Source organism: Dreissena polymorpha, chromosome 8, assembly GCF_020536995.1.
Source record: "Dreissena polymorpha isolate Duluth1 chromosome 8, UMN_Dpol_1.0, whole genome shotgun sequence".
In the NCBI taxonomy this organism is placed as follows: domain Eukaryota; kingdom Metazoa; phylum Mollusca; class Bivalvia; order Myida; family Dreissenidae; genus Dreissena; species Dreissena polymorpha.
Window position 1 is genome coordinate 91,325,127 of NC_068362.1, and position 144,179 is coordinate 91,469,305.

Consider the following 144,179-nt stretch of genomic DNA (forward strand, 5'->3'; position numbering starts at 1 on the left):
ATGATGTGTAGGTCAAGTTCGAACATGGGCCATGCCGGGTAAAAAAACTAGGTTATTGGGTCACTTAGTGCGTTTTTTAAATATTGAGCATGTTGTCGGCTGTTTTTGTGAAGACAACATGCAAAATATTTTGTGTCAATTCGGCATGTGGGTGTATTTGTCACGTCTGTGACAAAGCTTTAGTTGAGCTTAAATCTACCATGCACGAGGTAAGCGTGACCATACATGGCATGGTTAACAATATATTTCAGACACAGATATTATTTGTTTAACACAACTTAACATAACTCATACACTGTATAAACACAGTGTGCAATTTATAAAACAGTACTCATTATAATAATGCACACTCATTATGTGTTTTCATAACAACTAGTTTGCTAATGTTGAGTGCAAACTTGATAAAGGTACTGACTCTCGTGTAAAGAAATTCCCACCGTGAGGTTACACGTCATATTTACAAGCAATCTGTATATGCAGCGATCATACTTCTTCTGATAAGGATTATTTGGTGATATTTAAAAGAAAGTGAATACATCATTTATATTGATATATTCAAACAGATTGTCGCTGACATATATGATATCATTTACTTAACATACCGTTTATATCAATAAAAAACAAATCAATAACAAGTTTTCCCAAAGTTGATGAACAATTTTTTTATACATATATAGTCAAGTTGAACTAGAATATACCAGAAAAATAAGAGCATTAGACATAAGAAATAAGGCAAACATAAACCCCTTGAAAACACCGACATTACTAACATACTCCTGCGTCATAAATTTAAGTTAACAATCGCTCTCACCTTTGTGTTCATAATTGTAGTGTTCGGCTCCGTTTCAAATCAAGCGTATACGTCCAAGTACAAGGTAATTAATCTCATACCAATATTTAGCAAAAGTCAACGACCACATACAATATACGATATTTCCTACCAATACTTGGAAAAAGTCAATATTTGTATTATTACCTCCAATAGCCCGCAAGTTCACACTACAAGAAAAATGTCACTTGCGTAGATGTTTGAACAGTATCCTCCCTCAAGAAGCTTTTATTGGTTTTCTAACAATGAGAAAGAAAACGTAATGACTTTGTCATATGTTGTTTGATAATGTGATATAAATTACTGAGGTTATATTGTTTCGTAAAAAAATCCTGATTAAAATGTTCTTCTATTCCTTAGTGTAACAGTTCACATGTTTATATAGTGTTTCAAATGTATTGCATACTCTGTATCTATCTAATGCTTGCTTTTTTTTCAACGGTTACCTTGCAAACATGCACATTTTACAAATGTGCTTTTTCCATACAGGACAGTTATCATCTAAGAAAACACGACGCTGAATGATAATTGCCGATATTTACCAAGGGAGTTGGTAATCCCTGTATAACAAGGCATACCATTAACTCAACTAAGCGATATGTCACTGTAGCATGGTTTCCTTACCAATGTTGTTATCGTTAAAAAAATAGAGATAAAACGAATTTTAATCTGATATATTTGTTTGAATGAATAGAGATTGGTTTCTATGTATCAGTATTTTCAGCAACGCAAACAATGTGGTTTATTCGTATTGTCATACGTGTATTATAAAGCACAGTAAAGTGCATCGGAGACCGCGGTTTCATCATTAACAAAGATGGTTAGGGAATCGCGAAATGCTATGTGTCGTATCCAAACTACTCATAAACTACATTAAACATAGGTACACAATATCTCTAATCGCTTATCAGCCGCATAACACTACATTAACAAGAGTTCCGCGGTCGGAGACATATGCCAGCCCAAACAGGGCTTTGAACAAGTGACTCACATTTCAATAGGGGTCATCTACTGTCAAATGCAAATGCGCATGTAAAGTATATAGCCAATTGGTCGATTTGATGATGAGTTTTTGATCAGAAATAATTGTCACTCTTTATGTGACAGTGACCTTGACCTTTGATATAGTGACGCCAATTTCGATCGGGGTCATCTACTGTCCAAGGCCAATGCGCATGGGAAGTGTTAAGCCAATAGGTCGATTTGTTGACGAGTTATTGACCAGAAACAATTGTCCAACTTATTGTGACAGTGACCATGACCTTTGACCTAGTGACCCTAATTTCAATAGGGGTCATCTTCTATCCAAAGCCAATGCATATGGGAAGTATCAAGCCATTCAGTGAATCAGTTGACGCGTTATTGATCGGAAACGATTTAACTCTTAATGTGTAACAGTGACCTTGACCTTTTGCCTAGTAAACCCAATTTCGATAGGGTAATGTACTGTCCAAGACCAATGTATATGTGAAGTATCAAGCTCATCTGTCAATTCGTTGACGAGTTATTGCTCGGAATCGATTTTCACATTAAGTGTTATCGTGACTTTGCGGCGCTTTGATCTAGTGACCCCAATTTCAACAGGGGTCATCTACTGTCAAAGGCCAATGCATATGTGAAGTACAAAGCCAATCGTTCATTTCGTTGACGAGTTATTGATTGGAAACGACTTTCGCACTAAGTGTGATAGTGACCTTGACATTTGACCTATTGACCCCAATTTCGAAAAGGGGTAATCTACTGTCCAAGGCCAATGCACATGTGAAGTCTCAAGTCAATCAGTTATTTCGTTGACGAGTTATTGATTGGGAACGATTTTGACACTTAGTGTGATATTGAAGTTGACCTTTGACCTAGTTAGCCCAATTTCAATAGAAGTCATCTACTGTCCAAGGCCAATGTACATATGAAGTATCAAGCCAATCGGTAAAATTCATTGAATAGGTATTGATCGGAAACGATGTTTACACTTAGTGTGATAGTGACTTTTACCTTTGACCTAGTGACCAAAGTTCAATAGGGGTCATCTCCTATCAAAGGCCAATGCACATGTGAAGTATCAAGCCAATTGGTCAAGTTGTTGACGAGTTATTGATCAGAAACGAGCTGGTCTACCGACAGACAGACAGGCCGAAAGACATCCAGCAACACTATATACCCCTTCTTCTTCGAAGAGGGGCATAAATTAACATCTAAAAGATGTAAATTATAAATATAACAGTCGCTTGGTGTTATGTGTTTGAGTTTAATGGTAGGTAGTTTAACATAACATAACAACATGCATACGTGATATCATACATACATGTGTTATTGTTATGTTAGCGCCACTTCCATGAAATAAGACCATTGTTACACTTTTTCTAGTGTAATACACACACACACACACACATTACATCCAATTTACTCTTTAACACTGTATTGATATTACGCCATGAAGTTTTGTTTATTGTCTTCAGATACAGGTCAGTCAATAACGGGAGAGAGCTCAATCTTATGAGAGTCAATATGGCAAATTAAACCAGAGAATGCCGAATGTGGTTTATGATTTTCTGTCAAACACGATAGGAATGCAATTATTTTTTATTGCTAGGAAAATTGTGATAAAATGTTATTTATACATGTAAGACTGTGATCGCAATTGGTAGCGTTTGAATACATTATCACGTCGATTTTGTGTATACTGAATTAGAGTAGTTTGGTGAATCCCTTTAAAAAATGTATGGTATATTTTGAAAATGCAAAGTGTTTAATTAAGATTGAAAATAACTTGAAGGTGGATTATACTCAAATAACGCTCACGAATATGTTAACATAATGGCTGATGTACATACTTGTAGTAGAATTTCAAATTGATTAAATCCTTCTAGAAAATCCTACTAAGGCATACCAGTCGACGATTTGTAAGCGCAAGTATTATGCTGTTATAATTTTAGCAGCTTTCTGTTTCTTATATATTACGCTTTTTCTCCGAATAAGAGTTATGTATGTGTCGATCTGTATCGAACATGTTTATCACGTAGAATAACTAAAGATGTATATAACTCGCACTACGGTACAAGCGGTATAAGTTCCATAGCACCCATATAACATATTAACCCTATATAATTGTGTTTATAAATGGATCGAATTTAGGTAACAATTAATACTAAAACATTTTCGCCGTTATCAACTGTAAATATAGACAGTTTCCAGTGCTAATTGTTGTAAAGACTAATAAAACGTCTTCGCAAATGGAAAGTGTTCTTGTCGGGTGGTTTAGTGTATCGTCACTATTTTAATCAACCAGTGATCGGTCCTTTTAGTAGTGTTTGCCTCTATTGCATGGTATGAACTATGTTCGGTATTACAAACAATAAACAAATGTGTAAATGATAAAATTTATTATTTTATATCATATTGCTAACGTTTCATACAAAACGATAAACACCAGTACATATAACATATAGAATGACCATTCAAATAAATAATATTGCATATGTATCAGAACGAATAAATACTATGTTCAGGTACGTATGCAAAGGCTTTTGCTCAGGCATCAATGCGTATGTGAATTATATACAAATGCATTGAAATGTGTATTAAAATTGATTGATTTTCACACTTTATATCAAGATTATCACACACTTGCACAATATTCTCTGATGTGTTGCGGGGCAATTTTTAATGTGAACAATGCAAGAATCGTTTGGTTACTGTTTTCTTTCTCTAATGATATATATTTTAGTTATCTTCTAGGGCAAATCAAACAACACTTGTTCAAAAAATAATTATCTATAAACTTAATTAGAGATTTCATTAATGGTGATAGTGCATGATATAGGCTTTGGTACATGTTCTTCTAATGTATACGTCGTTTGACTAACAAAATCATAAACCATTAATATACATCCAGACTTGTAACTATTATTTTATGTTATAACATACATACAGATAAGATAATGCAAAAATGACATCCTATCAACAGAGAGTAACAACGAGATTTAAGAGTAGCAATTTATAAACAATAATTGCAGTTGTGTCGAAACATTTAGAAATCCGTCTTAATTCATTCTTATATCATCCGTTTAGGTATTGCACTAACATCTTGATAATCTTACACATGCGTGTCTTAAAAGAATAAAGTGAAAATATAAGATAAAATCATATGCACAACTACAATGAAAATGTAATACATGAATTAGCGTAACAACGTATTATACATAATGCGAGCAATTGTCTAAAGTACGGACATTATCAACGAATCATTATATCTCCGTGCACTGATTTGACACTAAATAAATTCTAAAATAATGGTCAATCTATTAACGTATTGTACGTTTACTTAATTCTAGTCGCATTACTGCCAGTTAAAACTAAATAAACACCAACATCATTTATGTCATGTTTAAACATAAGTAGCATGAAAAACAAACTAAAAATGCAAATTTAATTTAAGATATCATATAGATTTGAGAAACCTTCAAAAAATGGTTTGTTGAAAAGCCTTATAATAGTCTTAGATGCATTAAAAATAGCAATTACATTGTCATAGAAAATATGTCATACACATTAGGCTAGGATGATTAGTCAGGATTTGTCAATACGATTAAAATGTAAATCCCATGTCATGCCTCCATCAATCGAATACAGATTTAAGTGTTTTCTAATATAGTATAGAACACACATTAAAACATACTCTACGTTATGCATATCGACTATATGTCTGCTGTCTTTAACTCTGCCCCGCAATAGTTTAAGGTCGCCGTGTTGTAATGGATATGGTGTCCGCCTAGCAACCGGGAGGTCACGGGTTCAATCCCCACCGTGGGAGCGTTCTTTAGATCTCCCCCAAAGACACCAAGTACTGGTTCTAGGCCCAGGAAACGGACTCGAGTGAGTTTATATAAGCCATAGGCTTTCGATGCAATCGAGCTTAAATAAAATAGGTTTAAACTAATAGTTTTACCTTATTATTGAAAAAACATTGATAACTACAACTTATTATTAATATCGTTTTCCTTAATAAGCCGAAACTACACAATACATATTTTATATGTTTGACTGTATTGACAATTATGTAATATATATATATGTAGGTGTTTTTTTTATTTAACGGATATTTTATCAAAAGCTCTGGCCCACGTAGGACGTGTGTTACCTCAGTTAATACCGCTTCATTTCCGAATGGTTCGTATAAGATGTGAAAAAACGTCTGGCAAGCTATTAAAATGTAACCATCAAAATTAAGTCGTTTTATGACAATATTCACATGCCAATCGAAAGGTTCATTTGAAGTTTTAATTCAAAAGATATAATTGTTGTTGTTTTTACTGCGATTTCCGGAACCGCATTGTATCACGAAAAGTAACAATACATTTCATGTACAACTACACAACGCGATTAATAATGCTGGCGAATGAACGTTTAAAACAACGTGGTCCTATAACAACGCACACGTAGGACCGAATTCATACAGTGCATTCTAACAGGCTCGAATCCTGTTTAATGTGACATTGAGAATATTTGGCGAAAATTCACACTACACATCTATAGCATTGTTAGACCAATTTAAAGCGAGATTATACGATTTTGTCAAATATTTATTAATTTATATAAAATGTGCAAAAAAACAACAACATATATTTCAATATAAATTAAAATAAAAGTTAAGAAAAACATATGTCGAAAAATGCGAAATAATTCAGATATTTAATTCTTATATCAAAAATGTCTGTACAGTCGAATTCGCCAGCATGTAAATTATGCATGTACGATGTGAATCTAAATTTAGTTTAACGGTTCATTTTAAATTCCTGCAACGATATCTATTCATACGACAAACGAACACTTACTAAAAACTTTAAGACGAATGTTTCGGTTATTGTAGTAAAAATATGTACGAAATATCTTCGTCACAATTGGCTCGGGGCGCTAATTTGTCTTTTTTGCATTTTATGAAACTCGTCTTCAATGTTTACTTTTTCTTGCCTAGTTTGTGTTATTGTAACATATTCAATCAATTTATTACAATTTAGCACATATAAAAAATCGTATAATCTTGCTTTAAGCTTTGATATAGTTCGTATGTGTTGAAGTCATTTACTATCGATATGAGCAAACTAACTCAACGATAACACATAAAAAACAATACGATATTTTCTGAAAGATGTTTCGCAAGTTTGCATCGTGTACAAATTATAGTATTATTAAAAAATATGCGGATGAACTTCAAAATAAAAACGCATCGCCCCATTTTTTTCTTGAATAGTATGATTTATTTAAAATCCGAAACCGGCATTTAAACTTTAAACAAACGGAACATTTTATCAAACGCGTTAACTTGCTTATCTTGGCACTAGCATTATGGCATGATAATTAGATTTATTTTCTGTAAATGAATGATATATGAGCTTTAAATCATGTCGTCATGCCTGATTACAAGTGTTAAGAGAATGATACCGTCTGCAAAGTGGCTTCTAAAGAAAACATTAGGAGTATGTTGTTGGTACATATCATAATGTTATTGAAGCTAAAGGCTACATAATAACAATGACGCAGTGGGTGTTGAAAGTAATACAATACGATAAGTAAAAATTATATTGTATTGCTCCAATTATTGAGAATTAATATAAACATTTACATAACATATAGTTGTTGCTATACTTCTCCTGTGTGATTGTAATTCAGCAAGTTAATACAAAATATGCTTAATGTTAATTTGAGAAAATGAATATACCTAAAATATATTAACGCAACATACCCGTAGCGTGATATGCATTGTCCATAAAAAGAGCAGTAAGTCGACATAAACCATAGTAAGTCGGTGCTTACATAGATATATCAAATACGTGTTTTCTGTCATATTTTTAAACTACCTTATCTTACCGCTTTGAGCGCCGCAGAACAGATCACCTTGAATAATCAGGTACAAAAGGTTTTACCAAATACCAACCTAACAAATAATAACCTATAGTATCCCGTCTACAGTTAAAGAGTTAACTTTTAAAATGATAAAATAGCTAATGAAAGGTATCAACAAACGTTCGAGCGAGATATCTAGCAATGGTGATGAACTAGCACACCAGTTAGTTATGGGTATTAACATCTCATCAATATGTAAATACTCGTGGAGACTTCACCTTTAATATAAACGAAATGAGCAGCAGTCTGAATATATATCATTATCAGTAATGAGTTATTTTGGATTACAAAATTACACACAGTTAACATTCAAGAAGGCACCTAAACATACTATGGCTTGGGAATAATACCCAAACAATGAGAAACAACATGAATGCACTTGAAAACAAATACACGTCTGCATCAAACATATACACATGAAAAAAGGAAATGAAACGATATAAGCAAAGCATTAGGGAAAACCATTATATGCAGATGAAAACCTCACATTTTTGGCCCTTACAAATCACGGGTTCACTGTTCCACGCTCAGCAACCTTAACTGGTCGGATAGCATATTTTAATAACAACATAAAAACGCAGATATCTTTTTCCTGTTAAAGGTACCAATGTGTGATGAAGTCGTAAATAAACGAATTATGGATACTATTTAAATTGGAATGCAAACAAAATATGTTCATATTAACTATGTTTGGGAGATGAATATAAGTGCATGAAGTATCATCAGGATTTAGACAATAAGTATCATTGGGATTTAGACAATAAGTATCATTGGGATTTAGACAATAAGTATCATCAGGATTTAGACAATAAGTATCATCAGGATTTAGACAATAAGTATCATCAGGATTTAGACAATAAGTATCATTGGGATTTAGACAATAAGTATCATCAGGATTTAGACAATAAGTATCATCAGGATTTAGACAATAAGTATCATCAGGATTTAGACAATAAGTATCATTGGGATTTAGACAATAAGTATCATCAGGATTTAGACAATAAGTATCATCAGGATTTAGACAATAAGTATCATCAGGATTTAGACAATAAGTATCATCAGGATTTAGACAATAAGTATCATCAGGATTTAGACAATAAGTATCATCAGGATTTAGACAATAAGTATCATCAGGATTTAGACAATAAGTATCATCAGGATTTAGACAATAAGTATCATCAGGATTTAGACAATAAGTATCATCAGGATTTAGACAACATGTATCCTCAGGATTTAGACAAAAAGTATCATCAGGATTTAGACAATAAGTATCATCAGGATTTAGACAATAAGTATCATCAGGATTTAGACAACATGTATCATCAGGATTTAGACAAAAAGTATCATCAGGATTTAGATAATAAGTATCATCAGGATTTAGACAATAAGTATCATCAGGATTTAGACAATAAGTATCATCAGGATTTAGACAATAAGTATCATCAGGATTTAGACAATAAGTATCATCAGGATTTAGACAATAAGTATCATTGGGATTTAGACAATAAGTATCGTCAGGATTTAGACAATAAGTATCATCAGGATTTAGACAATAAGTATCATCAGGATTTAGACAATAAGTATCATCAGGATTTAGACAATATGTTAAGTTTTCCGGTATGCATTAAGAAAATTTACCTTGGTTATTTGATATAGAGTTGCACAAATCAGTCGGATAAGTGCATTATCCTATGAATATGCTAATTATCAGGAGAAGTTTTTATTGTCTGCTTTTAAAGATGGAATCAGCGGGGCATCCTGAAATCCTGTTGAAAGCATATTTCTTGTCCATGACATGACATGAAATGCTCCATGACATGATTTAAGTTTTTTTTTTAGTACCAGAGTTGCGACACCTTAAGGGTTTCGCGGGATGGAATGAGTGGGGAGATCAAATCAAATTGAAAACCGATTTCGACCAAAAAATTGGGTACGAAAAACATTTGATTACGAAAAAAATAAATGGGTAAGAATATAAAAATGTGGGTACGAAAACGTTTGGCTACGAAAAAAAATTGGGTACGAAAAAAATTGGCACCAAAAAATAATTGGGTATGAAAAAATTTGGGTACGAAAAATTTGGGTAGTAAAAAAATGGGAACGAAAAAAATTTGGGTACGAAAAAAAATTGGGTAAAAAAAAGAGTGGGTACGAAAAAGTTTGGGTACAAAAAAAAAGGGTACGAAAAAAAATTTGGGTACGAAAACATGTGGGTACGAAAAAAAATTGCGTACGAAAAAAAATTGGGTACGAAATAAATGGGTACGAAAAAAAAAATTGGGTACGAAAAATTTTGGGTACGAAAAAAAATGGGTACGAAAAAAATGGGTACGAAAAAAAATTTGGTAGGAAAAAAATGGGTACAAAAAAAATTTGGGTACGAAAAACATTTGATTACGAAAAATATTTGGGTACGAAAAAAATGGGTACGAAAAAATATGTGGGTACAATGGGTTCATGTTAAGGTTTTAGCATGGCGGACGCCGGATGGCGAAAAGACACTTCATGACACAATGAGCTTGCTATGACAAAACCTCAGGTTTTGTTCGAAAACAGCCAAGCTCATATGCATAAATCAGTGAGTAATAGTACTTATACTCAATAAAAGCTAGGCACAGCGTATAAAATCAGAACCACTGGGCTGAATCTGCTGAAACTTGGTCGCATTATAGATTATGGTCCAAACATGCTACAGAATGAGCGCTTCTGGACCTGACAGCGTAAAACATTAACCGATAATGGACAGCACAAAATGGGTTATTTTGTACAAAAAAAGAGTAAACTTCAAGTGGCATTTGATGACTTTTAGACATCAGAAAGTTGCAAATGTTTAATATTCTGCACACTTCGACTTGTTTTTTGTTTTTTTTACAAATTTAGAAGCATTTATCCTTGGGGTGTATATAAACCCTGTTATTCAATGTCAAAAATAGCTAAGCAGCAATTCCCCTTTAACATTATTCCTTATATTTAATGGTATTGTTTAAAAAGATAACTGTGTATATTTAATCATAATGGCTCCGTATTTCACACTTGATAGGCCACTGCTGGGGCTTGAACCCAGAACTCATCTCACATTGTAAGATGCATTTTTCAATTAAACTACAATGACTGTATCGTGTGAAGTGGAGCCAACATACACCCACATAAGTGAAAAAATCATTACGTCGATATATTTGTCCTGGGCGTTTCCCAACATGTCGCATAACTGTTTACAACAAAAGATGTATACATAGATAAATATACATACATGTAAATGGTGAAAAAATGAACCATCTATTTTTAATTTTTGCTTCATATATACACATTTCCTAGCCATGATTTATAATTATATCATGTTGAAATCATTTTTAGACAGAATATTACTGAAACTGCAATAAACAATAAGATGAATAGATATAATGTTTACTTTTATCTAGTACAATGAACAAATGTTCTTCCGATGCCATTTTCACTAAGGTATAGGTATTGAATCCTGATATATATACGACTAAAAATGAACATCTAAACAGCAGTATTTTACATGAAGAGTACTCACAAAACCACAACAATAATACTCAATGAATGGACTGTCCGAAATCCGAAAAATATGTACACTACAATAACAAGACGTTAATACAAAATATGCACGTTAACATTATTCAAGATATGAAAGCAATATATCAAGGGATATAGGAAATATTTGGGGTGGTACGCACACTTTAACAAAGAGTCAGTGTGCAAATTTCACTTTTGAAACCACTAGCCCGTTCGGGCTACCAGATGGAATTTTTCACTAGCCCGAACCAAAGTTTACTAGCCCGAACTGTTTATCACAAGTTTTTAAAATAAGTTTATATTTTTGCGGTTCTGGGTAGATTTTAATGCAGGTAGGGTGTAATTGATGAGGATTGCAACTAACAGTTGATCCCAATTAACTGGAAATGTTATTATAATATTTCAATGACACAATACGATATTATATGTATGACGATATTCGTCAATCAATACCTTACATGCAGTCAAGATGCAAAGGTTTATATCCAGTCTGTAAATAATTTTAGATGTCAATTGTCCCAAATTTGAAATCCGAAACATTTAGCCGAAAGTCTTAGGCCGTATGATAAAGCGAATAGAGGGCAGTGTCTCCTCCCCCTAGCTTACTGTTTTTTTTTATAGTCTTTCTAGGTCCAATTCTGGTGAGTACAATGTGAAAAATTATCAACCAGACCATCCGTAACATCGCATGTGTATTCATCATTCTAGATATTTTTTTATCAAGAATGTCGAAAATAAATTAAAATCGACAGATAATACCGTATCCGGAAACAACTGTCCAAAAACAATCAATGTAAGTCCTTGCACGTGAAATAAAATATGCATAACGTTTGACTGCCAAAACTGAAAACCAGTAAAAAGTAACCAAGCAACTACGCTATCAATATATAATTTGGTTGACATATTCTATTAAAATATGATATTGCAATGCGTTAATTCGTCAATAGATCATTACAAATCCAAGATGGCGGACATTTAAAACATTTGTAGACTTGTATGGTTTTCTGAAAGTACAGCAAATTGAACAACCTGGGTAGATCCGCATTTTATTTGCACGGTATCAAAAAAAAAATGTCATTCAAACTCTCGTCATGTCAACATAATCGGAAGGGTGAGGAAACGCGATACGAAGCTAAATAAACCCTCTAAGGTATGGTTCAAACGATGGATGAAAATAATATTTTTGAGCATTTTAAATTTCAAAAGTTCGAAAAATCAATAGCCCAATCGGGCTAGTACCCATTGAAATTCAGTGGCCCGAAACAAGATCAACTAGCTCCAGGCTAGTGCGAATTTCGAACATTGTAGAGTTATCAATAATATGCATATTCTACATGGAAAAAGTGTCATAATTCTTATAAAATGCAAGTGATACAGTTGTCTGCCAAGACTTGTATTTAGGTTAGGGTCATGTTGGTTAAGAAATATGCAAAATATGGAAGCAATATGTCAAGGGACATAGGAAATATTTGGGGTGGTACGCAAACTATAACATTTGCACGCTAACGCCAATGCCGGGGTGAGTAGGATAGCTCCACTTTATATATTTCATATATAATAGTCGAGCTAAAAAGTAAATATACTATATTATTAACAACAAGCTTACCTCAATCACAACTTTAATGCAATGCTTATAACAATAAAGTTACAATGATATTTCATTGATTAAAACTAACTTATTACTATTGGTTGCCCGCACAGGCAACCATCTTTAGTATTTTGGTTGCCCAGATAAAGAATAACGAGCCCAGAAATATGTATATGTGTATATTATACTTTCTTTTAATAAAATAATAGATAATTAAATAAATTTGCTGACATTGCACTACTCAATGTTTGATGTTTTATTATGAGCCTGAATTTAATTATTTCCTATTCCTAAATAATGAATGTTATTTAACTAGTAGTGATCCATTGTGGTCAATTGTTATTCAATTTTTATTGCACTGAATTGTTTTAAGCTTAAAAAAAAACAAGTTGCCCGGCCGGACTATCAACTTTGGAAATTGAACTGCCCAGGCCAAAACTACTTGTCCTGGGCTCACGGGAAACCACTAATTTTCATCCCTGTATACCCTTTCATTTTCTGTTCTTCCATCCTATTCTCAAAATGAATTTTAAACCACAATACTTTATAATAACATTTGTATTGAATGCTAACCATATTATGACCCAAAAAACAATTTTACAAACCCGTAATCCAGTCGCAGCGAGTTTTTTTATTTAGTTTACCATTATCAGTGTTCTCTGTAAGACCGGCAGCGGGCCATTTCGCCGGTTACATTTACTCTAGACGCCAACTACTTTCCCCAAGTATATCAAGTAAAATGTCACAAATGCTTTAGTTTTACTGCATTGTTGCTGGCCATATAACTGGCTACTCAAATTTGTTTGGAAAACACTGAATTATGCATGACAAACACACAAAACTTAAAATCTTAGATTTGTTTTTAAAATAAATTGACACTTCCAGCTTGTCGCCATTAAAATCCAAAGATTCAAATAATTTTCCACGAGATACGTCAACAATTGCTTAATCAAATGAATGAAAAATAAAAGTAAAGAAAGCCGGATTTTACATAAATTCCAGGTTGATAAACACAACAAGATAAAGGTACCTTGTAGTCGGTGAGATATAATAATAATACATTTAGTAAGGCTCGTACCCTGGGTACGGTAAATATACTAAAACGTACCCGGGAATTTTAACACTTAATCGGTTGTTGTCGGCTATTTTGTACAAATATTAATATATGGTCACATTTATGTCAATTTTCTGTTCAATGGCATTTATATTATCAAAACTCATTGTTAAATCATTAATGTGATTTAATTTTAAATCTTAAATTGTTAAAAGTCGCATCATTGTATGACGTCGTCAAGTATAATATTTTCCGCGACGTTGCACATTAACTTTTTACCGCCATAGATTTTTTTAAAGAAACATTATTTGGTTTGCGAGGTCAGGGGTCAGATCAAAATTCCAAATAGTGCAGGGTCGCACATAATGCTCATAGCTACCATGTGTTTAAGTTTCATGGTTCTAGTGCTTATGGTGTAAGAGATAGTGGCTAGGACAGACGGACAGACTGATGGTGGAGATAACCACAATGAACCTGTTAACAGCCAACTAACGCTGCCAACAAAGCACAAGCTTTACGTGTCAGGATGTGGCACTATCTATACAAACTGCATAAGAAATAACAAGACGCTTAGGGTTTGAGGGACACCAAACCTGATTATGAGTCTTCCACACCTTAAGCATCTTAACCCTTTGCATGCTGGGAAATTTGTCGTCTGCTAAAATGTCGTCTGCTGAATTTCTAAAATTAGCATTTTCTTCGATTTTTTATCAAAGAATACTATCAGAATAGCAAACAGTTTGGATCCTGATGAGACGCCACGTTGTGTGGCGTCTCATCTGGATCCAAACTGTTTTCAAAGGCCTTTAAAATTCGGTTCCCGCACTGAAAGGGTTAAATATACTTATTTGCTTGTGTACATGTACCTGATAATAAATTATTATTATTACCTGTTTTGGCATCAACAAGCTTTATCAATTGGCCCTCAAATTTTGCACATAAACGCTACACGATCAACCAATATGCCTTTTCATTTCAAGTTGGAAAGCAATTTAGCCCTTATTCGGCCATAATAGGGTGGAGGATCAATTTAAAATACAACTATTCCAGATACAAAAATATTAATTCATTTATTTAATGCACTTATTTTCTTCTCTTTTGCTACGAAATGACCAGTCATATTTTGCACTAGCAGATGATATTTCTTTTTTTACATTTGAAAGGTAAAAAGAAATTCAAGCAGCATTTTATAATATAAATTTAAAAATGCACTAAATCATGCACTTAAAAACAATATTATTGTGATTCTGTTATTTATAATCATATTAATAATGCCTCATTTTTCTCCATTTTATGGTTTACTATCTATTTTTCCCAATTTTATGGTTTATCTTGCTTATTTTCTGAATTCAAAAGGCACTGGCTTAAAAAAGCTGTCTATGCATGTAACTGTATATTGAAATCTCATTATGAGTGATTATAAATGCATGATAAAATTCTAACATGTTATGTTATAGATAAATCTATATTGTTGGTAATTTTTCCTAAACATTATTAGCCACCGTTGTGTTCAAACATATTTTTTGTTTTATTAATGACGTTGTTTCACAGATTACTGTAACAGAGCTACAGATTAGGTGCGCATTTGTGTAAATACCCAATGTAAAATTGCCGATTACGCATAGAAAAATAAAACCATGCGTTCCGAAACCCAATTGAAATTGTCGATTAGGCATATCATATTTTTCCTTTGCATATTGAGTAAATCTGTCCCGGAAATACCCTCGTCCGAAATACCCGGATTCTTTCCGCTTTGTCCAAGCGCTTTCAGTATACGTGTTATTGTTGTGAAAATGTAGATGTTAATGTTATACTTGTTATGTACAAACTGACTTAAAATAAAATTTGTATTTGTATATTTGTATACCATGTGCTCAAGTGTTTTCAAATTCAGAATGACATTTCCCGGTATTTTAGAATATTCTGGCTTGTGTTGTTAACAAATTGTAGTGTAAATACAAACTCAAAGTAAATATTTAAAACTACCCGATTCACACTGAAATCAGTTTTATAATCCACCAGACGTATGTTGTTAATCACAAATAATAGATTTCAGAAAACAAAGGCAATGTTTACAATATTAGCAAAAGATGTCAAGGATGATCCGACAGTATCCAAATGAAAACTAGTCTTGGACAAAGCGACAATGGCTTCAAAATTGTGAATTTCAGACTGATGAGAGTTATTTTCATCTATTGTTAGATGCATTTGAAACATTTAAACCTTAAAACATTCCTCGATGCAGTAATTTATATTCATTCACCAATATATGTAGAAATGTATCCAAGAAAATGAGTATTCTTTGATTTATTGCGTGACATAAATATGTTACGACTCTGGTTGACTTTAGATACAGAGTTGGCCTCAGAGAACAGGTATGTCAATACCATATAAATTGTACGCTGAAGTTTCTTTAGCTAATATTTTTCTAATGTTGACAGACCATTGACATTGCTGGGGTTTGTTGATTTAAAGACTTATTATCATCACGGGCAGAAAAACATTATTGACATTAAACAGCGCGTCATTAATTAGACTTCAGCTGCACAACTGTATGGTAAAAGGTAAATATGTATCTTAATAATTATGTTGACAACTAGCTTACGTAGCAACGTCCGAAAATATGAAATATCCGACATGTATTTCAATATTTAAAATTCAAAATATAATGACGACTGAACTGTTTTACTTTAAGTAAAAAACGGTAAAACTATGTTGAAAATGAAACACAACAAACTAAATACTTATCTGTTACGGCTAAACGACTAATTATCCCAATATAACACTGTCATTGAATCGCACATTTCAATTATAATTATTCCCCTTGAAAGTTAATGCATATTGATATAACGAATTCATCAAACGTTATCAAACATTAGTAATTTGAATTGCATCGGATTCGCACAATATTATGTGGATGTAAATCCGATCCGGTTGTTGTTTATGTGTCAAGCTCATTTTGTCAGTGACTGAGTGAGATATAATAAATTTCTTCCGTAGTAAAATCTACTGTAAAGTACACAATGATACTTACGTAATTCTGTCGTATCCGTCTGAATAAACATCCGCTGCACAAAATATAGACATTTGTATTAATGATAATTAAACACAATCATATTTTCTGTGCTTATTGAACTAATAACACTGAGTTTCTTTGTCGCGTTACAAGATGGCGGATGTCTAACGCTGTTTGTGAAGTGACGTCACAATGTTTATCTGTGCGCGTGCCCTTTCCCATAAAAGTATTTAAACACAAAATACTCGAAAACTTGATTTTTGCCAGGTATAACGCCTACGCCAACAAGTAGATCGCATTCTGGTCCATATACATGTCAAATTTTAGCAAACGTGTTCGGCCAGTTTTCAAGAAACTCAAATCGCAGTGATTTGCCTCAGCTTAACGAAACTTAGCCCCCTTTATCATTCGTTCGATTGAACGTCATCAATGATGACGTCCAATACATCACTCATTCCATACTAGACTTGCGACACCTTAAGGGTTTCGCGGGATGGAATGAGTGGGGAGATCATATACAATTTTCAGCTTTCCGGAAGCAAGGACCCTCTGGACGTGAACCATCAGCTTTCCAACACTATATGATTCCAGTTCCAAAGCACATATTGCATTAGTTCAATGGGAAGAACATAAAACGTCATATTTACAAATCTCTGAAAAACAAACAGTGCTAAAAAATATTTAAAGTAGTCATTTACTATTTAATTGATTATGTCCTCTGATTGTTGCATTTTTAATTTAAATATGTGTTCCTATATGCATTTATTGTTGTATTGACTTAAAAAACTAAAATGGATGCCAATTCTTAGTTTGCTGTCTAAGTCTACCCTAAAATTATACATGTTTCTTGCACAATTGAATTATCAAAAACTGCATACTTGTAAAGGCATTGTCAGAGTTATTTGGTTAAGTTAGAGACAAAGTAAAGCAAATATATTCATTTTTCTTAAAATGAATCATCCTCTGAAGCCCCCACTGGGATTCAAACCCAGATCTCTTTCCTCTGGGAAGGAAAGTATTCTATCTTGAAATACAAGGGCAAGTAAGAGGAAAATTTGCAATTTTAAACCTATAAACATATAAACTTAATTTTTCACATGAACTTAGAAACAACACAGACATCTCTGAATCTGAAACACATTACAGTTACAATTCAGGTTTTTAGTATTGTGCATTGTACATGAATGTTTAAATATTGTATTTATCCTTGGTACACAGAACTGCCTAAAGATGCGTAAAATACCAGTATTCAAATCTGAAAATATCCCATGTGTTTGTTTCACTCTGTAAGTATCCCTATTTTATTTCAATAAAGAAGTTTTTCCTTCTCCTGAAAATTTAACTAAATGTCAGTTATGCTACTTTTTCATTCAGCAAATGACATGTGTCCGTAATGTCAATTTTGAAAATTTGGTAAAAACAATATTTTTACCAAAAAGGTAGACTTAATATTATTAAACAGTTGATGTATGTCACCTTAATAAAAAAAAAAAAATGGGAAAGAAATAAAATGTTTAAAAATGTCAGTTACATGACTTATAACATTAAGTAGACGATATAGCTTTGATACTTTAGGATACGAGTAGACCTTAACACAAATAGGATAAGAGTAGACCTGAACACAAAATTTACCCAAATTTTCAATTTTCTAACTATAAAAGGGGGCATTATTCTGTCAAAAAACAGAAAAAAATGGGTACGAAAAAAATGTGTGTACGAAAACAATTGGGTAAGAAAAAATTATGCCAAAAAAATATATGCTAAAATAGCTTGGGGTCTTGACCACCAAAACGGCTTGGATTTTAATTATGCTGAAATAACTCGGGGGTCATGACCACCAAACTGGCTTAGAATTAAATTATGCTGAAATAGCTCAGGATCTTGACCACCAACCTGGCTTGGATTTTTATTATGCTGAAAAAGCTTGGGATCTTTACCACCAAACTGGCTTGGATTTGAATTATGCTCATAGTTCGGGTTCTCGACCACCAAACTGGCTTGCATTTTAATTATGCTGAAATAGCTCAGGATCTTGACCATCAAACTGGCTTTGATTTTAATTATGCCGAAATAGTTCAGGATCTTCACCACCAAACTGGCTTGGATTTTAAATATGCGGAAATAGCTCGAGGTCTCGGCCATGAAACTGGCTAGGATTTTAATTATGCTAAAAAAGCTCGGGTTCTTGACCACCAAACTGGCCTTGATTTTAATAATACCGAAATAGTTCAGGATCTTGACCACTAAACTGACTTGGATTTTAAATATGCTGAAATACCTCAGGGTCTCCCCCACAAAACTGGCTAGGATTTTAATTATGCTGAAAAAGCTTGGGGTCTTGATCACCAAACTGGCCTGGATTTTAATTATAATTTATACCGAAATAGTTCAGGATCTTGACCACTAAACTGACTTGGATTTTTATTATGCTGAAATAGCTCGGGGTCTCCGCAACCAAACTGGCTTGGATTTTAATTATGGTTAGAAAGCTCGGGGTCTTTACCACAAAAATTGACCACCAAACTGGCTTGGATTTTAATTATACCGAAAAAGTTCAGGATCTTGACCACTAACCTGACTTGGATTTTAATTATGCTGAAATAGCTCGGGGTCTCTGCCACCAAACTGGCTTGGATTTTAATTATGGTGAGAAAGCTCGGTGCTTGACCACAAAAATGGCTTGGATTTTAATTATGCTGAAATAGCTTGGGATCTTTACCACCAAAGTGGGCGGGGCCCTGGGGTGGGTAATGTGAACATGGATGGTCGAGACACTGTGTTGTCATAAGAAATCTTAAGTATTAATTTGAAGTCAATTGGTAAAAAATGGTGCGGCAGAGGCCGACGCGTATTCCCATGCCGCATGTTTGACCCAGGGGGCGCCCCAGGGTTGGTAATGCGGCCATGCATGGTTGAGATTGACCGTAACTATTGTCTTAAGAGATTTCGAGTGCTTGACAGGTTAATGTAAGCCATCATGGAGACGGGTGGTTTATGTGGGTTGGTGGTAATTTAAAAGATGAAGTTTCAAAAATAATTATAAAAATAAAATTGGGGGGGGGGGATTATGGGGTGGGGCATGGGGGATAGTTTGGGTGCAGTGCATTGTGGTATGTCAGGTAAGTGTTGTTTTGTCAAAGTATGAATCAAATGTGATCATAAATAAAGAAGTTATGGCAATTTAAGCAAAATGTTCAATTATCTAAGTATAAAAGGGGCAATAATTCTGTCAAATGCTTGATACAGTTTTCTGCTCTTGTTTATAGATTGGGATCATGTTGGTAAAGAAGTATGCAAAATATGAAAGCAATATGGCAAAGGACATAGAAAATATTTGAGGTGGTATGCAAACTTTAACATAGATTTATCAATAATATGCATATTCTAAGTATAAAAGGTTAATAATTCTGTCAAAATGCTTGATTCAGTTGTCTGCTCTTGTTTATAGATTGGGATCATGTTGGTAATGAAGTATGCAAAATATGAAAACAATAAGTCAAAGGACATAGAAAATATTTAAGGTGGTATGCAAACTTTAACATAGATTTATCAATAATATGCATATTCTAAGTATAAAAGGGGCAATAATTCTGTCAAAATGCTTGATACAGTTGTCTGCTCTTGTTTATAGATAAGGGTCATGTTGGTAAAGAAGTACATGTATGCAAAGTATAAAAGTAATTTGTAAAAGGACAAAGAAAATATATGGGGTAGTACACAAACTTTAACATGTGCACGCTAACGGTAACGCCGACGTGATCAGGATAGCTCCATTATATATATTTCATATATATTAGTCAAGCTAAAAATGAGTGAAAATCTCTGACCTGTCTCCACCCCATCCCCTTTAACTTTTGACCCAGGGGTCAGATCAAAATTCCATATAGTGCAGGGTCGCACATAATGCTCATAGCTACCATGTGTTTAAGTTTCAAGGTTCTAGTGCTAATGGTGTAGGAGATAGTGGCTAGGACAGACGGACAGACTGATGGTGGAGATAACCACAATGAACCTGTTAACAGCCAACTAACGCTGCCAACAAAGCACAAGCTTTACGTGTCAGGATGCGGCACTATCTATACAAACTGCATAAGGAATTACAAGACGCTTAGGGTTTGAGGGACACCAAACCTGATTATGAGTCTTCCACACCTTAAGCATTTTAATAACCCTTTGCATGCTGGGAAATTTGTCGTCTGCTAAAATGTCGTCTGCTGAATTTCTAAAATAAGCATTTTCTTCAAAATTTTTTCAAAGAATACTATCAGAATAGCAAACAGTTTGGATCCTGATGAGACGCCACGTTCTGTGGCGTCTCATCTGGATCCAAACTGTTTTCAAAGGCCTTTAAAATTCGGTTCCCGCACTGAAAGGGTTAAATATACTTATTTGCTTGTGTACATGTACCTGATAATAAATTATTATTATTACCTGTTTTGGCATCAACAAGCTTTATCAATTGGCCCTCAAATTTTGCAAAAAAACGCTACACGATCAACCAATATGCCTTTTCATTTCAAGTCGGAAAGCAATTTAGCCCTTATTCGGCCATTATAGGGTGGAGGATCTATTTAAAATACAACTATTCCAGATACAAAAATATGAATTCATTTATTTAATGCACTTATTTTCTTCTCTTTTGCTACGAAATGACCATAAACCAGCTTTCCCAGTCATATTTTGCACTAGCAGATGATATTTCTTTTTTTACATATGAAAGGTAAAAAGAAATTCAAGCAGCATTTTATAATATAAATTTTAAAATGCACTCAATCATGCACTTCCAAACAAAATTATTGTAATTCTGTTATTTATAATCATATTAATAATGCCTCATTTTTCTCAAGTTTATGGTTTACTATCTTTTTTTCCCAATTTTATGGTTTATCTTGATTATTTTCTGAATTCAAAAGGCACTGGCTTAAAAAAACTGTCTATGCATGTAACTGTATATTGAAATCTCTTTATGAGTGATTATAAATGCATGATAAAATTCTAACATGTTATGTAATAGATAAATCTATATTGTTTGTATTTTTTCGTAAACATTATTAGCCACCGTTGTTGTCAAACATATATTTTTGTTTTATTAATGACGTTGTTTCACAGATTACTGTAACAGAGCTACAGATAAGGTGGGCATTTGTGCAAATACCCAATGTAAAATTGCCGATTACGCATAGAAAAATAAAACCATGCGTTCCGAAACCCCATTGAAATTGCCGATTACGCATATCATATTTTTCCTTTGCATAACGAGTAAATTTGTCCCGGAAATACCCTGGTCCGAAATACCCGGATTCTGTCCGCTTTGTTCAAGCGCTTTCAGTATAACCTTCAGTACAATAATATGTACGGAAAAAAGTGTCTTTGTGACTACGTGTTATTGTTGTGAAAATGTCGAAATCATGAGGCCTTAAAAATGGAAACATCGTATCCTAGGCACAAAGAAACTCAATTTTAAGATATTTAACCGCAGGCAACACAAAATCAGAAGCGGAAAATATAGTGAAACTAATTCTTGACGATATTATGTCGGAGGCAATTGCTGTCAGTGCTTACATTGTAAGAAAACTGGTGGAAAAAATCGTTGAACTTTTTTTTTGAATCAAGACTGTATATTACGGATACATCTACATAATTACACAAAATCTCTGAAACTAATCAATTAAGAGTGGAACTACAACCAGCTTATTCAGATAAGCAGGTGAGAATTTAAGACAATGAACATACCCAATTTTAAAACAAAGGTACCCAATTGTCAATTAAAGTACCCGTTGTGGGTACCGACTTTTTTGTACCCAATTGAATATGAAAATACCCAATTGAACTCAAAAGTAGTGGGTATTAACCCAATTACTCAGAAAAGTTATCTGGAGCTCTGCTGTAACGTACAATCTTTATACGGAATGAAGGAGTTTTTATTTACAAGTACACTTTTTGTATTTTTTTGATAGTCTACTTAATTTTTGTTTTACTGTTAAATAAAATAACGCCGCACGCGTCAGACTAATGTCGTTAAAATCTAGAGTTTAAATGAAATTATGTCACACGATATACGTATAAAAATATTTAACTGCATGTCCGACTTGTCGTCATTAAATTCAAGTCGTCATTAAATTCAAGATTTAAAATGAAAATACGTCACAAGATATTATGTACTTCATACCATACGAGTTTTTTAGGATATTTTCAGATCTGAATACTGGTATTTTACGTGTTAAACTTTAACTGTAATGTATCGCAGATTCAGAGATGTATGTTTTGTTGTAAAGGTCATTTAACCCAACATATCTCAGACACAAAGAGTGTCCAAATTTGTGCAAACAATTAAATTAAAACTAAGACATTTATCGATTGTCATTACCTGCTGTATAATTTATTTGTGTACTGACATATATTCAATTGTGGTGAAATCAACCGGGATCACCTTGGTGAGAATCTGGTGGAAAAATCACTGCACTAACCTGAGACATCAGTCTGTCATGATTGATTGCTCAGTTGTACATATTTTTCTCATTCTGGCTACCATAACTTTAAATGTCGCTTTTTATGATTTTTGACTGGCGCGACTTTATAGTTATGGACCAACCCCATTAGGAAAGTCAACCAGAAAATGCCGAAAAGTCGACAGTTAAAAAAGACCGGTCCAAAACAGCTTTTAAATGCAGTTATTGGCCCATATCAATCACTTGATTGGAAAGATTGACATTTTTACATTTAACTGATACATTCTTTCACAAAATACTATCTTAAACATTTAAAATTTATCTATTCTGCTCTTACATATCGAGAAAAACAGCGATGTGACAGACTTTCTTGAAATGCGAATCTCCCGAGATTTCACGGTCATATGATGGTATTTCTACTTTTAGTAACATACCATGTGCTCAAGTGTTTTCAAATTCAGAATGACATTTCCCGGTATTTTAGAATATTCTGGCTTGTTTTGTGAACAAATTGTAGTGTAAATACAAACTCAAAGTAAATATTTAAAACTACCCGATTCACACTGAAATCATTTTTATAATCCACCAGACTTGTTGTTAATCACAAATAATAGATTTCAGAAAACGAAAGTAATGTTTACAATTTCAGCAAAAATTGTCAAGGTCGTTCGAAAGTATCCAAATTAAAACTAGTCTTGGACAAAGCGACAATGGCGTCAAAATTGTGAATTTCAGACTGATGAGAGTTATTTTCATCTATTGTAAGATGCATTTGAAACATTTGAACCTTAAAATATTCCTCGGTGCAGTAATTTATATTCATTCACCAATATATGTAGAAATGTATCCAAGAAAATGAGTATTCTTTGATTTATAGCATGACATAAATATGTTACGACTCTGGTTGACTTTTGATACGGGGTTGGCTTCATCATACAGGTATGTCAATACTATATCAGTGTCCGACAAATTTCTTATTGCATGTTATAGATATTACATGTATGTGCACATGTATGTGTACTTAAATTCGGACAGCACGTTAAGTTGGAAACGTAAATAAAGCGTTTAGATGATCAATACGACTGACTCGTATGGTGTTAATCAATGCAATTGCTCTTTTTAACAACAAATACCGAGTTTCAAGAAATCAAGAGTATTAAATCATTTATTTACTTGTGTCCGACTTTAAGTTCTGTCCGAATTTACGTATTGCATCCGTATGTTACGACACTAGTGTGCAGTCAGTATACAATACAATAATTGTTTCAATAATGAAGGAACTGATACAGTGTAACGGTAACGATACAGCGTGTTTACATTATATTTTATTAAGAGGAAATGTCAATGCCAAATAATTCGCGAGATACCCCGGTACTTTAGTTGAAATTCACAACGAAACTTTTAATGGAAACTAAATGATCTCAATGATGTACCCGCTACGAAATTTTTATTTACAAATAAATACACCCATGCCAATTTGTGCGCGCTTTTTATCTGGACCAGGGGCCTATACGTTTGTATAGGTCCCTGTCTGGACAAAGAAATTCATTTATTAAATGTAGAATTTTGTAACCTAAAATAGCTGTACACAACGTGTGCAAACCGTCGCAGGTGATTTACGCAAGTTGCAATTGAACGGTCCTGATTGGGAGCTTATTTCATCATATCTTTAAATAGAATCATATGCCGAAATTCAATTGACACTTTAGAAAATTTCAAACGTTTGTGTTTATGACTCTCATCGTCTATATTACCCTCCCATAATTTGGTTTAAAAAAAATTAAATTGGGCATATATGGGATTATTGATTAACAGTCGATCAATCCAATTATTAATTGACAATGCAAACTAATTAGCAGGTGTTAACCGCGTTGTTATTAATATTCATTTTCGGTTTCGTTACCGTTTTGAAGAATCCGCTATTGTTTTGATTTATTTAATGTTCGGCATCCTTGGATATTTAACGACATCAAAAACGTAGTCGCACTTACTCATTGTTGCGGTTAACAAAGAATTCCAAACTGCGAAATGATGTTGCATCATGTGCGCCAACTATCCAACCGGCTCTCATTATATTATTAGCAGACGACAAATGTTGATTCTGATTGAATGATTAAAATGCACTCTTACTGTTTACGACATTACCGCAAGTGATCGCTGATTGATAAGATAATTGATTGCACTTTGTTATCGGATTATAAACAAGACACGGTGTAGAAACACATGGTCAGCGTGTTTATTCTACGTATGTCTGTCAATAAAACGGGCTACCGCTCTTATAGATTTATAGTAGCCCGGCGGGCGTCAGCTGAAACATTTCAGTAGCCCGATGAAAAAATTCTGTAGCCCCCCAGCTACGGGCAATGGATTTGTCGGACACTGCTATATAAATTGTACACTGAAGTTTCTTTAGCTAATATTTTTCTTATGTTGACAGACCATTGACATTGCTGGGGTTTGTTGAGATAAATACTTATTATCATCAGGGGCAGGAAGACATTATAGACATTAAACAGCGTATCATTACGTAGACAACAGTTGCACAACTGTATGCGTAAAAGGTAAATCAGTATATTAATAATTATGTTGACAACTAGCTTACGTAGCAACGTCCGAAAATATGAAATATCCGACATCTATTTCAATATTTAAAATTCAAGATATAATGACTACTGAACTGTTTTACTTTAAGGAAAAAACAGTAAAAGTATGTTTTTTATGAAAATGAAACACAACAAACAATATACTTATCATGATAACGGCTAAACGACTTATTATCCCAATATAACACTGTCAGTGAATCGCACATTTCAATTAAAAATTATTCCCCTTGAATGTTAATGCATATTGATATAACGAATTCATCAAACGTTATCAAACATGAGTAATTTGCATTGCATCGGATTCCCACAATATTTTGTGGATGTAAATCGGATCCGGTTGTTGTTTATGTGTCAAGCTCATTTTGCCAGTGAGATACTTAAATTTCTTGCGTAGTAAAATCGGCTAGATTGAACTTTACCGGTACGCAGTTGTTTACCACTATCAAATCTACTGTAAAGTACACAAAGATACTTACATAATTCTGCCGTATCTGTCTGAATAAACATCCGCTGCACAAAATATAGACATTTGTATTAATGATTATTAAACACAATCATATTTTTCTGTGTTTATTGAATTAATGACACTGAGTTTCTTTGTCGCGTTACAAGATGGCGGATGTCTAACGCTGTTTGTGAAGTGACGTCACAATGTTTATTTGAGCGCGTGCCCGTTCCCACAAAAAAAGTTTAAACACAAAATACTCGAAAACTTGATTTTTGCCAGGTATAACCCCTACGCCAACAGGTAGATCGCATTCTGGTCCATATACATGTCAAATTTCAGCAAACGTGTTCGGCCAGTTTTCAAGAAACTCAAATCGCGGCTATATGCACCAACTTAACGAAACTTAGCCCCCTTTATCATTCGTTCGAATGAACGTCATCAATGATGACGTCCAATACATCACTCATTCCATACAAAAAAAAGGGTACGAAAAAAATAAGGGTACGAAAAACTATTTGGGTACGAAAAAATGGGTACAAATTAAAAAATAAGGTACGAAAAAATTCGGGTACGAATTTTTTTTACTTCGAGCAAATGGGTATGAACAAAATTTGGGTACAAACAAATTTGTATACGAAAAAAAATGGGTAGGAAAAAAATTGGGTAGGAAAAAAACCAATTTGGTTACAAAACAAATTAGAGTATGAAAAATATAGGGAACGAAAAAAATTAGGATACGAAAAAACTATTTGGGTACTAAAAAATGAGTACAAATAAACGTTTGGGTACGAAACAAATTTGGGTACGAAAAAAAAAAGGGTACGAAACAAAATTTGGGCACAAATAAATTTGGGTACAAAAAACATTTGAGTACGAAAAAAATGGGTACGAAAAAAATACGAAGTAAATGTGGCCACTAGAGTGTTAACAAGGTTTTACTAAAGCCATATTAGAAAAAATGCCCCACCACCTGGCGGCCATATTTTTCAACCAACCGGCATCATTTTCGAACTCATCCAAAATATTTTTGGGATGAATCTTCTGACCGAGTTTCATGAAGATCGGACTATAAATGTGGCCTCTAGAGTGTTAACAAGATTTTACTATAGCCTTATATAGCCATATAAGGAAAAATGCCCCGCCCCTTGGCAGCCATGTTTTTCAAGCAAACGTAACCATTTTCGAACTCTTCCAAGATATCATTGAAACCAATCTTCTGACCAAATTTCATGTAGATTGGACATTAAATGTGGCCTCTGGAGAGTTAAAAAGGCTAATGTTGACGCCGCGCAACGCACAACGGACGAGCTAAAAGGCGTGGGGATAATAAGCTAATTGTAGGTTTACAAGTACATGTAGCAAATCAACTCAGCGGGACTGCATTAATGGCAGGAATAAGGGTAAACCTGTTCAGAGCAAACTAACACTGCGAACAAAGCACAAGCTTTACGTGTCAGGACTCAGCACTATCAATACATTCTGCATCAGGAATTACAAGACCATAAGGATTTTAGGGACCCTAAACCTGAATTTGACAGTCTTCCACACCTTTAGCATCAAAAATATTTTTATTTGCTTGTGTACCTGATAATTTATTATTATAACCTGTTTTGGCATCAACAACTTTTATCAATTGGCCCTCGGATAAGCCGCAGACATTCTGCTACCTGAAAAGTAAAAATACCCAATAGAAATAGATAAAAAAAAATTCATTTATGTATTTTAAGTGTTTTTTATGAATAAAAGGAAGCGATAAAGCTTGTTATATTTATAATTTTATGAAATATGAAGGCTGGCTTAATTGAATGCCTGCTGCAATGTCCATATTGTAAATATGTCCGCCATTCCATGTTGGTGGAATGGGGCTCTGTTTAAATGATCATGCTATACGCACAAGCTATTGTTGCGTTAATGGCTCACAGAGTCCCTGGCGATGAATTCAGACATCATGTAGCACATTAACGCTAAACGATCATTCAATATGCCTTTTGATTTTAAATCCCAAAGCAATTTAGCCCTTATTAAGCCATAATAGGTTGGGCCGTTGGGGATCTATTTGAAATACAACTATTCCAGATAACAAAATCTGAATTCATTCATTTAATGCACATATTTTCTTCACTTTTGCTACGATATGACCATAAATCAGCTTTCCCATTCATATTTGGCACTAGCAGATGATATTTCATTGTTTACCTATGAAAGGTAAGAAGAAATTGAAGCAGCATTTTATACTATAAATTTAAAAATGCACTCAAACATGCACTTAAAAACAATTTTTATTGTAATCATATTAATTATTCTTCATTTTTCTCAATTGTATGGTGTATAGGCTATTTTTCCTGATTTTTTGGTTTATCATGCTTATTTTCCGAAGCCAAAAGGCACTGGCTTTAACAAACTGTCTAAGCATGTACATGTACAGTCAATCTTGTATTAAGAGACCACTCAAGGGAGTAATTAAAAGCGGTCTCTTAAAAAATGGTCTTTAAATAAAAAAGGCCATTCTGGAAGAATGTTTACTTTTATAACAAAATGAAAATAAACACAAAACATAAACAATATTTTACTTATAATGTGTTTTATTTTTTCACTTACTACAAATTATCATTTATTATAAATGAATTGTGTGTACATATTTATTTGCAAAAACAACATAGAAAAGGAAATATTTTTCGCATTTTCTTTACCTGACACATTATTTTCCACGTCTTCAAGCACCTTGGCTTTATGCTTAAGAATGTTCTAAATTTGAGTTTTACCAACTCCAAACTCATCAGCGATTTTACGTGCACTTTTCCTCTTTGACAATTACAAAACCCGAATTTTCTCGTTCAACGTTAACACTTTTTGTTTTGACATTTTAATTTCTGCATGTACGCTTAAGGAAATCTGACTCGATTATGATACATAATGAGCTGAAAAAATTAAAACATGTCAATTGAAAACAAAACAAACAGGATTGGAAAATTTATTAAGTAAATAACAATGTGATTGGCTAACAAATATCTACTAATTAGCATAATTACAAATTGGTAATGTACGGATTTCGACAGATGTTGCCGATTAATAGGTTATTTTCCGCACTTCTCAGGAAATGTTTGTCGCGTACAGTGCATTGTTTCTGCACCTGTTATCTTCACTCGAGAAAAATCGGTGTTGTCTCTTAACTTTCCACATAGTTAACTATTTAAGCTGTAGACTGTGCGTAATACGTTCCTCTATATTCAACTCAATAAATTGATACGCAGTCTACAAAAATACCGGTCAGAACCAGTCAATGAGAAAAAGCATAATCAGTATGGTTGGTGTGAAAACAAAGCAGAGGTGTAACAGTACATCTTATCGGCTTAGATAAACAATTAACACGGATTTGTTCCTGAAAGATAAATAGATTTACCACTTTTACCTCCTAGTGGTCGCTTAATTCAAGATTCGAAGATCAAAATACACAAAAATTAGCGGTCGCTGGTCGCGTAAGACAAAAGTCGCTTCATATAATATCATAATATAGCGAAAAAAACTCCGTGGGATTTCAAAATGGTCGCATAAGACAAAGGTCGCTTAATACAAGTGGTCGCATCCACAAGATTGACTGTACATAAATATTAAAATAGCTTTATGAGTGATTATGGGTGATAAAAATCTAACATGTAATATCATAAATCTATATTGTTTGTATTTTTCGTAAACATAATTACCCACCAGTGTGGTCAAACATATTTTTTTGTTTTTAATGACGTTGTTTCACACATTGCTGTAACCAGTGATTTTTTTCGCTTTATATTTTACAGCCTGTGCCTTATGGATTGGGAAAAAGCAAGAAAGTCCATGCAATTGGGAAAAAGTAAACATTATAATTATGATAATGATTATAAATTACAGTTCACAAATTATTTATAAATGCACGATTTCTAAAATTTATATCATAAAGTGCTGGGAAATTAAATTGCTGTATAATAAACTCAATAAACCAATAATTTAGTTTATTGGCAAAGTTTTGCATATTTTGGGGGAAATTTATGTCCGATTGGGAAAAATTGCTACTTTTTGCCATTAGGAAATGGCCTGTAAGAGGCTGTAATTATGGGCAGAAAAAATCACTGGTAACGTACAGTCCTTATACGGAATTTAGGAGTTTTATTTACCAGTAAACTTTTTTATTTTTTTGATTCGTTAAAAAATATTTAACTGTTATATGTAATGTGTTGGACTTGTTATTATTAAAATCTAGAGTTTTAATGAGATTACATCACACAATATACGTATAAAAATATTCAACTCACTGCACATCCGACTTGTCATCATTAAAATCCAGAGTTAAAATGAAAATACGCCACACGAGATAGGTATTTCATAACATCTTCGCTCTCTTGTATGGTATAAAATTACTGAGGGTGTACATCCTAGTTTAGTGGGATATTTTCAGATTTATATACTGGTATTTTACACGTCTTAAACTTAAACTGTTACATATCGCAGATTAAAAGATGTCTGTTTTGATTCAAAGGCCATTTTACCCAGCATATCCCAGACATGATGAGTGTCCAAATTTGTGCAAACAATTTAATTAAAACAATGAAATTTATCAATTGTAATTACCAGCTATATAAAAAAAATGTAGTGTTAAATTGTGGTGTTAACAACCGGAATAACCTATGTGAGAATCTGGTGGACAAATCACTGCGCTAACCAGACATCAGTCTGACATTGATATTGCTCCGCTGTACATATTTTTATTATCTTGACAGGCCATGGACATTGCTCGGGTTTGTTAAGTTAAAGACTTATTATTATCAGGGACAGGCAGACATTTTATAAATTAAATAGCGCATCATTTCTTACAATGCAGCTGCACAACTGCATAGGAAAACAATAAATCAGTATATTATGTCGACAACTAACTTGCGTAGCAACATCCGAATTATAAAATATCCGACTTCTATTTCAATATCTTAAAGTCAAGATAAAATGACGACTTAACTGTTTTACTTTAAGGAAAAAAAAACAGTAAAACAATGCTTTTAATGAAAAGGAGATAAAGCAAACTGAATACTTATCATTTTTATTGCTTAACAACTAATTATCCAAACATCACACATTCAATCGCACGTTCCAATAAAATTATTCCCCTTGAATGTTAATGCATATTGATAAAACGAATTCATCAAACGTTATCAGGCATTTGTAATTTGAATAACATTGGATATTTATAAGAACACACGTATATTAAAGATATTATCCGACAAATAGAATACCATGTTAATACCAGTGTGTACTTACATTTATCCGACACGTCTCGGAAAGCCTCGCCGTGTAAACCTTTCTTCAACTCGTCGCACACAATAACACATAGATTTATGTCATGAATATCTAAACAACCACACTCGATCTGCACAAAAGACATGCTTGTGTACTTCGTATTGATATTTAAACACAATTATTACGTCGTTGTTTATAGATTTAACGCTTAACTGTATATATATTGAATTAATACCGCGTAACTTAGTTTCTTTGTTTCTTAACAAGATGGAAGCTAGCCTAAGCGCTTTTCATGACGTTACGTCACAATGTTTATCTACGTGCGTTGTGTTTCGCAGAAAAAATATTTAAACACAAAATACTCGAAAACTAGATTTTTCCCAGGTATAACGCCTACGCCAACAGGTAGATCACATTTTTGTCCATATACATGTCAAATTTCAGCAAACGTGTTCGGCCAGTTTTCAAGAGACCCAAATCGCGACTATATGCGCCAGCTTAACGAAACTTAGCCCCCTTTATCATGCGTTCGATTGAACGTCATCAATGATGACGTCCAATACATCACTCATTCGATAAAAAATTAGGTACTAGACTTGCGACACCTTAAGGGTTTCGCGGGATGGAATGAGTGGGGAGATCATATACAATTTTCAGCTTTCCGGAAGCAAGGACCCTCTGGACGTGAACCATCAGCTTTCCAACACTATATGATTCCAGTTCCAAAGCACATATTGCATTAGTTCAATGGGAAGAACATAAAACGTCATATTTACAAATCTCTGAAAAACAAACAGTGCTAAAAAATATTTAAAGTAGTCATTTACTATTTAATTGATTATGTCCTCTGATTGTTGCATTTTTAATTTAAATATGTGTTCCTATATGCATTTATTGTTGTATTGACTTAAAAAACTAAAATGGATGCCAATTCTTAGTTTGCTGTCTAAGTCTACCCTAAAATTATACATGTTTCTTGCACAATTGAATTATCAAAAACTGCATACTTGTAAAGGCATTGTCAGAGTTATTTGGTTAAGTTAGAGACAAAGTAAAGCAAATATATTCATTTTTCTTAAAATGAATCATCCTCTGAAGCCCCCACTGGGATTCAAACCCAGATCTCTTTCCTCTGGGAAGGAAAGTATTCTATCTTGAAATACAAGGGCAAGTAAGAGGAAAATTTGCAATTTTAAACCTATAAACATATAAACTTAATTTTTCACATGAACTTAGAAACAACACAGACATCTCTGAATCTGAAACACATTACAGTTACAATTCAGGTTTTTAGTATTGTGCATTGTACATGAATGTTTAAATATTGTATTTATCCTTGGTACACAGAACTGCCTAAAGATGCGTAAAATACCAGTATTCAAATCTGAAAATATCCCATGTGTTTGTTTCACTCTGTAAGTATCCCTATTTTATTTCAATAAAGAAGTTTTTCCTTCTCCTGAAAATTTAACTAAATGTCAGTTATGCTACTTTTTCATTCAGCAAATGACATGTGTCCGTAATGTCAATTTTGAAAATTTGGTAAAAACAATATTTTTACCAAAAAGGTAGACTTAATATTATTAAACAGTTGATGTATGTCACCTTAATAAAAAAAAAAAAATGGGAAAGAAATAAAATGTTTAAAAATGTCAGTTACATGACTTATAACATTAAGTAGACGATATAGCTTTGATACTTTAGGATACGAGTAGACCTTAACACAAATAGGATAAGAGTAGACCTGAACACAAAATTTACCCAAATTTTCAATTTTCTAACTATAAAAGGGGGCATTATTCTGTCAAAAAACAGAAAAAAATGGGTACGAAAAAAATGTGTGTACGAAAACAATTGGGTAAGAAAAAATTATGCCAAAAAAATATATGCTAAAATAGCTTGGGGTCTTGACCACCAAAACGGCTTGGATTTTAATTATGCTGAAATAACTCGGGGGTCATGACCACCAAACTGGCTTAGAATTAAATTATGCTGAAATAGCTCAGGATCTTGACCACCAACCTGGCTTGGATTTTTATTATGCTGAAAAAGCTTGGGATCTTTACCACCAAACTGGCTTGGATTTGAATTATGCTCATAGTTCGGGTTCTCGACCACCAAACTGGCTTGCATTTTAATTATGCTGAAATAGCTCAGGATCTTGACCATCAAACTGGCTTTGATTTTAATTATGCCGAAATAGTTCAGGATCTTCACCACCAAACTGGCTTGGATTTTAAATATGCGGAAATAGCTCGAGGTCTCGGCCATGAAACTGGCTAGGATTTTAATTATGCTAAAAAAGCTCGGGTTCTTGACCACCAAACTGGCCTTGATTTTAATAATACCGAAATAGTTCAGGATCTTGACCACTAAACTGACTTGGATTTTAAATATGCTGAAATACCTCAGGGTCTCCCCCACAAAACTGGCTAGGATTTTAATTATGCTGAAAAAGCTTGGGGTCTTGATCACCAAACTGGCCTGGATTTTAATTATAATTTATACCGAAATAGTTCAGGATCTTGACCACTAAACTGACTTGGATTTTTATTATGCTGAAATAGCTCGGGGTCTCCGCAACCAAACTGGCTTGGATTTTAATTATGGTTAGAAAGCTCGGGGTCTTTACCACAAAAATTGACCACCAAACTGGCTTGGATTTTAATTATACCGAAAAAGTTCAGGATCTTGACCACTAACCTGACTTGGATTTTAATTATGCTGAAATAGCTCGGGGTCTCTGCCACCAAACTGGCTTGGATTTTAATTATGGTGAGAAAGCTCGGTGCTTGACCACAAAAATGGCTTGGATTTTAATTATGCTGAAATAGCTTGGGATCTTTACCACCAAAGTGGGCGGGGCCCTGGGGTGGGTAATGTGAACATGGATGGTCGAGACACTGTGTTGTCATAAGAAATCTTAAGTATTAATTTGAAGTCAATTGGTAAAAAATGGTGCGGCAGAGGCCGACGCGTATTCCCATGCCGCATGTTTGACCCAGGGGGCGCCCCAGGGTTGGTAATGCGGCCATGCATGGTTGAGATTGACCGTAACTATTGTCTTAAGAGATTTCGAGTGCTTGACAGGTTAATGTAAGCCATCATGGAGACGGGTGGTTTATGTGGGTTGGTGGTAATTTAAAAGATGAAGTTTCAAAAATAATTATAAAAATAAAATTGGGGGGGGGGGATTATGGGGTGGGGCATGGGGGATAGTTTGGGTGCAGTGCATTGTGGTATGTCAGGTAAGTGTTGTTTTGTCAAAGTATGAATCAAATGTGATCATAAATAAAGAAGTTATGGCAATTTAAGCAAAATGTTCAATTATCTAAGTATAAAAGGGGCAATAATTCTGTCAAATGCTTGATACAGTTTTCTGCTCTTGTTTATAGATTGGGATCATGTTGGTAAAGAAGTATGCAAAATATGAAAGCAATATGGCAAAGGACATAGAAAATATTTGAGGTGGTATGCAAACTTTAACATAGATTTATCAATAATATGCATATTCTAAGTATAAAAGGTTAATAATTCTGTCAAAATGCTTGATTCAGTTGTCTGCTCTTGTTTATAGATTGGGATCATGTTGGTAATGAAGTATGCAAAATATGAAAACAATAAGTCAAAGGACATAGAAAATATTTAAGGTGGTATGCAAACTTTAACATAGATTTATCAATAATATGCATATTCTAAGTATAAAAGGGGCAATAATTCTGTCAAAATGCTTGATACAGTTGTCTGCTCTTGTTTATAGATAAGGGTCATGTTGGTAAAGAAGTACATGTATGCAAAGTATAAAAGTAATTTGTAAAAGGACAAAGAAAATATATGGGGTAGTACACAAACTTTAACATGTGCACGCTAACGGTAACGCCGACGTGATCAGGATAGCTCCATTATATATATTTCATATATATTAGTCAAGCTAAAAATGAGTGAAAATCTCTGACCTGTCTCCACCCCATCCCCTTTAACTTTTGACCCAGGGGTCAGATCAAAATTCCATATAGTGCAGGGTCGCACATAATGCTCATAGCTACCATGTGTTTAAGTTTCAAGGTTCTAGTGCTAATGGTGTAGGAGATAGTGGCTAGGACAGACGGACAGACTGATGGTGGAGATAACCACAATGAACCTGTTAACAGCCAACTAACGCTGCCAACAAAGCACAAGCTTTACGTGTCAGGATGCGGCACTATCTATACAAACTGCATAAGGAATTACAAGACGCTTAGGGTTTGAGGGACACCAAACCTGATTATGAGTCTTCCACACCTTAAGCATTTTAATAACCCTTTGCATGCTGGGAAATTTGTCGTCTGCTAAAATGTCGTCTGCTGAATTTCTAAAATAAGCATTTTCTTCAAAATTTTTTCAAAGAATACTATCAGAATAGCAAACAGTTTGGATCCTGATGAGACGCCACGTTCTGTGGCGTCTCATCTGGATCCAAACTGTTTTCAAAGGCCTTTAAAATTCGGTTCCCGCACTGAAAGGGTTAAATATACTTATTTGCTTGTGTACATGTACCTGATAATAAATTATTATTATTACCTGTTTTGGCATCAACAAGCTTTATCAATTGGCCCTCAAATTTTGCAAAAAAACGCTACACGATCAACCAATATGCCTTTTCATTTCAAGTCGGAAAGCAATTTAGCCCTTATTCGGCCATTATAGGGTGGAGGATCTATTTAAAATACAACTATTCCAGATACAAAAATATGAATTCATTTATTTAATGCACTTATTTTCTTCTCTTTTGCTACGAAATGACCATAAACCAGCTTTCCCAGTCATATTTTGCACTAGCAGATGATATTTCTTTTTTTACATATGAAAGGTAAAAAGAAATTCAAGCAGCATTTTATAATATAAATTTTAAAATGCACTCAATCATGCACTTCCAAACAAAATTATTGTAATTCTGTTATTTATAATCATATTAATAATGCCTCATTTTTCTCAAGTTTATGGTTTACTATCTTTTTTTCCCAATTTTATGGTTTATCTTGATTATTTTCTGAATTCAAAAGGCACTGGCTTAAAAAAACTGTCTATGCATGTAACTGTATATTGAAATCTCTTTATGAGTGATTATAAATGCATGATAAAATTCTAACATGTTATGTAATAGATAAATCTATATTGTTTGTATTTTTTCGTAAACATTATTAGCCACCGTTGTTGTCAAACATATATTTTTGTTTTATTAATGACGTTGTTTCACAGATTACTGTAACAGAGCTACAGATAAGGTGGGCATTTGTGCAAATACCCAATGTAAAATTGCCGATTACGCATAGAAAAATAAAACCATGCGTTCCGAAACCCCATTGAAATTGCCGATTACGCATATCATATTTTTCCTTTGCATAACGAGTAAATTTGTCCCGGAAATACCCTGGTCCGAAATACCCGGATTCTGTCCGCTTTGTTCAAGCGCTTTCAGTATAACCTTCAGTACAATAATATGTACGGAAAAAAGTGTCTTTGTGACTACGTGTTATTGTTGTGAAAATGTCGAAATCATGAGGCCTTAAAAATGGAAACATCGTATCCTAGGCACAAAGAAACTCAATTTTAAGATATTTAACCGCAGGCAACACAAAATCAGAAGCGGAAAATATAGTGAAACTAATTCTTGACGATATTATGTCGGAGGCAATTGCTGTCAGTGCTTACATTGTAAGAAAACTGGTGGAAAAAATCGTTGAACTTTTTTTTTGAATCAAGACTGTATATTACGGATACATCTACATAATTACACAAAATCTCTGAAACTAATCAATTAAGAGTGGAACTACAACCAGCTTATTCAGATAAGCAGGTGAGAATTTAAGACAATGAACATACCCAATTTTAAAACAAAGGTACCCAATTGTCAATTAAAGTACCCGTTGTGGGTACCGACTTTTTTGTACCCAATTGAATATGAAAATACCCAATTGAACTCAAAAGTAGTGGGTATTAACCCAATTACTCAGAAAAGTTATCTGGAGCTCTGCTGTAACGTACAATCTTTATACGGAATGAAGGAGTTTTTATTTACAAGTACACTTTTTGTATTTTTTTGATAGTCTACTTAATTTTTGTTTTACTGTTAAATAAAATAACGCCGCACGCGTCAGACTAATGTCGTTAAAATCTAGAGTTTAAATGAAATTATGTCACACGATATACGTATAAAAATATTTAACTGCATGTCCGACTTGTCGTCATTAAATTCAAGTCGTCATTAAATTCAAGATTTAAAATGAAAATACGTCACAAGATATTATGTACTTCATACCATACGAGTTTTTTAGGATATTTTCAGATCTGAATACTGGTATTTTACGTGTTAAACTTTAACTGTAATGTATCGCAGATTCAGAGATGTATGTTTTGTTGTAAAGGTCATTTAACCCAACATATCTCAGACACAAAGAGTGTCCAAATTTGTGCAAACAATTAAATTAAAACTAAGACATTTATCGATTGTCATTACCTGCTGTATAATTTATTTGTGTACTGACATATATTCAATTGTGGTGAAATCAACCGGGATCACCTTGGTGAGAATCTGGTGGAAAAATCACTGCACTAACCTGAGACATCAGTCTGTCATGATTGATTGCTCAGTTGTACATATTTTTCTCATTCTGGCTACCATAACTTTAAATGTCGCTTTTTATGATTTTTGACTGGCGCGACTTTATAGTTATGGACCAACCCCATTAGGAAAGTCAACCAGAAAATGCCGAAAAGTCGACAGTTAAAAAAGACCGGTCCAAAACAGCTTTTAAATGCAGTTATTGGCCCATATCAATCACTTGATTGGAAAGATTGACATTTTTACATTTAACTGATACATTCTTTCACAAAATACTATCTTAAACATTTAAAATTTATCTATTCTGCTCTTACATATCGAGAAAAACAGCGATGTGACAGACTTTCTTGAAATGCGAATCTCCCGAGATTTCACGGTCATATGATGGTATTTCTACTTTTAGTAACATACCATGTGCTCAAGTGTTTTCAAATTCAGAATGACATTTCCCGGTATTTTAGAATATTCTGGCTTGTTTTGTGAACAAATTGTAGTGTAAATACAAACTCAAAGTAAATATTTAAAACTACCCGATTCACACTGAAATCATTTTTATAATCCACCAGACTTGTTGTTAATCACAAATAATAGATTTCAGAAAACGAAAGTAATGTTTACAATTTCAGCAAAAATTGTCAAGGTCGTTCGAAAGTATCCAAATTAAAACTAGTCTTGGACAAAGCGACAATGGCGTCAAAATTGTGAATTTCAGACTGATGAGAGTTATTTTCATCTATTGTAAGATGCATTTGAAACATTTGAACCTTAAAATATTCCTCGGTGCAGTAATTTATATTCATTCACCAATATATGTAGAAATGTATCCAAGAAAATGAGTATTCTTTGATTTATAGCATGACATAAATATGTTACGACTCTGGTTGACTTTTGATACGGGGTTGGCTTCATCATACAGGTATGTCAATACTATATCAGTGTCCGACAAATTTCTTATTGCATGTTATAGATATTACATGTATGTGCACATGTATGTGTACTTAAATTCGGACAGCACGTTAAGTTGGAAACGTAAATAAAGCGTTTAGATGATCAATACGACTGACTCGTATGGTGTTAATCAATGCAATTGCTCTTTTTAACAACAAATACCGAGTTTCAAGAAATCAAGAGTATTAAATCATTTATTTACTTGTGTCCGACTTTAAGTTCTGTCCGAATTTACGTATTGCATCCGTATGTTACGACACTAGTGTGCAGTCAGTATACAATACAATAATTGTTTCAATAATGAAGGAACTGATACAGTGTAACGGTAACGATACAGCGTGTTTACATTATATTTTATTAAGAGGAAATGTCAATGCCAAATAATTCGCGAGATACCCCGGTACTTTAGTTGAAATTCACAACGAAACTTTTAATGGAAACTAAATGATCTCAATGATGTACCCGCTACGAAATTTTTATTTACAAATAAATACACCCATGCCAATTTGTGCGCGCTTTTTATCTGGACCAGGGGCCTATACGTTTGTATAGGTCCCTGTCTGGACAAAGAAATTCATTTATTAAATGTAGAATTTTGTAACCTAAAATAGCTGTACACAACGTGTGCAAACCGTCGCAGGTGATTTACGCAAGTTGCAATTGAACGGTCCTGATTGGGAGCTTATTTCATCATATCTTTAAATAGAATCATATGCCGAAATTCAATTGACACTTTAGAAAATTTCAAACGTTTGTGTTTATGACTCTCATCGTCTATATTACCCTCCCATAATTTGGTTTAAAAAAAATTAAATTGGGCATATATGGGATTATTGATTAACAGTCGATCAATCCAATTATTAATTGACAATGCAAACTAATTAGCAGGTGTTAACCGCGTTGTTATTAATATTCATTTTCGGTTTCGTTACCGTTTTGAAGAATCCGCTATTGTTTTGATTTATTTAATGTTCGGCATCCTTGGATATTTAACGACATCAAAAACGTAGTCGCACTTACTCATTGTTGCGGTTAACAAAGAATTCCAAACTGCGAAATGATGTTGCATCATGTGCGCCAACTATCCAACCGGCTCTCATTATATTATTAGCAGACGACAAATGTTGATTCTGATTGAATGATTAAAATGCACTCTTACTGTTTACGACATTACCGCAAGTGATCGCTGATTGATAAGATAATTGATTGCACTTTGTTATCGGATTATAAACAAGACACGGTGTAGAAACACATGGTCAGCGTGTTTATTCTACGTATGTCTGTCAATAAAACGGGCTACCGCTCTTATAGATTTATAGTAGCCCGGCGGGCGTCAGCTGAAACATTTCAGTAGCCCGATGAAAAAATTCTGTAGCCCCCCAGCTACGGGCAATGGATTTGTCGGACACTGCTATATAAATTGTACACTGAAGTTTCTTTAGCTAATATTTTTCTTATGTTGACAGACCATTGACATTGCTGGGGTTTGTTGAGATAAATACTTATTATCATCAGGGGCAGGAAGACATTATAGACATTAAACAGCGTATCATTACGTAGACAACAGTTGCACAACTGTATGCGTAAAAGGTAAATCAGTATATTAATAATTATGTTGACAACTAGCTTACGTAGCAACGTCCGAAAATATGAAATATCCGACATCTATTTCAATATTTAAAATTCAAGATATAATGACTACTGAACTGTTTTACTTTAAGGAAAAAACAGTAAAAGTATGTTTTTTATGAAAATGAAACACAACAAACAATATACTTATCATGATAACGGCTAAACGACTTATTATCCCAATATAACACTGTCAGTGAATCGCACATTTCAATTAAAAATTATTCCCCTTGAATGTTAATGCATATTGATATAACGAATTCATCAAACGTTATCAAACATGAGTAATTTGCATTGCATCGGATTCCCACAATATTTTGTGGATGTAAATCGGATCCGGTTGTTGTTTATGTGTCAAGCTCATTTTGCCAGTGAGATACTTAAATTTCTTGCGTAGTAAAATCGGCTAGATTGAACTTTACCGGTACGCAGTTGTTTACCACTATCAAATCTACTGTAAAGTACACAAAGATACTTACATAATTCTGCCGTATCTGTCTGAATAAACATCCGCTGCACAAAATATAGACATTTGTATTAATGATTATTAAACACAATCATATTTTTCTGTGTTTATTGAATTAATGACACTGAGTTTCTTTGTCGCGTTACAAGATGGCGGATGTCTAACGCTGTTTGTGAAGTGACGTCACAATGTTTATTTGAGCGCGTGCCCGTTCCCACAAAAAAAGTTTAAACACAAAATACTCGAAAACTTGATTTTTGCCAGGTATAACCCCTACGCCAACAGGTAGATCGCATTCTGGTCCATATACATGTCAAATTTCAGCAAACGTGTTCGGCCAGTTTTCAAGAAACTCAAATCGCGGCTATATGCACCAACTTAACGAAACTTAGCCCCCTTTATCATTCGTTCGAATGAACGTCATCAATGATGACGTCCAATACATCACTCATTCCATACGAAAAAATTCGGGTACGAAAAAAAATTGACTACGAACAAATGGGTACGAACAAAATTTGGGTACGAACAACTTTGTGTACGAAAAAAAAATGGGTATGAAAAAAATGTGGGTAGGAAAAAAAAACAATTTGGTTACGAAAAACAAATTAGAATACGAAAAATATAGGGAACGAAAAAAATTAGGGTACGAAAAAACTATTTGGGTACAAAAGAAATGGGTACGAATAAAAGTTTTGGTACGAAACAAATTTGGCTACGAAAAAAATGGGTACGAAACAAAATTTGGGTACGAAAAAATTTGGGTACAAAAAACATTTGGGTACGAAAAAGATGGGTACGAACAATTGTTTGGGTACGAACAAATGTGGGTACGAAAACCATTTGGGAACCAAAAAAATGGGTACGAAAAAAAAATTGAGTAAGACAAAAATTGGGAACGGACACATTTGGTACGAAAAAATGGGTACGAAAAAAATTTGGGTACGAAAAAAATGGGTACGAAAAAAACTTTGGGTACGAACAAATTTGGGTACGAAAAACATTTGGGTATAAAAAAAATGGGTACGAAAAAAAATTGGGTACCAAAAAAATTTGGGTACAAAAAAAAAATTGGGTACGAAAAAAAAATGGGTACGAAAAACATTTGGGTTCGAAAAAAAAGGGGACAAAAAAAAGAATTGTGTACGAACAAATTAGGGTACAAAAAACATTTGGGTACGAACAAAATGGGTACGAAAAAAAAATGTGGGTACGAAAAAAATTTAAGGACGAAAAAATGGGTAAAAAAAAATAGGTACGAAAAAAATATGGTTACGAAATATGGGTACGAATTTGTTTCTATTTAAAATCAAATGATGACGTCAATATAGCACTCATTCCATAAAAACCAGGAGTCAATGACCCCTGGACTGAAATTTTGAGGAGTCAAATTGAAAAATTCTGGGGTCAATTTTGAAGTGCGTTAATTGTGTTTTTGTCTGTATTATTCAATTTTTTTAGATAAAAACATGCTCCAAGTAGTTTTCATCCAATATCTTTACCAATCTTGGTCAGAAGTTTAATGATCTCTACGCCAAGTTTGAATATGGGCAATGCTGAGCCAAAAACTAGGTCACTAGGTTATTAGTGCGTTATTTAAACATTCCGCATGATGTCCGCTCTTTAATTCAAGTAGTGTTCATCCGATCTTCACCATACTTGGTCAGAAGTTGTTTCTAGATGATGTGTAGGTCAAGTTCGAACATGGGCCATGCCGGGTAAAAAAACTAGGTTATTGGGTCACTTAGTGCGTTTTTTAAATATTGAGCATGTTGTCGGCTGTTTTTGTGAAGACAACATGCAAAATATTTTGTGTCAATTCGGCATGTGGGTGTATTTGTCACGTCTGTGACAAAGCTTTAGTTGAGCTTAAATCTACCATGCACGAGGTAAGCGTGACCATACATGGCATGGTTAACAATATATTTCAGACACAGATATTATTTGTTTAACACAACTTAACATAACTCATACACTGTATAAACACAGTGTGCAATTTATAAAACAGTACTCATTATAATAATGCACACTCATTATGTGTTTTCATAACAACTAGTTTGCTAATGTTGAGTGCAAACTTGATAAAGGTACTGACTCTCGTGTAAAGAAATTCCCACCGTGAGGTTACACGTCATATTTACAAGCAATCTGTATATGCAGCGATCATACTTCTTCTGATAAGGATTATTTGGTGATATTTAAAAGAAAGTGAATACATCATTTATATTGATATATTCAAACAGATTGTCGCTGACATATATGATATCATTTACTTAACATACCGTTTATATCAATAAAAAACAAATCAATAACAAGTTTTCCCAAAGTTGATGAACAATTTTTTTATACATATATAGTCAAGTTGAACTAGAATATACCAGAAAAATAAGAGCATTAGACATAAGAAATAAGGCAAACATAAACCCCTTGAAAACACCGACATTACTAACATACTCCTGCGTCATAAATTTAAGTCAACAATCGCTCTCACCTTTGTGTTCATAATTGTAGTGTTCGGCTCCGTTTCAAATCAAGCGTATACGTCCAAGTACAAGGTAATTAATCTCATACCAATATTTAGCAAAAGTCAACGACCACATACAATATACGATATTTCCTACCAATACTTGGAAAAAGTCAATATTTGTATTATTACCTCCAATAGCCCGCAAGTTCACACTACAAGAAAAATGTCACTTGCGTAGATGTTTGAACAGTATCCTCCCTCAAGAAGCTTTTATTGGTTTTCTAACAATGAGAAAGAAAACGTAATGACTTTGTCATATGTTGTTTGATAATGTGATATAAATTACTGAGGTTATATTGTTTCGTAAAAAAATCCTGATTAAAATGTTCTTCTATTCCTTAGTGTAACAGTTCACATGTTTATATAGTGTTTCAAATGTATTGCATACTCTGTATCTATCTAATGCTTGCTTTTTTTTCAACGGTTACCTTGCAAACATGCACATTTTACAAATGTGCTTTTTCCATACAGGACAGTTATCATCTAAGAAAACACGACGCTGAATGATAATTGCCGATATTTACCAAGGGAGTTGGTAATCCCTGTATAACAAGGCATACCATTAACTCAACTAAGCGATATGTCACTGTAGCATGGTTTCCTTACCAATGTTGTTATCGTTAAAAAAATAGAGATAAAACGAATTTTAATCTGATATATTTGTTTGAATGAATAGAGATTGGTTTCTATGTATCAGTATTTTCAGCAACGCAAACAATGTGGTTTATTCGTATTGTCATACGTGTATTATAAAGCACAGTAAAGTGCATCGGAGACCGCGGTTTCATCATTAACAAAGATGGTTAGGGAATCGCGAAATGCTATGTGTCGTATCCAAACTACTCATAAACTACATTAAACATAGGTACACAATATCTCTAATCGCTTATCAGCCGCATAACACTACATTAACAAGAGTTCCGCGGTCGGAGACATATGCCAGCCCAAACAGGGCTTTGAACAAGTGACTCACATTTCAATAGGGGTCATCTACTGTCAAATGCAAATGCGCATGTAAAGTATATAGCCAATTGGTCGATTTGATGATGAGTTTTTGATCAGAAATAATTGTCACTCTTTATGTGACAGTGACCTTGACCTTTGATATAGTGACGCCAATTTCGATCGGGGTCATCTACTGTCCAAGGCCAATGCGCATGGGAAGTGTTAAGCCAATAGGTCGATTTGTTGACGAGTTATTGACCAGAAACAATTGTCCAACTTATTGTGACAGTGACCATGACCTTTGACCTAGTGACCCTAATTTCAATAGGGGTCATCTTCTATCCAAAGCCAATGCATATGGGAAGTATCAAGCCATTCAGTGAATCAGTTGACGCGTTATTGATCGGAAACGATTTAACTCTTAATGTGTAACAGTGACCTTGACCTTTTGCCTAGTAAACCCAATTTCGATAGGGTAATGTACTGTCCAAGACCAATGTATATGTGAAGTATCAAGCTCATCTGTCAATTCGTTGACGAGTTATTGCTCGGAATCGATTTTCACATTAAGTGTTATCGTGACTTTGCGGCGCTTTGATCTAGTGACCCCAATTTCAACAGGGGTCATCTACTGTCAAAGGCCAATGCATATGTGAAGTACAAAGCCAATCGTTCATTTCGTTGACGAGTTATTGATTGGAAACGACTTTCGCACTAAGTGTGATAGTGACCTTGACATTTGACCTATTGACCCCAATTTCGAAAAGGGGTAATCTACTGTCCAAGGCCAATGCACATGTGAAGTCTCAAGTCAATCAGTTATTTCGTTGACGAGTTATTGATTGGGAACGATTTTGACACTTAGTGTGATATTGAAGTTGACCTTTGACCTAGTTAGCCCAATTTCAATAGAAGTCATCTACTGTCCAAGGCCAATGTACATATGAAGTATCAAGCCAATCGGTAAAATTCATTGAATAGGTATTGATCGGAAACGATGTTTACACTTAGTGTGATAGTGACTTTTACCTTTGACCTAGTGACCAAAGTTCAATAGGGGTCATCTCCTATCAAAGGCCAATGCACATGTGAAGTATCAAGCCAATTGGTCAAGTTGTTGACGAGTTATTGATCAGAAACGAGCTGGTCTACCGACAGACAGACAGGCCGAAAGACATCCAGCAACACTATATACCCCTTCTTCTTCGAAGAGGGGCATAAATTAACATCTAAAAGATGTAAATTATAAATATAACAGTCGCTTGGTGTTATGTGTTTGAGTTTAATGGTAGGTAGTTTAACATAACATAACAACATGCATACGTGATATCATACATACATGTGTTATTGTTATGTTAGCGCCACTTCCATGAAATAAGACCATTGTTACACTTTTTCTAGTGTAATACACACACACACACACACATTACATCCAATTTACTCTTTAACACTGTATTGATATTACGCCATGAAGTTTTGTTTATTGTCTTCAGATACAGGTCAGTCAATAACGGGAGAGAGCTCAATCTTATGAGAGTCAATATGGCAAATTAAACCAGAGAATGCCGAATGTGGTTTATGATTTTCTGTCAAACACGATAGGAATGCAATTATTTTTTCTTGCTAGGAAAATTGTGATAAAATGTTATTTATACATGTAAGACTGTGATCGCAATTGGTAGCGTTTGAATACATTATCACGTCGATTTTGTGTATACTGAATTAGAGTAGTTTGGTGAATCCCTTTAAAAAATGTATGGTATATTTTGAAAATGCAAAGTGTTTAATTAAGATTGAAAATAACTTGAAGGTGGATTATACTCAAATAACGCTCACGAATATGTTAACATAATGGCTGATGTACATACTTGTAGTAGAATTTCAAATTGATTAAATCCTTCTAGAAAATCCTACTAAGGCATACCAGTCGACGATTTGTAAGCGCAAGTATTATGCTGTTATAATTTTAGCAGCTTTCTGTTTCTTATATATTACGCTTTTTCTCCGAATAAGAGTTATGTATGTGTCGATCTGTATCGAACATGTTTATCACGTAGAATAACTAAAGATGTATATAACTCGCACTACGGTACAAGCGGTATAAGTTCCATAGCACCCATATAACATATTAACCCTATATAATTGTGTTTATAAATGGATCGAATTTAGGTAACAATTAATACTAAAACATTTTCGCCGTTATCAACTGTAAATATAGACAGTTTCCAGTGCTAATTGTTGTAAAGACTAATAAAACGTCTTCGCAAATGGAAAGTGTTCTTGTCGGGTGGTTTAGTGTATCGTCACTATTTTAATCAACCAGTGATCGGTCCTTTTAGTAGTGTTTGCCTCTATTGCATGGTATGAACTATGTTCGGTATTACAAACAATAAACAAATGTGTAAATGATAAAATTTATTATTTTATATCATATTGCTAACGTTTCATACAAAACGATAAACACCAGTACATATAACATATAGAATGACCATTCAAATAAATAATATTGCATATGTATCAGAACGAATAAATACTATGTTCAGGTACGTATGCAAAGGCTTTTGCTCAGGCATCAATGCGTATGTGAATTATATACAAATGCATTGAAATGTGTATTAAAATTGATTGATTTTCACACTTTATATCAAGATTATCACACACTTGCACAATATTCTCTGATGTGTTGCGGGGCAATTTTTAATGTGAACAATGCAAGAATCGTTTGGTTACTGTTTTCTTTCTCTAATGATATATATTTTAGTTATCTTCTAGGGCAAATCAAACAACACTTGTTCAAAAAATAATTATCTATAAACTTAATTAGAGATTTCATTAATGGTGATAGTGCATGATATAGGCTTTGGTACATGTTCTTCTAATGTATACGTCGTTTGACTAACAAAATCATAAACCATTAATATACATCCAGACTTGTAACTATTATTTTATGTTATAACATACATACAGATAAGATAATGCAAAAATGACATCCTATCAACAGAGAGTAACAACGAGATTTAAGAGTAGCAATTTATAAACAATAATTGCAGTTGTGTCGAAACATTTAGAAATCCGTCTTAATTCATTCTTATATCATCCGTTTAGGTATTGCACTAACATCTTGATAATCTTACACATGAGTGTCTTAAAAGAATAAAGTGAAAATATAAGATAAAATCATATGCACAACTACAATGAAAATGTAATACATGAATTAGCGTAACAACGTATTATACATAATGCGAGCAATTGTCTAAAGTACGGACATTATCAACGAATCATTATATCTCCGTGCACTGATTTGACACTAAATAAATTCTAAAATAATGGTCAATCTATTAACGTATTGTACGTTTACTTAATTCTAGTCGCATTACTGCCAGTTAAAACTAAATAAACACCAACATCATTTATGTCATGTTTAAACATAAGTAGCATGAAAAACAAACTAAAAATGCAAATTTAATTTAAGATATCATATAGATTTGAGAAACCTTCAAAAAATGGTTTGTTGAAAAGCCTTATAATAGTCTTAGATGCATTAAAAATAGCAATTACATTGTCATAGAAAATATGTCATACACATTAGGCTAGGATGATTAGTCAGGATTTGTCAATACGATTAAAATGTAAATCCCATGTCATGCCTCCATCAATCGAATACAGATTTAAGTGTTTTCTAATATAGTATAGAACACACATTAAAACATACTCTACGTTATGCATATCGACTATATGTCTGCTGTCTTTAACTCTGCCCCGCAATAGTTTAAGGTCGCCGTGTTGTAATGGATATGGTGTCCGCCTAGCAACCGGGAGGTCACGGGTTCAATCCCCACCGTGGGAGCGTTCTTTAGATCTCCCCCAAAGACACCAAGTACTGGTTCTAGGCCCAGGAAACGGACTCGAGTGAGTTTATATAAGCCATAGGCTTTCGATGCAATCGAGCTTAAATAAAATAGGTTTAAACTAATAGTTTTACCTTATTATTGAAAAAACATTGATAACTACAACTTATTATTAATATCGTTTTCCTTAATAAGCCGAAACTACACAATACATATTTTATATGTTTGACTGTATTGACAATTATGTAATATATATATATGTAGGTGTTTTTTTTATTTAACGGATATTTTATCAAAAGCTCTGGCCCACGTAGGACGTGTGTTACCTCAGTTAATACCGCTTCATTTCCGAATGGTTCGTATAAGATGTGAAAAAACGTCTGGCAAGCTATTAAAATGTAACCATCAAAATTAAGTCGTTTTATGACAATATTCACATGCCAATCGAAAGGTTCATTTGAAGTTTTAATTCAAAAGATATAATTGTTGTTGTTTTTACTGCGATTTCCGGAACCGCATTGTATCACGAAAAGTAACAATACATTTCATGTACAACTACACAACGCGATTAATAATGCTGGCGAATGAACGTTTAAAACAACGTGGTCCTATAACAACGCACACGTAGGACCGAATTCATACAGTGCATTCTAACAGGCTCGAATCCTGTTTAATGTGACATTGAGAATATTTGGCGAAAATTCACACTACACATCTATAGCATTGTTAGACCAATTTAAAGCGAGATTATACGATTTTGTCAAATATTTATTAATTTATATAAAATGTGCAAAAAAACAACAACATATATTTCAATATAAATTAAAATAAAAGTTAAGAAAAACATATGTCGAAAAATGCGAAATAATTCAGATATTTAATTCTTATATCAAAAATGTCTGTACAGTCGAATTCGCCAGCATGTAAATTATGCATGTACGATGTGAATCTAAATTTAGTTTAACGGTTCATTTTAAATTCCTGCAACGATATCTATTCATACGACAAACGAACACTTACTAAAAACTTTAAGACGAATGTTTCGGTTATTGTAGTAAAAATATGTACGAAATATCTTCGTCACAATTGGCTCGGGGCGCTAATTTGTCTTTTTTGCATTTTATGAAACTCGTCTTCAATGTTTACTTTTTCTTGCCTAGTTTGTGTTATTGTAACATATTCAATCAATTTATTACAATTTAGCACATATAAAAAATCGTATAATCTTGCTTTAAGCTTTGATATAGTTCGTATGTGTTGAAGTCATTTACTATCGATATGAGCAAACTAACTCAACGAAAACACATAAAAAACAATACGATATTTTCTGAAAGATGTTTCGCAAGTTTGCATCGTGTACAAATTATAGTATTATTAAAAAATATGCGGATGAACTTCAAAATAAAAACGCATCGCCCCATTTTTTTCTTGAATAGTATGATTTATTTAAAATCCGAAACCGGCATTTAAACTTTAAACAAACGGAACATTTTATCAAACGCGTTAACTTGCTTATCTTGGCACTAGCATTATGGCATGATAATTAGATTTATTTTCTGTAAATGAATGATATATGAGCTTTAAATCATGTCGTCATGCCTGATTACAAGTGTTAAGAGAATGATACCGTCTGCAAAGTGGCTTCTAAAGAAAACATTAGGAGTATGTTGTTGGTACATATCATAATGTTATTGAAGCTAAAGGCTACATAATAACAATGACGCAGTGGGTGTTGAAAGTAATACAATACGATAAGTAAAAATTATATTGTATTGCTCCAATTATTGAGAATTAATATAAACATTTACATAACATATAGTTGTTGCTATACTTCTCCTGTGTGATTGTAATTCAGCAAGTTAATACAAAATATGCTTAATGTTAATTTGAGAAAATGAATATACCTAAAATATATTAACGCAACATACCCGTAGCGTGATATGCATTGTCCATAAAAAGAGCAGTAAGTCGACATAAACCATAGTAAGTCGGTGCTTACATAGATATATCAAATACGTGTTTTCTGTCATATTTTTAAACTACCTTATCTTACCGCTTTGAGCGCCGCAGAACAGATCACCTTGAATAATCAGGTACAAAAGGTTTTACCAAATACCAACCTAACAAATAATAACCTATAGTATCCCGTCTACAGTTAAAGAGTTAACTTTTAAAATGATAAAATAGCTAATGAAAGGTATCAACAAACGTTCGAGCGAGATATCTAGCAATGGTGATGAACTAGCACACCAGTTAGTTATGGGTATTAACATCTCATCAATATGTAAATACTCGTGGAGACTTCACCTTTAATATAAACGAAATGAGCAGCAGTCTGAATATATATCATTATCAGTAATGAGTTATTTTGGATTACAAAATTACACACAGTTAACATTCAAGAAGGCACCTAAACATACTATGGCTTGGGAATAATACCCAAACAATGAGAAACAACATGAATGCACTTGAAAACAAATACACGTCTGCATCAAACATATACACATGAAAAAAGGAAATGAAACGATATAAGCAAAGCATTAGGGAAAACCATTATATGCAGATGAAAACCTCACATTTTTGGCCCTTACAAATCACGGGTTCACTGTTCCACGCTCAGCAACCTTAACTGGTCGGATAGCATATTTTAATAACAACATAAAAACGCAGATATCTTTTTCCTGTTAAAGGTACCAATGTGTGATGAAGTCGTAAATAAACGAATTATGGATACTATTTAAATTGGAATGCAAACAAAATATGTTCATATTAACTATGTTTGGGAGATGAATATAAGTGCATGAAGTATCATCAGGATTTAGACAATAAGTATCATTGGGATTTAGACAATAAGTATCATTGGGATTTAGACAATAAGTATCATCAGGATTTAGACAATAAGTATCATCAGGATTTAGACAATAAGTATCATCAGGATTTAGACAATAAGTATCATTGGGATTTAGACAATAAGTATCATCAGGATTTAGACAATAAGTATCATCAGGATTTAGACAATAAGTATCATCAGGATTTAGACAATAAGTATCATTGGGATTTAGACAATAAGTATCATCAGGATTTAGACAATAAGTATCATCAGGATTTAGACAATAAGTATCATCAGGATTTAGACAATAAGTATCATCAGGATTTAGACAATAAGTATCATCAGGATTTAGACAATAAGTATCATCAGGATTTAGACAATAAGTATCATCAGGATTTAGACAATAAGTATCATCAGGATTTAGACAATAAGTATCATCAGGATTTAGACAATAAGTATCATCAGGATTTAGACAATAAGTATCATCAGGATTTAGACAACATGTATCCTCAGGATTTAGACAAAAAGTATCATCAGGATTTAGACAATAAGTATCATCAGGATTTAGACAATAAGTATCATCAGGATTTAGACAACATGTATCATCAGGATTTAGACAAAAAGTATCATCAGGATTTAGATAATAAGTATCATCAGGATTTAGACAATAAGTATCATCAGGATTTAGACAATAAGTATCATCAGGATTTAGACAATAAGTATCATCAGGATTTAGACAATAAGTATCATCAGGATTTAGACAATAAGTATCATTGGGATTTAGACAATAAGTATCGTCAGGATTTAGACAATAAGTATCATCAGGATTTAGACAATAAGTATCATCAGGATTTAGACAATAAGTATCATCAGGATTTAGACAATATGTTAAGTTTTCCGGTATGCATTAAGAAAATTTACCTTGGTTATTTGATATAGAGTTGCACAAATCAGTCGGATAAGTGCATTATCCTATGAATATGCTAATTATCAGGAGAAGTTTTTATTGTCTGCTTTTAAAGATGGAATCAGCGGGGCATCCTGAAATCCTGTTGAAAGCATATTTCTTGTCCATGACATGACATGAAATGCTCCATGACATGATTTAAGTTTTTTTTTTAGTACAATGTCAGTTAGAATGCACGATATTGCTATGTGTCGATTCTTCATTGAGTAAGATGTAATTTTCGATGTTTACATTTACAAGTGATTTTAGATGTTCATATGTGCATATAATACATCGATTACATGAAGTTAACAGCACTAATGTACCGTCATGTACCCACGGGATATATATATGTTTTAATAAATATGGCAAGAATTTTGTAAGTAAATACTACGCTACTAAAAGTGTTGTGCCAAACAGTTTTTCATTTTCCATTGTGTCTGAAAATACAATTTTAAAGCATACACATAAATTAAGTGCTAATAAGGCCTCAGGTTTGGATGGCATTCCTGCTAGATTTGTTAGGGATAGTGCTTCTTTCATATCTTGTCCCCTTGCTCATATTGTTAACTTGTCAATCATACAGGGTTCTGTTCCTGATGACCTCAAGTCAGCGAGAGTTATTCCCCTCTATAAGAAAAGTGTTAAGACTGAGGTTGAAAACTACAGACCGGTTTCGATCTTAAGTATCATTTCAAAGATCCTTGAAAGAGTAATTTATGACCAAGTTGAAGGTTACTTGAATGACAAAAAGCTTCTGTATAGCTATCAATCAGGATTTAGGCGTGGCTATTCTACAGACACCTGCCTTACCCATATATATGATTATATTCGTTTTAAGATGGATGAAGGTAAGATGGTTGGTATGATATTGTTAGACCTACAGAAGGCCTTCGATACCGTCAATCATAGTATTTTAATCATGAAACTTGAGGCTATTGGTCTCCATAGTGACGCAGTCAGGTGGTTTACCTCCTATCTCTCCGATCGCCATCAGGTTGTTGACGTATCAGGTACTATGTCCTTCGAGGCCTCCATCTCATGTGGTGTTCCTCAGGGCTCCATTTTAGGTCCCCTTTTATTTTTAATTTATGTGAATGATATGGCCGCTGTGGTAAGAAATAAAATTTTACTTTATGCTGATGATACTGGCATCCTGGTAGCTGGTAAACACATTTCAGAAATTGAATCCATTCTTTCTAGCGATCTCGTACTTATAAGTGAGTGGTTAGTGGACAATAAACTTTCCCTACATCTTGGTAAAACAGAATCTATATTGTTTGGCTCAAAGCCCAAACTAAGGTCAAATTCTCAGTTAAATGTCTCTTGCAATGATGTGTCAATTACTCCATCAAGTTCTGTTAAGTACCTAGGTGCTGTATTGGACCAGTTCCTGTCTGGTAAAACCATTGCTAGATCAATTATTACAAAGGCAAACTCAAGGTTAAAGTTCCTATACAGAAATAGTAAGTTCTTAACATTGCACACCAGAAACCTCCTTGTCATGTCTCTTATACAGTGCCACTTTGACTATGCCTGCTCTTTTTGGTACCCTGGTCTTATTCAGTCACTTAAAAATAGGCTTCAAACTACACAAAACAAGATGATTAGGTTTGTTCTGAATATGGATAACAGATCACATGTTGGTCAAGAACAGTTTTCACATTTAGGTTGGCTGCCTGTTTCAAAAAGAGTAGAACAGATCATACTTTGTCATGTACATAAGATTAAAAATGGCCTTGCACCAGAGTATATGGGTGAGAATTTTAAGCCAGTGTCTGGCGTACATAATCGTTGTACTAGGTCTAATATGGTAGCTCAGCCAGAATCTGATCATTTTGCTGAAAATTTTACATTTGAAGACTCTGGTCGTTTTTCCAAACCAAGAGTAGGAAGTTTTGGTGCTAAAACATTTACATATAATGGTATCTGTTTATGGAACAATCTTCCTCAAAACATCAGGGATGTACCTAAACCTAACAATTTCAAGGGTGCCATCAAGAAACAGTTTTTAGAGTCTTTATAGCTTTTTATAGTATAATTTTTATTATGAATTTTATGTTCTGTTAAAATACTGTGATACATTTTTAAGTCTTATGATCAATAAGATGCAAGGATCTCATAATTATTCTTTAACTTATAGTATGCTACAAAGTGTGTTTATTAACTACCTATGCAGTGTGTAACTTTCTTATGCAACTTCTGTGATAATAATGAACATGTGATTATATTTATTCATTCTTAATCAGTAATATACTTTATTAAACAGTACATATTTGATACATATACATTATTAAAATCTAATACATGACTGTTTCATGGTTACTGCCACCAATAACAAGGACCACAATGGAAATAAGTGAAAATCATTTTTCTCTTTTTTGTGTTATCCTTGGTATTGTGTGTGCATTCCATGGTTTGCTATGTATATTGCTGTGATAATATATTTTATATTGTCTGCATTATGTAGTAACTATGTAATGTTCATATGTTTACCAAATAAAATCAATCAATCAATATATATATATATATATATATATATATATATATATACTGAGATTTGGTAAATTTTTTTCTCGCTATAACTCCTTAAAGAAGTGTATTTTTAATCAGCTCCGATTAGAATATTACAATGTTGTTGTGAATGCAAACCTTTTGATTCTCCGATTAGCAGATACGTTTGCTTGAAATTGTCTGAGTGGCGGAAATGTGGTTAAATAACTCATTCTTGGTTTGTGACAAACAAGGAGAACGAACTCTTTCCAGGAAATAGCCTGTGTCGGCTATTCTTTGAGACAAATAGTGTTAACACAATTGATACTGTCTTTCAAGTATGTGTCGTCAAACGTAATAAACTAAATTGTAAGGTTTGTTTAAAAATAGTTAATCTATATTCTCCATGAAACTAAATATGTTTTATGCTCACGTCAGTTCATTCTGTATCTTGCTATTACCTTGGTTACGGGTTCCCTAGAACTAAATGTACTTGTTGTGTGAAACGTCAATGTGCGTATACTATACGAATAAAGGATATTAAAATATAACCACACATTCGTTCATCGTTTGAGAATAAATCAAAACAATCATCATTGATAAGGCGTACCTATATGACAGTTGCAGACGATTAGGCGTGTTGTCCATGCATCTTCAATACACTGTATACTCCTATATAAACATTGACCCATTCATTTTCAAAAAAAGTGTTAATCAATGCTTGGAAGTTTATAGGTCGTAGGTAATGTTTTACATAAGTCAACCATTTCAACAACTGAATATCTTCAGTTGTGGACTATTACTTTGTAATTGACCGCTTGACATCGTCACGTCTCCTTTGTAATCATGGTTTTCGCTTCGCTACAATAATTGTATAACATTCCGACAGCTCATGGCGAGCCTGTTGAAAAAGTGAACAAAACATAGCATGGAGAATGCGTTATATAATTCAACTTCAATCTAAACTGAATATGCACATTGGGACATTGGCATTCATATCAATGCCTTCGAGTTTGAGCATTGTACGGTTATTTTACTCATGCTCATGCAATATTGTTGTACATGTATAGGTTATACTATTCCCTATTAGGGAATACCAACTCCCTGCTCTACTGATCCGGACAACGATGTGAAATTACGACACACGGTGTGACTGTCCGCAAAACACGGGTGGACTGGCCTGTGGTACGGCAACTAAGCTGTCTTGGTCGGCATAGTTTAATAAAAACGTTAACACGGATGTTTTCTGAGGAAGAAAGTAATGCAAAATACAATTGCTTATTTGAGAAACATTCAGTGATATAGCCGTAATGAAACAAATCCAAGTAAAATACATATAAACTATTAAATTTATTGCCACACAAAAATAATAAGTTCATTTTTCCGCTGTTTGCCAGGGGAATTTAAGTGCTTGAAGGTAAATTCAGATTCATATATTTTAAGTGAAGATGTTACGTTTTCTGAAGCAGTCAGGTCACCTGCCTTGGATCTTTTATATACACTGGCAACACTTCAAAATTCAGTCGGATTTATGCATTAATATCTCAGAAATATGCTTATTAAGAGCAGATGGCGAGTATTAAGCAGGATTATATATTGTGGAAATGCGACCTGTTTTATGATTATTTCTTTGAATAACAAGGTTGAATCAAGTGCACACTGTGACATAAAGTCGATACTTGTTATGGAGTAAGATGTAATTTGTCGAATATTATACTATTCACTAACATGTAACTTAGTTAATTTTTATGCAATACATTATATAAATAATATTGACTAAGCAAAGTTACCATCATGCACCCATAGGATGTACAGGTTCATGTATCAGATATTTCGGGGTAAACAAGAAACAAGATACAAGAAACTTTATTTAAAGTCGGTTTTAAAGTCGGGGTAGTGCCGTTTGTTTTATGTTAAATGCGTGGCCAATTATTACGCATTGTACCACGGTTGAAATCGTTGAATCATGATATTGCGTCAGTATGATGTTTGTTATTACACATTTATATGAGATGAGATCAGTCAAGCTTATTACAATTCTTTTGAATGCAACTTATTATTATCTACGTTCGCTTGAAGTTGTTTAATGAATTAACACATTGTTTTAAAACTCAATATCGGTTTTGTAATTATTATCACAAAAAACAGCAGACATACTTATTAGGGCTAATCTTGTTCGCCAACGTCAACATTTATAAGATTGTAACATTTTTTGCAACTTATCCAATTTCATACAATAGTATGCATTATGTTATTAACTATGGTACCAATACACCAATAAAACCATTTAATGTGTTGGGCCTCGAAAAAGACAAATACACTGTAAGTTGTAAAATTGTAATATTTTTAAAAACGTCACTTTTGCCAGTACCTGTCTACTCTTATACACTTTGCTTCATTAACTTTCCAACATTTCACTATCCCTATGTATTATTTAATTAAAAGAACTTTATATAATATAATGTAATGTCAAGATGGTCTATTAATGATTAATGACCGGGTTGAAACGGTCGATGTTAAAACATATTGATAGCTGAGGTATCTCAATACACACACACAAATAAATACACAAAAATATTATATAATATAGAATATAGACTATTTGTATATAAGAGTCAAATTCATGTGTTTGCCTGCATGCCTGCACCTGAATCAGGATAGATAATGTAATTGTTCCGTAAAAAAATTAGTGAACGACCAAACATAACTCTTAACTTTAACATTATGCTTCGCATTAACCAATTACACGATAATCACCATAGACCGACTCACACGTGTGCTTTTTATTAACATCTACACAAACATATTATTGCTGATGAACGTTATTTTTTATTTGAGAATGAATGCCGCTGAAATAAAGGATTGTGAAGAAAACAAAATGCGAATTGTGCACCTTCAATAGCATTTGCATATGAAAATATAGGATATGCTATTAAACCAAATCCAGCATATGTTAAACATTTGCATCATATCCTTATTAATATTTAGCAGTATTAACACATTTTAATATGATGTAAATGACTATTAGCACTATACTTGTTCATTCAAAACTCTTATGACAGAAACACAAAACAACATCGAATTCAAGCAAGGGCCATTGCATTGAAAATTAAGTCATACAACATTGGGGACTAATCATCATAAGACACCTTACATCGCTATTACCATATAAATGTGCAACATAGTTTTAGTGTATTTGACCAATACACTTGCGGTGTTTTTCCATTATTCACTACTGTGTTCATTGTACATCTGTAGAATTACCACATACTATCAATAAATGACAGCGAAAAGTTATACAGTATTATATCTGTATTGTAGTTTAAGTATCCGCATCGGTACTTTTGTATTTGTTTCTAATTATGCAAAATATACGTGGTGTATTATCGTACAACACCTTCCACAGCTTAAATATTTCATTAGTCGTGAAATTAACTTGCCAAAGTGAGTTGGTTCTTTGATGGTTGTTCCCACTGTTTTATTTTGATGGACTTCGTTATATCATACATGACCGCATGTCTACACATGTCTGTTAAACGTTTTCTAACTACATTTACGGAAAATGCACTACACGTGTATCGCTTCTCAGTAGAATCAAACGTTTGTAAATATACTTTAAATAAGTTAATGATACATGATTTATAAAAGTATGCGTTGCTAATACCTCTGACTTCAAGGGGTCTCGAGTGCATCTATTGTGCGGTTAAAGTATCTGATTGCGGTAACTTCCTGTGATTAACCTATTTATGCCTAGCGTCTAGAAAAAAGGACCTTGGCAAACAGCGTAGACCCAGATGAGACGCCGCATGATGCGCTGTTTACTTAAAGGAATTTCTTTAAGAAATAGTTAAAATATAGAAATAAATATACTATACATCCCTAATTTTTGAAAAAAAATTGATCCAATTTAGAACGATGGGAGAGTCCACTGGGCATAAATGGGTTGATAAATAAATGCGGCACACTGAATAAAAACTAGTAAATCGCTGATTTAGCACTATAAAAATGCGAAAATGTTTAAAAAATAGGTTATCAGCACGCAGTCATTCAGCAGCGAAAATAGACTTTGCTGACTGGCCTTTTCTTAAACTTTAAAACCTTGTTGCGAATATACATAATTATTAACTTCACGTCAGGATTGATGACGTCAACTGAGGAAATGTCTCAATAATTAGAGGACGAAAATACATTTTTATGGAGATATAAATACTGCCTGGTATATCATTTAAATGTCAGAGGAGTTTAAGCTTATGAAGCGGAAACGATATCATGTATCCTGTTTGACTGAAATATGACTGAAATATGTGTAAACGTATTAATGGGTTCATGAACTAACTGTGGAATACGAACAGATAAATTAAGGGGTGTACACGTCAGATTCCATCTGTCAAATCGTACAATCTTTATTAGACTAATTGATATGTCCTCTTTGTGGTTGATGTGCTACCCGTACTTGCATGACGTGTGCATCGTACTTTCTGACTTTCAAAATGCACACAAGAGCGCTCAAATTTCATTTCATAAATGTGTCGTTATTATTTTACGGTTATTCTATGTGTATAACGCTTACTTGAACTAAGTGCATATGTTTCATGCAATCATTAATTATATTAAAATTTACCTTCAATGCGCACTATGTTTATTACAGTCACAGCTGTAAACATAATTATATAAACAGATTTATATACATTTTCTTTTGTATCAATTATATAAAACAATACATATAGTGTATTTCTTGTGTCTTGCTCACCATTTTCTTGCAAGGATTGTAATTTGTATATGTGTCAGGGGCCGGAGGCCTTTATCACAAATGAAAAACAAAACAATAAAATAGCATATGCATGTCTAAATATATCTTCAATGTGTTAACATATATAGCTATCTTACAATAATACTGAATGCCCACAATGTGCATAGCACACTCGTTCTAGCTAAGTTTAATACTCCCACCATAAATTTTACGTATTTGTTTTAAGTACACCCACACTAGCCGCAGCAGCATAGCCGAAAGCTGTTATCGCGAGCCTCATTGGCTGGAAATTGTCTTGTCCTTGAAATATTTCCAGACATAACAGCCTTAATAAATAATCGAACGCGCTAGAATTGCTGTACTTGGTTTTGTCTGTCTTGTTATAATCAAAATGCGGTCGTCTAATACATCAATAGCCATCATCTGGTATATCGTCCTCTAATCTTAGAGTTAATGTTCCGCGAATTCTGACTCCTCATCTGTGACGAAGTCTACATTTTTGCTGATTGGTGCAATACATATTTATTAAAGTCACCTTGTGCGTCCTTCGCACTGGGATGTCTGAAAATCGATTCCCATAGCTCCTGAGAGTGATTGACTTTATAAAAAAGACCACTATTTCGGTGAGCCAGTGAAAGTTTTCTTTGGTTACGCTTTGTTCTTCCGAATGTCTATTCGCGATGCAGCGGTGAAAGACGCCCACACCGCACTTCAAGCAATTGAACAATAGAACGACAAAAGTTTGATGAACTTCGTGCACATACAACACAAATATTACACATGCATATATTTTAGTTATAATATGCGTATAGAGAAAGGTAAATTTTGTGTATGAAAATAAAGAAACCATGAAGCTCATAACGAAGGTGTCTTTTTTATTGATATGAGTGTCTGCTTTAATTCAACTTTGCTGATTTGACTATACTTTATTTGACATCATATATTGACTTTGCAGTGGCCGATCCAATAGGGTGGCCTTAGCTTTAGTCGTTGTTTTATGCATGATGAAGTTAAGTATGCAAAGACATCGGCAATTGCATTGAAATAAAAGACTAGCAGACAAGAATGTATCTCATGACAAGGTATCTGATGTTTCACTATTTCTTTATAATCCTTTCGACTTCCACCGACATATACGAGAGCTGTCAGAGAATATCGTAGACAAAATGCTTAGTTATCAGCAAATTGTAAAAGACATGTCTGTAAAAATATTGGCATTCGGAATGAGTACTATGAATTATGATAAAAATATACTTTAAACACTCGAAATTTAAGCAGTAAGCTAGACCCGGTCTGCACTGGAAAAGCGTGTCAATGAATAAACTAGTTCTAAGCTGATTATATTTGACCTTTTCCCTTATAATCGATCAAAATTACATATTGATCACTAATAAATTATTTTAACGTATGAACTTCAAGCTCATTGAGAGCAGAGTAAGTTAATCAGACGCTTTTGCGAAAAGCCACGAGCGGTTAAATTGATCTTATTCTGATGTTTAGATTATTTGGCTAGTCAATAAAGATAGCGGCAGAATCCCATGAAAGTAAAAATGTCAAAATGAGCGAGAAAAAAATGTAAGTCGATTATTTTCTGTCAGTTAATCGCGATCGGAATGTAATTATTTATTGTATCAGATATACGGGATAAACGCTAACACATACGAGTATGTCTTGTTTATATCGACACTTTGACTGACATATCACTTGAACTGTTCTTACACTGCAGCTTTTGGATTTAAGAACGTGTAGATTTAGGCTAATACTATGTTCCAAAATGATGCAGTTCCTCGATAAAGGTCAACCGAATATATTTCGGTTTGTGCCATTTTGAATGTCGCCTCTGGAACTTTAAAGCCTCTTCACACATAGGCGAAAGTATCCCGACGTCAACTTGCGTGTACTGCCGAATAAGTCTTCAGCAAAATTAGTTCTCATTACGTTGTACGTTGTACATCGTTGGTGGTGTTCGTATGGATGCGTTTGTGAACTTTTGCGTCCGTTGCGATAAGTTCTGTTCGTCGTAAAATTTTAAACTAGACTCAATCGGTGTACCTTATATGTTCTCCATAAATGGGCATATGTCGGAAGATGTTACGCCTGCCATTCAATGTATGGAAAAAAATATTGTATCTATTTTCATGAGAGAATAGTGATCAGGAGGCCATTTTGATACAATAGTAAGAAATAAAAGCGCTAAAGAGATGACGTTCACCAGACATATAATAGTAAATAATGCCATACATAAAACGACACCGACAATCGACATGAATTTTCTTTTATAATATAGTTTGATTTCCAGTATCAGTAAAAGCTACACCAACGTATCATATAACCTTTATAACAGGGTATTTGGTTTGAATCTTACTATTTTTATATTGAAATGCCAGTAAGCACGCAATCGAATATCTAACGCAACACTTTCAAAAATCCTCGCATTATGCACAACTTGGAATATGAAAACTTTACATTTTAATATCAATGTTTAAAGAGTTACGTTAATACTGATTGTGCTTAAGAATTGCAATATAACATAAATCATCCCCACATAAATTAATAAAAGCTGCGATATGCATATATTCTAAACTAAATGCACAATGACATATTGTTTTGTGAATTATAATATGTAACCAATAAATGAACGAAATGGCCTATACTATAAAAATATAGTATAACATATTCATAAATAAATAAATGTATCTGACGAATACATAAAAGACTGAAGTAATTGCATAGCTGAAACAATCGCCATAACTTTATAACTTATATAGCCATTAAGTTATTTTGTTATAATACACATTTGTTGCTAGAGGAAACGAGAGAAAACAAAACACCCAAATATGAAGTCAAAGCGAGTGATATCCGATCAATGGGTTGATAACATATACCGTTTATACGATATATGCGGACATTCATACGTTCATACACATGTTGCTTCGGTTATATGATAAAAATACGTGAAACATCATGCCAATTTGAGATACGTTAAAAACCGCGACGGTTTATAAAACACTTCATACAGCATGAGCATTTCAAAATATTTAATGTACTTAATATTTTTCATGCGATAACTTCATATCTCATAATACATAATTTTGTTTTGAAAAGAATTATAATAGCTTGTTTGTAATTATCTATAATGTCTCTATGTGTTGTGTTCTAACCTTTTTTTTAATCTCGACTAGTACATATTGCTTATTGTAAACGTCCATTGTACCGTCAACGTTATCTTCTTACGATTTCTCCCCTTAACCCCCAGTCAAATTCGAAAGAAGTTTCATATGAATGATCCGTAAGTGACTCTCTTAAAAGGCTGTTCAAATTGTTCTGGTGTGCTTAATAGGTCGGTCACAGAGGCTAACAATAGATTTAAACTTAAAAATATTCCTTACATTAAAAACCGTCATGGATTTTATATTTAATTTGTAACCTGTGGTCATAACTTACAACTCGCAAGGAAAAACCTGTTTTGTATACATTAATGTATTACTTAAATAATAAAATAACTTTTTAAATCGTCCCCTTTGTAACCGCATGGATGAGATGTAAACCTGCGTGTACTGGCGAATAAAACTTCGGCAAAATTGGTTCTCATTAGTATATGTACGTCTCACATCGTTTTTGGTGTTTGTATGGATGCGTTTGCGATTAGTGTGTGTGTGTGTGTGTGCGTGCGTGTGTGTATGTGCGTGTGTGAGTGCGTGCGTGCGTGCGTGCGTGCGTGTGTGTATGTGCGTGTGTGAGTGCGTGCGTGCGTGCGTGCGTGCGTGCGTACGTGCGTGCGTGCGTGCGTGCGTGCGTGCGTGCGTGCGTGCGTGCGTGCGTGCGTGCGTGCGTGCGTGCGTGCGTGCGTGCGTGCGTGCGTGCGTGCGTGCGTGCGTGCGTGCGTGCGTGCGTGCGTGTGTGTGTGTGTGTGTGTGTGTGTGTGTGTGTGTGTGTGTGTGTGTGTGTGTGTGTGTGTGTGTGTGTGTGTGTGTGTGTGTGTGTGTGTGTGAGGGTGTGTGTGTGTGTGTGTGTGTGGTCTATATTTATAGCTACACATAGTTCGATTCTCATCAATCTATTCCAGTGAAGTGATCCCAAATACGTACCTTATTAATTTCTTAATGTAACATATATATGTAGAAGAATTGAGAATGCCCATCCATTTGTTCCGCTTATTGTAAGGCACTAACATTAATAATGTGCGTCGAACGAATTGCAAAATTCGCCAAGTCAATAAACTTGTACACTAGAAATGGCGCGGAAGAGGCCGACACGTATCCTCACAACGCATGTTTGACCCAGGGGCGCCCCAGGGCTGGTAATGGGGCCACGCATAGTTGTGATTGACTGTATTGTCATAAGAGATGTTCAGTATCAATTTGAAGTAAATCGGTGTAGAAATGTAGAAGTTTATGTAAAATAACATAAAAAAATGAGTGAAAATCTCTGATCCGGCCCCACCCCAACCCCAATAACATTTGCCCCAGGGGTCAGATCAAAATTCCAAGAAGTGCACTATCGCACATATACTCATAGCTACCATGTTTGTAAGTTCCAAGATTCTGGTGCTAATAGTGTATGAAGATATAGTGGCCAGGACGGACGGCAGAGATCTGCACATAATAGATTTCAAATCTAAACGCAGACCCTAAGTTCAAGGTCAAGGTCAAAGGGGTCAAACAGTGTATGCGCATGGAAAGGTGGTGTCCAGATACACATGCGTACCAAATATGAAAGCAATATCTTAAGGAACACATACCTTATGAGCTTTTTTAATCGCGGTTGCAGATTTCGAAACCTGAACGCGGATCCCAAATTCAAAACATTCATGCGCATGGAAAGGTGTTGTCTATCTGAACAGACACAGTAGGTTTGAGCCTTTTTCGAATCGCGGTCGCAGATCTCGAAACCTGAACGCTGGTCTCAAGTTCAAGGTCAAGGTCACAGGGGTTCAAAATTGTGTGCGCATGGAAAGGTGTTGTCTAGATACACATGCATACCAAATATGAAAGCAATATCTGAAGGGACACAGTAGTTATGAGCCTTTTTCGAATCATGGTCGCAGATTTGGAAACCTGTACGCTGACCTCAAGTCAAAGGTAAATGTCACAGGGGTAAAAAAATTATGCGGATGGAAATGTGTTGTCCAGATACACATGCATCCCAAATATGAAAGCAATATATGAAAGGACACAGTAGTTATGAATTTTTTTTAATCGCGGGCGCAGATTTCGAAACCTGACCGCGGACCCAAAGTTCAAAAATGTCATGCGCATGGAAAAGGTATTGTTCAGATACACAGGCGTACCAAATATGAAAGCAAAATATGAAGGGACACAGTAGGTATGAGGCGTTTTCGAATCGCTGTCGCAGATTTTAAAACCTGAACGCAAACCTTAAGTTCACGGTCAAGGTCACATGGGTCGACCATTTTATACGCATGGAAAGGTGTATTATAGGATTTTTTTAAATGGCGGTCGCAAATTTTAAAACCTGCACGCGGACACAAAGTTCAAAAAGTGCATACGCATGGAAAGGTGTTGTCCAGACACACATGCATACCAAATATGAAAGCAATATATGAAGGAACACAGTAGGTATGAGCCTTTTTCGAACCGCTGTCGAAGAATTCGAAACCTGAACGCTGACCTCAAGTTCAAGGTAAAGGTCACAGGGGTCAAAAATTGTGTGCGCATGGAAAGGTGTTGTCTAGATACACATGCATACCAAATATGAAAGCAATATCTGAAGGAACAAAGTTGTCATGAGCCTTTTTCAAATCGCGGTCGCAAACCTAAACCTAAACGCTGACCTCAAGTTCAAGGTAAAGGTCACAGGGGTAAACAATTGTAAGCCTTTGAAAGGTGTTGTCCAGATACACATGCATACCAAAATAGGAAAACACTATCTGAAGGGACACAGTAGGTATGAGCCTTTTTCGAATGGCGGTCGTAGATTTCGAAACCTGAACGCTGAACTAAAGTTCAAGGTCAAGGTCACAGGGTTCAAAAAATGTATGCGCATGGAAAGGTGTTTTCCAGATCCACATGCATACCAAATTTGAAAGCAATATATGAAGGGACATAGGAAAATCTCTGACAAGGTCTCACCCCAATCCCCATAATTTTTGACCCAGTGGTTAGATCAAAATTCCGTCACCGTCACAGTCGCACATAAGCTCATACCTACCATGTGTGTAAGTTTCTAGGTTCTAGTGCTAATATTGTAGGAGGAGATAGTGGCCAGGACGGACGGCTGAGATAACCACATAATCCCCACTTTTTCTCCGGAAAGCGTGGGGATAATAACAAGCTAAATGTTGGCAAATACCATATATACATTTTACACAATTGCTTATTGAATTGCATAGATAACAACATATTCGTATAACAGAGAATTGCCTAACGTTTTCACAGGGTACAAAAATGCGTTAAATATGCGGGTTCGTAGAAAAATGACGCTCTTAATACACTCATTGATATAAGGCAAGTAAACGGTGAATAATGAAAATAAAATTAACATTAATGATCACTTATTTTTAAATTGCTTCAGGAGTGTTTCTTGTTGCAATGTCCAACATTTGATCTGTTGGAAATTGCTTAGTTGAATATGTATGCCTTGTTGCAATAAATGACATGACTTATAGGACTATTTACGCCAAAGACACAACACGTGCGTGAACAAATGTAACCATCCGAAATCTCTATACCACAGACAAGGCACCAGTTGCCAACACAATACAGGTAAATACATACAAAAGCAACTCGCAAATCATAAAATGATTACAACTGGAAAGGTACATAAACACAATTATAGGTTAAACCCAGATATAAGTTTTATAAATAATGACACTCTAGAAGCATTATAAGAAGAGTGATTCCGTCTACCTTAATTAGAAATAAACGATGGAATTCCATAAACAACTTTTAAGTGGATATTTTAAAACATAGGATCGCCGCTTGTTTACGGATAATGAAAATAATTGGGGTCTCAAACCTATGTAATAGCTAGCCTAACCTAATAATACTCTCAGATACATATTCATGCAACATGTTTGTGAAGTAAAAAATATATTGTAGACGTCATAATTATGTGTACAAACTGTAATATTGCATGGAGTGGTTGTATGTGTTTATTATTTATGAATACTATGTTCAAGTCTAGCTGTAATATATTTTGAGTAACGATCTCAATCGTTTTAATATGCAGACAGAAATAAAATTTGTACATGCAAATTATCTGAAATGCATTTCTGAAATAAATCACCCTCTGCAATGCATATTGTCCATTTATTGTTAGTGAAAGTTTCCTGACTCTGTGAATGCTGCAACATCAGTGATTGGAACTAAATATATATGTAAGCAATTTGATAAGAAAATAAGTATCTGTGGAAGAATTCTGCATGTATTGAAGCTTGTCATTAAATGCTTTATATTGATATATTAAAAAATTGGACCTAAAAATCTCCAATAAAAAACAACAAGAAGACAATTTTAAGAAGGAAAAAAGGTAACCCTCAACTGGGCTCAAACCGCTGACCCCTGTAGTCCTGGAGTAAAAAGTCTCCTGCTTAGACCACTCGGCCATTCGTGCTCATGCTATAAGCAGATGTATATTTTACTCATATAAGCAATTCTCGTAGTTTCCCACAATAAAACGACAACAACAAAACTTTCCAAATTAGTTAATCGTTTCGCGTTGCAAAGCTTTATAATATTTAGGTTTTCAAATCGTCAAAATATGCATACAATGGATATATTATAGCATGGTAAATGTTCAGTATAACTATTTCCTCACAAATATCATAACTATAAACGAAAATTTGCGAATCTGAAACATTTTTTTTTAATTTTGTCAATTTACCAATCCGTGAAAAAGCCTCTTTAAATCAATTACATGTGCATACAAGGAGTCTTTTCTTTTGGAAAAATATTAAAGATAAAAACGGTTTTCGACATTTGGGTTTTTCACGTCTGAGGATGTGATTAAATAAAATGAATCAATAAAAAACAGCTTGGCTTTTATATATATGTATACAACATGGTATTTATGATAGGGGTGAACAAACGATATTGACTTTTTATCACTTATTTAGAGCAGAAGAAAATGATATGCTGCCTCATATATTTACATGCGTGACTATTTATGCTTATTGAAGCGGAAGAATGCTTATTGAAGCGGAAGAACTTTCTTTATTCTGTTTCACTGAAATATGAGTTTGATTATGTTTTGTCGGTTGCAGACAAAAAACATAAAGGGTTGAAGAAGTCAACAACATTAAGTGCGTCCTATATACTGGTGTTGTCTTTCAAAATTCATAATGTGTTGAACGAGGCGATATTAATGATTATGTGTGTATGCAAATCATGTATATTTCGCCTCATCGTTTACGGCTATTTTCTGAATAGTGATGTGTTACACGAACAGTAATAAAATATTATCCCGCAAACATAACCCTTATAGTAAACTATTTAGCGATGCAAGTTCTTTGTGAACCTGCTCAACTCTGTCCATGTGTACATTCCTTAATACTAATTTTATAAATTAATTACACGTACATACATTCTTGCTCTTGCAATCTTTTTGAAGGTGTATACGGAAAATTTAGCATACATTTAACAAATATTCAAACGGCTTTCAGGTATATATGAAATTGTAAAACATATCTTGAACCAATCAAGGGCATGTTGAGTGACGTATATGTTAGGCACGAGAACGTTACCTCCGTCGTATTACACATTTGTAATGAAAAAAGTGTTAACTATGCAACAATACAAATGTCGCCCTTTCGCTTACAGTATACTGCAAATAAAACAAGTTTTTGACAACGAGGATAAAATAATTTCAAAGTACAGACAACAACGCGATTAAAAGTTTTCTTCAAGGCAATAACCGTATTTATCATCTTGCGGACATCTGCTACCGACAGGTTGTTGATTGAAAAACGCGTGCAAACATGCGCTTGGATGTTCATTTGAAATAATTCCACCTATTGACCCCGTGTAGCGGTTTGGTGTGATAGTTGTTATAATAACATAATAAGGAAATTATGTTTTTGATAAATGGTGTATATTAGGTTCGATAAGCGTCAAGATTGCGACGCTGAACAAACTATATGAACTGTATCCATTAATTATGACGACACATACATATCACTGTGTTTCTACAAAACCGTATGACATGTATTGTGATGCACTTAACAGTCGCCTTGTTTTGCAATCTCTTATAGAGATGTGTATGTATGACAAGAACATTGTGATCCTATTGAGAAAATGATTAATTATACATAAATATATTTGCCATTGAATAGCGATTAACCTGGATAGTGAAAATCGTGAAATAATGTTTTTTTATAAACATTTATGAAATATAAAACACCGTGTAATTCTTAGTTGACCAGTGTTAATGGTTTTTATACTTTGGGCTGAATTTCAGTCATTACAGGCATGGTTTTCTGTTATTAATCTTTGCCATCAGGTGCATACGATACACTATTATTAATAGCAAAATAATAAGGTGCTACTCGTAGATTGTGTTCGTCCATTAATCATAATATAATAGCAATAACATTCTTTAGGACAACTATTGCCTCTATCTAATTTTAGAAGATAGAATTTTAAATTGACGCATTCAGGTTGTTTTAATGATTGAACAATCTCCAGAAGCAAATGGCTTATTGGAAATAAACTGTGATTGAACAACTAGATCAGTAAATATGTATCATTCCATTATAACATTAAATTACTAGTGAAATAGAATGAGTAGTAGTAGTAGTAGTAGTAGTAGTAGTTGTAGTTGTTGTTGTTGTTGTAGGAGAAGCACTTGTTGTTGTTGGTGCTATTTTTGTAATAGTAATAGTATTTGTAACATAACTAGTTGTAGTAGTACTAGTAATAATCTGTGAAGAAGTAGGAGTATCAGTGGTATTCGATGTAGAAGTTATAGTTCCAGAAGTAGTAGTAGAGAAATTGAAGTACTTATAGTAGTACATGTAGTGGTAATATTAGCAGCAGCAGTACCATTGGATGTATGGTAGTAGTTGAAGTTAAAATGTTGATGGTGGTTGTAGTCTTAAATGATGGAGTAGTGATTGTTGGTGTTATTAAATGAGCTGTTGTGGTTTTCCGTTGACTGAACTATTGTAAGTACTGTAGTGGTATTTGTTATCTAATATCCAACATGTCGTCTTATACTCTGGCTTTTTTTTATAAAAGATCGTATACACACTTGACGTCCATATAATTGTGTATGAGCATAACTTGTCAGTATTGAAGGTCCGCCGTTGGTGTTGCAAGTACTTACACGTCAATCAAGTTATCTCAAGAGATTAACATCGCGGTATGCTTTTTGAATTGCAATCGACTGTAAAATGGACAGATAGATGTTTCGCACCTAGTTTTTATGCACTCGTTTGTCCGCTCTAGCGGTTATATCTAGCACCAAATACCACGAGTATAACTTATAACCATCAACATCATTTGGTCTTCCAAAATTGAATTAATTTAAAGAGTAACGTGTAACTTAACCGTGTGATCAGTTTATCTTTTGTAATGATAGTGTGAGTACATGTTTCCCCTCATTTCATTTAGCAAACTGATTTTATTACAACGTATCTGTTTGTTTAAAGGTTATATTGCAATTCGTAACAGGTTGTATGGCTACATAGGCGCATAAATATATATGATCTGGCATACGCTTTATTTCATATATACGCATCGTTTTAATGACTTGGAACGAATGCAATTATTACGTCATCGTATTGGCAGCGAAAGATTTTAAACCCTTAACACTGCAAAAATATCGTTAAACTGTCAGAGGATTTTAAATGGGGGTATGTTCAATGTGTTGTTAAGATGAACTGCTGTATTTACATGAACATGTAAAATGCAAAGGCCGGATATAATAACAGACGACAGGTGATTCCAAGGACATGAGCTAAATATATATTTAAAAAATACAGAACGAGCACTGCAAAGAACAAACATATCGAATTGACCGTTGACCTCGATTTATAACATTACCTTGAAGAAACGCACATTATAGAAATTAGAGTCAGATAAGTTCTCGAACAACTGTGTCATGAAATAATATTGCGTATTATATTATATTCTAAAACAACGTTTTGAGACGTTATTTTAACAATGAATCAGCAAATTTCTACCACGGCCAAATTAAGTAATTAATTTATTAAACTGTGTACCAAATAAGTGTACCTTATTACCAAAACTGATAAAATGACAGCTTTTTTCTACCTCGCATCATGTAATTGATGGAGAACAATATCCTTTTACTTTAATATTTTGGGAGCACCCTTACTTACATATCATGGATTTCGTTCAGTCACTCATTTCAACGGATGAGAGTCGCAACATCTCCCTTACAGTCGTGAACTAACAAGATAAATTACCAAGTACCTACTTTTTGAGGTTAATAAGGTTGTTAAGTATGTCACCATGCATGTATGCCTTCTATTTGCATTCCACTCGTTCCATAAAAAAATAGTTCTAATCATGCAAACGATTGAACAATAGCTCGCATTGATATTGATCCGTATAATGCAACAGATGCAATATGTAACACGACTGGATTATAAGACCGAATACGTCAAACGTTTGCGCTGTTAGATCGAAAATGACACTCGCGTCAAACTAATAAGGTAGAATAAATATTATGAATTCGTATATCGTAAAAGGGCTTGTTCGCAGATTGTCGATACGCCAATTTTCTAAGTTGTTGTAACATATTCAAAATAACTCAGTCAGCAAATAGCACGTATTACGTAGAGTCAATCTACACAGATGTTCAGTTATCCATATATCCGTTATGAAATTGATAAAGGAACACAGCGTTACAAAACGCGGAATGATTGAATATTTTGGTGAGATTCTTTTATTTTCGTTATATTTGTTGAAATTCGTTGAAAAAAGTAATTTGATAATAGCCCAGGTGTGATAAGCGTGTTTTTTTTCTTTATGTGACGTATATTATGTTGTATTCTGCCGCTCTTCATTTCCGATAGAAACACTTATCAAATAAGCATTAGATGACGAACATCAAAACATTCTTAGATATGTGAACACGTTCCTTGAAGAGTGCATATGCATTCCAAAATGAACACGTGACACCCTCAAGGTGGACTCACCATTTTGCAATCGCAACGATCTTCGTCACACTTTTTCACGAAGTTGCATATTCGTTTTCCTTCGCTGCGATTAGAACCAGCTAAACGTATTGCGCTAAGACTGAAGCACTGATATGTTTGAATATCATATATGTATTTTAAAAGATGTGGTATTACAAAAACTGATTTTTCACATTACCAATGATTGTCGTTACAATCGCTTTATACTGGAATTCGATTCAAGATTTGCCTTAAACAAAATGTTGTATTTAACATTTGTTTATACAAGGAATTTTGATGTGTAGGTAGCATATTACTTGCAGAATATTTGTATTTTCTATCCAATGAAAACAGATTTTCATTATAATCATGCATATGAAAGGACATTATCATAAATTAACGAATGTATTCAGGAAACATGTTACACGTTTGGATCATCACATACACAAATAATGTGGTATCTATGCTTGTAAGCGACTCCATCACACCGGCTTTCCTATAAATATTATGCATTTTTTAACGTTACCTCCTACAAAGACAATCGGTAATTGTGCAGATGAAGAAAACTGAAATTGAATGATAGTTAAAGGGTATGGCGTTTACATAGATATCCACGAACTAGAGCGATAGTTCAAGGACGAGGCGAGTACATAGATATCCACGAACTTGAATGATAATTAAAGGGCAATGCGCGTACATTGATATCCACGAACTTGAATGATATTAAAGGGCAAGGCGAGTACATAGATATCCACGAACTTGAATGATAGTTTAAGGACAATGCTAGTACATAGATATCCACGAGTTTAAATGATCGTTTAAGGGCAATGCGAGTACATATATATCCACGAACTTGAATGATAGGTAAAGGCAATGCGAGTACATAGATATCCACGAACGTGAATGATAGTTTAAGAGCAATGCAAGTACATAAATATCCACGAACTTGAATGATAGGTTAAGGGCAATGCGAGTACATAGATATCCACGAACGTAAATGCTTGTTAAAGGGTAATGCGAGTACATAGATATCCACGAACGTGAATGATAGTTAAAGTGCAAGGCGAGTACATAAATATCCAAGAACGTGAATGATAGTTTAAGGGCAAGGCGAGTACATAGATATCCACGAACGTAAATGATAGTTAAAGGGCGAGGCGAGTACATAGATATCCACGAACTTGAATGATAGTTTAAGGGCGAGGCGAGTACATAGATATCCACGAATTTGAATGATAGTTAATAGACGAGGCGAGTACATAGATATCCACGAACTTGAATGATAGATAAAGAGCAAGGTAAGTAAATAGATATCCACTTAGAATTCATGCAGGAATGTTCAAGTTAAGATAACAGATTTGCTCATCTAAAACAAATGCTTATGTAATATAATAATTTCTTGTTAACTGTGACATTATTATGACGACTATCTTGATAATTCAAGGTTCGTCAATACTTTCAAATTCTTTTTTTTTCGTTGGACATTTCGTTGTTATCAGGGTTGACCGATTAACGAATTTAACGCAACAAATCGACAAAATCCTACGCACTTTAATTGTATTTTCTCAAAAAATTAGAAATCCGGAAATTAACGATTGTTCATGTCGAAGAATAACAATGATTTGACAGTATTGTTAAAAAACGCGAAGCATAAATCAATGTTTAGCTAGTCAGACCTTTGGTATATTGGATGTTTGTTGATTTGAATGATGTTATTTAGTGAAATTTATTAAAGGGGCCTTTTCACAGTTTTTGGCATGCTTTGAAGTTTGTCATTAAATGCTTTATATTTATAAATGTAAACATTGGATCTTAAAATCTCCATTAAAAAATAAAGAATACAATTTTTTAAAAAGAAAAAAAAGTAACCTTCAGCAGGGCTCGAACCACTGACTCCTGGAATCCTGGAGTAAAAAGTCTACGACTTAGACCACTCGGCCATCCTTCCGGATACAATGACAGATGTATTTTATATTTTATATAAGCAATCTTCGTAGTTTCACAAAATATAACGACAACAACAGAACTCTCTAAATTATTAATTCGTTTCGCGTTGTAACGCTTTATAATTTGCAGGTTTTTAAATCGTCAATAGATGCATATAATGACTTTTTTAAAGCATGGAAATTGTTTATTTTTACTGATTCCTCACAAATATCATAACTAAAACGAAAATTGGCGAATCTGAAACACCTTTATTCAATTTTGTCAATTTACCCAAGCGTGAAAAAGCCCCTTTAAGAGATTTTGTATTTGATTAAATGCACAAATACAAATTCAATAGTTAACACTCATATAAACAAAGTTTTCGTAGTAGAAAACCAAATATAATTAAATGTGCTGCACACGTTATTTTGAAAAATTATTTCAGTACTTTTAACAACTCATATCAAACGTTTCTAGTTCACGTTTGACAGCTTGTTATTCTGAATCCGGTTGAGACATACTTATATCTTATGATTTCTTGTTAATACATGTTCAACGCAATTTAATACTAAATATTAACAAATACACCTTATGGTTAATGTCTAAAACAAAAATGGCAAAATAATTAAAAAACCGGCTATTCCTGGTATTCCTTTAATCAAATATTTGATTGGGATGTCATATATGTCAGCTGCGAGCATGCTCCGATTGCCGACTTACATTGGTTTGAGAGGTAAATTGATTAACAGCTAGATAATGTTACAATTCACTTGAGGGACTACGCCTACTGTGTAAATTTGATTTGTTTGGGCGATTTGTGATCAATTGCTCTTACGAAAAATATGTATTTTATATGTTACAAAATATCCCTAAAACAGTCTGAACTGAGTTATTATTTTTTAATCGAATTGTGTTGACAATTTCGTGCTGAGTATGAGTATATCCTCACACAAGACATGGATGTGAATTTTTTTTTTAAACACAACCCCAAATTCAGCTGTCCATTTTTATTTTATTTTTAACTCAAAGCAGCGCTGATTTTTATAAGATGACTTTTGAAATTCACCTTAAATGAGACTCACGCACAACTTTACTTTAAAGCCCATAAACACTCAAAAGCAACGACTTTTCCGTACAATAATTCGAAAAATAAAGTTAACACATACACAATTATAGCAATGGCCAATATTTTAACGCTAGCTGTGGTCTGGTAGCATAAATTTAACAATATACAAAATGCTATTTTTTCATTTTTTGTGGGATAATGTAATAATCACAAGTTCATGTACCATGTTCGTGATCGATTGACGTTTAAATAGATGTCGTTGCAATAATTTAAAATTGAATATATTGTGCCACAAAAAATGAGCATTTTTGTTATCGAGTTAAATCTATGTTATGCCTATTGGTATAAGGTGAACTAATTTTTAAATGGTTAACTTAACTTTAGGAAATATTTCGCGAACGACATTACGCATGTTCGTTACACATTACATGAGTAACACAATTGTGAAATACAAGTTGCTATCTTCAAATATACCGTGAATATGAAGTGTAAAGCCCATGTCTGTCAAATTAGTAGTATTGAATGCAATGCAATTAGTTTTGTCTTAAATACCAATCGGCATGCATATTAAGACAAAAAGTCCTAATACGAGCTCAAATAAATATTTAAAAAAAGATTAGATACAAGAATAAATTATAATCATTAAGTTCCACAAGAATTAAATATCATTGCCAAACATTACAGTTACTAGCTGAACAGTGTCATCAACTAGAAATAATCAAACAAATAAAGGAAACAATGCATTGCGTTATCAAGAAAGTTTAATTTTGGTCACTTTTCACTTTTTTACATTAATGTTCGGTCCTATATTATTGTTGCGACTGGAGTGAGCACAATTGGGAGCTTAATAAAAGTAATTTGTATTGTTCTTTTCATTGAACAATATCAAGCTTAGACACGGACACTTTTGTTAATAAGGTTAAGATTAAATGGTTGTGCAAAATGATCGTGGACAAGAGATAGAAAACAAGACAAGTAAATTGCAATAATTATGTAAACCGTCGTTGTCATCAAACTTTCGTATACATTATTTCTGATAAGCTAGTTAAAGGAGTTGAATTCAAAACATGTATTAGTTCCTGATTCGCGATTTAGGCCCATAGAGTAACCTAAAGACATTGCTTAAGTTTCAAAGACGAAGCCATTTATGCTTTATGCACGCTAGTCGGTGTCAATAACAAATGTTTTGGTACGTATGTATGAATCAATTCAAAGTAGCAGATCGAGGTATTTTTCTTGACCATAACCAATTCACGAATCTGAAGTCATTGCGCGGTTCAATTCAAATTTGTGCGGCTTATTCCCGCTATTATACTTGGTCGATTGGTTTATCCTACACAACTTTTCACCAAGTTTCATTATAATCATATTTTGTTTGATATAGATAGATTACATCTTTAATTTCGCCTATTTTATATATTTGTATCGGCATTATTCCGACTTTCTATGACTGGTTTTTCAAACTGGCCGATATAATATGCCACCAAAACTTCTTTCAACGTGTTTAAACCAATCGTTTTTTCATATCAATCGTGCTACTTGACGCAGAAATAATTTAGAAGCATATAATAATATCGGAAAATAAATTAAAAACGAGCATAAGTTATTAAAAATTATAGGAACTAGCATGTTCACATTATTTGATTTTAAGAATTCATTCATACGTTTATTCCAACAGTCATATGTATCGCTATGTAAATTATTTCAAACACGTTTATACGTTGATTCGGTACGACTTAATATATATTTCTTGCTTTCTTACGTTTACTTCGCAGAACGCAATATGCCATCTTTATAAGACTATATACAATTCCCTCATGTAAACCCGTAACGCAAATATGTCTAACTTCATCTCTTAAAAAATGTGTCGAGTCCTCAAGTGTTCAAATTTAAATAGTTGGTTTCTTTTTACATTCAGATCTGGAGAGCATGATATTCCAATAAGTGTTCTTAATTGGTAAAAATATTATTTAAACATGCCAGTGTATGTCGTGCTTTGAAGACAATGTACTTTGCCACGCATACACTTATACGTGTATCAAGTACATGCTAAATGGTTATATTCTGTTTGCGCAGATGAAGTTTCAAGCTATAATAGTTTAAGTGGAAAATTGCGATGGACATTCGATGTGCTGTAACAATAGAATGAAAAAGTGATTCAAGTTAAAACGTATTATACTTATATACGGACTAATTGAGCCGCGTTCTTAGAAAACTGGGCATAATGCATGTGCGTAAAGTGTCGTCCAAGATAAGCCTGTGCAGTCCGCACAGGCTAATCAGGGACGACAATTCCGCCTTAACTTGATTTTCGGTAAGGTGGGACTTCCTTGAAACTAAAAATACCATAAAAGCGGAAAGTGTCGTCCCTGATTAACCTGTGCGGACGGCACAGGCTTATCTGGAACGACACTTTGCGCACATGCATTAAGCCCAGTTTTCTCATAACAAGGCTCAATTAATAAACGATGTCAAATAAGCCGCGCTCTGGAAAAACATCTCCAAAATCCAGTTTATGTGAAAAGCGTCGTCACTGAATTTCCTCTGAATACTTCACAGGCAAATACTCGTCACTGATTTTCCTCTGCAAACTTCACAGGCAAAAAAAGGAAGTCACTTTACCCAAATACATTAAGCCCGGTTTCCAGATAGATCATCACACAGATTTTGTAGAATTTGTATCCAGCTGCACTATAATAGACACATATAAAAACAGCATTATTATATATTGACAAAAATATATATACATTCTATTTCACAAAGGATTTAAAGTTATATGTATGCATTTTTTTCGGAAAAGGATTGAATCGCAATTAAATACATGCATGTCGAGTGCCTAAATTAATACACGGGTTCAGACGATTGCTTTAAATAACATATAGAGAATACTAGGTTAGCGTTGAATACAGAGATGTTTATGTTGCAAGGCTTAGAACGCCGGGAGCGCGAGCCTTGGCGATCGCTTTCGGTGTTCGAGCCGAGCAACATAAACTTCTCTGTTTCCAACGCTAATCCTAGTATTCTATTTATCCCATTTGATTTTTTTCAACGTGACATTTAACTTAAATAGATCTTATAACCTTAACAAGTATTTTAATTCAGTCTTAAAAGCGCTTAAAATCTAACGTATGTTACCATGCGTAGTGATGAAAATGTATTTGTTCTGGTACGCAAAATAGTCTTTAAAAAATTCACACACAAACTGTAAAACAAGTAAAAATATCACCATATGCCTCGATTCAATTTTACGCAGTATGCAAATTGTAACACATTACGACCGCGAAAAGAAGATTTTACTTTACTATAATTCATTTTATTTTCGAAAGAAAATGATCAAAATGCAATATGGCGGCGATTGCTCCTGACAAAATGATGTCGATGTCAACATACATGTACACCATCGACGACCTTGACAATTTCGACGAGAAAACAGACAGTTGCAGCGACTTACACTTTATTTGACTTAATATACGTTTTCCGACTTCGGACGGCGAATTTAAGGACGCGCAGAACGTGTTTTTTATATAATGTTATGGGTATGCCGTGTGTTCTCCGATGCATCAATCAATGGCGCTATGTTAAAATCATTTCCCCGAGAACAGGGAACGAAACAAGTACAAACAAAAACCAAAACACGTTCGAACTGGTATCTTACCTTTAATTACCCTTTAAATCCATCTAATAATCCATTTAACTCAATAATTGACGATTTTGCATCTAGGGTCTTCAATAATTATTTAACCTTAGTTAAATAAAGACCCTTTTGCCATCCTATCACTATATTCAAATGAGTTTACGAACTCAATAAACTTTCCTCTTCGTCACACGCTACGTCATGTACTCTATGTGCATTACAATGAACCGGAGCAGTTTATCAAATAAAAGCCGTTGGTAAACTCGGTTGCATTTGCAGATTTCTTTGCATACAAACATAATTATGTTTTAACTTGCACAATGTTTTATTTGTTTATGGTAAATGCCCCTATTGTAAAGAAAATAATTTAATATATAAATACATAAAGAATGGAAAACATTCCATTACACAACATATAAATGAGTGGATAATTGGACGTTCCGAATTCCAGTGTGTTTCTACTTTTACCATCTTATACTTTACACAGCTCTATGCCTATCGTGAATTAAATCGGAAGGCAGATATTGCAGATTATTTATGAATAGTGCGATATTTGTATGGCTTGTTGTACATTCTTAAATGTCAAAATTATATGCATGGATAATAAACAATGCACATTACACGAAATAAGGAAAATGGGATTAATTGACAATTCAAATATGTCGATATAGATATACAGTACATGTACATGTAAAATAAGTCGAGTTTATAATAAATCGTCAAAAACATTTTGGGGGAAACGACGCAATATGTTTGTCATTTTATGACGCTATCAATCAGCTGATTCATTATATGAATGGCGAAAAATTATGTCATATGACTAGAATTAAAGGTTGAAGGTCGTATAATGTTGAAGCTAAAGTTTTCTCGACTTTATTTCCTATGAAAAATCATTCAGTGGTAAAGTAAAAAGTAGTCCGTGCACGCGACAAGTATATCCCACAAGGTTGAAAACAGGCTAGTATATTCCATAAGGTGTTATACCGTCAATGTCGCGTTGAAAATGGGATAAAATACATGTTTATTCTTTTTGGCTCAAATCATCACCGGCATATGAAGGCGAGAGACACATAACATATGCCCAACGTCTGCTTAATTGACAAGAGTTGTCATGAAATACCTCACCCATGTGTAGAACAGTTCTGTTTTATTTTTAGAACCCTTAATAACAGTGGCGGCTAATGATGGTTCTTTTAAGGTGTATGTGGTCTTCCACTTACGCACACATTGTACGAAGTAGAACAAGTAACCTTCACTGATTCAACAGAAACAATATGCGAATTACACTGCTTTATGTGTCCTTGAAAAAAACGCTTCGATTAAAGAAACACAAATGATAGGTGGACATTTACGATAGTTCAGGTTTTGTTATCATAGAGCTTATTCAATTTCTCTGTAGTAAATAAATGAGTCACAAACAATATAACATGTTTGCTGGATATAACATTGACGCACAATACAAAAGAAAATGTAATTCATGACAAAAGACCCTTAAATGTACATATTTAGTGTACAATAAAATAAAAGCTTCGTTATTTAAAGGGACGGATGTAGTTTTTTTACACGTTATGTTATTGTCAGGCTTGCACTATGAAGAAATTACGTGATATGAATAAAGTATTATCTCAAAAATATATATGCGTTGTTTCATCTATTAAATCATCGCTTCGGTCGCCATAGAGATATAGATAGTGCAGATACTAAGCTTATTCTCTCATAAGTTGCAGAATGATCACAGTTAGTCACAATCAATTTAAATTTACAAGGCGAACAACATGTGCAAAACCTGTATGCATTAACTTGGAATAAATATGAGTATACGCTGTAACCATGGTATTGTGTAAACGACTACACGTTTTTGGTTTCCCTGAATTTACATGAGACGTGCTAAAACACCACTTATTGATGAATGAGGGATAGCGGCTGCATTTTATTTTACAATCACAATCTGAGTGTTGCGGTCATTACAAATGATATGTTGTTAGTTTGTTTGTTTGTTTCTTGACAGTTGTGAGGGCATAATCCTGTTACCTTCTGTTTTATTCTGTGCATTTAACTATGGCAAATTATACGAAACGACACTGTATTCAAAATGATACGAATAGACAAGGGTATTATGTCAAAAACCTCAAACTATTTCCGGACAGAAACTTTTTTAAGCTGAACTTTTGAAGAGAGTGTGTCATTAGAAGTTGTTTCTGTTCATTTTGCAAGAAGGAAATATACATAACAAGTCATCACAGTATTTGTCTTGGTAATCTTTCATCTTATAAGGCTTGTTTGTATTTGATTTCCTGTTACATTGAGTTTAATATGGTTCACGACTGGACAGAGCGCTGTGTGCGACTTTGACTATTCCACAAGTTGTCATGCAGGTGGCACAATCATGGCAAGAAATGAAACAAGCGAAATAAAATTCTTTAGAAACTGTATACCTTACCTTAAAAGTATGTTGTACAGTTTTCAAAAGTTAATCGCTCTTTAAAAGCTCATTACATTTTGTTCTCAAAGGCAATTGATTCGAATCCTATGCAGTTATTGACTGATACGCTATACTATTTGAAACACGTACGCATAGCTAAATTCTTGATCGCATACCTATATATGAAGATTCTAATGAATAACATTCAAGTTTTTTTCAAGATTATTGCTTTTCGAATTGTTAGGTAATTACCAAATATACTAATATGCAAATGTCCTTTTTAAGGTATAATTTATTATATCGTGGTCTTAAACGTTTGATTAATGTCATGCACGCTTAAAAATAAATTTAAAATATGTTTTTCTGATCGTACTAAAGGTGTTAGACGTGGACTATTTTGAACGTCACTTAAGGATAATCTTTTTAATGTGCATATTTGAATATGAATATATATATATATATATATATATCCACGAAAAGAAAAAAAACGTATCTGCTGGTACAGATAAAGCTGACCCATTCATAATCCTTTAAAAATCACACACTGTATCAACAATTTTTATTTTAATATAGCTATCGTTGGTTGCTATAATGGCCCACCATTGTTTGTACTGAGGGATGTGTGGGTTTTTGGCAACTCTTACGAATTCCAGGATCGGTCATTTATGAAAGTTCTGTTTTGCGACTTGAACTGTGAAAGCGTTTTCCGATTGCAACATTATGGTTGTCAAACTAAACATTACGCTAAGATGACATTATAAAATTGTATACATATATCGTTGGTGACAATTATATACAACAGATCTAGTGCCTATTACAAGCCATTACACTATCTTTAATAATGCACATGCATTTTCAGTATGTATTATTTGCTAACGTTCAATTTGCTCGTGATAGTTCGATGTGGCTTTTTCATGTTAATGAAGTACAATTCTTTTAAGTAAGAAATTAGTCTTATATTTTCGAAGTCTGGAATGCATCAGCAAATGAAAGAAAGGAGCAAGAAAACAACCTTGTATATTAAGTCTAAAGCAGCCTTAAGGCGATTTTATTATCTTTGAAGATTAATTACTCTTTTGAATACATCACTGGCTTAATGCTTCGAAATCAAACAGAAAGCCGGACTGCATTAATCGTTCCAAATAGTTTGATGCGAAATACATTTAAGTCTCATCCTCTAATCGCGTACTAACACTGAAGTCATTAATATAGTATCCATTTGATTAGTCAGACAAATAAATGACTTAAGCATTTACTAAAACTCAAGAATGTACAAGTCAAATCTGGTCATATGATATGTTGTTATTTTACATTGAGATTTTCTTAACAAATGGTTTAAACTTATTTATTACCATCTAGTAACATATTCACAAGTTATATGACATTGACATAGGATTGGGCTGAAAGGCGAACCTTATTGGAGCCCTCTCCCGATAAATAATGTATTTACCTATGACATTATGTCAATGCCGTCGTAGTAAATTAACAATGCAAATGCAACTTATATACATGTCCAAAAAACATAATACAAAATGCAACGTATATACTAGTCCATTAACATTAACGAAAATAAACATGAGCAATTTTACAAGGGAAAAGAAAAAGAAACCGAGGGGGTAAAAGGAAATATAAACAAAACAATAGTACTGATTTCAAGGTAGTAAAAGGTCATGTAGAAATTTATGGAGAAGAACAGTGACTGAGAGAAGAAAATGGATAACGGCTTAACCAATCATTTCCTATAACAATTTTACCTTACATGTTTTGCTTTCAAGACTAAATACTGTAACAGATAAGCAAACTGGGTATACAAAGTGTAAGAAAAACGAAACCGAAACTAATCAGTTGATTGATTAATATGAGCGTTTTTCTGGGAAAACGCGATTTAAAGCCACACACATTGAAATGAAAGTAAGTTTAAGTATAAATAAGAAACATATTTTATCTATGCCATTTAGAATATATCTGGTGGTTACAAGGAAGAAATCCGTCTTTTTTGTGCTTTAAAACTTAAAAATAATCGCGTTTGTTGAAAGGACGTATACGTCTAAAAATCCTACTTTCGGTTTTAAAAGCGGTACCGTTTGAAAAATAATAAATTACTTGCTTAATAAGCCTTAGATTTAATTTTGTCTATCTATCAATTAGAATATATGTGGAGGTTACTGGGTAGAAATCCTTTTTTGCGCTTTAAAACTTAAAAATAATCGCGTTTACTAACTAGGCTAAAGATTGTATTTATCTATGTCAATAAGAATATATCTGGTGGCTAAGAGGTAGAAATCCGTCTTTTTTTGCGCTTTAAAACTTCAAAACAATCGCTTTTGTCGAAATGTACGTATACGTATAGAAATCCTACTTTCGGTTTTAAATTGTAAAAAAAATAAATAAATTACTTGCTAACAAGGCTATAGATTTAATGGCAATTTTGCACACTTTCAAATTGCCTCTATATGTATTGATAAACATGTATTTGATTTCAAGGTTTGTGGCTTTAATGCATGGTCGTTAAAAAGTCGTCCCTTATTCGCTTGTGCCGTCCGCACTGGCTAATCAGGCGCAACACTTTCCGCTTTAACTGGACTTGGTTTAGAAAACAGTTCCTTTTGATGGAAGTATCCATAAACGCGGAATAGGTCGTCCCTGATTAGCCGGTACGGACTTAGCATAGGAACCTGGGACGACAATTTACGCACATGCGAGTCTTGTTTTCCCAGAACATGACTCAAATTATCACAAACACATGGTCAACCCTCTTGGAAAAATGTCTTTACAATAAGAATTTATTACTTCTTATAAATGAATTTATGTCGTGTGAAATGTTTTAGTTTAACACATGAATAACATTATCCAGTAGCTAAATGTGTTGTGTTGCCAGAAGTGTGTGCTAATGTGTTTGTGTGCGTTAGCCTGTAATGTTATACGAGCATGAGGTCTATTTTTTAAGACATTCGATTTGTTAAAAGAGCATTTGCAACTTAATTCATGTTATAGTTAAGCAAAGTGATTTTAATTCAGTCTTGGTTATGTTTATTTCCATATTGTTTGAAAAAAACGATATCTGCCATTGTTTTTATTGTACTTGCAACAACGTTTTGGTGGTTTAAAAAAGTTATATTGATTGGGTGTTGATGTTGTTTGCTGAAATGTTTTTGTAATTGTGTTTTCTTTGAAATGTACATTACACATTGGCTCTTTTGTAAACAATTGCTTTTCATCATGATTCGCTACTTTCCACATGTGTCCTTCTTCGTCAAAAGTTGAAGTTTAGTGTATGATTTATATGTACATAATGTCATACCTTTAAAAATGCGACAGTTTACCATATTTAATAAGTTCATAGAGTATGAACTACTTTTGTCTCCAATACAATGGCCGGATTGTAACCATTCATGACATGGTCTTATTCTTAGACATTGCTTGATTGGTTTAATAATATACCTTCTTCACAGACTGTACAGTATTCATTCCCATGTATGGTACTACTATTTTATTGATACGTTTTGCGTAACTATTTACTTTGAATACATCCTATGACTTCATCGGGCAAAGATAGGCAACGAGAACAAATGTATACGAGCCTTTCTTTGCGTAAACGGGGCTAAATGCGTGTGCATATTTTCCTCGATTATTTTACCAGCGTCATAAGAAAATGAGTCTTATGCCATTTGCGGCCAACGAAGCTACCTTGTCCGCCAATTAGAACGCGAAACATTCCTTGAATAAATTGATGGTCGCACATTACCATTATCTGGTGTTGTTTTTATCTGTTATTTGACTGTTCATAATGAATTAAAACGTCACAGTTGTGGTGCGTGAAGAATATATTATAACTACAAAATATAATCGATATACATAGTTTTTAATGAATTAACTTGTCTAACTATTAAATTCTCTCTATCTATCTATCTATCTATCTATCTATCTATCTATCTATCTATCTATCTATCTATCTATCTATCTATCTATCTATCTATCTATCTATCTATCTATCTATCTATCTATCTATCTATCTATCTATCTATCTATCTATCTATCTATCTATCTATCTATCTATCTATCTATCTATCTATCTATCTATCTTTCTATCTGTCTATCTATCTATCTATCTATCTATCTATCTATCTATCTATCTATCTATCTATCTATCTATCTATCTATCTATCTATCTATCCATCCATCCATCCATCTATCTATCTATCTATCTATCTATCTATCTATATATCTATCTATCTATCTATCTATCTATCTATCTATCTATCTATCTATCTATCTATCTATCTATCTATCTATCTATCTATCTATCTATCTATCTATCTATCTATCGATCTATCTATCTATCTATCTATCTATCTATCTATCTATCTATCTATCTATCTATCCATCCATCTATCTATCTATCTATCTATCTATCTATCTATCTATCTATCTATCTATCTATCTATCTATCTATCTATCTATCTATCTATATCTCTCTCTCTCTCACTAAAATTATTTTTCATGATGGCGCTTTTAATCAGTTGCGGTTTTGGTTAGATGTTTTTAGTATGCGATACATATCAAAACTAATGAGAATCACAGCGGTAAAATGTGGCTTAATGCATGTCCGTCAAGTGACGTCCTAGACCAGCATTTGGAGTCCGGACAGAAAAATCAGTAAAGATACTTTCCACCTAAACTGGAATAATAAATTTTAATTAAAAAAAATATGGGAACGTGCTCAATATTTCATGTTTACTTTTAAAGCTAATTTATGAATACGTAATTGTTTATTGTTCCCGATTAATGTTATCCTTTGATAATATACATATTTCATATAAATCCATCATATATAGTCACGTGATCTGTTTTAACTATATAGGAAATAACATTTTAAATATGTAATGAATAACAATGTCTATAACTTATAGCATTTGAGTCTATAAGAAATAACATTTTAAGGGGTGTTGCTGCAGTTTTGCTGATTTTTTCCATCTAAAAGATTTTTTCCAAAATTTATATTTAAGATATATATACAAATACTATATGAAAAATGAAATAGAAACATAGGGTCACTGGCCTTGTTTTGATTTTATTCACCATTATATAACATGTACTTTTTCAATAAAACTGAAAAACCTTTTATTGCGTAAAAATAATTAATTACCTATGAATTTGGCAACATGTAGATATTATATAAGCTAAGATACATCATATACCATTTAATTAAACCATACACTACCAATAAAATGGAGTACGCATGTTAAATTTTAAGATATTTAATTTTTATAATTGTTTCTGTCATGCGAAAAAAACGTCCTTTTTTACTATTGTAACCACATAAATGGAATTTAAGTTTTTTCTGTCTAATACAATTCTGCGAAACTGCTCAAATATGTTCAATATGTTGAAAAAGTGCTTAAACAAGTAAGTTATTAAAAGGCTGCCAGATTGTGACCCTAACGTGTAAGACGGTTTAAATTAGAAACACTATTCTGATAGATTCACACATGCATGATAATACAAAGTACATGTTTAACGAAAACCTGTTATTGGAAAGACATTTGTAAAATCGTCGTGAAATCAGCAAATACTCCTGACGTACCATACGGTTACATCCTTATTGTATTTTATGACACTTCTATTTTTTCTAGAGTTGGTCGATGTATATATCAATCAAACACATAAATATGCCTAAAAAGGATTGAATGATTGACAATAAAACTCGTCATCAATAGCTTACCAAAACAGAGAGCCAATTATGTTTGCCTCTAAGAACACATAATTACAGTCATGGACCATTTATTGCGGTTATAAAGTTATGTTTGTTATATGCTACCCTTTCCGAGTGAAAAAAAACACACTTATACCGCCTGAAATAGTACTTGCTTTTTCATATTCCATATTGACTTCTTGATAATAATACTCAATCATCAATGAATATTGTTTATATACTTTGTATCACATGTATCTTTTTTAAAGACTAACTCTTTCATTCTCTGACGTATTTGAGCTGCATTTCGATCCTTAATGTTCACTCTTTTGTAAAATACATTATTGATATTTCAGTGACTTTTACATATATTCATGCTATTTGATAAACTTGCCGAAAGAGTCCTTACAAGAGAAAAGATATATATATATATATATATATTCATTGTTATTGAAAACCGAATGATCTATACAACACAAACTTAATAACAATAAAGCAAGTTATTTACCAGACCATAGTATTTCTCAAAGTTTGGTCGAAATAATTTTCAGCACTTCAAGACACATGCATATTCTTAAAAGATATATTCTCCATTGACAGGTATTATCCTAAAATAGTTCCTTCCTCGAAGAGGTTCAATTATGTTTTTGCTTTTTCTAGTACATAAGTGACTTTGGGGCATAATTATGACCCATTAAGTAAATTATTTATGTTCCCTTGACTATTAGGTGAAAGGCTATAAATTATTTCCATCTCGGTCGCTTATTTTGATTCTTATGTGTTTTATTGTCCTATGTTTCCGTTTACACTAATTGAACTAATAGGAACCCAAATATGTTAAATATCCATGATTTTAATTTCCATCGGGGTATACAAACAAATATTCTATTAAATGAATGATTTTAAAATGTTGAACCGTCATGAAAAAATAACACTATTAATGCACATCAATAAAACATAATCTTTTAAAATGGGTAACCGCTGTATAATGCAATACTGAACGTTTTAAGTGTTTAAAAAGCGACGTTTAAAATACATAGCGTATTATCATTTTTTGGTTTAAAACCTCATGCCAATATAATACAGCACATGTATGGATACTAAATTACTATCGTTTTCAATTAATTTTCAGACAGTGATCCCCAAATTTTAATAATTGACAAGTGTTTTATGTTTTGAGTAACGTTATGGACCATGTTTTACATTCGTTACACAGTGATCGGCGGCTTTAATTAGGATTTCTATTTCAAGAAACGACTATTTTGATTCAGTAGGGTCGGATGAATGTTTATTTATGTAATTGCATGTGATAACACTAGGACATATGTAAAAAATATGTGTGCAATTTCGGAGGGCATTCCACTGTTTGTATTGAGAACAATAGAAAATGTGGTTACCTTTAGTGTACAAAGGATTGACATTATATCCCACAATATAATGCCTACATGTATTACAAAGAAGAAATATATTGTTGTAAGCATAACTGTACTTTATGTACATTGAGCAAAGGAGAAATAAATTGTCGTAATAATTAATGTTCTCTATGTACATTGAACAAAGGAGAATTATATTGTTGAAAGCATTAATGTTTTCTATGTACATTGGACTTCAGACTTAATGGGTAATTTACAATTCAAATTAAATTACTGTGCTTTGATGCTGTAATCTCTGATTAAACATCTTTTTGTGATAATGTTTTATTATGCCACTGGTGAAAACTTGCAAGTAAGACACTTACGAAATATCGCAACTTGTAATTTCAAAAAAAACAAAAACACAAATTTAACTCCGCCCAATTTATGTAATGTCAGGTCAAAGTCCGATGACACAAATTTAGGAGCGCCAACTGAGATTGAACTTATGCTGCCAAATCTTTACTGATTTGTAAGTTACGTCCAATAGGAACTTTTTTTAAGAAAAAATCGATCTTGATGAGAGGTTTCGAAATCGAAAGCGTTGTTGATTCAACAATTCCTACGAGCTAAAATGTAAATAGCAAAAACAGTTAATATTTGTAAAATAGTTCAACTCTCGCCAAGTAACAATTTCTTGTTTCAGTTTTATGTAGCGATTAAATATACATTACCTATTTTTTTGCATGTCTAATGTTCAATACACATCGATACATGTTGACGTTATTAGACTGTCTCATTAGGTACTATGCATATCTTAAATTGCTTGATTTTGCGGATTATTTTATTGTAATTATTGTTTTACCAACATTTTTGACAAAGGAATTGGCTCACTAAATATAATATATTTTGTATTGGACGTTTGATAACATATTCATACCATATATTCCCAATACAAATAAAGATAAACATTCATTTACTTGTTTTTATGAAATTGAAATATATACTTACATAATTATTATTTAGAATGTATTATAGCAACTGTCACTAGTGTCACACATACTACTAATACTGTCCTTTTGCTTGAAATGCTGTAACATGTATTCCGACAGTATAGTACATATACGTTTATTAAAACTTTGTATTATGCAAAAGCCTTTAAGTTTATTAGAGTAATGAGCTAGCAGAATGATTGAAGCTTATAATAGTATTTATATGAGATTCCGAACGTTGCAACTTAATTAATTTGGTTCATAGTAAACGTTTCATATTCCAATTAAATCGAAATGAAGTTATTGTTAATTGCTTTAATTAGAAGTGTAAAGCTTTGAGTTTGAAGTTTAATTACAATTTTTTGCATTAGCTTTTATTTACAGATTCTGTGCATTTTTAGGTTGAGTATGTTTTAATGCACTGTAAGAAATTTCAATTGATCTCTATAGTTAAATAAGGACACTTCGACAATTTGTCTTATGTTATATGTGCTTGTCAAAATGCACAAACCGGCAAGGTTTCAAACACGCGTGAAAGGAAATTATTTATTTCTGCGTTACATTAAGCGCTTGTCAAATCTATCGAACGCAGTTGTTCCATCCATCTCAAGTAATGAATTGAGTAAACCTTTTCAATTTGAGTTTGCAGTTTTAAATTGCATTGCTTGTCTAAATTGATTTAATAACGCACAGAGAAAAACTCCTGAAACTTTATCAGGGAATACATGTTTGTTCTTTTCCACTTCTGAAATAGAACAACGTAAACCATAAGCAAATTTGGGTTAATAACACACAATAATGGCATCTATTTACAATGTAGCATTACTTCGCACATTTTAGTTACGACGAATGGTTTAAGGTTCTATACAAAGCTGGTAAATTTTAATACAAATGCACGCAATCGCAGGTTTGGTTGTAGGTGAACACTTTTAATGTGTCTGCTAAATAACGTATCACCGAAATTTCCAGATAATCTTTTTTTAAGAAATTCGATACATAAAACGTTTATAATATTACGTATGACGTAATTCATCACAACATCGATAATTCTATTGCCTTAAATAATATTTTGATGCTTAATACATATTTGTTGCAATTTTCTGCTTCAACAAATAAAAAGGGTACACCGATTATTTTTTCAGACAAAATGCATCACAATGATATGACAATTGAACAAAGCTTGATATTGTGAAATATTAATGCCACACAGCACAACATAACACAATATAACATTTACATATACAACACAATACATTATGACCAATATTAGAATTAACAGGGCAAGCCTACTATCTCCAAACTTTATTTTCATGTGATTCTTCTTAGAATCGTGTAAACACTAATTAATGTGATATTATCCGCGAAATAGAATAATTGTTTGTTGTTGTTTTTTACTTTTCAATTGATAGGAAATGCGACGTTGAGAAATTATACCGCGATGTCCGACTAGACGCGATTAATACTATTGGCGAACAAGCTTTTAAAACAACGTGGTCCTCTGGGAACGTAAACGTAGAACAGCATGTATACGGCTCATTCTAAGAGACCCGAATCCTGTTTAATGTGAAATTGATCAAATTTGGCAAACATTCACATTACACATCTATAACATTTTAAGACCACTTCAAGCTTGAATATAGTTGGGATGTGTTGATATCATTTGCTATCAATATGAGAAAACTAACTCAACGATAAAATATAAAAACAATAATTCGATATTTTCTGAAAGATTTATCTCAACTGTGCATCGTGTACACATTATTTTAGTATTTTGAATGTATTCGAATGAACGAAAAAAAGCATCTTTACATTTCGGTTCTGGAATAGTATGATTTATTTAAAATCCGAAACTAGCTTTTAAACTTTTAACAAATAGCTGCTTATCGTATTAACGCAATTCAATGAAAATGACTTTATAATGGATTTAAAGTGAATGTTGTTCACAATTATCTACCGATATCAATGAATCATAAACCAAAGAACATTTCATTTAACGCGTTCTCTTGCTTATCTTGGCAGTTACATACAGGCATAGTATTAAGAGTTATTTTCTGTAAATGAATGATATATGCGCTTTAAACCTGTAGTCATGCCTGATTACAAGTGTTAATGAAATGTTAACGTCTGCAAAGTTGCTTCTGAAGAACACATAAGGCGTATCTTGTTGGAACATATCATAATTTTATTGAAGGTAAAGGCCGCATCATCAAAAAATCAAAATTAAGGAGTGGATGTTGAAACTGATACAATAAGATAAATAACAAATTATAGTGTATTGATTCAATTATTGATAAATAATATATACATTTATAAAACATATATTTGTTGCTTCTCTTCTCCTATGAAATTGGAATTCAACAAATTCATAAAAATAAGTTTAATGTAAATTTAAGAAAATGAATATTCCAAAAATATACTCACGCAAAATACCCTTACCTGTATCATGAAATGTCTATAAAAATGAACATTTATACAATCGAGCACTGACCAGGTGCTGACATAAATATTGCAAAAACGTGTTTTCTGTCATATTGTTATAATAACTATCGTACCGTTTTGAGCGCGCCGTTTAACAGATTACCGCGAAGAATCAGGTGCAAAAAGTTTTACAAAATAGCAATCTACCAAATAAAAACCTATATTATACCTTCTACAGTTGAACAGTAATCTCTTGAAATGATACACGAGCTAATGGAAGGTATCTACACAAGTTAAAGCAAGCTATCTAACAATTTTTATGAACTGGCACACCAGTTAGCTATATGAAGTAACATCTCAGCTATACTCGCGAAAACATCACATTTAATTAAAACAAAATGAGCAGCAGTCTGTATATATATCATTATTAGTAATGCGTTTTATGGCAAAATTACACACGGTTAACATTCAGGAGAGACACCTTAATATAGTGTGGCTGGAGACTAATAACAAAACAATTAGAAACAGCATTTTAACACTTGACAACAAATACGCATTTGTATCAAACACATACACATTGTGTAAAAACAACTGTGAAATGAAACGACGCGTAATGCAAAGTATCTATATTATAAATTCATAAAGTGTCATAAGGATTTATACATCACAATACAATATGTTTAGTTTTCCTGTATGAGATGTATGTATTCAGATATCATAGTATGTTATTTGATGTACACTGACACAAATCAGTCGGATATGAGCATTATCCCATAAATATGCTATCTATCAGAAGATGCTTTTAATGGTCTGCTTTTAGAGATGGAATGAGCGGGGCATCCTGAAATCCTGTCGAAAGCTGATTTCTTGTCGAATTGCGAAATGCTACATGACATGATATGAGGGTTTTTCATTTGTAAGCGTTAGCTCACAAATAATGTAGAGGCATTTTTGCAAATCAGTATGGGCTTAACTACGCTAGGAACCGTTACCCGTGACTGCCTGTGTGGATAACTGCAGTAAAATTAAGCAGGCGACAAATGCTAAAAGCGTCTGCTCTAACTACCGCATCTGCCTGTTTATAGTTCCCACTGGTACACTACATAGTGTGTATGTATTCAAAAGTATGTAACAGCTCGTAAGACAACGTTGGCCAGTCTAGTGTTTATCATTGAAATCTGTAAATATTGGTTGCTTTCAGGGAAAACGGGGCTTAATGCATGTCAAATTAGATTAGCCTGTGCTCACTGATTAGCTGGATCAATGATTTGAAAAAACACAACTCGACCTGTGCTTTAAGACACACTCTATATATATTTTAATTGGTTGTGATCATTTCCAACTTGCGATATAAAAGGTTATAACATAATTTTGAAAACTGAGTTGCGTCTAAGATTAAACAACAGCGAACAAATTTAGTGCCTTCAGCGCTTTGATTATAGTACAAGGTCAGTTAGAGTGCACACTATGGCTATATGTCGTTACTTAATTGAGTAAGATGTAAGTGTCGATGTTTACACTATGCACTAACAAGTGATTTAGTTGTTGAAATGTGCATATAATGCATCAATCACATGAAGTAAGCAACATAAATGTGCCTTCATGTACTGATGGGATGTGCATGATCATACTACCGATCTTTCGGATTATTCACAGCTGTTTTGATGCCATATTGTCCAATGAACGCATTACACTTCCGTTGAAATTATATTATACCGAGATTCGGTCAGTTTAATGTTCGTTTTAACTCATTAAAGGCATGCATTTTTGTATTCAGCTCCGGTTAGAATATTGCAATTTTTTGATGAATGAAACTTCTGCGATTTTCCGATTAGCACATACGTTTGCTTGACATTGTCTTATGTGCTGAACTGTGGTTAAATACTTCATTCTTGGTTTGTGACATGCAGCCTATAATAATCAGGGATAATGAAATCTTTCCAGAAAATAGCCTTTGTCAGCTATTCTTTGAGACAAATATTGTTAACACAATTGATACTGTCTTTCAAGTATGTGTAATCAAACGCAAGATACTAAATTGTACGGTTTGTTAAAACAATATTTTAGCTTTATAATTTATGTAACTAAACTGTTTTATGTTCACGTCAGTTTATTGTGTAGCTTCTATTTCATTGTTTTCGGGTTGTCTAGAACTAAATGTACTTGTTGTGCGAAACGCCAAGTTTCGTATTCTATAGGAATAACACACACGTTCGTTCATCGTTTGAAAATAAATCATTATTGATAATACGTACGCAATTTAATAATTATATGACATTAACAGACGATTAGTCGTGCTGTTCATGCATCTTCCATACACGGTATACGCATTAAAAGTTACCATTGATCTCCTATGTACACATTGACCCATTCAGTTTCAAAAAAGTATTAATCACTGTTTGGAAGTTGTATAGGTCGTAGGTACTGTTTCATTAAAGTCAACCATTTAATCAACTGAATATCTTTGTAATTAATTGTTTGACAGCGTCAAGACATAAATTGTTTACATGTCGACGGTTGATGGCGAGATTGTTGAATAAGTATACAAAACAAATCATCCAAAATGCGTTACTTAATTCAATTTCCATTTAAACTGAATATGCACATTGGGACATGTGCATTCATACCTATGCCTTCGGGATTGAGCATTTTACGGTTATTAAACTCATGCTCATACCATATGGTTGTATATGATATAGGGAATAACAACTGCCCTAATATACTAATCCCGACCACGATTTGAACTCATGACACACTGAAACACTCAATGATATAGTCAGAATGAAACACATTCGGGTAAGATATATAAACTATAAAATGTATTTTCACACAAAATAATAATTTGATTTTACCGTTGTTTTCCAGGGGAATTTCATTGCGTGAAGGTAAATCCAGATTCATATATTTTAAGTGAAGATGTTACGTTTTCTAAAGCATTCAGATGTTTAATGTACACAGGCAACTTTTAAAAATTTGGTCGGATTTATGCATTAGTATCTGAGAAACATGCTTTTTAAGAGCAGATGGCGAGTGTTTAGCAGAATTATTTATTGAGGAAATGCGACCTGTTTTATGAAATTGCATGATTATTTCTTCTAATAACAATATCAAATCAACACTGCACACTGTGATATAAAGTCGATACTTGTTATTGAGTAAGACGTTTGTTTTATGTTAAATTTGTGTCCAATTATTCCGCATTGCACTACGGTTGAAATTGTTGAATCATGATATTGTGTCAGAATGATGCTATTTATTACATATTTATATGAGATAATATCAGTCAAGCTTATTACAATTCTTTTGAATGCAACTTATAATTATATACGTCGCTTGAAGTTGTTTAATGGACTAACACATTGTTTTAAAACTCAATATTGGTTTTGTCATTATTATAACAAATGAAACAGCAGACAAACTCAGGAGGACTAATCTTGTCCGCTATTGTTTTAATACAAATGGCAACGTATGTATAATATGCAAGCCAATACATTTACTACGGCATTTAATATAAGGATGATGTTATTACTTGGCATATTATAGTCTTAAAACTGTCAAATTAATCAACTTTAGTTTATAAATATTACTTGAAAGTATCTCAGCTTAAATCAACCTTTTTTCTATAAAATAGCAATGTTCTTAAAGTATTTTATATAAAACGTGGACCTGCATGCAAATTTTCTTTACACGCGTGTTGCATTTTTGTCGATCGATTTAAAATCTTAAACCCGTCCCATTTAAAAATAGGCACATACTAAAACAATTCTTTATTTGTCAACTCATTTAAAACAATATCAAATAACAAACATATCGGAGAGTGTGTCTCAAACTCTTAGGACACATACAATAAGTGATTTTCACGATCTAGAAATATCAAACGATCAATGACATAGGATAATCATAAGCTAAGTCATTACCGTAAAGTAAATATGGGGTGTACGCCATCCACGCTATGACAGGCTATGCATTTTTTTTACTTCTAATCTGAGTGTGGTCCGCATAATGATTGTTTTTGCGAGCAGCGAAATGATTTATTTGACCATTCTTGTCCTAACGTTTTTGGCCTGGGGCATAGATTTTTGGCCTGGGGCATAGCCCCAAGTCCATAGTAATGATAGCAATTTCTGAGCCTATCCGCTTTGGCTTGCTGCCGAAAACCAAATTCCCAAAACTCCGATTTACCACTTAAGTCAGGCGAAATAAAAGTAGTTCTTCGCAGATCTCAATAACCCGCATTCTAAATACAGAACATAACTATATAACATGACATGTCATGAAAAGTATAAAAAAAATAATATTGAAGCAAAACTGCTGTAGCATTGGCTAAGACATAGTTTTTATTGTTTACATACAATGCGAGAATAAGTTCCTCACTTGACGGTCTAGTCCAAAAAAAGTGTTATCGGAGACAATAGGAATTATTTTTTTCTGAGACGTATTTTGAAGACATATATTTGGTATTTATAAACATGTTTTTAAAATATTGTAATTTTATTTTGCGTTAACAAGACATTCCAGAAACAGAAAATAAAAATAAATCAGGATCATTCTCGGAAATAGAAGAAGTAACTGGATATGATATTTCACTGCGCAGATCGAGCGCGCAAATCGAGCGCGAAAATTTCTATGTGAGAAAAAGTACACAATCTGTCCACCGTTCTTTATCAGAATAAGTGGAGTTTCTTTTGTATACACATTTCAAAGGAAGTATGAGTGTTTTCCTAATCTGTTAATTATGTAATAGAAAGCTATTTAAGGCTATTGAAAGTGGTTTATTTGACGCCAACAATAACAGTTTTTGCGGCCATGTTGTTGCTGATGTTGAATATCTTCACCGTCTATGTAGACGAACCTCTACCAGATCTGCAGAGTTGAACAAAAGGTTATCGTTCCTACCACCAGTATCGTGTAGTCCTCAATCGTCTATGTACACTGCAGTATATACAACAATATTGTCTTTTCTTACAGTCTCTGAGTTTGCCTTCAACCGCTAGGGTCAATCCGTATAAATTCTGACAAAGGGAGAAATTCGGACAATAAATCGAAAATTCACTTTACGTAACACTCAATCAAGCCCAAAGCCTTCGATGCCTACAGCGCTTTGATTTCAATAGGGATGTTGTCAGTTGCAGAAATGTGTGTGTGCACCTCGTGCTTGTAAACCAGATTACATAGAAGTTGTACTACATATATATGTTTAATAAGTTTTTAACACATTTTATTTAATACTTTAATTTAATAAATATTTAATAAAATAGTATAATCTTCCTTTAAACGTCATAGAAAGAGACCGTGCACTCAATAACACATACATTACACAGCATACTCAAACGCAATATCAAATGATTAATTACCGGGTTGAAACGGTCGATGTTAAAACATGATGGCTGAGGTATCACAATACACACACACACAAATAAATACACACAAAAATATTATATAATATAGAATATAGACTAGTTATATATAATAGTCAAGTGCATGTGTTTGCCTGCATGCCGCACCTGAATCAGGACAGATAATATAATTGTTCTGCAAAAAAAAGCGAACGACCAAACACTACTCTTAACAATTTGCTTAAACATTATGTTTCATAAACCAATTTCACGATAAGCACCATTGACCGATTCGCAAGTGTTCTTTCTATTTACATCTACAAAAAACAGATTATGAAGACGAACGTTATATTTTATTTGAGAATGTATGTCGCTAAAATAAAGGATTGTGGAGAAAACAAAATGCCAACTTTGCACCTTCAATAGCCTTTCATATGAAACAAGATGATATGTTATTAAACCAAATCCAGCATATGTAAAACATGTGCACCATATCCTTATTAATATCTAGCAGTATTAACACATTTTAATATGATGAACCTGACTATTAGCACTATACTTGTTCATACAAAACTCTAATGACAGAAACACAAACAAACACCGAATCCAGCAAGGGTCGCTGCATTTAAAATAAATCATACAACATTGGGGACTAATCATCATGAGACACCTTACATCGCTATTACCATATACATGTACAACTTAGTTTTAGTGTATTTGTCAAATATACTTGCGGTGTGTTTCCATTATTCACTACTGTGTTCATTGTACATTTATAGAATTACCACATTCTATCAATAAATGACAGCGAAAAGTTAAAAGTATTATATCTGTATTATAGTTTAATTATCCGCATCGGTACTTTTGTATGTGTTTCTAATTATGCAAATTATACGTGGTGTATTATCGTACAATACCTTCCACAAGTTAAATATTTCATTAGTCGTGAAATTAACTTGCCAAAGCGAGTTGGCTCTGTGATGGTTGTTCCCACTTTTTTATTTTGATGGACTTCGTTATATCATAAATGACCGCATGTCTACACATGTCTGTTAAACGTTTTCTAAATATATTTTACGGGAATTGCGCTACAAGTGTATAGCTTCTCACGTAAAATCAAATGTTTGTAAATATAAGTTTAAATAAGTATTTGATAAATGATTTATAAAATTATGCGTTACTAATACCTCTGACTTCAAAGTGTCTCGAGTGCATCTATTGTGCGGTTAAAGTATCTGATTGCGGTAACTACCTGTGGTAAATAAGTAAATGTGGCCCACTGAATAAAAACTTGGAAAGGTGAATATAATAAACGTATCGGAATCTCAATTATCGCTGATTGGCACTATAAAAAGTGCGAACATGTGTGAAAAATAGTTTATCAGCACGCATTCATTCAGCGGCGAAAATAAATTTTGATATCTGGCCTTTTCTTAAACTTTAAAACCCTGTTGCAGATATACATATTTACTTCGCGTCATGATTGATGACGTCAACTGAGGAAATGTCTCAATAATTAGAGAACAAAAAATACATTTCTATGGAGATATAAATACTGCCTGGTATATCATTCAAATGTCAGAGGAGTATAATCTTATGAAGCGGAAAAGATAGCATGTATCATGTTTGACTGAAATATGTGTAAACGTATTGATGGGTTCATGAACTAGCTGTGGAATACGGACAGATAACACATCAGATTCCATCTGTCAAATCGTACAATCTTTATCAGACTAATTGATTGATATGTCCTCTATGTGGTTGATATGCTACACGTACTGCATGGCATGGGCATCGTACTTTCTGACTTTCAAAATGCACACAAGAGCGCCAATATTTCATTTAAAAAGTGTGTCGTTATTATTTAACGGTTCTTCGATGTGTATATCGCCTGCATGAACTAAGTGCATATGTTACATGCAATCATTTATTATATTAAAATTTGCCTTCAACGCTTCTATGTTTATTACATTCACAGTTGTAAACATAATTATATAAAACGATTAAGCAAATATTTCTTGTATCAATAATATAAAAAATACATAAATAGTATTTCTGGCGTCTTGCACATCATTGTCTTGAAAGGATTGTATTGTGTATGTGTCAGGGGCCGGAGGCCTTTACCACAAATGAAAAACAAAACAATTAAATACACGGTTTATAGCATACGCACGTCTCAATATATCTTCAATATGTGATCATATATAGCTGTCTTACAACAATACTGTATGCCCACAATGTTCAAAAAACACTCGTTCTACCTACGTGTAATACTCCCACCATACGTTGAACGTATTTGTTTTAAGTACACCCACACTAGCCGCAACAGAATAGCCGAAAGCTGTTATCGCGAGCCTCATTTGCTGGAAATTGTCTTGTCCTTGAAATATTTCCAGCCTTAATAAATAATCAAACGCGCTAGAATTGCTGTACTTGGTTTTGTCTGTCTTGTAATTAATAAAATGCGGTCGTCTAATACATCAATCGCCGTCATCTGGTATATCGTCCTCTAATCTTAGAGTTAATGTTCCGCAAATTCTGACTCCTCATCTGTGACGAAGTCTACATTTTTGCTGATTGGTGCAATACATATTTATTAAAGTCACCTTGTGCGTCCTTCGTACTGGGAGATTCCGTCTGATAATCGATTCCCATAGCTCCTAGGAGTGATTGACTTTCTAAAAAATATTTCGGTGAGCCAGTAAAAAAATTTCTTCGGTTACGCTTTGTTCTTCCGAATGTCAATTCTCGATAGAGCAGTGAAAGACGCCCACACCGCACTTCAAGCAATTGAACGATAGAACGACAATAGTTTGCTGAACTTCGATCACATACAACACAAATATTAGAAATGCATATATTTAGTTATAAAATGCGTATAATGAAAGGTATATCTTGTGTAGGAAAATAAAGAAACCATGAAGCCCATAACGAATGTGTCTTTTTTATTTATATGAGTGTCCGCTTTAATTCAGCTTTGCTGATCTGAATGTGTACCACATTGGTTAGGTATTTCATATTGTCTACTGCAAAAACGGCAGTAATTTACAGATGGGTCGTTGCAGTCTGTATTGTCAGTATTGGTTGAAATACAGTATAAAATACAATAAATAAATAAAATACAAGCAACTTATAGAATGTTAACATGGCAACAACATATTTACATTATGTACACTTTGGAACTGACGCAGAGCTGCTTTTTTGGTGTTTGTCTGAACAATAAATCAATATTATTAGAACCGAATAACCCTTATTGAAGTTGCGCGATGTAATTACCCTGATATTTTGACTATTTGGCTAGTCAATAAAGATAGCGGCAGAATCCAATGAAAGTAAATATGTCAAAATGAGCGAGAAAAATTGAGACTCGATTATTTTCTGTCAGTAAATAATGATCGGAATGTAATTATTTATTGTATCAGATATACGGGATAAACGCCAATACATACGAGTATGTCTTGTTTATATCGACACTATGACTGACATATCACTTGAACTGTTCTTACACTGCAGCTTTGGATTTAAGAACGTGTAGCTCTAGGCTAATACTATTTGCCAGTATGATGCATTTCCTGGATAAAGGTCAACCAAATACATATTTTGCGCGTAGCTGATGAACACTAAGTAATTTGGTTTGTGCCATATTGAATGTCGCCAGTCGAACTTTGACGAACACAAACGGCTTTTAAAGCGGCACGATAGTCGTAAATCTAAAACGACGAATTACAACTTAGACTACACGCGGCATTTGAAGACTGCTGTCGCTTTTTTATGTCCACCACCACTTTAGTGGGGGACATATTGTTATTGCTCTGTCTGTTGATTTGTTTGTTTATTTGTTGATTTGTTTGTTTGTTTGTTTGTTTGTTTGTTTGATTGTTTGTTTGTTTGTTTGTTTGTTTGTTTGTTCGTTCGTTCGTTCGTTCGTTCGTTCGTTCGTTCGTTCGTTCGTTCGTTCGTTCGTTCGTTTGTTTGTTTGTTTGTTTGTTTGTTCCAACTTAAACATTTGCAATAACTTTTGCAATATTCAAGATAACAACTTGATATTTGGCATGCATGTGTATCTCATAAAACTGCACATTTTGAGTGGTGAAAGGTCAAGGTCATCCTTCAGGGTCAAATGTCAAATATACGGGTCAAAATCGCTCATTTAATGAATACTTTTGCAATATGCAAGATAGCAACTTGATATTTGGCATGCATGTGGATCTCATAAAGCTGTGGTCATCCTTCAAGGTCAAAGGTCAAATATATAGCTTCAAATCGGCGCAAAAGGGGACATAGTGTTTCTGACAAACACATATCTTATATTTTCCGGTTCAAGTAGCATCGAAAAATGAATGCCGCTTGTCGCTGTAAATGTGGCGTGATTTGTCCTACGTCTCATTTTTTCCTAGCATTCTTAGTTGGAAAATAGCTGAAAAATAAATACTAACATTGAAGTACTCACCCACAGTTTTGACATACTCACATATTGTGTGGTAGGTTGTTTTTCTTGTTATATTACCATTACGTAGCTTTGGTAATACTCACGTACTATTAACATATTTCTTGGATAGGTTATAATACAGTTTGGGTAACTTGAGTAGATGCCTACCATATTTCTTCGGCAAATAAACATTCTGGTTGATATTTGTGCTATGCCTAACCATATTACACCATTATGTATAATAGTTAGGCGTGACACACAGAACGGTTTTACAGACGGGCAAATCTTTCACCCCTCCCTTATTATAAAGTAAGAGCTTGAACTCACACAAGACCATACTGTTAAAATTGCCTAAGAAGAACTTGTTAACAGATTGACAAAATGACATTTTCCCTCTTTTTGTAACTAAGTTCGAATGAAATTCATTAACAAAAATACGCCATTTATTTTGATACGATCTTCAGTAATATTAATGAAGCGTGTACATATTTATTGACATATGTATTTTCTGCATAATTAAACATCACACCCAATTAATAAATTGGTGTTGCTCCAGATATTAAAATTAACGTCTACATTATAATTGCATATATGCAGATAAATCACACGAATAATATGAAAACAACTATAATCTAAAATAATAAATCAATAAATGGTTTGCAGTATACATATTTCTTACCCGTACATTTGTTACGTTGATAATTATTATACTGCTGAAAATAGGCAAGTGTATGGAATAATGCATTAAAAGTAACAACAAATGGATAATGACACGGTAAGAATTTATTAAAATGTCGTATAAAATATAAATATAATTATGATTTGTTTGGAGCAAGAGCTTGTATTATATAAATCCATAACATCATTTATTTACAAGCCTTCTGCATGTGTAACTTACTTTATGAATGCATATCACAACCATATTTTTATGGACTCAATCGGTGTACCTTATATGTTCTCCGTAAACGGGCATATGTCGGAAGATGTTATGCCTGTCATTCAATGTATGGAAAAATAGATATTATATCTATTTTCATGAGAGAAAAGTGATCAAGAGGCCATTTTGATTCAATGGTAAGAAATAAAAGCGCTGAAGAGATGACGTTCACCATACATATAATAGTATATAATGCCATACATAAAACGACACCGACAATCTACGTAAATTTTCTTTCATAATATAATAAGTTTTGTTTCCAGTATCAGTAAAAGCTACACCAACGTATCATATAACATTTGTTTCATGGTATTTGGTTAGAATCTTACTATTTTTATATTGAAATGCCAGTAAGCACGCAATCGAATATCTAACGCAACACTTCCAAAAATCCTCGCATTTTGCACGATTTGGAATATGACAAATTGTCATTTTAATATCAATTTTTAAAGAGTTACGTAAATTCTGAGTGTGATTAAGAATTGCAATATAACATAAATCATCCCCACATAAATTAGTAAAAGCTGCGATATGCATATATTCTAAACAAAATACACAATGGCATATTGTTTTGTGAATTATAATATATAACCAATAAATGAACGAAATGGCCTATAATATAAATATATAGAATAAAATATTAATAAATAAATAAACAAATGTATCTGACAAATACATAAAAGGCTAAAGAAATTGCATAGCTGAAAAAATCGCCAAAACTTTATAACTTATTAAGCAATTAAGTTATTTCATTATAATACACATTTGTTGCTAGATGAAACGAGAGAAAACAAAACACCCAAAAATAAAGTCAGAGCGAGTGATATCCAATAATGATTGATAACATATACGATATAAGCGGACATTCATACGTTCATACCTATGTTGCTTCGGTGATTGATATAAATACGTGAAACTTCATGCCAGTTTGAGATACGTTCAAAACCGCGTCTGTTTATAAAACACTTCATACAGCATGAGACTTTCAAAATATATAATGTACTTAATATTTTATATGCGATAAGTTCATGTCTCATAATGCATAATTTTGTGTTGAAACGAATTATAATAGTTTGTTTATAATCATCTATCATGTCTCTATATGCTGTGTTCTAACCTTTTTTTAATCTCACCTAGTACATTTTGCTAATGGTAAACGTCCGTGGTACCGTCACCTTCGTCTTCTGACGATTTGACCCCTTAACCGCAGGTCAAATTTGAACGAAGTTTTATATGAATGATCCGTAAGTTACTCTCTTAAAACGCTGTTCAAATTGTTCTGGTGTGCTAAATAGGTAGGTCACAGGAGCTAATAGAAAGATTCAAATTTGAAAATATTCGTTACATTCAAAACCATCTTGGGTTTAATATTTGGTGTGTAACCTGGGGTCAAAACTTACAACTCCCAAGGAAAAACCTGCTTTTTTTACATTAATGTATCACTTAAATTTAAAATAACTTTTTTAATCGTCTCCTTTGAAATCCCAGGGATGAGATGTTAAATTGAAGCTTTGCAACATCGAATGGTGGCCACTTAAAAAGTTGTGATGTTTTTCCAAAACATATTGGGGTCCAAATGTGTTAACCCATGCTAAGTGATCCATTATAACTACGATCAACGGTGTATATATTCCTTCTTTTTATAAACTAAAACTGTTCGTGCATATCTAAACATATTAACTACATACATCTTTATAGCATTCTCGGCTATATCAGTTAAAATATGTTTCATTAAACACGATGGTATTTAAGACCAAATAAATGCCAGTCAATCACATTTATGTAATTTCGTTATCTGGCGAAAGATAACCTTTTTCAGCGTACAAAGCCGTAGCCCATACACTGTATTTGCTCTTAAAAATATAAAACCAACTTTGATAAGAGTTTGTTAGTGTGTGATGTTCATGCATTTGAAGCATTCAATTGCTAGCGTGTCATGAGTAAAATATTAGAGGACGGTTACAATATTTTTTTCTCCTAATATATATTTCTTGAATTTATTTATTTACATTGTACCATATACCATAATGAGTATATTCAATGTTTGCACCCTTATATAACTAATGTAACAACGTGTGTTTAACAAATTGGTGTATGTTATATAATACCACATTATTAAACGCCATGGTTCTCAAGAATGCCGTTTGTATTGTGTGATTAATATCCACAGTTGATGTTAGTTCCCCAACATCCCTCTTATACTTAATAAAATGCACTATAAATGTACTTCACTAGTTTGTATATAGTGCTCACTTACTTCTAATGTTATTTATATAGTTAAGCCGATACATGTTTATGGAGAAATATTGACAGACGATGACAATACTTAAGCACAGTTATGATATAATGCTTTGCATTTAGTGCAATCTTAGCGTTGATATTTTAAATCCAGACACTCATCTAAAACAAGATTGATCGGCCAGATTTTCAGTTTTCCCAATGAACGAAATTCGTGTCGATGGATCGCCATTTTTTTTATTTCATACAAAACGATATTTGAAATTCATTTGTTCATGTTCTTGTGCCTCTTACTGATGAAACTTGCGTATTTATTATTCTGATAAGAACACTTTAAAATAATTAACAAAAAACGTTAACTGAGTATTGGCACATCCTATGGACATCGCTTAAGACAACTCGATACTACTCAATTTAATGTTTATGCCATTTAAAAAAGGATCACCTTGCAAAGTATGAAAACAGACCTGATCACACAACATATAACTTACCGTGATCCGTAAAGCGAGTCTATATACTTTGAAATTCAAAAAACACATTATAGTTAAAGCGAATAATCCTTCAGCTCTTGTTGCTGTTTTTAACTTCATCCACAATTGTATGATGTATAACTGTAATAGCCGATAATAATGTAATGGCTGTATTGTCTAGACGAGTAAACATGTAATGATATATTTACAATAAACGTCAAGATTGATTTGATGAAAATACTATTTCAGCATAAACGTTTTCGTAAAATAGAGCCCAACAAAGTGTTCGGGTGTATAGTTGTCCATACAATACAAGCATTTTAGGTCGATGGAGTTGCAAGGAAATGGACACGGACAATCCATGGTATTATTACAATTTCCAATTTAGATTGCTGAGTAACCGTCTTTTTTCTTCAGGTCTTATTTACACTAGCTAGATTAGAATATTTACTCCATTTTCAATCCCATTTCCCTGTATAAATGAGATGTAGTGTTTTCTTGTTTGACATAATATCCCGCAAAAGTGTGTTCATATTGCTGTCGGCGTAATTTAATTCCGCAACAAAGTACATACGTATTAAGTAAGCAGGTAAATATTGAACATCATTATGCTTAGAATTTAATTACAAGTTGGTTTGCGTGCTAGAAGTATAGTGTACAGTTCAATATGTTCTGAATTGTTAACAATTTAATCGATTTTAGTATTGTAGTATGTATCGTATGTAATTTCTGTGTTATTTACTTCATATAAAAGTATGCCTATAATCAGACATTACATACTTTCTTCTATCACACAATTCCTTTATGTTTACATGGTTACACGTCTTAATCCGTGAAATAGCGTGTTCGAAATCGTTCTGCAAGTTACTTGACACTGACATTGCATGTGTGTGAATTCCATATTTAATGTTGCACAATAATATCGATCCTCAGCAATCAATTCCAGTGAAGTGATCCCAAATACGTACCTTATTAATATCTGAATGTAACAGATATATGTAGAAGGATTAAGATTGTCCATTCATTGGTTCGGCTAATTGTAAGGCACTAACATTAATAAACTGCGTCAAAAGAATTGCGAAATTCGCCACGTCAATCACATTTTACATAACAACCTAAATGTTGGCAAATACCAGTTTCATTTCACGCAATCGCTAATAATTGAATTGCATAAATAACAACATATTCTTATAACAGAGCATTGTATAACGGTTTCAAGGGTACAAAAATGCGTTATATATACAGGTTTGCAGTAGAATGACACTCTTAATATACTCCTTGATATAATGCAAGTAAACGCTGAAGAATGAGAGTTATATTTTGATTAATGATCAACTATTTTTAAATAGCTTCAGGCGTATTTCTAGTTGCAATTTCAAACATGTGATATGGTGTAAATTGCTAAGTTGAATATGTATGCATTGTTGCAATAGACGACATGACTTATAGAAATATTTAAACCAAAGTTATAAAAACATGCCTGAACACATGTCACCATCCGAAATCTCTATACCAAAGACAAGTCTTCAGTTGCCGACACAATACAGGTAAATGCATACAAAATCAGCTCGCAAATCATAAAATGATTACAACTGGAAAAGTACATAAACACAATTATAGGTTAAACCCAGATATAAGTTTTATAAATAATGACACTCTAGAAGCATTATTAGAAGAGTAATTCCGTCTACCTTAATTAAAAATAAATGATGGAATTCCATAAATAACTTTTAAGTGGCTATTTTAAAAAATAGGATCGCCGCTTGTTAACGGATAATGAAAATAATTAGGGTCTCAAACCTATTTAATGGCTAGCCGAACCTAATAATACGCTCAGAGAGAGATTCATGCAACATGTTTGTGAATAAAAAAATATAATGTAGACGACATAATTATGTGTACAAATTGTAACATTGCATGGAGTGGCTGTATGTGTTTATTTTTTATGAATACTTTGTTCAAGTCTAGCTGTAATATATTTTGTGTAACGATCTCAATGGCAGATAGAAATAAAATTTGTACATGCAGATTATCTTAAATGCAGTTCTGAAATTAATTACCCTCAGCGATGCATATTGTCCATTTATTGTTATTGCGAGTTTCCTGACTCTGTGAATTCTGCAACAACAAGGATTGGAACAAAATATATAAGTGAGCAATTTGATAAGGAAATAAGTATCTCCGGAAGAATTGAAAGCTTTGTTTTCAAACTAATTTCACTGAAACTGGGCGCAACCCGCATATTGATTTTAGTAGTATTGTGCGTGAATTAATTTTTAATATTTAATCAATTACATATGTATACAAAGAGTCTTTTCTTTGGGAATGCTTATTAAATATTCAAGATAAAAACGGTTTTCGACATTTGGTTTTTCACGTCTGAGGTCTAGATTGAATAAGATAAAAAACAGCTTGGCTTTTATATATGTATACTGCATGGTATTAATCATAGGGGTGAACAAACGGTATTGACTTTTTCTCACTTAGTAAGAGCAGGAAGAAATGATATGCTTCCTCATATATTTACATGCGTGACTAGTTATGCTTATTGAAGCGGAAGAACATTCTTAATGAGTTTGATTATGTTTTGTCTGATGCAGACAAAAAGCATTAAGGGTTGAAGAAGTCAACAACATTAAGTGCTTCCTATATACTGGTGATGTCTTCCAAAATTCATTATGTGTTTAACGAGTTGATATTACTGATTATGCGTGAATGCTGGACATGTATATTTCGCATCATCGTTTACGGCTATTTTCATAATAATTATGTGTAACAAGATCGGTAATAACATATTATACCACTAACATAAACGCTGTTCATGTGTATATGCTGAATACTAATTTCATATATAAACTACAATTATATAAACTCTTGCTCTCTCAATCTTTTTGAAGTTGTACACGTTAAATTTAACATACATTTAATATCTAGCATATGTTTGATGTTTTCTTTGGTGTTAACGGTAATTGCTGACATTTACTTATTCTATACTCACGGAACTGACATACAGTTTCAGATGTCAGGTTTTACGGAGCTCCTTGTAAAAAAGTTTTGTGTATCACTATGTATCACAAAACATGGACGGATGAGACAGGATATTGCTATAAAAAAATCAGTGCATAACGTTAGTGCGATAAAAGCCTAGCTATTTGTCAGTTCAACATTTTGATTTGGTTGATATAATCCTAAACCATCAAGTCGGTTTTTTTTCTTTTTAAATGTTCATAATCTATTTAAAGTTGGTACCATGTATTGCTTTGAATATATATTGTTCAAGTTTAACAAACTATTATATGAGTTTGCTGAAATGTGCAATAATATATATTTCTTCATTGCCTCGTTGTTGTGTCGTTTAGAAAGATTAACAGAGAATCTACAGTGAAAGATGAATTGATAGTTTATGTATCATTTTGTCACAAGACACAATAATAATCAATATCGAAATAGAGAAAATTGATTGACCTGGTTCATAAACTACATCAAGACACATATTGTTTTCTGATCAAACTGAAGTACTTCACGAATCATAAAAGAACATTTGGACAACATAATACTATGTACTGCATAATACTTCATGTTCTTCGTAGTATTTAATAAAGATTCAAACAGCTTTCACGTTTGTATGAAATTGTTAAACATATATTGAACCAATCAAATGCATGTTGTTTTTTTTTTTTGTTTTGTTTTTTTTTTTTTTTTTTTTTTTTTTTTTTTTTTATTCAATATCATACATACAATGTAAACATGTATATGAGCATACAATCAAATGCATGTTGCGTGACGTATATGTTAGAAACGAGAACGTTACATCCGTCGCATTGCCCATTTGTAATGAAAACAAATTTTAACGATGCAACAATGCAAATGTCGCCCTTTCGCTTGCAGTATTCTGCGAAAAACACAAACATAAAATGGGTTTGGCAACGAGGATAAAATTATTTCAAAGTAAAGTAGTACAGACAACAATGCGATTAAAAGTTTTCTTCAAGGCAATAACCTTATTTATAGTCTTGCGGACATCTGCTACCGACGGGTTATTTATTGAAAAACGCGTGCAAACATTAACTTGGATGTTCATTTGACCTATTGACCACGTTTAGCGTGTATCATTAATTAGTGTAATAACTGTAATGATAACATACATAAGGAAATTAAGTTTGTGATAAATGGTGTGTAGTAGGTGCGATAAGAGTCAAGATTGTTACGCTGAATAAGCTGTATGAATTATATCCATTAATTAAGACGACATACATATTACGGAGTTTCTACAAAAACTAATGACATGTATTGCGATGCACTAAAGCGTGATTTGTTTTGCTATCACTCATAGAATAATGTATGTATGAGCAAGAATATTGTGATCCTTTTGGGAAAATGATTAATTAAATATATATTACATTTGCCATCGAGTAGTGATTAACCTGAATAACTAAAATCGTGAAATAATGTTTTTTAGAAACATTAATGAAATGTAAAGCACCGTGTAATTCTTAGTTGACAAGTGTTAATGGTATTTATACTTTGGGCTGAATTTCAATCATTACGGCATGGTTTTCTGTTATTAATCTTTGACATCAGGTGAAAACGATACAATATTATTAATAGCAAAATAATAAGGTGCTACTCGTAGATTGCGTTTGTCCATTAATCATAATATAATAGCAATAACATTCTTTAAGACAACTGTTGCCTCTATCTAATTTTAGTAGATGAAAATTTTAATTGGCGCATTCAGGTTGTTTTAATGATTGAAAATCTCGAGACGCAAATGACTTATTGGGAATAAACTGTGATTGAACTACTAGATCAGTAAATATGCATTTTCATTATAACAAAAAGACTAGTGAAATAGTAGTAGTAGTAGAAGTAGTAGTAGTAGAAGTAGTAGTAGTAGAAGTAGTAGTAGTAGTAGTAGTAGTAGTAGTAGTAGTAGTGGTAGTAGTAGTAGTAGTAGTAGTAGTAGTAGTAGTAGTAGTAGTAGTAGTAGTAATAGTAGTAGTAGTAGTAGTAGTAGTAGAGAAGTAGTAGAAGTAGTAGTAGTAGTAGTAGTAGTAGTAGTAGTAGTAGTAGTAGTAGTAGTAGTAGTAGTAGTAGTAGTAGTAGTAGTAGTAGTAGTAGTAGTAGTAGTAGTAGTAGTAGTAGTAGTAGTAGTAGTAGTAGTAGTAATAGTAGTAGTAGTAGAAGTAGTAGTAGTTGGTGCTTTTGTTGTAATAGTAGTAGTATTTGTAAAATACATAGTTAAAGTAGTAATAACTAGTTGTAGTAGTACTAGTAGTAATCATTGTAGAAGTGGTAGTATAAATATCAGTCGTTGTATAAGTTATAGTACCAGTAGTAGTAGTAGTAGAGAAGTTGAAGTACTAATAGTAGTACAATTACTGGTAATAGTAGCAGCAGCAGTATCAGAGAGTGTATGGGTAGTAGTTGAACTTAAAATGTTGATTGTGGTTGTAGTCTAAATGACGGAGTAGTGATTGTCGATTTTATTGTATGAGCTGTTGTTGTTTACCGTAGACTGAACTATAAGTAGTGTAGTGGTATTTGTTTTCTTATTCACACATGTCGTCTAACACTCTGTCGTTTTTAAAAACATGCGCATACACACTTAACGTCCATATTATTGTTTGTGAGCACAACTTGTCAGTTTTGAAGGTCTGCCTTTCGTGTTGCATGTACTTATGGCCCTATTCCACTACGAAAACAAGCCCACGATTCGCTACGATTTCTCACATTTATTGAATCGGGAAGACTCGTGACAGTCTGCGATTCAGTTACGACAGTGGTACGATTGAGTTACGACGAATCGTGGGGTTCGGTTGAAGTCTTGCGAATAGGGTCGCGACTTCACTACGATGTGTAAGAATCTACTGCGACTGTACTACGAACGATGCAGATCGGTCACGACTAAGCTAGTACCTCACCGAACGCACCCATGAATTCGGCGCCAATATCTACTGATATTGATTCTAACACGGCACGCGACTTGTTTTCTATAGACAAAGAAGGAAATAAAGTATGGGTTATTCTGCAATAAATTATGGGTGGAGCTTAATGTTTCGAAAATAGTCCCGAATAAATAAAGAAAATATTGCAGTAAAATGCACGTGCGTAAATCCTTTTCTTAAAGAAATGTAAAAAAATGTAGCACGTATATAAATGTAATGAAACAACAAATTGTATATTTGGTGATAAGTGGCATGACCACGCCTGCTAAGAATTTGTTTGTTAAGAAACGTAATTAAGAAAAGATTTATTGCATGTCAGCTTTTCAGAAGAATTAAAACATGTGACGTCATTTAGTTTCTATGAGTGTTGTTCTCAATTGTTCTCAATGAAAGTGACGTAATTTGCAAAATATTTATGAATGAAAACGACGTCAAATGTTTGTACGATTCAATGACGTCATTAAATACTGAACTTTGTACTAAGAAGGGCGGTGTATTGAACAAAAAAAATCACGTCCAATAGCTTGAAGCAAATCAATCAGAATCGTGTAAGAATAGAAATAATATTTTTTATGATGGCTTGGTATCGAATAACCCACCGTAAGGAGTATAGATTCGTTTTTTCAAAGCACTCGTGCTCCGCATTCGTGATTTAATTCCTACGCATCTATACTCCTTACTGTGGGTTATTCGACAACAAAACATGATGGAAATATATTATTTCTTTATAATTCTTTACAATCGTAACTGTTTCGTAACTTAATCGCGAGAATCTGAGCGGGCTCGCAACTCAATCGGGATGAACTCTTGAGAGTCTTGACAAAGTCGTAATTGATTCGTAGACAGATCACGTGATCACCGATTCCCCGATTGAGTAACGAATTACCTAAGATTCCATTACGACGCCCAAGAACGCACTACGACACTGTTATGAGTCAACTGCGATTAAATTCCGTCTTGGAGGTCTTTGTCAAATTTTAAACACGTTTAAAACTGGCCGCGATTTTTTGGGAGCTCACGACTCGCCCGCGACTAGCTACGAATGAGTTAGGACCTTCGCCGATTGAGTTACGAATGTCCCCGACCTCAAAATATTGGAAATCGAGACAAATCGTGGGGAATCGGGTCGTAGTGGAATACCCCTATTACAAGTCAATCAAGTTATCTCAATAGATTAACATCGCGATATGCTTTTTGAATTGCAATTGACTGTAAAATGGATAGATAAACTGTTTCGCACCTAAGATTGTATGCACTCGTTTGTCCGCTCTAGCGGTAATATCAATAACCAAATACTGCGAGTGCCACTTATTACAATCAACATCATTTGGTCTTCCAAAATTGAATTAATTTACAGCGTAACGCGTAACATAGCCTTGTGATAAGCTTATCTTTTGTATTTATAGTGTGAGTACATGTGTTCCTTCGTATCATTTAGCAGCTGATTTTATCAAAACGTATCTGTGTTCCCAAAGGTTATATTGTAACTCGTTATAGGTTGTATGGATACATATGCGCACACATATAAATGATCTGGTATACGCTCTATTTCATATATAAGCATCGTTTAAATGACTTGGAAAGAATGCATTTACTTTATTACGTCATCGTATCGGAAACAACGCGTCATTTAAAAAGCATTTTATATTGAGCTTCCAATTATTGTTAACTATGTTTTAAAACCTAAACACTGCAAGAATATCGTTTAACTGTCAGATGATTCTTAAGTATAGCGTATTTCATGAATTGTTAAGATAAACTGCTTTATTATATACCTGTTTAATGCGTTTTTACAAAATACAGGTTGTTTCAATATTTGAAATAAAAAATCCTGTATTACGCTACTCGCTGTTTCCAATGCCGTATTACCATACTAGCCGGACTACTTCGACCCATTTAATGACGTCACATTACGCGCACCGAAAATAGAAATATTTTATATTACGAAATATATTACGTAGTATATCGTGTGACGTCATTTCTGTGACGAAACACAATGGTTTTATCTAAACTCTCTGGAATTTAAGGACATGTCGGACGTGGTGTTTTTTAACAATAAACTATTTGTTAATAACGTACTATTAGAGCGAATTCAAAACGTATTTTGGAGTGTGTGTTTATCATGCATAAATGTATATTTCGAAAGGAATACAATAAAATAGTCTGGTTTAAACTACGTTTCGATAAAGACATGGAAGATAGAAGTGGATGTGCATATCGTTTCAACATTTTTGTTATAAACATCGGATTAAAATTTAAAGTTGTCGACTTAATTGTTATAACCATTAGATTAACGATGGCATTAAGGTAAGCGTTTCGGAAACCTGTGTTTTCCCGGTTCGAATGTTTACACGTTAATTTACATAAACTGTATTCATACGCGTCTTTAATAAACTATGGCGTAGCGAATTTTTAGTCATTGTTTTGTCAGTTTTGTTAAAGTAAAAAATTCAATTGTTAACTATTTTCGTTAGTTGTTGTGTATAATAAAAGGAATATTACGCTAGTTAATTGTTCCAAGAGTTTGTATCACTCTCGTGGCTTGTACTATTTCGCATCACACTCGAGGCTCCGCCTCTCGTGTGATACGTCATCACACAAGCCACTCGAGTGATACAAACTCTTGGAACAATTGACTAGCGTAATATTCCGTATGTATTTACATGTGAAATGCTAAGGCCGGATGTAATTACACGCGGCAGGTGATTCCAAGGACATGAGCTTAGTATATAAAAAATACATTACGAGCATTGCACAGAACGAACATATCGATATGACGGTTGACCTCGATTTATAACATTAACCTTGAACAGACGCCCATTATAGAAATTAGAGTCAGTTCAGTTCTCGAACAACTGTTTGATGAAATAATATTGTGTATTATATTATTTTCTAAAACGACGTTTTGAGACATAATTTTTACAATGAATCAGCAAACTTCTACCACGGCCAAATGAAGTAATCAATTTATAAAACTGTGTACCAAATAAGTGTACTTTATTACCAAAACTGATAAAATTACAGCTTTTATCCAACTCGCATCATGTAATTGAGGGAGAACAATATCCTGACACTTTAATATGTTTGGGAGCACCCTTACATACATATCATGGATATCGTTCAGTCACGCATTACAACGGATGAGAGTCGCAACATCCCTATTTACATTTGACAGTCGTGAATTAACAAGGTTATGTACCGAGTTCTTACTTATTGAGGTTAAAAAGAATGGTAAGAATGTCACCATGCATGTATACATATTTTTTGCATTTCAATCTGTTCATAAAAATATTTCTTATCATGCGCACCATTGAACAATAGCTGGCATTGATATTGATCCGTATATGTAACATTAGCAATGTGTAACACGACTGGATAATAAGACCGAATACGTCAAATGTGTGCGCTGTTAGATCGAAAATAACACACGCGTCAGTTATACATATATTCGAAATGAAATCGATAAATGAACATAGCGTTAAAACAACGCGGAATGATTGAATATTTTGGTGTCATTCTTTTGTTTTCGTTATATTTGTTGACAATACTTGGAAAAATAATTTGATGATAGCCCAGGAATATAAGCGGGTTATCATTTCTCTTTTCGTAAACGTATATTATGTTGAATCCTTCGCTCTTCAGTTCCAATTAAAACACTTATCAAATAAGTATTAAATGACGGACATCTAAACATTCTTAAATATGTTTACACGTTCCTTAAAGATTGCATATGCATACCGAAATGAACACGTGACACCCGCAAGGTAGACTCACCATTTTACAATCGGAACGAATTTCATCACACTTTTTTCACAAAGGTACATAATCGTTTGCCTTCGCTGAGATTAGAACCAGCAAAACGTATTGCGCACTGAAGCACTGATATGTTTGTATATTATAATACAGTGTCCGACAAATTTCTTATTTTTCCACTGGGTTACCAATAAAAAAATTTTGGTAGCCCATAAAATTTACCTGCAAAATGATAAGAGGCAAGTTTTCATCTTTAATTTATTTCTTCATTTACATATACATAATATGTATACATACATATACATAATACAGCAAGTTAGTAGTCTGATGTACACAGTCAATATCATAAATTAATGTTACAGTACAGGCACCGTGTACTTAAATAAAAACGCCGGTCCGCGGTGTTCACTTTTCCCGTTGGGTGACATTTCGAGGGGGCGGACACGCTACTGACCGCGGTGTTCGGCGAACACCCGCTATGGCCGCCATTGCACGCTATCGTTAACGGGAACACCCGTGATCACCGCATTGCTGGGCAGCCACCGTAAACACCTGTCTGCAAGAGTCATCCACGCGTTTTTAATGTAAATGTACAAAACAAAATCATATACTACATGTAGATATTACATGTATGTGCACATGAATGCTTACTTAAATCCGGACAGTACATAAGGTCGAAAACGTAAATAAAGCGTTTAGACGATCAATACTATTGACTCTTATGGTGTTAATCAATGCAATTGCCATTTTTAACAACAAATACCGAGTTTCAAAGAAATCAAGAGAGTATTAAATCATTTATTTACTTGTGTCCGATGTTACGACACTTGTGTGCAGTCAGTATACAATACAATAATTGTTTCAATAATGAAGGAACTGATACAGCGTAACGGTAACGATACAGCGTGTTAACATTATATTTTATTAAGAGCAAATGTCAATGCCAAATAATTCGCGAGATACCCCGGTACTTCAGATAAAATTCACAACGAAACTTTTAATGGGAAATTAAATGATATCAATGTTGTACCCGCTACGAAATTTTTATTTACAAATATATACACCCACGCCAATGTTCGCGCGCTTTTTATCTGGACAAAGAAATTCATTTATTAATGTAGAATTTGTAACCTAAAAAAGCTGTACACGACGCGTGCAAACCGTGTCAGGTGATTTACGCATGTTGCAATACAACGGTCCTGATTGGGAGCTTATTCATCATATCTTTAAATAGAACCATATGCCGAAATGCATTTGACCTTTCGAAAATTTCAAACGTTTGTGTTTATGACTCTTATCGTCTATATTACCCACCCATAATTTGGTTTTAAAAATATAAATCGGGCATATATGGGATTATTGATTAACAGTCGCTCCTTTAATCAAATCATTAATTGACACTGTAAACTAATTAGCAGCCTAGCAGGTGTTAACCGCGTTCATACGGTTGTAATTAATATTCATTTTCGGTTTTGTTACCGTTTTGAAGAATCCGCTATTGTTTTGATTTATTTAATTTTCGGCGTCCTTGGATATTTAACGACATCAAAAACGTTGTCGCAATTACTCATTGGTGCGGTTAACAAAGATTTCCAAATTGCGAAATGACGTTGCATCATGTGCGCAAACTATCCAACCGGCTCTCATTATATTATTAGCAGACGTTAAATGTTGATTCTGATTGAATGATTAAAATACACTGTTACTGTTTATAATTGACATTACCGCAAGTGATCAGTGACTGATTAGATAATTGATTGCACTTTGTTATCGGGTTATAAGCAATGTATAGTGTACAAACACATGGTCAGCGTGTGTATTCTACGTATGTCTATCAATAAACCGGGCTACCGCTCTTATAGATTTATAGTAGCCCGGCGGGCGTGAGCTGGAAAATCTCAGTAGCCCGATGAAAAATTTCGGTAGCCCCCGGGCTCCGGGCAATGGATTTGTCGGACACTGAAATTATATATGTTTTTTAAAGATGTGGTATTTCAAAACTGATTTTCACATTACCAATAAAATTTGTTTCTGTAACAATCACTTTATACTGGAATGCGATTTAAGATTTGCCTTAAACAAAACGTTTTATTTAGCATTTGTTTATACAAGGAATGCTGATTTGCTTGGTAGCATATTATTTATAGGTTCTGTTTAAATTGACATTTTGATCAATTTTTATCAAGCCGCTTAAACACTTCTACACATATATTGCACAATGGTTCACGATAAGTATTAATAACATTTTATGATTCTGACCTTGGCTGATGAAGGCTTAAATTAAGAGTGCATCCTAAAACACATTTATGAATAATTAAATAATTTCCCAAAACCACAATGGCCCAAAATCTGCATACAACGATACAATTTTGAATTATCAAGCAATTGGTGTCTGTTCGATAGGTGTGACTTAAACCTTTTTTACCTTATATTAACCTAGGCCGGAAGCTTTAAGTGTCATTTGGTAATTTGCATGATCTACTCTTTTGAACGACTTATTTAGGTCCAATAAGTACATACCTACAAAACTACACGCATCAGGTTCACGACTCCAACAATATGTCAATCAGATCGAGCATGCGTGTGTAGAAAGCCATTTAAAAATCTAAACTAGACATACTACTATAAGCACGTGACTTTAAAATACTCTCCAATTTTGCAATGAACTAACATTTCTAGAAGTGTTGATATAATGTTAACTTTGTAAAACCTGCTGATAGCTTATCAGTTTTCGTAAAAGGGAAACAACTCTAAGCGGCTTCGGATCATCGGACACGTTGATGATGAGTGAAGGGATTAACAATACCAGGTTAACCGTCTTTAACATATTGCACGGTATGCCATACAGTTGCCTTATAAAGAATAAAGGCGTTTATTTATTTATAAAGTTTATTTCCAGACGCGTATGAACATGATAAATTCCAAACGATACATTTTTGCTTCTTTTAAAATAAGAAATAAACATAAATGCTACAAGAAATAAAACACTTATAATCAAAGCTCAATGCTTTGGAATGGTCAATAAAAGCAGTGTGGCTTTAAAACGGTTAAATGAGTGTGAGTCAGGTCACGGTCAGTGAGCCAAGTATTACGCAATAACATGTTAGTGCAAATAGAAATCTATATAATTTATTTTTGTTATTCAGATTAAAAACGAAATCAAAGATAAGTTATGTTTTTGAGGCGCGGTGCAATGACTTCAAAAGTAACATACTAATTTATATGTCACCATAAAGATTGAAGCGAAAAAAATGTAAATTTCAAACCAGTCGTGTATTCAGTTCTGGCTTCATTGAAGTGATCCTCGTGCGATTTTTTTTTATGTTAAGGCAATACTCTTTTTAATGGCTATATTGTCTAGACAGGAAAATATATAGCGATGTTTTAACACTAAATGTCAAACTTGATTGAATTAATACACTGCTGCAACTTAACCGTATACACTAAAATGAGACCTTTATTGATGTATTAAACGATCGTATTATATGGTATTCGATTATTAAAAGTCTTGGGATTCCTAAGAAAATTGAATCATCTAATTCGCAATATCATTAAATTATCAAATGATATATAGGTATATGTAAGTTTAATATCTTTAATCATTTAAATCAAATGATGATGTCAATAAATGTACTTCCTCTCTTTTTAGTATTGCTTACTCAGTTTCATTATACAATATTCAGGTTATATCACTGTGTAATGTAGATCATTGGTAAGTATAATTGGATATCGTTACGGACAGGTTTTTAAATATTATTTTAAGAATCATTTACTTGTGTGGATAAATGTACCTCATAATACTTTTACAAAGAACATATACTTTATTGCAAATAATGCATTTATAAACAACAAATTAATAATGATTATAATAAGATAATAAAAGTCGAGTAGATCTTCAAAACTTTATTTCTATTTTTGTTATCACAACATTATATTGATCTTAGCCATGACGCATTGGATTATTGCAGCATACGTATATGCTCTGTATCAACCCGTTTTGCAATAAACCCCGTTTTGCAATAAATTTATTGCAAAACGGGTTTGAGTGTCTTATTGCAATTTGATTTTTTTACAACAACCCGTTTTGCAATAAACCCGTTTTTCAATAAATTCATTGCATAACGGGTTGGTATGTCTTATTAATTCAAATAGATTGGAAGAGTAAAAAGGGAGTTTCAAGTGTTGTATTTAAATAAAATTGTTATAAAAATAGACAAAACTGTGAGTTAAGACTTAAAATGCATGGAAGATGATGCATTTCGAGAATTAATACTAATTGTTTCACGTTTAACTCTTCCAATCATTTGAATTAATAAGTCATGCCAACCCGTTTTGCAATAAATTTATTGCAAAACGGGTTAATTGCAAAACGGGTTGTTACACTGTAATGCTCCAAACCTAAAGCAAACACGTGATATCTGTCTAGTACACTTCATACTCGTAATTGTCAATCGCTGATATAGCAGTGGGCCGTTTAAAAGAAGCGTACGTTGTTGTTGTTTTCATTTTACACAGATGGAATTTTGTTCAAGGCACACTACTTTTTTAATAAAGAGAACTAGTATAGCCTTTTAATATCAAGTTGAACATCAAAACAAAACCATTAAGGGCTCATAAATAGTACAGACAAAAATGATTCTAAACTCGTCTTGACACAATTAAACACCTAATAGTTGTTATACATTAGGATAACTATACTCTGAAATTAGTTTTTATGCCGTAAAATACATAATGTATCAATCTTATGATATGTTCAGAGAACTATCAAGAAACCACAGTATCAGACATTTAAATTATATAATGGTAACATGCCTATGTTATACCTAATATATTTGCGTAATGAGCTATAACAAATGATTGTTAAAAAAGAAACAAATTGAAGTAGTAATATGTGTGGTCTACAAACTGCAGTGCTAAGCTGTACTTAAACAAACGAGATGTGATAAACATGTTTACTCTTAAGAATGGGTTTTGATGGTAACTTTGAAATACTGAAGTTAGTCAGGATGTGTCAAACGGACCGACACAATACTTTTGTAATTGATATACACAGAACGCACGAGATAAATAAATACGTTGTAATCGCTCGTGAGTATAAAATAATTCACATATCATAGCGGCATGTGTATACGACAAACTGTTTTCAAAATAATATGTTTTTACTTTTAAACACGAGATATTGTAAACAAGATCAGAATAGGGTGACGCTATTAGCAACACTAATGGTATTTAGCATGGTAAGGTAGTAAAGCGTTATAGCTCTCGGATTTGTGATTATTATGCACACACGATGCACGGAGAGAATTGTAGCAATAATCAATGCATTCAAATGAAAATACATTGATTGTCAAAACAGTCATTTGTCTTGTAAAAACAACAAAATAAGATTTTGTCTGAGAAAACCAAACAACAACTTGCAGATAATTGTATATCAAGGACTACACGATTTGTATCGTCTATTGGGCCGTTGCTACCGTCAAATTAACTTTTTAAAAACGCAAATGCTACATAATTTATGATGTGCACTATAACATTCCAAAATTACAATACAAACACCAATTAGATGTGAAAGTTATATAATAGCAACACAAAGATTGAATTCTCTTGAACGGAAATGATTGCTGCTGCATATCATTGAACAACTGTTTAAATAGTGAAGAATAATCCGAATGATCGTTTCATGTGCATGTATGCACTAAAAGAGTGTGTTTATAGTTTCACATTACCATAGACGCCTTCGTAATTAAACATGTATGTGTATAAATTTGTATGCGGATTTTCTTAAGGAAAATGAGCACCATCCTAAAATAGGAATAGGCAAGAGAAACTAGTAAGCGTTTAGCACTATAGGTGTTCAATATTCTTTATACTGACATCCCCTGTAGTTTTATTAAGTTGGTGTGTGTCTTTGGTTTGTTCGTTTTGTCTCATGATCTGATAGTGTTGATTGGCATTCATTCAAAAAGTCTTCTCTTCTATCAACTGGTTTAAGATAATACCAACTGTAGACATGCGACTATCAAAAAAGGTTTATTCAAACGAAATAATAGCGATATTTCCGCAAAACTGAAAACTGGAACATTCATGAAAAACAAAATAATGAAAAACGCTCTGCATACCATAATTGAATGTGTATCGTTATTAACTTCTGAATGACAATTGATTTCTGTCGAAAAGCATGTACCAATCCATTTGAATGTTTCTATTGGACGAAAAACAAAATGACTTTATGTGTCCAGAAAATATCATGTTCGAGCTTGTGTCTCTGTCAATAAATGCACATGTTTTCAAATAGGCATGTCTTCTCATACGTTAGCATAGTACGATTTGGCCCGCCTTCAAACTGGTTTAAATCTCCGATGGTTTGATTTGACAATCCCATGGCTTGAAACCTATTTTTTATAATTTATATGTTTACATTTGTTTGGTAAATTATGACATGTAGTGTAAAGGAACGTGGTTATTATTCTTAAATACAAGAGATGAGGTGACTGTCAAGAATTCCTCTCATATCTTTGCTGCAGTTGCACAACGAGTCAATTTCGAACAAATACAAATACATATAAAACACGAAACACATTGTTTAATTTTTTAAATGTAAATGGTTGAGCTTTTATCAAAAGTTAACCTTAATTTAATACAAGTTCTTCTCCATATAATTAGGTTAACAAGGTTGTAATGGTTTCAGTTTTGATGTGTTTTTTCTAACTTCTGTTATAATTTGTTTGAAATTACAGCGCATTCACAGTTCTCACACACATGTTATCTGATCGCTTTGTTCACTTTACTTTTAAACATATAACGAGACCAATACATCAGTCATTGGAATGTAAGTGTCACAATATCTATTTCAATGATTGTATATAAGGAACTAAAGCCTGTATTTGAAAGATCATCGAATCTTGATAGTGTTAATAATAAAAAGCATAGAAGCATAAGAGCTAAATTACGTTTGTCGTGTCACACATTATTAATAGATAAGGGAAGATACCAGAAAATTGTCAGAGATCAGCGGAAATGTGTATTATGGAATGTAAATTATATCGAGGTCAAATACCACGTTGTTGTTAAAAAGCCTATATTGTGCTGATGTTAGGAAGTCATCAATTCAAACGTATTATAGATCTCGTCAAAATAAGTTTAAGTTTATTGAACTATTCAATTGCTCCAAATAAACATGAATAAGAAAACTAGGTTTGTTCGGTTTTAAATGTTTTTTAATACGAGAGAATATATTTTATATGCATTCGAAAATAATTATATATTTCCCTTAACCAAACAAAGATACATAATAATGTAAAAATTGTTTCAATTATATAGCAATGTTTAAATTATTTTGTCACTATGTATTTAATATTTACCTCATCCATGTGACATTCTCACGTAAACATGTTCATTTTTTTGTTATTTGCACATCATTTTTTTGTTCTTCGAAACGAGGTATCTCACGTAAACATGTTCATTTTTTTTGTTATTTGCACATCATTTTTTTGTTCTTCGAAACGAGGTATGTTTTGTACCTTCTTTAAATGTATGTGTATGTTGATAACGATGGGCTGTATGTGCTAAGGTCTGCCGTGTAATCTATTGACAGCAAAACAAAGTTAAGAAATTAAATATTTATATATTCATATTTATACCTAAATGTCTTATTTGGAGAATTGTAACCACATCAAAATAACAAATTAAATAAAACAAATAACATAACATAAAACCATCTTTAACATAGTGGTATTATTTTTTCTTAAGTGAGTTTGTACTTAAATATTGGAGACATGTGATTTATTCTGCAAAGAGAATGTATTTTAATATTGTAGTCATCTGATAAATAGATATATTAAGGAGGACTTATTTCAACCAGTCTTTTCAAATTAACGGTGAATCGTGTCTGAAAAGTCTCCAGACAAGTCTCTTGTGATACCTTTTTTCTTAGTTTGAAGAAACCTAAGCTTGTCTTGCGCTTTCCTCTGTTATACCAATTTCTGTTCCCATGGAATTCCTTACAGCGGCCATGGTTTTGAACATAGGTATAGTATAAAACGTTCATATATAGTATATTATGCGTTCATTTTGCGACCAAAACAAACTTAGTGGCAGATGTTTTTTATTATATGATCGAACGTTATGTGCATAAAACCCGTGTTAAAGTATTTTATTTTTATCCCCGAATTGCGAGACGCAATCGGCATTCCTTAAGGCTACAACTCATTATCGAAGTGCGGGTATCAATGATATTTGATTTGGTTTTAAATTAAGTACAGCTACCTTCCGACTTCAATGTAAGAAACATTACAACACTTTTAATGAACCTATGTGTATGCATTCAGAATATTTGGTTCTAATCATTAATCGATCAGGTCAATAACACCAAAAAACGAGTGAAACTCATTTTTGAAAGTCCTCTGGAAATAAATGTCATTCCTTATTAGTAAATACCTTAGCGCAAATATGGTTTATGCAAAAATTGGCTATGATTTTGCTGTCGCTCTTGTATTCTCCATTAAATCACACCGCTACCCATCATAAACTCATATCGTATGCGTATTTTAAAGAAGATCCACATTCGGCATAATAATTTATAAATATAACATTTGGTTGTCATTATTCCTAATAAAGAACGGACATATCGACTATTAGTTGCTTATAAAATATGCCTCCAAGCAAAGACATGGAACCGGGGAGGTTTTCTGTAAAACTTGGAATTATTGCTCCGAAATCGTGTCTGTAAGTGCTGTCTGTCAGTGACAGTGACAGTGTAGTAGATTTGTATCCGGGCCGGTAGAGAGAGAAACGATACGAACGATGGCCTGTTCGTGTGATGTGTGAAGCAAGAAAATTGCACTTCCGTGTAAAAAAATATATTCTCGCACAGGTTAAATTCCCTATGGCTTTACGGTCACCGCTGCCATTGTAAAAAAGAAAACGTACGTATCTTCCGTTTTACAGTTTGACTATTATATTCATAGTTGATGTAAATGTCTACACTAAATAACTTTTTATTGATGATACCAGCTAACAATTGAGTAACATATGGTAGAAAAATGAAATAAGACCTTATATAAACAAAAAATATTATAACAACAAATATTTGTTTTGAGGTTTCTGTTCATATGTGGAGATCGAATATGCGACACCTAGGTTCTGGGTCGAATGTATATCCATATTAAAATATAAGACATTTACATTAATAATTAAAATGTCATGCAATGATATATTCAATCATTACAAAAGCAAACACTTTAAATCCCAAACGAGATTCCACTGTCAGCGGAAGAACCAAACAGCAGACTGGTTATTGCTGGTACAGAGTCATTTGCAGACTTTGTGGTTAAAAATATCAAAATGCTCGTATAAAATATAACAAACAAGCATTGCACATTGGAATAATTTAAGTTGATGTCAACGTTTTAACGTATCGTGTGCCTCCTGACAGTTATGTACGAAATGTGCATGACAAAACTCCAGAATAACCAAGATACCTCCTCTCATTAACAATGTCATTACATACGAGTCGCCTGTTGACTAAGATACCGTTTGTAACTACAGTCTACTTTAGCTGTACCAGAGACGCAAATGAATTAAAATAATTACCGAGAGCCGGATTATGTATCATAGAGGATTTAATATTTCCTTCCATGAGTTGATGGATTCTATCAAAGTGTTTAATTTTTTGAAGGCCTCTGCTTCAGATCAAATAAACAGTCTATTGCCGACAAAAAGGCAGAATCTCTACAAAGTATAGTCATCGTTAGTCTTCATTCTTCTTTCACTAGTCAGGAGCCGCTCTGCTTGAAACTGGAAATGTTTGCACAATCCGCAATCAGCATGACGGGTAACTATAGACCAATTTTTCTTATTTGCGTCTTAAGAAAGGTTCTTGATAGAATAGTGCATTCATATTTTTAATTATGATATGATTTTAATTGTATGACGTTTAATGCTTGAAAATGTAAATCCACGCAAATTCACATACCACTCTTCGTAAGAAATATCAAAGGAAATGAAGTTACTTCTCAAGAAACATCTCAGATGTCAGTAATTTCGAGTCACTTTTGATAACATTAAAAAAAGGCTTCGTTAAGAATCAACATAATGAGACCTTATAAATGCAAACCCGATGAAAGTCTTAGTATCCATAGAAGTTTTATGCCTCTTGATTGTTCCGACGTTGTCTGGGGCGTGATTACTTCCCAAGAACTAAACGAATACGAAAGATATACCAAGACACAGCGGGACTAATAACTGGTGTAATCCGCTTGGCATCTTGTTAAAATGTATACAATTAAATGCACATTGGACGACCGAGCACACACGAGCAAAACTCAAACATATATGTATCTATCACAATGTTCATTTCTGTTGCACCTTAATACGTAAGCCTCCCTGTCTTAAAGAAGACAGATATAAATATAATAATGTAACTATATTTTAATATGTTTATGCAATTATTCCTGATAGGATTTAGCTCATTTCCATGAAGGAAAAGCTAATATTAAGTATTTACCGTTAAATTGTCCAGCTATTATTATCATGTCAAGGTCGTAAAATGATAAACATAGTTAAAGGCCATCAAACGATCTTACATACCAAGTACATGCATACCAAAACTGGTTTATTAACCTTTGCAAGAGGGTTATACAAGGCTCATTTACGCCTCAGCAAAATCTGAATACCGGTTAAAGGAAAAACGTTATCTTAAAAGATCCAACAGAGTACTATGTTGTTAAGTAAGCTAAAAGCATATCCAAAGAAAATACGGGCGTGTCTATTGCTGATACATTTTTTTTGTTAACATTATAGAATCTTCAGAAAGTTTAATACACTTTCGGTTATTGGTCACGAAAAAGTCTCATTATTTCATATGACTCATATATTATTGTAATCAAACGTATACAAACTTCCGGGAAATTCTACTCACTTTTAGATACATATGTGCTATTTTCGTATTTTTAATGATATTAATTGATCAGCCATCATATTTAGAGTAAATGTTATGCTATCGTGCTTCAAAATGCCTGGATTTAATAAAATTCCATTTCCGATTTAACAAAATATTTAACTCAAGGATGTTTCGTTGTGGAAATGTACACATGTATTGTCGCTAATACTAATGGACCATCCTGACCCATTCATATTTTCTTAATGTATTTGTGAGGCTACTTAAACTCCGGTTTTCGAATTTCGAATCAGTTTTAATGGCAATAAGACTAACAACCAAATACCCTTTAAAAGGAAAAATTGGACATGAACATTCATCGATTATGTTCATTGTATCGACAATAATTATTTCAATTACCACTTAAATTTCTTTAAAACATCATAAAAGAGATCTTACAGAATCGGTGTAATAATTAAGAATGGGTGACTATTAAATATACAGTTGTATAAACAATCGATAGCTGCTGGTGTTGCCTCAGGAGTACAAATAAATATTTATTCTATTCAACCGATGGTTTTGAAAATAAGTTTTATTAAAAGCCTTTATTAAATTAAAAGTACATGTATGGCTGTTACTTTTAGGGGAATGGATGCACTTAACATGTTGTTTGGTGCATTGGAAAATATTATACTTGTGTGCATGTAAAACTCAAATGTGTAAGTGTATATTATCTCATTTATCCCACACGTTTTATCTGATATCTTCTGGCCCGGTTGACCGTTCGAGCTACTGTCACACTACACACCAGCAATACTATCCACGGCAATGAATGTTTGCATGTCTCCTTGCTGCAAAACCAAACAAAGTTTAGCCTAGTAACCTGAATTGTATGGTTTTATTTCTAGCAGGTTAATGTTCTTTACATTTCAGTTTGCCATCAAACTACATTCATTTTCCCCTAGTATATGTACTCGAAGAACTCAACAGCTAAATAGTTAGGCCATATACATGAACTTATGGTTTTAGTTATTTTGAAATTGCGCGTGTGCTTATTATATTACATTAATATCCATTTATTCAATTATTGTCGTCCAATTGACTTTATCGCAGCATTGTGGATTTATGTTTATATTTTGAACAAAAGGTGAAGCATGAAAAATACTTTGTTATAAGTCAGTACACATTGTCATGCCACCAATGATCAATGTAATTAACTTTTAGCAGAAAGTCAACCTCCGACGATCATCACCTTAATTTGCTTATAACATAACATAAAACTTCATGCGAATTCCAATAGGGTTTATTTTTCTGCGTATCTGCTTTTTTTGCAAGTCGTGAAAGTCTGGTTAGTCAAAAATTGTTTGTTGTGTACTATAAGATAATTATTCGTGGTGCAAGAATTTTCGTGCGTTTTGGGTTAACCGATTCACTGCCCAGACGAATTAAATGTGTGTTGTTGTTTTTGCCGACGAAAATACGTGTTTTACAGTAAACCATCTCGAATTATCCGAGCAAACGAATAAACCAGACATTATAATGCTCCAGCCACCACACGTATCTGATGTCTATTTCTTTTGACCAAATCACCGATAAGTTTTCAACCAGGCTTTCATCCTAATGCACAATGTTTTTAAGTGCCTCATTAAATGCAATGAGACATATGCACATCAGAAATTTGATGACCAAAAGCACTTCAAGGAAAGTATCACATTTACCAGACAGTGTAAGAATATATTGTATCGCTATTTGATAAAGCATCAAGTCGTCACTCAAGCTCAAAAGAGTTTAAGTATTTTGTTAAAAATTATATGTACGTCTCCAAACAATAATTGCTAAGAAACAATAATATACGCAATACTATGATCCCTATTTGTATTTATTTTAAACATACATGTAGTTTACTTACATAACTATATAACACACGACATAGAAGTCGAAAACATGTCGGTTAACGGAAATCACGTGTGGTTGTCAAGTCTTACAAGTCATGAATAAAAATGTTAACATTATAAATTGGAATATACAACGTGCTTAGCATATACGTTTACATATTCACGTTTTCGTGTGGTTGATTACATAATCGCTTTGAAATTAAAACGTATTACTTGCAGATTATTTTTTTCTATTTTTCTATCAAATAAAAACTGATTTACATGTTAATCGTGCATATGAGAGGACATTATCATAAATTAACGAATGTATTCAGGAAACATGTTTAACGTTTGGATAATCACATAAACAAATAAATGTGGTAACTATGCTTGTTCGTAAAACGACTCCATAAAGCCGGCTCTCCTAGAAATATAATACATTGTTTAACGTTACCTCCTACAAAGACAATAGTTAATTATGCAGATGAAGATAACTGAACTTGAATGATAGTTAAAGGGCAATGCGAGTACAATGATATCCACTTAGAATTCATACAGGAATGTTCAAGTGTAGATTACAGGTTTGCTCATCTAAAACAAATGCTAACATTGTATGTAATTTAATAATGTCTTGTTTAATGTGACTGTCTTAATAATTCACAGTTCTTCAATACTATCAAAGCTTTTTTTTTCGTGGGACATTTCGTTGTTTTCAGGGTTGACCGATTCACAAATTTAACGCAACAAATCGATAAAACTATACGCACAAAAGTTGTATTTTCTCCGAAATAACAAATCCGGAAATGAACGTGTTCCCGAAAAAGTTAGTTTTGCCACGATATTTCATGCCGAAGAATAGCAATGATTTTACAGTATTGTTTAAAAACGCGAAACATAAATCAACGTTTAGCTAGTCAGACCTTTCGTATGTAGGATTTTTGTTAATTTGAATGATGCTATATAGTGTAATATATTCAGAGATTTATTAATTTATTAAATGTACAAATACGAATTCAATAGTTAACATTCGTATGAAACAAAGATGCAATTTTCGCAATAGAAAACAAAAATAATGAAATATGCTTCACACGTTCTTTTGGCAAATTATTTCAGTTCCTTTTAACAACTCATATCAGCCGTTTCTAGTTCACGTTTGACAGCTTCTTATTCTGAATTCGGTTGAGACATACTTATATATTTTGATTTCTTGTTAATACATGTTCAACGCAATTTAATACCAAATATTAACAAATACACCTTATGGTTAATGTCTAAAACAATAATGACATAATAACAAAAACCAAGACGGCTATTCCTGATATCCTTTTAATCAAATATTGGATTGGGATGTCATATATGTCAGCTGCGATCATGCTTCGATTGCCGACTGACATTGGTTTGAAAGAAAAATTGATTAACAGCAAGATAATGTTACAATACACTTGAGGGACTACGCCTACTGTGTGCATTTGATTTGTTTGGACGATTTTATGATGAATTGCTCTTACAAATAATATGTATTTTATATGTTATAAAATATTCCTTAAACAGTCTAAACTGAGTTATTATTTTAAAAATCGCATTGTGTTGACAACTTCGTGCTGAGTCTGAGTATATCTTCACACAAGACATGGAAGTGATATGTTTTTTATCTAAACAAAACCCCACACAACGCTGTTCATTTATTTTTGAAAACTCAAAGCAGCGCTAATTTTTATAAAATGACTTTTGAAATTCAACTTAAATGTGACTCGCACACAACTTTACTTTAAAGCCCATGAACACTCAAAATCGACGACATTTCCGTACAACAATTCGAAAACTAAAGTTAACACATACAAACATAAATGTTCGTTATAGCAATGGCCAATATTTCAACGCTAGATATGGTCTGGTAGCAAAGATTTCACATGATACAAAATGCTGTTTTTTTAATCTTTTTGTGGGATAATATAATCATCACAAGTTCATGTACCATGTTCGTGATCGTTTGACGTATGAATAGACATCGTTGCAGGAAACTAAAATTTAATATATTGTGCCACAAAAACCGAGCATTTTTTTTGTATCGCATTTAATCTATGTTATGCCTATTGCTATAAGGAACACTGATTTTTTAATGATTAACTTAATTTTCGAAATATTTTGCGAAATTTTCGTTGATTTTGAGTATTAATGTTCCTTTTATCGTTTTCTTATTTAGCAAACGAATGCCATTTGTGCGAGTCATCAAGGGGATGCCATTTGACAGTTTATAATGCGACACAAGTAAACAATATAAGACATGATAATTTGTCTCGACATTACGCATGTTTCGTTACACATTGCAAGAGTAACACAATTGTGAGATAAAAGTTGCTATCTTCAAATAAACCGCGAATATGAAGCGTAAGACCCATGTATATCACATTATAAATATTTAAGGCATGCCATAGTTTAAATTTATATATTAACCTTCAGGCAGAATAAGACTAAAAGTCCTTAAACTAGCTAAAATCAAAATATGTGATACAAAAATAAATTATAATTATTAAGTTACAAGCATTAATATTATCGTCAAACATTGCGGTTACTGGCTGAAAAGTGTGATCGCTGAGAAATAATCACAACAAATAAATAAAAAAAAATGCAGTGCGCAATCAAGCAAGTTTAAATTTGTTGCCGTTGTCACTTATTTACAATTATTGCTGCTCCTATATAATCGTCACGACTGGAATGAGCACAATCGGGAGCTTAATAAACATAAATTGTTCTTGTCATTTTGCAATATCAGGCTTAGCCACGGACACTTTTGTTAATAAGGTTAAGATTTATTTTTTGTGCAAAATAATCGTGAACAAAGAGAAAGAAAACATGACGACAAGTGCATTGCAAGTATTATGTAAAATGATTTTTTTTAAGAGAACGATCATCACCATAACCGACGTCGTCCTCAAACTTGCGTATACATAGCTAAAAGAAATTGCTTAAGTTTCAAAGAAGAAGCCATTTATGCTTAAAGGGACCGTCAACCGGATTGACGAAAACAAGAAAAGTATTGTACCGTATTTTTTTACAATTATTAGTTTATATTGATTAAAATATCACGACTGGTATTTAACATTACTTTAAAAAAGTTGTTAAGTTTTCATATTTTCAGTATATTCGGTAATACAATTTTACTGGGTATGTCTACCAGGTAACTAACTACCAGTTACTGTAAATAACGCAAGTAGATTTATCATCATCGTCACGTGGTAAACCTAGGACTGCAAATTGTACATGCGTAGTGAATTGTATATATTTCATAAATCAAATGATCTACTTGCGTTATTTACAGTGTGTATATCGTTTTGTCACCTATTTTCGCGATGTACTTTGATTTCACATCGCGAAATTGTATTACCGAATATACTGAAAATATGAAAACTTAACAACGTTTTTCAAGTAATGTAAAATACCAGTCGTGATATCTTAATAAATATAACTTTATAATTGTAAACAAATACGGTATTTTAGAACTTGTCTTTTTTCGTCAATCTGGTTGACGGTCACTTTAATGCACGCTATTATGTGTCAATAAAATATGTGTTGGTACATATGCATGGATCAATTCAAAGTAGAAGGTCGATACATTTTCCTTGACCACAACCAATTCATAAATCTGAAGTCATTGCGTGGTTCAATTCAAACTTTTGCGGCTTATTCTCGTTAATATACTTGGTCGCTAGGTTTCTTCTACAAAACTTTTCTCCAAGCTTCATTATCATCAAATTGTGTTTGATACAGAGAGCTGACGTCGTTAATTGTGCCTCTTTTATATATTTAAATGTATTAGGCCTTATTCAGACTTTCTATGACTGGTTGTTCAAAATATAATATTCCCCCAATCGTATCAAAACGTGTTTATAACTAATAATAACAACTGTTTTAGTTTAAGGGAAAAAACATAGCCATTCAGCCCGGACACCTAACCGCCTGGATCCAAGGTGTTGAATTAATAAGCTCCTTTTTTAAGACGTTTACAAAAACGCAAACAAAATATTATGATAGCTGATTGAATTTATATTGAACATTATCGTGGAAACAATTATCTAACGTCCTACCCAATGTATCCACATATGCAAAACTGATATTCAAATGCTGAAAACCGTTGTTGTAAATTTAAAAAAAAAATAGCAAACCCCCATATACATTGCAACTTCAGTCTCTAAACACAGTGGTATCATACAACAAATATTGAAGGAAAAACGAAGGTCAAACTGCATCACTGTCAGCAAGGGCAATACTTTTGTTTTAATATCTCAATAACATGATAACCTTGTATGGCATTGTGGCACTTACTGCTACCGGCTTCATGTTGTTTTTTCCTTTTAAGTCGTCTAACAACAAACGACTTTTTTTCTCACGGAAGCATTGATTGTCAGGTCAAAGACACTCATGTGCAAAAGGACATGGAGGGAAATATCGCTAAAAGCATAAGCAAATGTATGGTATTACTTTGGTAAGTATAGAAAGAATTATCTATCGTATTATCAACAGAACATCAAAATATTTAAAGCACTAAATTAATCTGGATTGCAGGAAAATATCAAAAAAAATCAATAACTATAGTCAATTTTAAATCGTGTTTTATATCCACCGTGTTACTTGACGAATGAATAATTTATTATTATATAGTTCAAAATAATATCGGAAAAAATAAATAAAACAAATAAGTTTTAAAGTTAAAAAAAATATATACAAACTAGCATATTCACATTATTTGATTTTAAGAATTTATTCATACGTTTATTCCAACAGTCATTTGTATCGCTATGAACATTATGTCAAACATGTTTATACGTTAATGCGGTGCAACTATATATATATGTCTTTCGTGCTTTTCTTACGTTTACTTCCATATGTATTAGACGATATTCAGTTCCCTCATGTCATGTAAACAAGTAACGCAAGTATTTCTAACTTAATTTATTTCAAATTTGTCGAAAAGTCCTCAAGTGTTCACATTAGATTGTTGATTTCTTTTTACATCGGGATCTAGAGAGTTCGATATTGCAATAAGTGTTCTAAATTGGTAAAGATATTATTTTAGCATGCTAGTGTATGTCATGCTTTAAAGACAATGTACTTGCCACGCATACACTTTTACGTGTATCAAATACATGCTTAAAGGGTTCTATTGTGTTGGTACAGATGAACTTTCAACCTATAATATTTTAACAGGAAAATTGCAAAAAGTGATTCAATTTAAAATTTATTATACTTAAAGACGGACCAATTTATAAAAGATGTCAAATAAGCCGCGCTCTGGGAAAACCTCCAAAATCCAGTTAAGGTGGAAAGCGTCGTCACTGATTTTCCTCTGTGGACTGCAAATATAGGACGACATTTAACCCAAATACATTAAGCCCGGTTTTCCAGATAGAATCTCAAACAGAATGTGTAGAGTTTGCATCCAGCTGCAATATAATAAGGGTGTCACGATACGCCCACCTTACGATACGATACGTATCGCGGTACAGTGTGTACGATACAATACGTATCGCGATACGTATCGTCAGATGGAAACAACATACAAACTATTTAAAACCATTTTTCAATTTTATTTAAGACTTCTGCGTATGTGTCATACAATATACAAAATACCATATATTATAATGTAATGAAAGTACACGAATTGACAATAAGTTATTATTATTTACAAATCTACAACTTTGATTAAATATGAACACGAAATTATCAATATGTTTAAAAAATACGGACTGCTTTATGTTTCTTTTACTGCGATAGATTATTGAAGTTAAAAATAAAACGTGTTAACCAACTAGTCAAACTGGCTATCTTTGCTTGTGCCGTAAAAAAACTCCGAGCGCAATTCGTAGAACCAGTCAAATATTGCACATTGTTTCGTGACGTAGGCGACACCGCTTAAAATAACATAATACATGTTTATGTCTTTGGGCTATTTTCATCAACGGCATATGAAGACGAGAGACATATAACATATGTCTAACGTCAGCTTAATTGACAAAATATTGTCATGAAATTCATCACCCATGTGTAGAAACATTTTTGTGTTCTTTTTAGAACCCTCATTTACAGTGGCGGCTGATTATGGTTCAATTTTAGTGTATGTGGTCTTCCACTGAAGCAAACATTTTACGAAGTAGTAAGTAACCTTTACTGATTCGACAGAAATAGTATGCGAATTACACTGCTTTATGTTCCCTTGAAAAAAACGCTGCAGTTAAAGAAATGATAGGTAGATATTTACGATAGTTCAGCTTTTGATATCATAGAGCTTATTCTATTTCTCTTCACTCCTGTATAAATTTAGTAATATTTTTAATCCATTACATCTTGAATTATATAACCCAATAGACTATATCAGAGGTACTACTGTTCCATCTGTCTACTGTCTATTGCAATCGACATGCGCACCAATGAAATTCGCTTTAAATTAATGCCCGCAGCTGTGTGCAAGAGGATAATACAATGAACTGCAAGTAGATTGACAGTGTTACACCCAAAAAGCGATGCAAGGAGACGGTCTAGACGTACGCATACAGATTGCAAATATCGTGAGACAATATATCGTGAGACTGGTAAGGACACTTGGAATGAAAACCCAAGACGGATGTGAGTTGTTGTTGTTGTTTGTTACACATGTTTTTCTATGTAAATGTTTGTTTTTCTTAACTGAACTATGTAAAAAATACATCAACGATTTCCTGTATGAAGTATACTCTTAAAGATGAAAATATTATTAATTGGATTCAAATAAATGAGTCACAAACAATATAAAATCTTTGCTGGATATTACATTAATTAACAATACAAAGGAACATGTAATTCATGATAAAAGACCTTTAAGTTAACATACTTTGTGTACAACAAAAAGAAAGCTTCATTTTTTAAATGAGACGGATGAAGTTTTTTTACACGTAATGTTATTGTCAGGTTTTATGAAGACCTTACGTAATATGAATAAAGTATTAACTCAAAAATATATATGCGTTGTTTTATCTATTAAATCATCGCTTCGGTCGCCATAGAGATATAGATAGTGCAGACACTAAGCTTATTCTCTCATAAGTTGCAGAATGATCACAGTTAGTCACAATCAATTTAACTACTTGACTCTATGTTTCTGCTTTCCAGGAAATTACTTGTGAAGTGCAAAAACACCACTTAATGATGAATAAGAGATGCATTTCATTTTAAAAACACAATCTGAGTATTGCGGTCAATACAAATGATATGCTGTTAGTTTGGGTTTTTTAATGTGTGAGGACATTATCCTGTTACGTTCTGTTAAATTCTGTGCATTTTACTATGAAAAATTCTACGAAACTACACTGTATTCAAAATGATACTAATAGACCAGGGAATTATGTCAAAAACCTCAAACTATTTCCGGACAGAAACGTTTTTAAAAGCTGAACTTTTGAAGAGAGTGTTTATTAGGATGTTTTTTCTGTTCATATTGCATGGAGGACAAATACATAAGACGTCATCGTGGTATTTGTCTTGGTTATCTGTCATCTGATAAGGCTTGTTTGTATTTGATTTCCTGTTACATTGAGTTTAAAAGGGTTTACGACTTGACAGAGCGCTAAAGACAGACTTTCACAATTCCACAAGTTGTAATGCAGATGGCGAAATCATGGTAAGAAACAAAAAAAGCGAAATAAAATTATTTAAAAATTGTATACCTTATCTTAAAAGTATGTTGTGCAGTTTTAAAAAGTTAATCGCCCTGTAATAGCTCATTACATTTTGTTCTCAAAGGCCATTGATTCGAATCATATGCAGTTATTCACTGATACGCTATATCATTTGAAACACGCACGCATATATCAAAGTCAGGATAGCATACCTGTTTATCAATATTTGCGCAAATAGCACAGTTTATGATTTTCCTTAAGACCTTTAGGTACGAAATTACCAACAGTTTACCATATTAAATAAATTCATAGAGTATGAACTTTATTTGTCTCCAATACAATGGCCGGATTGTAACCATCCATGGCATGGTCTTACTCTTAGACATTGCTTGATTAGTTTAATAATATACTGTTATCATAGACTTTACAGTAGTCATTCCCATGTATGGTACTACTATTGTAGTTGTACTTTTTTCGTATTTACTTAGAATATATCCTATGAATTTATCGGGCAAAGATAGGAAACAAGAACACATGTTTATGAGACTTTATTTTCATAAACGAAGCTAAATGCATGTGCATATTTTTCTCCATCATATGACCAGCGTCATAAGAAAATGAGTCTTATGCCAATTGCGGCCAGCGAAGCTACCTTGTCCGCCAATTAGAACGCGAAACATTCATGAATAAATTGCGGGAAGCGCATCTCATCACCGGATATGCGATTCCGCAGATGGTCTGGAGCTACGCAGCCTGTATATAGCACACGACCCATTATCGCATGACGCGTCTCCTTTAGGTTGAAACCAATTAATGGCAACTATTTGTTTTCTCTCTGTGAATTGTATTATTGCTATTTTCACGCAAGGAAAACTTCTATAAATGACATTTCATGAATATGAGTTTATAAATATTCGATTCTTGAGCAATTGCAATTTACTTGAGTATTTTGTGGACAGTCTAGCAATAAAAACAAATTTAGAAGTTTGTGAAGATGGAACCTTAATTATTAGCCTGTTCGTTTTTCCTAGTTTATTATGCCGGCATTCATGATATGGCGCCGTGCATTAAACCCCCTTGAGGTATTGTTGTCCACATATGCCTTACGTGTTTATTTTCTAGTAAACCTTCGTTTGTATCAAATCGCCTTTTATACATTGTACAGCAATCCATATGATATGTCTTTTCTTTAACTTAAAGCTTTAATAGATGAACAGTGGTACTACGGTCAAATCACACTAAAATGGTTCACTCTATCAATGTATGGTGCGTAAACCGATAGCAATGGGTTCGAGCTCAGCTATTCGTGCCTTTTTTCATAATGTAACTCTTTTTAATTGTTTCATTTTATATAGGCCACTGATAATAACAAATTATTGTTAACAATTAAATATATATTAAGCATTGTTTGATTGTATGATTCATTTTATTGTATATTTAATCAGTGAAAGTAACTAAAATACCCATTCACATGAATGTTCATTTTGAGTTTTAGATGTTAACGCATACTACACATATCTTATTCTTCTCTGTCTACAGATGAATATATACATTTGTCTTTTCACGAAAATCCAATTTAAGTGGATAGTGTCTAGCCAGAATGACCTGTTCGGACTGCAGAGTTTAATTTTGGGACAATACTTTACGAACATGCACAAAGCCCAGTTTTTTCCCTGAGCAAGGCCATTTCATTGTTCAGCATTCATGATTTAAGCACGTGTGGGATTCCAACTCATGACCAATGAAGAATGGTACATTTTCTGATGCCACAGAATTCCGACAAATTAACTGAGCTATTTTTCCAGAATGATGTTCGGGTTTTAAAAGTAATCTGTATTGACTTTCTTTGCTGTTACTGGACGTGTTTTTGTTTGTCTTACTTTTGTTAAGTCGGTTAATTCATGACATTTTTTAAACCTTTAAGACCTTTCTAATAATTCTTCATCTATGTAATGTTGACGCGTTCCAATCTTGTGTTTTCGAACGTGTAGACAAGAACACATGTTTATGAGACTTTATTTTCATAAACGAAGCTAAATGCATGTGCATATTTTTCTCCATCATATGACCAGCGTCATAAGAAAATGAGTCTTATGCCAATTGCGGCCAGCGAAGCTACCTTGTCCGCCAATTAGAACGCGAAACATTCATGAATAAATTGCGGGAAGCGCATCTCATCACCGGATATGCGATTCCGCAGATGGTCTGGAGCTACGCAGCCTGTATATAGCACACGACCCATTATCGCATGACGCGTCTCCTTTAGGTTAAAACCAATTAATGGCAACTATTTGTTTTCTCTCTGTGAATTGTATTATTGCTATTTTCACGCAAGGAAAACTTCTATAAATGACATTTCATGAATATGAGTTTATAAATATTCGATTCTTGAGCAATTGCAATTTACTTGAGTATTTTGTGGACAGTCTAGCAATAAAAACAAATTTAGAAGTTTATGAAGATGGAACCTTAATTATTAGCCTGTTCGTTTTTCCTAGTTTATTATGCCGGCATTCATGATATGGCGCCGTGCATTAAACTCCCTTGAGGTATTGTTGTCCACATATGCCTTACGTGTTTATTTTCTAGTAAACCTTCGTTTGTATCAAATCGCCTTTTATACATTGTACAGCAATCCATATGATATGTCTTTTCTTTAACTTAAAGCTTTAATAGATAAACAGTGGTACTACGGTCAAATCACACTAAAATGGTTCACTCTATCAATGTATGGTGCGTAAACCGATAGCAATGGGTTCGAGCTCAGCTATTCGTGCCTTTTTTCATAATGTAACTCTTTTTAATTGTTTCATTTTATATAGGCCATTGATAATAACAAATTATTGTTAACAATTAAATATATATTAAGCATTGTTTGATTGTATGATTCATTTTATTGTATATTTAATCAGTGAAAGTAACTAAAATACCCATTCACATGAATGTTCATTTTGAGTTTTAGATGTTAACGCATACTACACATATCTTATTCTTCTCTGTCTACAGATGAATATATACATTTGTCTTTTCACGAAAATCCAATTTAAGTGGATAGTGTCTAGCCAGAATGACCTGTTCGGACTGCATAGTTTAATTTTGGGACAATACTTTACGAACATGCACAAAGCCCAGTTTTTTCCCTGAGCAAGGCCATTTCATTGTTCAGCATTCATGATTTAAGCACGTGTGGGATTCCAACTCATGACCAATGAAGAATGGCACATTTTCTGATGCCACAGAATTCCGACAAATTAACTGAGCTATTTTTCCAGATTGATGTTCGGGTTTTAAAAGTAATCTGTATTGACTTTCTTTGCTGTTACTGGACGTGTTTTTGTTTGTCTTACTTTTGTAAAGTCGGTTAATTCATGACATTTTTTAAACCTTTATGACCTTTCTAATAATTCTTCATCTATGTAATGTTGACGCGTTCCATTCTTGTGTTTTCGAACGTGTAGAGTACGCATAAGCTAAAAACAAACTAATCTGGATGATAAACGCAATTTACTATTATAGAAACGTTTCACAGTCAACGATATTAAATAAGTTCACTAAATGTATGTATTACTAATTATGATGCTGCATGTGTTTGGGCGAAAGCAATCATCAGACAATGTAGATTTCGGACACTTAAAACATGCATTATGTCCGCCTAGGTGTCAGGAATCATTCCAACATATTTCATACATGTGATAAATCACTTTCTATAGAGAACTAAGTTTGCTTTTCAGGCTCGGTAATAACAACGGGGATAATACTTGTTGTCCATGGCACTTATGTATTAACTGTATCCGCGTAGAAAAAAAAAGCCTACGCCGACGGTATGGAAGCGTATATGGTACACCCTGATGCTGTGATGATGTCAACATTCAATTACGGCATGATATGAAAAAGGTGTCATGGCGTAAAAAATAACTCATCGTGTCGACTAAAACTATGATGGCATGTCATTTTCACAAGAGCATGACGCCAAAAAAAAAAGTTGATTTGTCGACTTAGATCATGTCGACCTTTTTTCGGGAAAAGCCGGAAACATTTACGTCGAGAATAAACACAATGTCGTAATGACGAATAAAATTTAGAGGCAAAAACCTGCAAAACTTTGACGACAAACCATGTTATTTCACAGTAAGTCGATATGAACTAATTCGGCATGACCATATTATTGGGGTGTACCATATTCTATGACGGCATGATATGACAAAGGGGTCATGGCGTAAAAAATAACTCGTCGTATCGACTAAAACTCTGATGGAAAGTAATTTTCACAAGAGCATGACGCCAACAATTAATTGATTCGTCGACTTAGATCATGTCGACAATATATTTTTTCGGGAAAAGCCGAAAACATTTACGTCGAGACTTTAACGTAATGTCGTTATGGCGACAAACTATGCAAAACTATGACGACATAGCATGTTATTTCACAGTAAGTCGATATAAACTAATCCGGCATGACCATAGTATTGGGGTGTACCATATACGCTTCCATAGTTATTTGACTGTTCATAATGAATTAAATCGTCATAGTCGTGGTGCATGAAGAAAATATTATAATTACAAAAAAAATATGTAATCGATATACATAATTTTAAAATAAAATAACTATAACTAACTATTAAATTGTTAGAAATAAAATGCACGGCAGTGTAAAATTTTATATATAGTTACGCATTGAAGTCATTTTTCATGATGGCGCTTTTTATCAGTTGCGGTTTTGGTTAAATCTTTTTAGTGCACGCTACATATCAAAACTAATAAGAATCACTCCTGTAAAATGGGGCTAAATGCATGTCCGTAAAGTGTCGTCCTAGACCAGCATTTGAAGTCTGGACAGAAAAATCAGTAAAGATACTTTCCACCTAAACTGAAATAATTAAACTTAATTACAAAAATATGGGCACTTGCTCAATATATCATGCTTACTTATAAAATTTCCTAAACATTCATTTATGAATACGTAATTGTTCCCAATAAATGTTATCATTTGATTGAATACATATTTCATCTGAATTCGCCATTATATAGTCACGTGGTCTGTTTTAAGTATATAAGAAATAACATTTTAAGTAATGAATAGCAATGTCTATAAATATAGCATTTAAGTATATAAAAAAATAACGTTTTTGAAATAAATTTTATAACATTCTAAATAAATAAAGTCATTTTATGTGTATTGTTGTATGGGTTGATGCTTTCTTATTTGTTAGCCTGCGGTAAGATTCCATATGGGTGAAGTTATTCTTCATGAGTATGTGTCTTCTAATAAGTACAATCCATTTATTCAATGCTACATGATGCAGAATAATTCTTGATATTGTTCTCACTAGAGCGACTTTTGTAAATTTTAAATTAAAGAAATATTGTTATTATGCATTGTATATTACTTTTCAGCGATGTAAATGATTGTTTATTACCACAAAGAAGTGATTGATGGTAATGATTAAAGGGGTATTTTCACGTTTGGAAAATTGACAAAATTATTTCAAAAAATGTGTTTTCATTGTGGTTATATTTGTGACGATTTAAGAACATGAAAATTATAAAGCATTGCAACACGAAACGATTGAATAATTTGAAGAGTTCTGTTGGTGTCGTTATATTTTGGGATACTACGAGGATTGCGTATATAAAGTGCAAAATACATCTCTCATTGTATGAGCACGGATGGCCGAGTTGTCTAAGCGATAGACTTTTACTCGAGAGGTCAGTGGTTCGAGCCCAGTTGAGGGTCACTTTTCTTTCTTTCTTTAATTGTATTCTTATTTTTACTGGAGCTTTAATTGTATTCTTTTTGACTGGAGCTTTTTAGATCCAATGTTTGCATTTATCAATATAAAGCATTTAATGACAAACCTGTGAAAAGGCCGCTTTAACCTCACAAGACATTAAAACTTTTCATCATGTCAATAGTACAAACCTAATGTTCAAATTCAGAATATTTTTAGTTTGATTCGGGTAACCGTGTGCGTGCCAATTCGTCGTGACTTGGATAACTGACACATATTTTAAACACTGGTAACTAATACTCACCATTCATTTAAATAAGAAAATCCAGTGCTTTATCAATAAGCAGATTGTGTACATTTCCAAACAAAATATTGAAGCCACGCTGTTTAAAAAGAAAGTTGTTTAAAACATATTAATTGATTGTTTTGTTTTTTAATTACACATTGCAAGTTACAAAAATTAAAAATGTGCTTAAACAAGTAAGTCTCAGTGACTTTTACATATATTCATGCTATTTCATATTTCATATTTCATTTGCCGAATGAAACTTTACAAGATATATATATATATAAATATATATATATATATAGAGAGAGAGAGAGAGAGAGAAATATATGCGTGAACAACCAGATACACAAACAGACAGACATATTCTTATTGGAGACTTCGGCGTGTGCGCCTAGCTACGGTGCAGAATGAAGCAGACATACTGTGAAATCCCCATCCCCCAAAAAAATGGTTCATTCACATTTATATACTCCATACTTTTACCGCAACACATCTTCCAATGTTGGAACAGTTTACATACACAGAAGGGACAGTTACATGAACATTTATTACAAACATGAAACCATAGTTGTATTTGGGTAGGATCCGATAAGGATTCATAAACTACCCTAACACTATGTTAGAGACACAGCGAAAATACGTTGGATCTAGAAGATACAGTGAAATTATGAGTATTTGTGTGTTTCAAAGGAGATAATTATATTTCACAACAACGTTATTTCCGTTTTCTGGGATCTATTAATAGATACTCGTTCACAGTCGATTGTTTATATGGAGAAAGATATGCGTAAACAAGCAGATACACAGACATACAAACAGACAGACAGACAGACAAACAGACAGACATATTCCGATTGGAGACTTCGGCGTGTGCGCCTAGCTACGGTGCAGAATGAAGCAGACATACTGTTAAATCCCCATTCCCAAAAAAAGATGGTTCATTCACAGTTATTTCCATACTTTTACCGCAACACATCTTCCAATGTTGGAACAGTTTACATACACAGAAGGGACAGTTACATGAACATTTATTACAAACATGAAACCATAGTTGTATTTGGGTAGGATCCGATAAGGATTCATAAACTACCCTAACACTATGTTAGAGACACAGCGGAAATACGTTGGATCTAGAAGATACAGTGAAATTATGAGTATTTGTGTGTTTCAAGGGAGATAATTATATTTCACAACAACGTTATTTCCGTTTTATATATATCTTATATATATATATTATATATTCATGGTTATTTAAAACCGAATGATCTATACAACACAAACATAATTACAATAAACCAAGTAATTTACCAGACCATATTATTTCTCAAAGTTTGGTCGAAATAATGTTTAGCACTTATAGACACATACATATTCTTAAAAGATATACTCTCCATTAACAGGTTTTGTCCTCAAATAGTTCCCTCCTCGATGAGGTTCAATTATGTTTGCTTTTTCTGGTACATATGTGACTTTGGAGGATAATTATGACCCATTAAGTAAATTATTTATGTTCCCTTGACTATTAGGTGAAATAGAATAAATGACGTTCATCTCGGTCGCTTATTTTGTTTCTAATGTGTTATAATGCCCTATGTTAACGTTTAGACGTACACTCATTGAACTTATATGAACCCTGAGATTTTAAATATCCTGGATTTTAATTTTCATCGGAGTATACAAACAAATATTGTATTGAATAAATTATTTTAAAATGTTGAGCCGTCATGAAAAATAACACCATTCATGAACATAAGTAAATCATTTCAAATTTCGTTCAAATTAACAACTATACACAATCTTTTAAAGTGAGTAACCGCTGTATAATGTAATACTGAATGTTTAAAGTGTTTAAAAGGAACGTTTAAAATACATAGCGTAATATCATTTTTCGGTAAAACCTCATGCCAATATAATACAGCTCATGTATATATATTAAATGACTATCGTTATCAATTAATATTCAGACGGTGATCCCCAAGTTCTAATAATTGACAAGTGTTTCATGTTTTGCATAACGTTATGGACCATGTTTTACATTCGTAACGCAGTGATTGGCGAGTTTAATTAGGGTTTTTATTTCAAGAAACGACTATTTTGATTCAGTAGGGATGAATGTTTATTTATGTAATTGCATGTGATAATATTAGAACAAATGTAAAAAATATTTGTGCATTTTCGGAGGACATTCCACTGTTTGTATTGTGAACAATAGAAAATGTGGCTACCTTTAGTGTACAAAGGATTGACATTATATCCCACAAAATAATGCCTACACGTATTACAAAGAAGACATATAGTGTTGTTAGCATAAATGTCCGTAATGTACATTGAACAAAGAAGAAATAAATTGTTGTTAGAATTAATGTTCTCTATGTACATTGAACAAAGGAGAATTATATTGTTGAAAGCATTAATGTTTTCTATGTACATTGGACTTCAGACTCAATGGGTAATTTACAATGCAAATTAAATTACTGTGCTTTGATGCTGTTATCTCTGATTAAACATCTATTTGTGATAATGTTTTATTAGCCACTGGTAAAAACGTGCATGTGAGACACGAAATGTCGTAACTTGTAATTTGTTATAGACCAATAACACCAATGTACTCCGCCCATTTTATGTAATGTCAGGTCAAAGTCCGATGACGCAACTTTAGGAGCGCCAATTAGTGAGATTAAACTTATGCGGTCCAATCTTTACTGAATCGTAAACTACGTCCAATAGGAACTTTGTTTAAGAAAGCAAATCGATCTTGGTAAGAGGTTTCGAAAGCGTTGTTGAATTAGAAATAAATTTAACAATTCCTACGACCTAAAATGAAAATAGCAAACAACAGTTAATATTTGTAAAATAATTCAACTCTCGCCAAATAACACTTTCTCGTTTCAGTTTTGTGTAGCGATTAAATATATGTTACCTACTATTTTGCATGCCTAATGTTCAATACACATCGATTCATGTTAACGTTATTAGGCTGTCTCATTAGGTACTATGCATATCGTAAGTTGCTAGATGTTTGCGGGTTATTTTATTGTAATTATTGTTTTACCAACATTTTTGACAAAAAAATTGGCTTACTAAATATAATATATTTTGTTTGGGACGTTTGATATCATATCCATATGATATCATATATTCCCAATATAAATAAAGATGAACATTTGTTTACATATAAATAACAACCTAATGTTTTTATGTAAATGAAATATATAATAACAATTATTATTTAGAATGTTTTATAGCAACGGTCACTAGTGTAACACATATTACTATTACTGTCCCTTTGCCTGAAATGCTGTTAAAACATTATGCCGACAAAATAATACATATATGATTATAAAAACTTTGTATTTTGCAGAAGCCTTTAAGTTTATTAT